Below are 140485 nucleotides of genomic sequence, written 5' to 3' on the forward strand. Positions count from 1 at the left end.
TCAGATTGATTTTCTACCAACTTCAAGACCTAGCAACTAGCTGATAGATTTTGACGAAGAAGTTCTGACAAAATAGAGGTATATATGTTTGTTGGTAAGTGCTTAGAATAAAGTTTTAATTAACAAGTTCTTTGCCACAACAAATAAAAATGAGGAGAAAAAAAAGAATATACCAATCAGAAGAAGAGTACTTTGAATAGGAAAGCATGCATTGCTAGATTTCAAGCCTATTATGATTCTTTGAATTGTAAATGATAATAATGAAGCTTGGGTTTTAGTTGTTTCATTATGGCTTGAATTGGAAGATTATGCCTGAATAAATGCTGATGACTGAAACATGTTATGAAAGACATAGTCTTGGTTACTAGAACTGAAGTTGAATGATGAAGCAAAAGGACTGAAATTGTAAAGATGCTACGGTGTGTGAGAAAAACACGTATTTAACTACAATTTCTATTCCAGAAGTATACAGAGAATCAGAATGAAATTGCACTTGAGAATGAAAGTACAGGTAACAAATTTATGTTGTTTTAACCTATTTAATTTTTGGTGCAATAGATGATGATGCAATAATCGAATACAGATGAATAGAAGAATTGATGATAAGAAGCGATAAAATTAGATCAGCAAGAACATAACGTGCATATGAATAAGTTGATATGATATAGAATCTCGAATTAAGATTCTGTGATTTCGGTTTGATATATGATGTTTGATTACAGAAATATTCCGAAATCAGTATATTCGATGCATTAGATATGTTCAAGATATAAATCAGCAGTGATAAGTATGCCAATTAATAGAGATTACGGAGATGTTCCAGTAATATTTTTGCCTTTAGATTAAGTTGCGAACTAGAATAGAGATTACGGAGATGTTCCAGTATGCCAATGAATAGAGATTACGGAGATGTTCCAGTATGCCAATAAATAGTGACTCTTACCCGGATCACCTACTAACAGAACTTAGGCATGCAATTAACTTAATTAAACAGATATCAGAATAAAACTGCGGAAACCATAAACATTATACAATCCCAAGTAAAGGAATCTGTAATTTATCCAATTAATATACAACCAAATCAAATAGCTGTATCAACCTCAAAACAACAGAAATAAAACCTAGACGAAGCTCCAGCTGGTCAACCACTGACTAGCCCCTCTTGGATCCACCCGCCTCGTCCAATCGCAAACCTGCCCCATGGAATAGGGTGTCCAGAAACACAGAGTACGAGACATGAGCATAAAACGCTCAGTACGAGAGTATGAGTATACATGCATGCAAAGTGAACTCCCTATAAACTCGAGGTTAAGGATCAGATAACAGAGACAGACCGGGCCCTGGTATGTAGCACGTTGTGCCGTCGCTTCAGGAGGTGGCTCCCATACCATAATACCAGTGGATATGCCGGACCCAAATCGATGGAAGTCCAACCACTAACAGGATAGGGAAAAACCCTACTAACAGACATCTCGAAGGAGATAGCTCAGTATGCAAATGAATGCAGCAAAAATCAATGACATATAAACCATGCAGTCACATAATACATGCATACTCAGTCAGGATATCTCGAACAGTACTTCCGTACCTCAAATCAGTGCAAGCTCTACCAACTCTAGGTCCACGCCTATAGTCTGCTCTACACTGTCAAATGATACTACTATCATTATAGCGCTCTAAAAGCCTTAACTAAGCTATTGCATACTCCTAAATATTTATAGGAAGCAAAAGCTATACCTTCGTCCGTCGTTAGCCCTTTGATGTCGATGCCTCCAGAACTTGGGCACAACTCCGCTACGACTACCGAACACCTCGCCGACCGCTGGGTCAAGCCTAGGAAGGCTAGAACAACTCGAATAGACTAGAAAGGAGAGGGAAATAATCGGAATTGGCAATTGGAAATGAAGCCTCGGCCCTCTATTTATAGACAACGATCGGAACTTCCGATCCTCGATCGGAATGTCCGAACCTCAATTGGAACGTCCGATCCTGCCATCGAAGCTTCTGAAGATCCTGATCTGCCACGTGTCAAAATATCACTTGTTGACTCCGGATAGGGGTGATCGGAGCTTCCGATCCTGATCAGAGCTTCCGATCTAACCACACGTCATGGATGACGTAATATCATCGGTGCCTCCGATCGCTCATCGGAGATTCCGATCCTGTTCGGAGCTTCCGATCGTGCCTTCGGAGCTTCCTATCCGTCCGATACCCAATTTATTTAATTAGCATTAATCCTTTAATTACTCAATTAGGGTACGGGCTACTACATTCTCCCCCACTTAAGATATTTCGTCCTCGAAATCAGATCTTAAGTACCGAATGCAATACAGAAATCAGAAACATTCTTTATTCAAATCAAACGTTTACAGAGTTTGCAACTGAATACAACTTAAGAATGAAATCAAAATAACTCAGGATGGTCTTCACGCATCCTGTCCTCAAGCTCCCAATTAACTTCCTCAGTGCCTCGGCGCTGCCACTGAACTAAAACCAAAGGAATGACTTTGTTCCGTAAAACCTTATCCTTATAATCCAGGATACGAATAGGTTTCTCAACATAGGTCAAATCCTTGCTCACCTGAACCTCAGACCACTGCAGAATATGAGATTCATCCGCCACATACCGTCGCAACAGAGATACGTGGAACACGTCGTGAATACTGGATAGATGCGGTGGCAAAGCTAGTCGATAAGCCAAATCGCCAATGCTCTCCAAGATCTCAAACGGACCGATAAACCTGGGAGATAACTTGCCCTTAAGGCCAAATCTGAGAATCTTGCGGAAAGGTGACACTCTCAGAAACACTTTCTCCCCGACATCGAACTGCAAAGGCCTACGCTTGATATTAGCATAGCTGGCCTGACGATCCTGTGCAGTCTTAGTCCGTTTCTTGATCTGATCAACAATGTCTATCGCCTGCTGGATAAACTCCGGTCCCTCAGCCTGTCTCTCCCCCACTTCTTCCCAGAAGAGTAGAGTACGACAAAGTCGCCCGTACAACGCCTCAAAAGGTGCCATCCCAATGCTAGTATGATAGTTGTTGTTGTACGCGAACTCGATCAATGGCAAATGATCCTGCCAAGCTGAACCAAAATCCATGACGCACGCTCTAAGCATATCCTCCAAAGTACGGATAGTGCGCTCCGACTGACCATCAGTCTCCGGATGATAGGCAGTACTCAAACTGAGAGTAGTACCCATCGCACGCTGAACACTCCCCAAGAATCTAGAAGTAAACCTAGGGTCCCGATCGCTTACAATGCTCACAGGCACTCCATAAAGTCGAACGATCTCCTGAATGTACAACTGTGCCATACGATCCACATTGTACTCACGGCTATAGGCAATGAAATGCGCTGACTTGGTGAGTCGATCCACCACAACCCAGATAGCATCACAGTTCCTCGGGGATACCGGCAAATGGGTCACAAAGTCCATTGTGATAAACTCCAATTTCCATTCAGGAATAGGCAGACTGTGAAGCAATCCTCCAGGTCTTCGGTGCTCTGCCTTGACCTGTTGACACACCAAACATCTCAAAACAAACTGATAAACACTGCGTTTCATTCCTTTCCACCAGAAACGAGTACGTAGATCCTTGTACATCTTGTTGCTCCCAGGATGAATACTCAACTTAGTGTGATGTGCCTGATACAAAATCTCCTCTCGCAAGTCTTCATCCTGCGGAATCACAAGCCTACCAGACAAACACAGAAAGCTATCTGACTGATAATGAAATCCAGACAAGCTACCCTCGTTAGCTAGACGAGCTAAACGCTGGGTCTTCGAATCAGACATCTGAGCATCTCGGATCTGCGAATACAAAGTTAGCTCAGATAATATCGCAAACATCTGGATACTCTGCATACCTTTCTTATGCTTGAAGGTATAACCTGAAGTACAACAGTCACTGATCGCACTAGACATCGAACAAGTCTGAAGTGCGGATAGTCGCACCTTGCGACTCAAAGCATCAGCGGTGAGATTAGCAGCTCCCGGATGGTACTTTATCTCGCAATCATAGTCCTTAAGCAAGTCCATCCAACGTCTCTGTCTCATGTTCAACTCCGCCTGAGTGAACAAATACTTGAGACTCTTATGGTCGGTGAAGATCTCAAATTTCTCGCCATACAGATAATGACGCCAGATCTTCAAAGCGAACACAATGGCTGCTAACTCCAAATCATGGACTGGATAGTTGTCCTCATGAAGCTTCAGCTGTCTAGAAGCATATGCGATCACATGCCCATTCTGAGTCAGGACACAACCTAACCCCTGAAGAGAAGCATCAGTGTATACCACATACCCTCCAGATCCTGATGGTAATGCCAACACCGACGCAGAAGTCAACCGCCGTCAAAGATCACAGAAATTCTCTTCACACTCGGAGGACCACTCGAAATCCACACCCTTGCGGGTAAGCTGCGTCAAAGGTCGAGCTAACTGAGAGAAGTTCAGAATGAAGCGACGATAATACCCGGCTAGACCAAGAAAACTACGGATCTCAGCAACTGTCGTCGGACGCGACCAATTAAGTACCGCTTCAATCTTGCTTGGATCAACAGAAATATCCTCCCTGGATATGATATGGCCAAGAAAGACCACTCTATCCATCCAGAACTCACACTTGCTCAGCTTGGAGTACAACTGCTCATCTCGAAGAGTCTGCAGTACCAATCGCAAGTGAGAAACATGCTCTTCCGTATTACGCGAATACACCAAGATGTCGTCAATGAAGACCACGACAAACTTGTCCAAATACTCCCTGAAGACACGGTTCATCAAATCCATGAATATATCCGGCGCATTAGTCAAACCAAATGGCATCACTAGGAACTCGTAATGCCCATAGCGAGTACGGAATGCAGTCTTGGCTACGTTCTGATCACGGACTCTCAACTGATGATACCCAGATCTCAAGTCAATCTTGGAGTAAATTGACGTGCCCTGCAGCTGATCAAACAAGTCATCAATACGAGGCAACGGATACTTGTTCTTCACAGTGACTTGATTCAGCTGCCGATAGTCAATGCACAACTGCATCGACCCATCCTTCTTCTTTACAAAAAGAACAGGAGCTCCCCAAGGGAATACACTAGGACGAATGTATCCCTTGTTCAAAAGATCATGTAGCTGATTCTTCAACTCACGCATCTCTGACGGAGCCAGACGATACGGTGCTCGAGAAATAGGTGAAGTACCCGGCATCAACTCTATGCCAAACTCGACTTCCCTAGCAGGAGGAAAACCCGGAATCTCATCAGGAAATACATCTGGAAATTCATCCACAACAGGAATGCTCTCTATCCCAATACTCTCAGCGGACAAATCAACTGCATAGATAAGGTAGCCTTCCCCGCCAGACTCTAGAGCTCGACAGGCTCTCAAAGCTGATACCAAAGGCATCAGGGGTCGCGCTCCCTCACCATAGAAAAACCAGCTCTCACTCCCCTCTGGATGAAAGCGTACTAATCTCTGATAGCAGTCCACTGAAGCTCGATAGGTAGTCAACATATCTATTCCCAGAATGCAATCAAAGTCGTCCATCGCCAGGACCATGAGATTCGCTAACAGAATGTTCCCTTCGAACTCTAAAGGGCAACCCATCACTAGACGCTTAGCCAAAGCAGATTGGCCCGTCGGAGTAGAAACAGACATTACTACGTCTAGTGCAATGCATGGTAACTTATGCTTCTCAGAAATGAAGGAATGAGATGCACCAGTGTCAATAAGTACAAGAGCAGGTATACCAAAAAGCAGAAATGTACCTGCGATGACTTTCTCATTCTCCTCCACTGCCTGATCATGCCTCAAGGAAAACACCTGGCCAGAAGCTCGTGGCCTCAAATGAGAACTCCCAGCAGGCTGTCCCTGCGACCTCTGCTGAACGGTGGCCTGAGAACCAGATCCTGAACCAGAACCAGAACCGCCTCCCCCAGACAGTGGACAATCCCTCCGGATATGACCTGAAACGACCCTAACTCTATAATTAATAAATAAATATGCGGAAATTTTTTTTTTTTTATTCTTACTAAATATAACATGTACATACATGCACATACATATACGCACAAAATAAAAAGATTTAAAATAAATAAATAACTTAAAAAAATGTATTCTTTAATAAAATAAATATCTGAGTCAAATACGTAATTAAAATGTTGTCATAAGAAAATAATTAAAAACTGCATGCACTGAAAATATTTAAATAAATTATCCACAAACTCAACCACTGAAAATAATTAAAAATATTTAACGTGCTGGAATATTCAAACATGCATCATGACTCAGATATCTATCACGGTCACGGGGATCACTGCCAGTCTGCTCATACGTCCTCGCCTCTGGTGGGTACTACGTCCTCTACGTACTCACCTGCACCATACCATTGTAGTGAGCCTAGAAGCCCAACATGCTAACATAACAAGGATTTAAAATAATTTAGATCACTTTAATACTAATACATAACATATACATGAATGAGCATGCTTAAATAACATCATGACATAACATAACTTAAATTAACTTAAATATCATAATCATACATAATACATAAACATTGTTGAGCAAATTATTTTCTAACATCGCATGGTTGTATCCATAGTGTAACCTTAAATCATACATCAAATACTGATCAGCGTGGAAACCAATGTACGTGGCGGTGACGAATCACCTCTTAAATTGGCAGTAAACTGCCCTTCAATAGTTCACATATGGGGACGAGTCCCCCTAAAATTGTCACACTACTTCAACTTCCAACATAAAATATTTTATTTTGCTCAACCTTAAACATTAAATCATGCATAAAAATTATTTCATGAATGCATGTACTTAAATAAAATGTGTGTCCTTCATATATATTTAATTTAGTTTCATACTAACATATAAATATTAAAAATAACTCCCATGCATAAAATAATTAAATATATATTCAGGACACATGCAAATTTCTCATGGATTGTACTGGACTGCTGGCCCTAACACTCAAGCTCATTTACTTAAATCTGGCCCATTAACACTGAGACTGGCCCAATAACATACTTAAGCCCAATAAAAATTATTCTAAGCTCAATTAAATAATTAAAGCCCATTAAAACATTCTAGGCCCAATAACAACTTAATCTGGCCCAATGGGCCCGAAAGCCCAAAGACTGGCCCAATAACTTCCATGGGCCCCAAGGCCCATAAAAATTTAAGAGATTAACTTAAATTAATTTAATTAAGCCCAAAAATAATTAAATTTATCCCAAAGAAATTAAATGGAACCCAAATCATTTTATTTCAAATTAATTGGCCCAAAAACCAATTAAATCCTAAAATACTTTAAAATTAAAAAGACTCGAGCCCGGCCCATCAACCCGGACCCGGACCAACTTAACCCAACCCACTACCCTACTGACCCGACCCGGACCACTCAGACCTGGCCCAGACCCGAAACTAGCCCAAACCCGTGACCCCCCTCCCTTGCTCCCTCTCGGCCGAGAGCAGCAGGTCTTCACGGCCTGCTGCCGGCCAGCTCCGGCCGCCCCTGGCTGGAGCCCCGCCGCCCAGACGTAGCCCACGTCTGGGCGGTCCCGACCTGGCCCTAGCCCTGACCCCATGCACGCCCTAAACCCAGCCCGAGCCCCTCTTCCCTCGAACCCTAGCTGCGCATCCATGGAGGCCGATCGGCACTTGGTGGTTTCCTGGGCTCATTTGGCTCGAGCCACTCGAGCCATTCGAGTCTAGGCCTCCCTCACGCATCCTAAATTCCCTTGACCAGCAGTAGTACGAATCATGGTTAATAAAAACATGAATATGATCAAGAAACGCAAGAACACACGCATAAAACCCGCACTATTCCCGTTTTTTCTGAAAATTGTTGGAACAAATCTGATGTCTACACATTCACACACCTAATTTCTGATATGGCACGAAAATAAAGAGAAATAATCATGCCTTGCACCGTAGTTTTAAGAGAAAGGAGTGCGTAGAACGATTCCGGGACGACGGGGAGATGACAACCGACTTGGAAGCTTCAAAATCGAGCTATGGAGGCTGAAGAACTTGAAGAACACGATGGAGATGGGGGTGAGAAACTGATGGAGGCGGCTGAGTGAGTGATCGGTTGAAGGTTTTGGGTAGGATAGGTTTAGGTTTAAGTTTTTAATTAAAATAGGTTTTAGGATAATTGAAAATATTAAAAATGATATTAAATATATAACTTAAAAACTCTAAATAAGAAGTAAAATCTGATAACTAAATTAAAATCCCGAAATATTAAATTAAGGGAATTTTAAAAATACTAAAAAGTCATTATTTTGGCTTATTTTGAATAAAAACGGACTCCTAAAATTATATAAAATTAAATACTAAAAATATTGAGGAAATAAAACTCAAAATAATATTTTTGGGCTCTAAAAAGACTCATAAAATAATTTGGATAGAAAGTTGTCATCTCGTCCGTCCACGGTCCCGTCTACGCGATCAAAAACAATTAATTTCCATAAATCGTGAAAATCACTAATTATGGGTTAAATGCTTAAAATAACTTAAAACATGCACAAATAATTTCACATAATTATTTAACCCATAAATCTAAAATTCTAAATAAATAAAATTCCTAATTATGCATGCGAATTTACGTATTTAAAATACCGGGTGTTACAATTCTCCCCCCCCCCCCCTTAAATTTGGATTTCGTCCTCGAAATTAAAGTACTTACCCGAACAACTCCGGGTAGCGAGTCCTCATATCTGCCTCGGTCTCCCAAGTAGCTTCCTCCTCCGAGTGATTCAGCCACTGGACTCTGACCATCGGTATGACACGCGTCCTAAGCCTCCGCTCCTCCCTAGCCAAGATCCGTATAGGCCTCTCCTCAAATGCTAACTCCGGTGTCAACTTAAGAGGCTCAAAATCCAACACATGCGACGGGTTGGAGACATATCTTCGAAGCATGGATACATGGAAAACGTTGTGCACTGCCGCTAGCCCTGGTGGTAGAGCTAAACGGTAGGCCAACGTGCCAACCCTCTCCAAGATCTCGAATGGCCCTATATACCTCGGATTAAGTTTGCCTCTCCGGCCAAATCGCACTACTCCCTTCATAGGTGACACCTTCAGGAATACGTGATCACCTACAGCGAACTCCAAATCTCGTCGTCTGGTATCTGCATAACTCTTCTGACGACTCTGAGCAGTCCTCATCCGATCTCGAATCTGAGTCACAATGTCAGCTGTCTGCTACACAATCTCAGGACCAAGTAAAATCCTCTCACCAACCTCATCCCAATGCACAGGAGATCTGCATCTCCTTTCATACAATGCTGCATAAGGAGCCATACCTATAGACGACTGAAAACTGTTGTTATAGGTAAACTCCACTAATGGCAGTCTAGTCTCCCACGAGCCCTGAAAATCGATGACACAAGCTCTCAGAAGATCCTCGAGAACCTGGATCACTCTCTCAGACTGACCATCTGTCTGGGGATGGAATGATGTGCTGAATAAAAGTCTAGTCCCCAAAGCTGTGTGCAGACTCTTCCAAAACGCGGATGTGAATCTCGGATCTCTGTCTGACACAATCGACACTGGTATGCCATGCAACCTAACAATCTCCTTGATGTAAAGCTCTGAATACTGTGTCAATGAGTAAGTAGTCCTCACCGGCAAGAAATGAGCTGACTTGGTGAGTCTATCCACAATCACCCAAATCGCTGTGCAACTTCTGGCACTCCTCGGTAAGCCAACCACAAAGTCCATCGTAATATTCTCCCATTTCCATTCCGGAATAGGAAGAGGTCTAAGAAGTCCTGCTGGACGCTAATGCTCTGCCTTGACTTGCTGACAAGTCAAGCACTCTGACACCACTCTCCCGATGTCTCTCTTCATCCCGGGCCACCAATACAATAGCTGCAAATCTCTATACATCTTCGTACTTTCGGGGTGAATGGAGTACGGAGATGTGTGAGCCTCTGCTAAAATCTCAGCTCTCAACTGATCGACTTTCGGTACCCACATCCTACCACGGTACTGAACAATGCCATCCACCACTGTATACAAGATATTACCCCTAGCCTCATCTCTCTGTCTCCATCGCTGCAACTCCTCATCAGTAGACTGTCCATCCCTGATCCGATCTCGCAGAACTGGCTGCACCGTCAATACTGACAAGCTCGGTGCATGACCACTCGGATAACACTCCAAGTCAAATCTCTGAATCTCGCTCTGTAGTGGTAACTGTACGGTCAAACATGATACCACTGACGACTTCCGACTCAAAGCGTCTGCTACTACATTATCTTTACCCGGATGATAGCTAATGTCACAGTCATAATCCTTCACCAACTCCAACCATCTCCGTTGCCTCATGTTCAACTCCTTCTGGGTGAATAAGTACTTGAGGCTCTTGTGATCAGTGAAAATCTTGCACTTCTCGCCATACAGATAGTGCCTCCAGATTTTCAAAGCGAAAACCACTGCTGCTAACTCCAAGACATGCGTCGGGTAATTCTGCTCATGAACCTTCAGCTGCCTCGACGCATACGCAATAACCTTGCCACACTGCATAAGTACTGCGCCTAAACCCAGCTTAGACGCGTCGGTGTACACCACTAACTCCTCGTGTGGTACTGTCACCGCTAACACCGGTGCTGTAGTGAGTGCTTCCTTCAACTGATCGAAGCTCCTCTGACAGTCTGAACTCTAGATGAACTTCGCGTTCTTCTTGGTTAAGGAAGTCAAGGGTACTGCAATAGAGGAAAAACCCTTGATGAACTTCCTATAATATCCTGCTAAACCCAAGAAACTGCGAATCTCCGAAGCATTCTTCGGAATACCCCAATTCTGCACTGCCTCAACCTTCGACTGATCAACTGCAATCCCATCTCTCGAAATAATGTGGCCAAGAAATGCCACCTGCTCGAGCCAAAACTCGCACTTGCTGAACTTGGCATACAAACGATGCTCCCTCAAAGTCTGCAAGGCTGTCTGTAGATGCTGTCTATGCTCCTCAATGCTCCTAGAGTAGATCAAGATATCATCAATGAAGACTATGATAAACTGATCTAGATACGGCTGAAAGACTCGGTTCATGAGATCCATAAAAACCGCTGGAGCATTGGTCATCCCAAATGGCATCACTAAGAACTCGTAATGCCCATAACGTGTCCGGAAAGCAGTCTTGGACACATCTGCATCTCTAACCCGCAGCTGATGATAACCAGATCGCAGGTCGATCTTGGAGAACACTGAAGCTCCCTGCAACTGATCAAATAAATCCTCTATCCTCGGCAGTGAATACTTATTCTTCACTGTGACCCTATTGAGCTCTCGATAATCGATGCACAGTCTCATACTGCCATCCTTCTTCTTCACAAATAACACTGGAGCTCCCCATGGAGAAAAGCTAGGACGAACAAAGCCTTTTTCTAATAATTCCTGTATCGGTTCCTTCAACTCTTTCATCTCGGTAGGAGCAAGTCTGTATGGTGCCTTAGAGATAGGCACGGTGTCTGGTACTAAGTCAATGCTGAACTCCACATCTCTCACTGGTGGAATTCCTGCAACATCCTCCGAAAAGACATCTGGAAAGTCACGAACCACCTCTATCTCTGATAATGATCTGCTAGATGGTTCTGAGGCCGTGACAATACTCGCTAGAAACCCCTGGCAACCCCGTCTCAACAACTTCCTCGCCTGAATAAGAGATATCACCTGAGGAAAATCACTGCTCTGAGATGCATGAAAAGTAAACGGGTCGCCTCCTGACGGTTTCACTGAAACTGACCTCCGACGAAAATCAATCGAAGCTCCATTGACTGTCAACCAGTCCATACCCAAAATCAAATCAAAACCACTCAATGGCAAAACCACCACATCTGCTCGAATGGAGTGTCCCTGAAGCTCCAACTCCAAATCTCGAATGACCTTCGAGGTAGAAATAATCTGCCCTGACGGCATAGTAACATCATACCCACTGTCAATAATCTCAGGTGTGATGCCTATCCGCCTGATAAACTCCAGGGAGATAAAAGAATGCGTAGCCCCTGAATCTAGCAACGCAAACGTGGAGTTGCCTCCAACTAGAATTCTCCCTGCACGCAGAAAATTCCCAACAATTTCATACCACTACTAAACTTTTTCCCAACGAGTCACTACTAACCCTTAATTCTAATCACAAGTAAAACATGCTTCTTATTCTAACATGCAGATAGATAACCCAAAGAACAACAATTCCATAAAGAAAACGAAATTCTTAACCAAAGGAAAAATTATAAAATACTAGGGATAAGATATACCGGTGATCAAGGAGGTGTCTGGGTCTGCCTCCTCTGCCTGCATGACGAACACTCTACCAGCAGTGTTCTTCTTCCTTGGGCAGTTAGCTATCTGATTCCCTGGCTCTCTGCAGTGGTAACAAACTCCTGCTCCCAACAGACAAGGTCCCGAATGCATCTTCTGACACTTCGGGCAAGTAGGAAAACTTATGGCATTAGGGGCCCCGCCCCTCTGCTGCTGTGGCCTCTGCTGCTGCAGCCTCTGCTGCGGATTCGGGCCCTTAGCCGGCCCAGTAAACTGTTTCTTCGCAGGAGGCTGCGAAGATGGTCGCTGATATCCTGACAGAATCTGTCTCTTCCCTTGCTGCTCCCTCTGGATCTCTCTCCTGCCCTCCTCGGAACGCAAGGCTCTACTGACTGCAGTCTCATAAGTAGGGACGTCCGCCATGCGAACGTCATGCCTGATATCCGCCTTCAGACCCTCCACAAACTTCCTCATCTTCTCCTGTGGACTGTCTGAAATCAGAGGCACAAAGTGACAGCCCCTCTCGAACTGTCTCACATACTCAACCATAGATCTGTCCCCCTGTCGGAGACTCATAAACTCCCGGATCATGCGACTGCGCACATCCTCCGTGAAATACTTGGCGTAGAAGATAAGCCTGAACTCTGCCCACGTCAGTGTAGGAAGGTGAACTCCCCTGGCAGCACCCTCCCACCACAAAGCTGCATCTCCCCTCATCATGTACGTCGCACAGTTTACCCTGTCGGCATCTGTGATCCCCATATAAGCAAAGATGGACTCCAAAGAGCGAATCCACCCCTCAGCCACCAAAGGATCGGTGGTACCAGTGAACTCCTTGGGTCCCTTCTTCTGGAACCGCTCAGCTACGTCCTCCTCATGGGATAGTCTAGGACGTGAAGCATGTTGCTCCAACAGAGCAGTAATCCCTGCCATCAAAGTAGCATTGGCCTGCTCCAATGCTGCAAGTGGGTTCTGCGGAGGTGGACGTGGAGGTGGAGGTGTAGGTGTAGGTAGAGATCCCCCACGTCTGTTCATTGGTCTGGGAGGCATTCTGCACCACCACATATTTCTTTACGTAAATCGCCATGCATAACTAAGTTGTTTGAAATTAATGCTAACTTAAATCCTTAAAAATAAATCGTACTATAAACACTTAAAACTTACAGACCGGTAGCGTGGATTTCTGAGCTCGCATAGCAGTAATGACCCCTCCAAGAACCGTGCTTTGATATCAACTGAAACGACCCTAACTCTATAATTAATTAATAAATATGCGGAAAAATTTTTTTTTTTTATTCTTACTAAATATAACATGTACATACATGCCCATACATATACGCACAAAATAAAAAGATTTAAAATAAATAAATAACTTAAAAAAATGCATTCTTTAATAAAATAAATATATGAGTCAAATACGTAATTAAAATACTGTCATAAGAAAATAATTAAAAACTGCATGCACTGAAAATATTTAAATAAATTATCCACAAACTCAACCACTGAAAATAATTAAAAATATTTAACGTGCTGGAATATTCAAACATGCATCATGACTCAGATATCTATCACGGTCACGGGGATCACTGCCAGTCTGCTCATACGTCCTCGCCTCCGGTGGGTACTACGTCCTCTACGTACTCACCTGCACCATACCAGTGTAGTGAGCCTAGAAGCCCAACATGCTAACATAACAAGGATTTAAAATAATTTAGATCACTTTAATACTAATACATAACATATACATGAATGAGCATGCTTAAAATAATATCATGACATAACATAACTTAAATTAACTTAAATATCATAATCATACATAATACATAAACATTGTTGAGCAAATTATTTTCTAACATCGCATGGTTGTATCCATAGTGTAACCTTAAATCATACATCAAATACTGATCAGCGTGGAAACCAACGTACGTGGCGGTGACGAATCACCTCTTAAATTGGCAGTAAACTGCCCTTCAATAGTTCACATATGGGGACGAGTCCCCCTTAAATTGTCACACTACTTCAACTTCCAACATAAAATATTTTCTTTTGCTCAACCTTAAACATTAAATCATGCATAAAAATTATTTCATGAATGCATGTACTTAAATAAAATGTGTGTCCTTCATATATATTTAATTTAATTTCATACTAACATATAAATATTAAAAATAACTCCCATGCATAAAATAATTAAATATATATTCAGGACACATGCAAATTTCTCATGGATTGTACTGGACTGCTGGCCCTAACACTCAAGCCCATTTACTTAAATCTGGCCCATTAACACTGAGACTGGCCCAATAACATACTTAAGCCCAATAAAAATTATTCTAAGCCCAATTAAATAATTAAAGCTCATTAAAACATTCTAGGCCCAATAACAACTTAATCTGGCCCAATGGGCCCGAAAGCCCAAAGACTGGCCAAATAACTTCCATGGGCCCCAAGGCCCATAAAAATTTAAGAGATTAACTTAAATTAATTTAATTAAGCTCAAAAATAATTAAATTTATCCCAAAGAAATTAAATGGAACCCAAATCATTTTATTTCAAATTAATTGGCCCAAAAACCAATTAAATCCTAAAATACTTTAAAATTAAAAAGACTCGAGCCCGGCCCATCAACCCGGACCCGGACCAACTTAACCCGACCCACTACCCTACTGACCCGACCCGGACCACTCAGACCCGGCCCAGACCCGAAACTAGCCCAAACCCGTGACCCCCCTCCCTTGCTCCCTCTCGGCCGAGAGCAGCAGGTCTTCACGGCCTGCTGCCGGCCAGCTCCGGCCGCCCCTGGCCGGAGCCCCGCCGCCCAGACGTAGCCCACGTCTGGGCGGTCCCGACCTGGCCCTAGCCCTGACCCCATGCACGCCCTAAACCCAGCCCGAGCCCCTCTTCCCTCGAACCCTAGCTGCGCATCCATGGAGGCCGATCGGCACTTGGTGGTTTCTTGGGCTCGTTTGGCTCGAGCCACTCGAGCCATTTAAGTCTAGGCCTCCCTCACGCATCCTAAATTCCCTTGACCAGCAGTAGTACGAATCATGGTTAATAAAAACATGAATATGATCAAGAAACGCAAGAACACACGCATAAAACCCGCACTATTCCCGTTTTTTCTGAAAATTGTTGGAACAAATCTGATGTCTACACATTCACACACCTAATTTCTGATATGGCATGAAAATAAAGAGAAAGAATCATGCCTTGCACCGTAGTTTGAAGAGAAAGGAGTGCGTAGAATGATTCCGGGACGACGGGAAGATGACAACCGACTTGGAAGCTTCAAAATCGAGCTATGGAGGCTGAAGAACTTGAAGAACACGATGGAGATGGGGGTGAGAAACTGATGGAGGTGGCTGAGTGAGTGATCGGTTGAAGGGTTTGGGTAGGATAGGTTTAGGTTTAAGTTTTTAATTAAAATAGGTTTTAGGATAATTGAAAATATTAAAAAGGATATTAAATATATAACTTAAAAACTCTAAATAAGAAGTAAAATCTGATAACTAAATTAAAATCCCGAAATATTAAATTAAGGGAATTTTAAAAATACTAAAAAGTCATTATTTTGGCTTATTTTGAATAAAAACGGACTCCTAAAATTATATAAAATTAAATACTAAAAATATTGAGGAAATAAAACTCAAAATAATATTTTTGGGCTCTAAAAAGACTCATAAAATAATTTGGATAGAAAGTTGTCATCTCGTCCGTCCACGGTCCCGTCTACACGATCAAAAACAATTAATTTCCATAAATCGTGAAAATCACTAATTATGGGTTAAATTCTTAAAATAACTTAAAACATGCACAAATAATTTCACATAATTATTTAATCCATAAATCTAAAATTATAAATAAATAAAATTCCTAATTATGCATGCGAATTTACGTATTTAAAATACCGGGTGTTACATGATCAGTCTCTCCACAACGGAAACAAGCTCCAGAAGCTCTACGGCACTTGTCGGATGGATGGTTCTTCCCACAGTGATCACACTTGTCCTTCTTACCGAAACGGACAACACCTCCAGAACCAGAGGAAGAAGTAGATCCAGACTTCTTAAAAGTTTGGGCACGGGGGCCCAAAGAACTAGCAGGCCTCGATTGAGGGAAAGACCTGTTCCGCCGGATGCTGTCCTCCGCCTGGTGACAACGGCTCACCAAACCCTCGTAGGACATGTCGTCGCCAACCGCCACACGGTCATGGATCTCAGGGTTAAGGCCCTGAAGGAACATATTATACTTCATCTCTGAGCTATCAGCAATCTCGGGGCAATAGGATAGCAGATCAAAGAACCTCTGCTGATACTCATCGATAGACATGGCTCCCTGTCGCAGACTTAGTAGCTCGCCTGCCTTCGACTGACGGAGTGCAGGAGGAAAATACCGCTTTTGGAAAGCTGTGCGGAACTCGGCCCAGGTGGCCACTCCTCTCGCCGCAACAAAAGGTGCAGAAGTAAACCTCCACCACCTGCGCGCACGTCCATCCAAAAGATAACCCAGGGTCTCCATCTTCTGCTCCTCGGTGCATTGGAAAGTCTGAAAAGTCATCTCCATGCGGTCTAACCAGTTCTCCGCATCCTCCGGAGACTCACCTCCAACTAAGGGCTTAGGACCCATAGCTAAGAATCGACGCACAGTGAAACGCTCGTCGTCATGATGGCGATGACGCCGTTCTCGACGATGCTTTCGGTCGGCATCACCCCAACGCCCACCAATACTGCCATGAGAACTCTGGTCATCACGATTTGCCATCTACAAAAATGATGAGACTAAATCCCAAGAATACTTTTGCATGCTCTGATACCATAAATGTAGTGACCCTTACCCGGATCACCTACTAACAGAACTTAGGCATGCAATTAACTTAATTAAACAGATATCAGAATAAAACTGCGGAAACCATAAACATTATACAATCCCAAGTAAAGGAATCTGTAATTTATCCAATTAATATACAACCAAATCGAATAGCTGTATCAACCTCAAAACAACAGAAATAAAACCTAGACGAAGCTCCAGCTGGTCAACCACTGACTAGCCCCTCTTGGATCCACCCGCCTCGTCCAATCGCAAACCTGCCCCATGGAATAGGGTGTCCAGAAACACAGAGTACGAGACGTGAGCATAAAATGCTCAGTACGAGAGTATGAGTATACATGCATGCAAAGTGAACTCCCTATAAACTCGAGGTCAAGGATCAGATAACAGAGACAGACCGGGCCCTGGTATGTAGCATGTTGTGCCGTCGTTTCAGAAGGTGGCTCCCATACCATAATACCAGTGGATATGCCGGACCCAAATCGATGGAAGTCCAACCACTAACAGGATAGGAAAAAACCCTACTAACAGACATCTCGAAGGAGATAGCTCAGTATGCAAATGAATGCAGCAAAAATCAATGACATATAAATCATGCAGTCACATAATACATGCATACTCAGTCAGGATATCTCGAACAGTACTTCCGTACCTCAAATCAGTGCAAGCTCTACCAACTCTAGGTCCACGCCTATAGTCTGCTCTACACTGTCAAATGATACTACTATCATTATAGCGCTCTAAAAGTCTTAACTAAGCTATTGCATACTCCTAAATATTTATAGGAAGCAAAAGCTATACCTTCGTCCGTCGTTAGCCCTTTGATGTCGATGCCTCCAGAACTTGGGCACAACTCCGCTACGACTACCGAACACCTCGCCGACCACCGGGTCAAGCCTAGGAAGGCTAGAACATCTCGAATAGACTAGAAAGGAGAGGGAAATACTCGGAATTGGCAATTGGAAATGAAGCCTCGGCCCTCTATTTATAGACAACGATCGGAACTTCCGATCCTCGATCGGAACGTCCGAACCTCGATCGAAACGTCCGATCCTGCCATCGAAGCTTCCGAAGATCCTGATCTGCCACATGTCAAAATATCACTTGTTGACTCCGGATAGGGGTGATCGGAGCTTCCGATATAACCACACGTCATGGATGACGTAATATCATCGGTGCCTCCGATCGCTCATCGGAGATTCCGATCCTGTTCGGAGCTTCCGATCGTGCCTTCGGAGCTTCCGATCTGTCCGATACCCAATTTATTTAATTAGCATTAATCCTTTAATTACTCAATTAGGGTACGGGCTACTACATTACTGGATACGATAATCTATCTGTGTGATCAAATCACTGAATTGTGATTAGATTCGTTGCAAGACGAATAGTAACCAAGAAATAATGTTTCAGATTGAAACATTGGGTTTACTATTACTTTGTAATACAGATAATCCAAAGAATTTGAATACTTTTTGAGGTAAAGGTACAACATGTTATCTTTGAATTGGAAGACTAATCAGAGAAGATGAATTAAATTTCGAGAATGAAATTTTATCTATTATGATACCGATTATCAACAGCTCTGAATACGTTGAAATCTGATAATACAGCATATTATACTCTGATTACTAGATAGTCCGATAATCAGATTTGTAGAATACACTGTATAAGATGTGAATAACAGCTATCTAACGATAGAGATATGATGAATTACAGGAATGATTAAAATCTATTGTAAGAATTAAGACTTTAGATTTATTCGACAAATGTGGCATCGATTGATTGATTGATGTTCTGAGAGTTGGTTATATTTGATTACATTATACCATTTGTCGATTGATGTCTTATTTGAGTTGATTTTCCGGATATTGAGACTATTCTCAGAACTTTGATACCTGATTCGGTAATACTTGTCTTGATGTGTTGCCACTTGATAATTATAATTCCTGTAACAGCTAATGAATCGATTTTGAGATAAGGTCATGATGATATGATGAAGGAAATTAGATTTCTTTGTGTTGGAATGATACTACTGAAGTATATGATATCAGATCAGACATGATTTGTTGACAGCAGATCAGATTTGATTTGAGGAACACAAGGATGATGAATATGAATCTGTATGGAATGAAAGCAAAGAAGATGAATCAGAATTAGTAATTGAATGATAGATATAACTATTGAAGCTGAAATTGATTAGTTAAGTGGAAAAGTTATTCTTGAAACATCATTCAATTCCGAATAGAGAAAGAGCAGAGTTAATTTACAGATTCAGAATATGAAGTTGAATACTAATCTTGAAGCGATGAACTGAATAGCAGTGTAGACTTGATTTATGTTCTATAATCTGTATAGAATGATATAGATAAAGAATCAAGTCATCACAAAGGATGAATTTCACTGAATGAACTGTCAGACATAATGGATGATTTCATTGACAGAATGTATTATTTTCCTGTTTGATAAGTTCAGTATCTAAGTGAAAGAAGTATCAATAGATTCTTCTTATGTACTTTATTCAGATGAGATAGATATTGACGAGATTCTAAGTTAAGTCGATTATTCGAAAAATCCTTGATTGAAGGAAGAAACAGCTCAGAATAAATTCTTTTCAATGACTTAAAGTACAACTGAATAGATACCGAATACAAGAGAATAGAAGCAGATTCGAAGTAATAATCTGACATGAGATTGAAAGATGAAGTGAGATACGAAATGCAGAGTTGGATGATTGAAGTGAGAATCACTTTAGATAATCATTCAGTCAATTAGATTTGATATTCCGGATGAATACGATTTCGAGGACGAAATCATTTCTTAGAGGGGAGGAATTGTAAGGCCCGAAAATATTAAATTATTAATTATGGAATTTGAAAATTAAATTCCATATTAAGGGCTAATATTGATTTGAGAAGTTATGGAAATGATAGATTTAATTTCCGAGCCGAAAATATTTAATTTGAGAATTTACGGATTTTGAGAATTAAATTTCGAGAATTCTTAAATTAAAAGAATAAATATTCGATTTGAATATTTATGGGATTTAAGATTAAATTCAATGTTTTGGAAATTAACGAAGATTAATTTGAAGATACAACCCGATCAGGGACTGATTTGAAAATATCGAAGTTGCAAGGGCTAAAGTGCAAACGGTCGGGATTATTTAATTAATCCGAATTTAATTTATTTTAATCCAAGTATATTTAATTTGGAAATATTTAGAGTATTGATTTTAATTCTAATATTCTTAAATTATTTTGGATTGAAATTGAATTAAAAAGAAGGCCGAGGACTGAATTGCAATTAATGAAGACTTGAGGGACTAAATTGCAAATATTCAATACATATCCGATTTTCTGAAGCTTACTCAGCCTTGATACGTGTATGTCAATATCAGATTCAGAAATGAGAACAGAGGAGCTCGAACCCTCTTCCATTTCCTTTGTTTTTCGAATTTCAAACGTCGATAACTTTTGTTTCGCTCGTTCGATTTTAATTCCGAAAGATGTTCTGGAATACTTGCGACGAGGGCTTCGATTTGATGTAAGTATTTTGTTATCTCGGCATGTTTTGAAGAACGAAATTTGGCAGAGATTAGATTATGACTTGATGTTTGTGTTCTTGAATTCGTATGTCGTTATATATCGAAGCTGGATTGAAAATGAACTAAGGAATGAACTTGTTATGATGTCCAGCTTACATTTGATATATTTAGCTGCTGATATGATGAATTGAATGATGAATTCAGCTAATATAAGTGATACGAATTATTGAATTGATTAGAAATGAATTCGGTACCGAGTCGGTTCCCGATTTTCAATTGCTACAACACCGGTTGATGTTTTAGGATCAGTTTTGATAACCAAAGATTGAATTGAGATGTGAGTGAAATGTTAGCGATGATATAGAATTTTTATTTCTCAGTTTCAGTCACGTTTGAAAGATGAACGAGGCAAGACTCCAAGTTATATCGAATAAGAAAAAGTTGAAGTTTGAAATGATGTTGATTGAATCTATATTGATGAGTTTGATTCAATTCTGAAATGATTGAATAGAATGAGGTTTGATTTGCATGTTTTTGATGATATGTTTCAGAGTTTAATAGGAGACTATTGACTCAAGAACCTCAACTTGAAATCGAAGAAGAAGTGATCAAGATGGAAGCGAATGTGAGTGAAGATGATTGATGTTTGAATGATCAGATTCTTGTAGGCGTTGTTGTTGTACTTCCTATTCAGATGTGGAACATCGTCAACTCAATAATGAAAGGTATAGTGACGACATCGCGAGTCAGGGACTTTGAAACTCAAGAACGACTATTCTTGAGTTATCCCGAACAAATCACATACTTGTTTAAGTACTTGTTCTTGAGGTAGAACTTATGTTATTGTCGATCCATCATAGGTAGTGGATCTTTATTGCTTTTGATATGATTGTATATTGAGTTGATTCTATGCCAAGGTTGCGGTTAACCTTATTTGCGAGTCGTTTACGAACTCGTTAGATGGATATCCATGTTAAGATCGTTTACGAATCTTGATGGCAATGAAGTGATAAGAATCAATTCTTGAGATAAGCGCCCTATATAAATTTAAATTTTGATTTGAAGTTGAGTCGATTTATGCGTTATTTTTACTCTATTCTTGAGTTGATATGTTTAGAGTTGATATGAATTTATTTAACGCATTTATATGTCGATTATATTGAGAATGATTTCTCACCGGAGTTTATCCGGTTGTTGCTTTGTTTTGTATGTGTGCATTGCAACAGGTTGGGCAGGAGCTTAGTTGAGAGAACATTGATAGCTCGGGAGAGAGATGTAGCAAGTGTGGACTCGGGTTAAGTTGAAGAATGGTAGTAAATAGCATTGAACTTGACATTGAAATCTTGTTTAGAAGCTCACTATTGAGAGTTAGTGTAGCTTGTTGATTTATGTCTTTTATACTATTCATTGGATGTATTAAATTGTATGAGTTGATAATAGGAACTGGGTATATGAATGTAGGCATGTTCTCAGATTTTATAACATGCTTAGAATTGATTTGGATGATGATATATACCTTGTATTAAATTTTTGACAGCAATAGATCAGCAAACAGAATTCTGCAATTTTCTGAAGAAGATAGCTCGCTCGATCGGGTGATTATCACCGATCGAGCGAGGCTTGCTTTGTTGGGCAGAAAAGATGATTTTTCTTGCTCGCTCGATCGGCTGCTTTTGACCGATCGAGCGAGGCCAATATATGTACAGACCCGAGACTTTTGTTTTGATGCTCGCTCGATCGGATGATTTTAACCGATCGAGCGAGGCTCGGGATTTTAAAAAAAAAAAATTCTGCTCTTGCTGTATTATTCTTTAATTGTTTGATTAATTGTTTAATTAATCATTAGTTGCCCTAAAACGAGATTAGCAACCCGAGGTCCCCACACGATTAGTGTCCTGCCAGGTGTCATGCACTCGGTTGACACCTGTCCCGACTCATCCTCTATAAATAGGAGTCAAGGGTTCGGTCATTTTTACACCATTTGATCTCACTTCTTAGTTCTACTCGGACCGAGGAGTAGATCAAGAGTTCGGGAAGGAGTAGCTCGGGGCTTGACCAGGTGCAGCTCAGGTCGGGCTTGACCAGGTGCAGCTCAGATCAGACTTGACCAGGTGCAGTTCAGGTCGAGCTTGAAGGGAGAGGCCAGGTCGGGTCAGTCTTGAGACCAGGTCGGGTCGGGGCTTGGACCTAAGATAGCTAGGGGTTGTCTTCTTCCAGCTTAGTTCAACTTCGGTGTTAGGTACGAAAGTACTGTTCGAGATATCCTGAATGAGTATGCATGTATTATGTGACGGCATGATTTATATGACATGATTTTATGCTGCATACATTTGCATCTTGAGTTGTCTCTTTTGAGATGTCTGTTAGTAGGGTTTTACCCTATCTTGTTAGTGGATGGACTTCCATCGATTTGGGTCCGGCGTATCCACTACTATTTCGGTATGTGAGCGACCTACTGAAGCGACGGCACAGCGTGCTACATACTAGGGCCCGGTCTGTCTTCGTTATCTGATTCTTGACCTCTAGTCAATAGGCGGTACACTTGCATTCATGTATACTCATACTATCGTGCTGAGCATTTTATGCTCACGTCTCGTACTCTGTGTTTCTGGATAACCTATTCCTTGAGGCAGGTTTGCGATTGGACGAGGCGGGTGGATCCAAGAGGGGCTAGGCAGTGGTTAGCCAGCTGGAGCTTCGTCTAGGTTTTTATTATGTTGTTATTGGGTTGATACAACTTTCGATTTGGTTGTATAAACTATTCGCATATTTACAGATTCCTTTTCTTGGGATTATATTATTGTTTATGATTTCTGCAGCTTATTCTGGTTTACTGTTTGATTAAGTTAATTGCATGTCTAAGTTTTGTTTAGTAGGTGATCTCGGTAAGGGTCGCTACATATAGGTACTTGAATATAGCTAGTTTTTGAAGCGAAAGTATTAATTAAGTTTGCATAATCAATTTTCTCAACAATTTTTTTCTCGATAGATAACATAGCTAACACATTTAGTTTTTCTTCCGACATATTTGATCGAAGATAAGTTTTGATCAACTTCAATTTTGAAAATTTGAAGAAAAGTTTTTGGTAGCTAGGAAGAGTTCATTCCAAAAGTATTTAACCAATCCAATGATAATTCTAAACTAGATTCTTTCCAAATAAAGTAATCTTATAAAAAAATTTTATCACGAGTGATAACTGATGAGTCACACAAGCAAACGTACAAAAAGAAGAAATTCAGTATTATAAAAAACAAAAATCTAAATATGCTTGAGTGGTAAAAGGAGAAGAGATTTTTCTTACCTCAATGGCTCTGTTTTCTCTCGCCTCTCTCGAATATTTGAATGTGAAATTTTGTTCAATCTGCACTCTGCAGATTTCTTCTTAATTACACGTTTAAAATTAACTAACTAAGATAGGGCATTTTTTTTCTTTGGAAAGAAATTTAGAAAGGGCCTATCAACTATTATTTATGGGCTTATTTAAAATGGGCCATGAACTATCATATTGATTTTTTTTTTAAAGATTTTGTTGCCCCCAATTTTTTTGGGCCTGAGGCACTTGCCTCATTTGTCATATAACAGGTCTGGGCGGCCTGCTCATTTGTTTGGGAACAAGAGATTTTTCCTTCTCAGTTGAAAGATAGTGTAATGTAACTACACTGCCATGAAATAAAATCACATTCTCCATGTAAAAAGAGAAAAGAAAAAAGAAAAAAAGAGGAGAGAATCTATTGATATCCCCCAACCCAAGCTGCCAAGCATGCACTTATTTCTCGAAGCTCTAATCATCAGCCCTCACCCTTCTATTAACACCATTACCCTCACCATTTTATCCGAAGATCCGCGCATCTCAAGCCAATCATAAAACCAAAGTCGAAGTTCATAAGTTTAACCCAAACCATAGCAACTCCCAAACCCTCGCATCTCTTAAAGCCCATATCGCGAAGCTTTAGCCAATCTCAAACCACCCATGTGATCGAATCATATATTTCTCTATTATTATTATTATTATTATTATTATTATTATACTATGTATTAAATTTGAGCAAAATATTATTGGTAAGATGATATGACTTTTTTTTAATTTTCAATAATACCTTCTTATTTGCACGTTTTGTGGAAGAAAAAAAACTCAAAACTTCTACCAAATTAACATAAAATAAAAAAACTTTCCCTCCCCATTCCTTGTCATTTGAAAATGACATACTCTTTTATTTACACAAATTTTTCTAATTTGTAAACATGTCGATTTTTTTGCCCTTTGCATATATTAAGAGATTATGTTGTTGAGGTATATATTACCATAATATACATTCAAAAAAGTTTTACGCAATCTTGATCATATTTATGTATTTATTTTTCACACATACAATGGGTGTGCATCCACTGCTAGTATCTCATTATTTACTCACAGAGCCCCCACTTATACCGAACTCTAGATTTATGATCGAATATACTTAAGTGTTGTGAAAAATATGTTACACGATCAGGGACGTAACTAGAATTTTACGTTAGGGGGGGCTAATCATAAATTCTTCTAAAAATCATTACTAAAAAAATAATGCATTAAAATAATAGTATCGATGCGTTAAGTCCTAAAATAATAGTATCGATGCTCAAAATGATTATGTAAGCGGGCCCATCCCAATCCTAAGTGTTCGGGTTTCATCCCAAAAATCTCATCTGATACAGAATACACGTATAATCTCTTTAAATCGGAAAAATCTCAAGAATCTCAGGATATATTCAACAAATCTACTAAAATATTTGAGATATCGTAACGGATGTACGCACATTTGATGATAATTCACCTTTATAAATAAACTTAGTTAAACTGGACTCTTTCGTGATAAGGTAACCATTCATCTCAACTCTTACGAGCATGTAAGTTTGTTATATTGTTTATTCACACACATGTTGATGCACTCATAATCACTTATATCACATTTTACCGATTTTCTTTTCTCACAGGTCAAGATCTGACTCAAGAATCAGAAAAGTCACACCGAAACATCTCCAACGCCGCGTAACTTTTGTTCGTCTTTATAATTTACATTTTACACCAATCCATAGTTGCTAGTATGAATATGGGAGAGTTATCGACATTATTCCCTGTACTGAATCCAATTTTTTTTTGTTATTATCAATATACAAAACTAAAATTGACATTATATCATTTTGAAATTTCAACTCTAATTTGGAAAGGATAGAATAAGAAGATAAAATATAGATATCATAAAACTAAAAGGAAAAAATATCATAAATCTTAATGATTAGTCTAATATAGACAAAAATTTGATAGAATCATTTGATATTCAATAAGATTCGTAATTAATTTTTATAATTGTGATATTATCATATTTTAAATATAAACTACATTTTTTTAAAAAAAAACTTCGCACTAATCTATTATTATTATTATGCAAGAGACCAATAGTGAGTCTTTTGGTATGCCAAAATATTTAAAAATATTTAAAAAAACACACACATATACTAAAACTATTTTTCTGCACCATCTTTATTTCTTTTATTTTTATTTAATTATTTCTATTTAATATATAATACAATTATTTTATTTATCTATTTTCAAATTCTAAATTATTTGAAAAAAAACTAATGTAATGAGAAATACCTAATAGAAGAGATGTTTTAACTACTTAGGATGACCATTCTTAATAAAAAAATTATTCTTATTGATATAAATTTGTTAGAATTTTTTATTAAAATTATGTATAAAAAAAAATTTTGCCACACACATTGTGTGTGCAAATATGCTAGTTGAGTATGAAAAAAGAAATGCAAGGTTTTCCAATGCTTCTCTAGCCCGCACGTTGGATGTTGGAAGCAACTACCCATTAATTTAAATTTAAATTTAAGTGCATAAAATTCCAAATTTAGTGTCATAAAACTCCACTCATTTGCGGATAGTTTTGCGTGAAAATCTCCAATTAGCCTGCAAAAGATAAGTGCACGAAGAAGTGAGTTGATAGGGAACCACGCATTTGGGAATTGGGACAAATTCCGGTTTACACAGGCCGGATCCGGTCGAAATTTCTCCGTTTATCTTATGAGCTGGACCAAATTAAAGGGGCACAATCACGTTGATCAGATGGAAACTCTGGAACCCGTGTTGTACGACCGGGTTCGAGCTCAGGACGCCGTGACGGAGGCGACTTTCTCGGCCGGCGGCCAACTGTGTTGGGCGGACAAACGGCTGGACTTTGATAAGGAAGTCCTCGGGTTTTCTGTTGAGGGATTGGGAATCCAAATCAGAGCTGTTGTGTCCAACAATGCGGGAATCTGCTGCTTCGGCGGTGCATCGAGCTTCATCAGGAAGAATTTCACTTTGGAACTCTTGTCAGATGATTCTCTTCGAGTTTGGACGCACAAGTTCCAAGAATATCTCGATTCTCTGGGTAATTTTTTTTTTAATCTTTCGTAGGGCGCATCGAACTGGCCTGCTGTTTTGAACTTGGAATCCCTGGGATTTGAATTTTTGTTTGAGTGTTGGTGTAATTTGGTTGCGATTTTACTTCAAATCAAGTTCAATGTCATCGTGCTTGTTCTCCCTCATCGTTAATATCGCGATCCTCGTTTCATTTCAGCCTGATTACTTTTAGTTTTAACTCGGTAATTCTGTATGCGAGTTTAGGTAGGCCAAAGAGGCTATTCATATTGGTGAATCCGTATGGAGGGAAGAAATCGGCTTCCAATATTTTTTTGTATGACGTGAAGCCTTTTCTGGACGATGCTAATATCCGCTATACGGTGCAAGGTAAGCGGTGCCTTTTTTGCTTTTCTTTTTCCCTTTTTTTTTGAATGAACCTTTTTTGCTTTTTTTTTTGAATGGATTTTTTTTTTTTGCTTTTAATGTTCTGAATTTTTGCGCTTCTCTCGATTCATATTGGATTTTTACTCACTTCATAATTGCCAGAAACTGAACGTCAGCTTCACGCTAAGGAAGTCATTCAATCGTTGGATCTTTCGGATTATGATGGAATTGTTTGTGTTAGCGGAGACGGAATCTTGGTGGAGGTCGGTTGATCATTGGGACTTTCGAACTGCAGTATATTTTTATGCTTAGATCGTTGAATGCTGTAAATTGTAATACATGAAAAGTGTTTACATGTTCTTCTTTTTCTATTATTATAATTATTTTATTTTATTTTTTGTTGTTGTGAGTTTATGTTGAATGATATTTATAAATTATAAGACTCTTGTTTAGCACGAACGGATATTTCCCGTAAGTGATGAAAGTTGAGAATATCACAGATTCACAGGCTTTTATGTTCTGAACTATCCTTTTAGTAGGTAATAAATGGATTGCTTAACAGGGAGGACTGGGAAAATGCAATAAAAATGCCTATTGGAGTGGTTCCCGCAGGTTTGGTTACCTTTTCATTTTAATTCTTACCATTCAATGATTAGTTCTGACAATATACTTGATTCAAGATCTTTATTTACTGTTCTAAGTGCATACGTATTGTATTGTCAGCATAAAAATATAGTTATGGATCAGTTTTCTCGTGTGTGAGCTGTCATGACACGAATTACCGAATAAGTAAAGGACATCCCAAGTATTTTGTCAGAGCTTTCCCTTTTTCATCCAGTACTATTCTTTCAATCTTATCCAGGCTCTGCGATAAGTACCGAGATAGGCTCCTTTTTGCAGCATGGAGAGGATAACAGTTCATGCTACTTTGTTTCGTTAGTCTTCACTTGTATATCAGCTTTTCATGCCATTGTTCATCTGAGGAAATATAAGTACAAATTATCTTTTCGAACGAACCATTATTTATATATTTGAAGACTTCATATATAAAATTAACAAGTATCTCAAGATTTTACCAAGCGATTATTTCAAAAATCTTTTTTTCTTGATTGCATGTTTGAAGTCTGACCAAGATGCTGATTCGTCACACCATGTGTTACTTATTTAACTCAACTATGTGGTATTTAATGGTGGGCTTTTACACCCTGCGAACCCACGCATGATATTTGGATTGTTGGTGGTCAATCCTATTTTTGAACTTGTTGAATGGGAAAATTTTCTTATGTAGTTTTTCCTTTTCAGACAAGGAAAAATAGCAACTTAAGAGCAACTCAGTTTTGTTTTTCCTTTATATCTTTTGTTCATTGTAAATATTTTTGTTCCCGCCCTTCTCAAATTACGTTTGTTGTTGAATGCAGGAACTGGAAACGGCATGGCAAAATCACTCCTAGATTCGTATGGTGAACCTTGTGCAGCTTCTAATGCTGCACTTGCTGTCATTCGAGGTATGTGAGGCCCTCTTTATTTGTGTTTTTCCTTGGGTCTGTTTTTCTCGAAATATTGATAGCCCTTGATAGTTCTGGTAACAAGCCTTGAATTGCAGGGCATAAGCGGTCATTGGACGTAGCTACTTTATCTCAAGGGAACGCCAAATTTTTTAGCGTGTTGATGCTTGCATGGGGTATGTGATCTTGTTATGCTTCGTAATTTAATACTAGGTTTATGCATTGATATACATTCACTTATTTTTGTAGTTTCAATGCAGGTCTTGTGGCTGATATTGATATCGAATCTGAGAAATATAGGTGGATGGGGAGTGCTCGGCTAGATGTCTACGTGAGTTCATAAATCAATTCTTTTTCCCTTTGGTTCTTTATCACAACTGATAATCATGTTTTTTTCTTTCAGTTATTAACCCGCATAGTCTGGGACTGTTCTGTTGGACAGTGTAGTAGAACATGCTCGAGCTACATACTAGTATATTTGACATAAATTATCAATTGCAAGCTATGTTTTCAAGTACCGTATCGGATACTTCTAGGGTCCGGATACGATCTGGCTATGGCTGGGAACAACTTAAGAAAACTTTTTATAAAAAAAATTGGATACGGTACCTAACATACTCAAGAGGGTATGAGGACATGCATCATGTGTTTTGCAATTTTGAAATGATACTTGGGGGCTATTTATAATTTCTGAGATTGTGGTATGTTTCTTTTCATAATTGTTAATAATTTTTTTATAAATAACGAAAATTTTAAGAAACAAAAAAAAAGTTGAAGTTATTAATCAAAGCAAATTATACTTTTTACAGTATGCTGTACACCATTGTTTGGGATAACTGGATTGATTTTTATAATAAACTCAAAATTTAATGTGTTACGCAAATTTTTACTTGATTTTAATTATTTATATGTTAAATGTCGTTATTATTCATCCACATAGCATTTCTGTATACTTGTTATGTATTTATTTATGCAGTATATAAGGTACACATATCAATCCATGATGTTTCCTAAATTTTGAAATTGTCTATCTCGTATCCATATCACGTTGTGCATCATAGGTTCAAAAGCTTTGCCTTGAAGGAGTAGAATCATCCTGTTTGATATAAAAAACTGTTGTTTGAATTACCGTATTATTTGTGTTTTGATGTATGAATATCTTAATTGATCATGTTTTGCGATAATTATGTTTGCTGTCGTTATCTAATTTTATTTGCATTCAGTGGAAGTTTACCTTGTTTGAAGTTGTTGATGTTGATTCACTATTTTTCCGTGGATCTTTTTTTTGTTTATCCCTCAGTGCATTTCTATTCTTGAACAAGTAATCATTCCATGCTTATTCTTTGTTTACAGATTCACTCTCATTCTTATCTAGCATGTAACGAATAGTTTATCCAGTTACTACAAGTACCTTTGATTGATCTTGTCATGGCTCGTTCCATTTAATAGTGTATATAGAGGCATTTCATATGCTTCATGCAAGGTGGTTCATGGTTTGTTTTTTCATGAAAGATGTTCTTGATGAAATTGAGAGGCAATACTCCAGCACTCATTCTTGTGAACAGCTAACTTTCTTTAATGTTCAGGCAGTTCAACGAATATTTGGTCTTAGGAAGTATAATGGCAGCATAATATTTGCGCCAGCACCTGGCTATGAATCTTATGGAGAACCGTTGGATCTTGAAAATCAAATCATCGTAGATGGCGAGGCTGAAATGAAATCTGATAAGCAACACGGCTATCATGGTCCTGAAGTCGATGTGAAAAGTTTAGATTGGCGGAAGGTTGATGGTCCTTTTATTTCAATATGGCTCCATAACGTACCGTGGGGAGGGGAAGATGCAATGGCAGCACCTAATGCCGAGGTTTGTTCCTTTCTGCATGTTATTGGGAGAATTGAGTCAGTTGACCCTACTATACTAATATATATGTGTTAACTGATAGCTCAATGTTACTAACCTCCAGTTTTCATGTTTTTCCTCGTAATGATTGCAGTTCTCTGATGGTTATTTGGACTTGATCATGATAAAGGACATCCCGAAATTTGCTTTGTTAAAGTCATTGACTGAATTGAACTCCGGAGGCCATGTCAAATCCCCGTTTGTCTCTTACCTCAAGGTGCACCCTTTTCACAAATATATGTGTGGTTTGAAGCATAACTTACTTCGACATGTGATTCTTGACTCTTTAAATTTCAACGACTACAGGTGAAGGCCTTCGTTCTGCAACCTGGCCCACGAACCGATAACCCAGACAAGGCCGGAATAATAGACGTCGATGGGGAGGTTTTAGCCAGAGGGAAAGGAGCATACAAGTGCAATGAGGAAACTCTAATGAGCTATGACAAAATAGTCATTAAAGTTGATCAGGGATTGGCCACATTATTTTCTCCTAATTAACGATGTTGTCGGAGTGACGATTCATTGTATCGATTAATTCCACGCATGGAGAAGATTATTACATCAGTTTGGCTGGACTTCTTTTGTATAGGAAGTAATTACAAAGCAATAGTGTTTTGATGTGTGGTTTCTGGCTTGAAATAATGAATATTTGTGTCGTGCTTTCAGGTTCAATAAAATTCTGCGTTTTAATTCTTCAAGAATAAGCTGCTACAATATCTATAATCGTTATACTTTTCGTGTCCAATATCAATAAATCTTGCAATAAATTGTAAAAACACGCGACAAAAACACTCACCATATCTCAATTTTTAATGCTAAAAATACACAATCAGTTCGTCTAATTTCAATTTTGAGAATGATGTTTTTCCAAATGTAACTTATAAATGCTAACAATAAATTAGCTGCTTACGTATCTATCACTACCAATGGAACACAAATTGTGTGTATAACACGTTACAGACACGCACCTGCCATATATTTTTCGGAAATTTACATAATAAGAATTAACTTTTAATATGTTAATAATAACTTAGTTTGGAATAATTGTTGCCTGTTGGAGAATATTGTTCTCTTCTGTTTAAAAAAAAAAAAACTTAAATACAAAATTCAAACGAATATCGATTGCTCGCGATATTGTTGGACAGCTAATTCTCGTTTTAGTTTTTACGTCATTTATGATGTTCATGTCTGTACTTATAATATTTTGTTTCATGATTATACTTAACTTACTTTATTCAATGAAGATTTGGTTTATTATTGGAGAAAAAAATGTATGGTAGCGGCTGCAGATTCTCACGTCACAAAAAAAATGTACTAAAAAATTGGAAAAGAGAAAATCAAACTAAAGGAAAAAAAATAATCATGCAAGATATTTTTAAGAAGAAATTAAAATATAGAAATATAAACTTGATATTATTATTCAAAAGGATCCACGAATGAATTTGGAGCAAAACTGGAACAGTTTGGTAGGTGAGTAGGCAGTAGCTTTGGATAACGTTCGACTTTATTACGTTGCATCTCATGAAAGCGACGAGGAAACGACGACGTCAAAGCGAAACACACACGCACTCATGGGAATGCCCCTCCACTCCACTCCCATATGTCATCAATTCGAACGTTTTCTGGCTAGGGCTGTGCTCTTCTAAGTCTATGCTCGTCTCCTTCGGCCTCTGAATTTTGATTCTGTGCTTGGGCCCCACATCTGATGTTTCTTCTGTAGGATTCTGTGCTACGATGACGTCATCGTCTTCTTCGACGGGGTTTTGCTTTAATTTTAACTGCAGGGAGGGGTCGGAGAAGTGGAGGAGAGGTTGGCCCTGCCGGACTGGTGACTATGCTCATCTATGCGATCGATGCGCGTAAGAGATTTTCTAGTCTGGACCGTTGGTTTGGCTTCTCTTTTTTACATGGTGATCTTTTCTAGTTTAAAGTTTGAATTTTTTTGGTTACCACTGTCGGGGAATTTTTTTTTCTGCAAAAAAAAAAAAGAAGAATAAATAAATTACACTTCGTAATGCCCGGAAAATCAACTGTATTCCTCAAAGCTTACGTGGAATATACTATATAGGCAGTCTGCTGCTGATTGACCTCTTTGTTATGTTTGTGTGGTTGAAGTTTCTTACGGTCACAGGTATTTGATTTACAATCTGCACATGCACACCAGGAACAGGTATCAAAAGTCTCTTTAAGTTGACCGGTGGTTTTTATGTTTATATGGGTTGATTTGCATCTGGACAACTGAATTTGATTCCTCTCAATCAGATTCATAAGTGATGGTGACTCTTACATGCAAATTTTCATTTTAAAGCATTTACTAAGTTCTTTTATTTAGTTAAATATGCATGTAAGAACACAATGGAAAATTTGGAAATTACTAGCGTCTTCCCTTTCTATATATGCTTGGAATATCGTATTCAATAATCCGATTCAGTTTTCTTTTATTGCTTTCTAAATTGATGACATTTATTGCTAATATAGTTCTGCTTATGAGGATGGAAAATTTTGTGAGACATTCCACCTTGATGCTTCCGGTTGGAGAAGCTGTGAATCTTGTGGAAAGGTAAACCAGCTTAAAATTTTTGGATTTTTTGGCTTAAATGTAAGTCATTTATTTGGACTTCGAAATTATATGTCCAAATTTTTCTGCAGCAAAGAGAATTTGTAAGTTCCGAAAATGACTTCATTGTTGCAGAAAATTCATTGTGGATGTATAGTATCATTCCATATGTTCGTACTGTTGGATGCGGGAGGAATTGAATGTCTAACATGTGCAAAGAAAAGCGACATTTTGGTAAGAATCATGTCTGTTGCACTGGTTTGGTTTCAACATGTGATTTTACTTTCCCTAATTTCATGATTTAGTTATTGTGTTCGAAATTATTATAATTGCATGTGCATATCAGAAAGCTTGTTGAATCTCTAACCTTGTTTAATCATTCCACTTTTTACTTCAAGACTTTTCAGTTTCTTTCATGTAGTAGAGACCTTGTCTTGACTCCTTACACTGGTTTGTACTTTCTCTTTTTAATTTTAAAAAAATTTCAGCTCATATATGTTCTGGTTCTTTGAGATTTTACAAGGGTTTTTCAAGGTGGGCAGAGAGATCACTATCCGTTCATCATCGATAATTTTAAAATGAGCATCCATGTTGGATCTGGTTACTCAAAGTGTCCTTTGAATTGCTTAGTTTTGATGATGTAGTTAGTTTAGTCCCATCTGGATGAATTTTTGCAGTGTTGAATGTTATGAAAACATGTTTTCATATTTGAATCCTCAAGTGCACAAGGCGTCTCTTTCCGTTTGGAACAGTTGAAGTTCTATTTTCTATGTTGTGCCGTGATAGTACTTCTACCACACACAACTTTTTTTCTGTGCGGTAATTTGCATTTACATCCCCATACTCTTTGTTTTTGGCATTCACCTCCCTTGCATGTTATAATTTTTACACTTGATAAGGGAGGTGATTGTCAAATGCACATGGTGTGGGGAGGTGAATGCAAATGACCCGTTTTCTGCTTTATTTATTATGTCCAGATAAATGAATGAACCTTCATTATTTACCTTTCTTTTCCATACGTCAGACCCCAAATCCTGCCTGGCCACCACCTTATCGCTTTCTTCCTTCGCAACCTGAAAGAATGAAGGACCTCTCTGTGAAAACTTTGAGTGCAACAGTTGGCTCAGGTCCAGAACCATGGAATCCTGCCCCCAACTTATTCAATGGTTTTACCATCCCATCAATTGTGCAGCCAAGGATGCCCTCTGAAATTGATTTACTGGGTGGGATGGACAGGTTTCGCATATGTCAGAGATTGTCTACAGTGTCCCTTGAGATGAAAGATAACTCTTTCGAAAGATTAGTTGATGGAAAGTCAAGAATTGGCCCGATTGAAACATTTGTGAATGGTAATGCTGGTAAATTTATTATCATATTGTGAAGAAACTTGATGTTGCTTGTGCTGCTTTGTACTTTGGATATTTTTTACACCCAGATTTGATTTTAGTGTTCTGTTGCAGAAGCCAGCTGTAAGGAACAATCAAATTCATCCATAAATGATTTTGGCCTGATAGCATTCCCAAAAAATGATTCTGCTGTTCCGGTTTCGTGTGTGGTTGCAACTTCATCCAGAACTGAAGCCAATGAGGCTACCCAGCTTTCTCCTATCTTTTCACAGCCATTCATTTCATCAATTCAAGTGGGAAAACAGGTCTGGAATCATAACAGAGTGGGGTCATCTTGTGAGGTGCAACCATGTACTGGAAAAGCTCGAGGAGATGATCGCTTCCGAAGTCAGTTGCTTCCTAGGTATCGGCCCCAAATAACTGATGAGGAGCTTCAACAAATATCTACCGAGTATCCTGTGGTTCTGGAGTGTCCTTTACTTTTGTTATTTCTAAGATCTTTGTTAGAGATTAATTTGAAGTATGGTTTTCCCTGTATGGTGCTCATGATTTATTGAGTCACGCGTTTATAATACTCGCGTGACCGATAATTCAAAACACGCACATTGTTATTGTTCACTACCTTGATTTCACCTTATCTTCTTGTCAGTTCGAACTCAGTTATTACTCCATTGTTTGAGAAATTGTTGACTGCTAGTGATGCGGGACGAATTGGGCGCTTAGTCTTGCCAAAAAAATGTGCAGAGGTGAGTCCTTACGCGGTTTTGTAAATGTTGATGCTGAGATGACTTATTTTTTGTTTGAATTCGAATTTGCATGGGTATCTGCATTTTGTGATAGCTATAATTACTCTTGTACAACACAAAGTTCCGTTCATTTCTGAGCATCTATAGTTGCCTTTGTAGCATAATTTCTAAATTTATATACATACTATTCTTGGATCTTAGGAATATTTTGGAATCAACTTGCTGACCTTTCAACTTTAAGTAAAATGGGCTTTGGTATTGCAGATAGGATTGGTAGTGCTTAGATATTGGAAATTGGAATTTCCATTTGGTTTATGAAATTTTCATAAATTACCTTTTGGCTCTTTAAAATGACAACTGCTGATCTGGGCCCTTCATCGAGGAAGATGATCAAATAGTTTCTCCCAGTGGGATCATAACTGGAGTGATCTGTAATTTTCATATTACTTTAAGGCCTTCCATCTGGTTTTGGTGTTTTGTAGGTATTTTTGTCTCGAAATTGTTGGCTTCAAAAAATTGAAGGAAAAAGCAAACTTAGTAAGGTTTTTATTTGTGAGTATGTATATTTATGTCATGATTGGAAACAATTAAAAGCGAAACAAAAGGAAAAATTTCTACATTTCATACAGTCTTCTTTATGTCCCTTACATGTGCTGACATTTGACATAATTCAGCTTGTTCACGATTCTACAGGCCTATTTTCCGCCAATTGCTCAACCAGAAGGGTTACCTTTGGAAGTACGGGATATGAAGGGGAAGGAATGGGTTTTTCAGTTTCGATATTGGCCCAACAATAACAGTCGAATGTATGTTTTAGAAGGAATTACTCCATGTTTACAATCCTTGCAACTTCAAGCTGGTGATACAGGTATTTTGGCTGTGCAGCTTCTGACTTGCTTTTGATTTTTTACTTCCTTTTTTTCAAATCTTTGAGGGCAGGAGTTTTTTCCTTTCTTGGGTGTGCCACCATCATGTTTGTAATTCCATAATGTTTATGCCTGCTATGGGTGCAATGAATATTCCCGATCTCCTTTTTCTGCTATGGCTTGCTTGGCGTGACAAACTAACAATGTGGACACATGGGATGGATTCAGGAATTGCCAAGAGTGTGGGCAAAAGGGGGTGAGAAGCTGTGCGTGCGTGTGTGTTTTTTTTGGTGGGTGGGTGGTGGGGTGGGGTGGGGTGGGGGGTGGCTTCAAACATTGATGGGGTCCAACCTTGCATATATTGAAAAGTTACAAAATGTATTAATGCATTTTATTCTATCGTCATTTTATTCTACTTCCAAAATGATTAAAGATGTTCCTTGCAGTAACATTTAGTAGACTCGAACCAGAAGGAAAGTTGATCATGGGATGCAGAAAGGCTTCAATTATGTCGTCGTTTGATCAGGTTCTGTCCTCCAACATGACCTTGTCCTCATCTTGTAAATGCCAGCCTTATTAAAAACTGTGATCCCTTGTTCTGCCATCTCACAGAGGTCTGTCAGGAAGTGTCAAACCACCTTTGTATCTTTGTTTTTCAAACTGATATATGTGCTTCTTTTTAAGAATTGAAATGTGAAAGCTTCATGTGATTACATGCACTCATGTTCACACAAACAAGCACGTATATATTATAAAGACTTTCAGATTTAATTGAATTTTGTGTCCAAGTTTAGATTCTAAGTTACTTTTTAATGCTGTTTCCTTGTACGCAGGAAGATGAAGCTTCTTTATTTGGGAATAATGCATCAGTTGTGGTGGAAGATAGCATAAAGAATAGGTCTGGGGAAGTTATTTCAATACATGGTGATCTGAATGCTAAATCACAACAGAGATTTCCACCCATCAATCAGGATGCCAAATCAGATCCAAAAAGTGCTGGGTCAATTGTTAAATCTACTTTCAATGCAAAAAAAATACTTGAAACCAAGCCAATGGCTCATAACAATAGGAAAAATAGTACCTTGGGTACAAAGAACAAACGTCTTAGGATTGAAAATGAGGATATTATAGAGTTGAAGCTCACTTGGAAAGAAGCTCAACTATTGATGCGCCCACCTCCTAAAATTTCCCCAACAGTTTTTGTCATAGACGGATTTGAAATTGAAGAATTCGAGGTACTAAGGTTTATTAAATATTAAATTTCAACCATGATACTTTTTAATTGATCACTGATTGTTATTTGTCCATGGAGACAAGTTTTTGTTTTTGATTGGTAACTGGGCGTATCGTGTTCGACTGAAGTACTTGTGTGATATTAGAACATAATAAAGAGTTTTTACCTTCTTTCTTCGCCATCTTCCTTATTTGTTATCTTTAGGAGGCTGCACCAATTATTGGAAGGCCTACTATCCCAGTAGTAGATCATTTAGGGTAAGTTGTGTACTGGAGCTGCCCCATTTAAATCGCTCCCTCCTCTAGCAGTAATACTACTTTGCCTGGAGGAAAGCTGACATAAAAAATTGTTGATTGGCTTAGTTTAAAGATTCAGTGGGCTCAATGTGAAGAGTGTTTTAAGTGGCGCAAAGTACCTGCAGATGCAGTTCTTTCTTCTAGGTGGACCTGTTCAGAAAATACATGGGACCTTGTCAGGTATTGTGGGTTCTGCATCTTTTCTTCGTTAACATTCCATTAATCGGTTCTTATTCTCTTCAATCAGAGTTTAATTGACTCCTTGTGTACGTCCTCTCTGGAAGTAATCATGTTTATAAAGCGTTGTTCCATCGAAGGATGATATTTAGTGCCAACGGCCAAATTTGGACATTTTTGTTTCAATAAAGATGATGTGTTCACTTGTGGATGTCTAGCTTTGCTTCTTTAAAGGAATTATCATGATTGATGAGATATGATGACCCCCTTGTGCCATATTAAACTCCCACAGATCTCTATGCTCAGCCACTGAGGAATTATCTGCGGAACAACTTGATGAATTATTACCTACCATTAGCAAAGGTAAAACTTAAAAGCTCGTATTTCTTTGCACTAGCATTACGTTTTCCTTATTTTTTCTCACATTTGTGTTTTCCGGCCCTTGCTAATTTTTGTGAAGTTTCTTCTGAGAAAAGCAAGACCACCGACCATCATTCTGATTTGCTCGTGGGCCTGGAAGGGCTGGGCGCCCTTGCAAATCTTGCCATCCAAGGGGAGGGAGAAAGCCTTCCACATTCTTCCCCGACAAGGACAAAACACCCTCGTCATAAACCTGGCTGTTCTTGCATCGTTTGCATTCAGCCCCCAAGTGGGAAAGGCTTGAAACATAAGCAATCGTGTGAGTGTGCTGTATGTAGTTCATTAAGGCGCCGTTTCAGAACCCTGATGGAGAGGCGTGAGAAGAAACAATTGGAGAAAGAATCTGAAGCTTTGCAGCAGCAACAATTACCCGAACAACAGCTGCATATCGATGCACAACCAAGTAACAATGTGGGAGATAGTCACGTAAATCTAGAAGAGTTGGGGAATGGGGGCTGTGTTGATGAGCACAAGGGTAAAAACCCGACTGTGGTGCCTTTGAAAGGTCAAATAGACCTTAATATCCAGCCGGAACGGGAGGAAGAGTTGTCCCCTGCTGGCTCAAATTCTGGGGCCGTGAAATGTTTCTCCAGGGGCGGCACCACACAGGAAGATATTGGACCACAGCACTTACCTTCGGACACCTCCGTCCTAGGAAATTAGCGCGCAAACTGATACATCAGGATTGAATTATATAGGAACAGAAGTTGATAATAACTTAAATCTTCACATGGCAACATTATCGGAGGAAGATTTTGGCGGTTGATATTTTGTCTTTCAACCTGCTTTTGCCTTCATTACCTTCTCCAAGTTAAAGCTGTGCATATACAATAGGTAAGAATTCAATAGTGTTGAGGCGCAGTCGTAGCAGATTCTATTATTTTCCTAAAGTAAAGTTCAACGCATGATTTATATATGATGCTCTGGAGTAAGGCCTGCTGATTACATATTAACGACATGGTAAATTGGTCTGAAATATATTTTCTTTTATTTTTATATATGTATTTTAATTTCTTTTCTATATTTTTGGAAAACGAAATAGCAAATAAAGTTCGGTTTGCCCCGAAACATAAACCCTGAATATTATTTATTCACAAAAAATAATCCAAAACGGTATCTCTACGCGCTACGATTCATCATCTCCATGAACTGTTGCAAGGACTGTTGCCTTTGCAGCCTCATGTCTTCGTTGAACTTCTTGATAAACGCCTCGACTCGGTTGTTCAACTCGTCCCGAGTCATGGAAGGTTCTCTTCGGATCCTGTAAATTGACGGGTCATGAAATTTGGATATGCTCTTAAAAGTATCAGACTTTGGCGGGTCATGAATCTTCTTGTGATGGTTTTGGTGCCTCGTGAGGGTCATGTGGCACCCCTCTGTTATCGCCCTCCATGTATTCTCCGCCGTCTCCTGCCGCTTCGGCCTCGCCACCTTCAAGCCACTCGCACCTGATGCATAAATCAAACTCTTTCACTCTGAAAAACCTTAGAAACAAACTATAATATATTTTGGATCACTATAAGAAAATCTTGAATCAAGCTAAGGCACCATGATATCATGTTATAGTAGAACTACCCAGAAAATATCAAATGTGTATTTTATATTTGAAACATTATAGTTTTAACAGTTGAGAAAACTAGCTAATTGTACAATATATATGAATCCGATAGAATGGGTCATAATCATATCGCTAGCTATTTTAGCTACTTCGATAATCCAACATACACCACATGCACGTATATATCCTGTGAATATATATTCCATCTCTTTTGTTTGATTAATACAAGCAAATTTTTGGGATGATTTGCATGAGCATGGCCGCCAAGTACGTACCTTGGGGGGTGTTGGATTTGATTGGCTTGCGGTGAACAAATCTTAAAGAAACCAGAGGTTTCTCTAACGGATAATATTCCAGTTGTAGCTGATCATGAGTAGATATATTAATATCTTCGACTTTTAACTCTTCATGAAGGCTTTCTTCTCGCTGATCATACACCACAGGGCTAATAATATTCTCCGATTGAAGCGATAATACGGCAAGATCTTGCGGTAAAGAAGCTTCTCCTTTGACGGCTGAAACCAACGGCTTGGAAAGAATAACTTGTGATTGGTTTTGGTCGAAAAAGCGGGAGGAGGCGGCTATGGCGAGGATGATTCCGTTGATGATTAAGTAGAGAAATGGCGGCTTCAACCAAGATAGTACTATTACGGGGAATCCGGTCATGGAAATGGGGACTGCTGACTTCATTATTATTCCCACGGCCAATGAAACAACTCCCACTGAAATTAATGTGAACATTTTCATGGATGAAGTCAAAGTGTTCTTTAAACCCATTTTTTAAAATATATATATCCAAGAGCTGAATGATATTATATGTTTCAGAGAATTAGACAATGAAATGATGAGAAGAGGAATATTTTGAGGTTGCACTTGCAGCCATGAGAGCTGGAATGAATGTCATATATATATACACACAGAGATAAAAAATTCAAACACTTTTTTAAGACACAAGGTCACCTAAATCAGAGGGAGGGAGTAATAGTTTATTTTATTAAATGGATAGTGAAATATCATTAAATTATTTATGTATTTTAACTATAACATGAACTTATCGAGCAATATTGTGACTCACAATTTTTTTTCCCCGATAAAGCTGTGAGAATGGATAAGAATCAAACCATCCGAGATTACGTTATGAAGATAATTACTTTGTTACATGAAACTAATCTCTATAAGAACATGTTTTTAGATTATTGTTAAAAATTATTTATGGAAATCATTTGTTATTTTAAATCTAATTTATTTATGGAAATCGTGAATGATTTAAATATTGCACTCATGTACCCAATTATGTTTTCTATAGATTTTCGAGAAATATTATTGCACATCCCACACGCATTGAAATCTCATAGTCTACCACTGAATTTCTACACATCCACGATATATTTGAATGTTATTTAATGTTAAAAACGACGTATGAAATAAATATTTCCAAAATTAATATAAAAGGATTATTGTTGAAAGTTGAGTACAATCCATACGTATAATCGTGTGAACGTGGCTGGTCACATAATTAAAATTTTCCAAAATTTCACAATCATGGACAATTTTAAATTCACTTGCTTATATAGTCAAAGATACACAAATTTAAAGATACACAAATTTTTAATTTTTAGTTAAATGAGGACTTGATACTAGGCACGTGTCACTGATACTGAAAGTCCACAAATATTATTTTGCCACTTATTTACCTATTTAATTTCTTAAAATCAGGTGGAAAAGATTCGGAAGTTCTTGTTGGGATTTAGGTCACCAATAAATTCGAAAATTGTGTAGACTTGTCAAGTAGTTCGCCGATTTGGAACAGAGTAAGAGAATCTGAAGGGAGAAAAACAAACCAATAAACCTAATAAATTTATGTGCCGTCTCTTAAATTGTCCCACAAAAGTTTTGTATTTTTATTATGTTGTACTTGAATTTTTTTGTCCCAGAATAAATCTCATTTTTAATCAAGACTTTTGAATTTCGTTGTAATATTGGTTATAATTGTTCCCACGAGAACCTGTATTTATCCATTTCAAGCGCATGCTGTAGTTTTACATGGATTCTACATTTTCTTGGAATTATGGGATAGTTGAGAGACATTTATTGAAGATGATGAATTGAAATATATGGATAATTAGCCAAAATTCATATGGTAAAACGAACAAACCCCCATATGGACTGCGTCAGAATTCAGATATATACAAAGATATCGTTCTATCTTCATGTTCGGATGCAAGGAAATGTTGAAACTCACTGAATACTCATTGCTTTCAAGTATAAAAAGTGTGAACATAGCCACCCTACCTAAGGTAATACTCAAACATTTGAGTCATACATGCTTATAGAAGGGTCACATCATGTGTTTTTTCGAGCGTTATATGAATTGCACACATTAAAAAAAAGGTAAAACTACCCTTTTAACCATTAAATCAAGTATGATCAGAAGTTAGAACATTACCCATATGCTTGGATCGAGCCACCCGAATACCCAAGCTTTTGTTTATAGCTATGAACTGGAGAGAGGAATCGTCAAATCTCCGGGAACACTTTGAAGTTCGTATCACTCAGCAATAGTGATTCAATGTTTGTCAAGTCAACGCGTGAGGAACCACTCTGCTAAGTGTGACAACATGAAGAGAAGTAGAACATTTGAAATGTGGAGCGACCTAACTTCAAGGACACAGACAAATGTTAGTTTTTACGAGAGAAACAAGTCCGTGCAATTCTTGGATCAAGGGTTTTCTAGATCCCCTCTCGAAGCATGTGCTGGATTGACAAAACCAAGCAAGACTTGGAAGAAACATGTTTATTCTAACTCAAAACAATCAAAATTACATGCTGTACAAAAATATTGCGGTTACACGACCTGAAATACTTTCTCACGAGTTTCACTAGCGTATAGATTTATATCAATCTATAACAACATTTGAGACACTTGTTGATGCATAAAAAGGGAATCAGTCCCTTTTCTTTGGCTTAAGCTTTGCTTCTAAGTCTCCACTGTAAGGTGCAACATGGTATGCATACTGCTGCATGACAGAGAAGAACACCATTTCGACACAGACCAAAACATTCTGGATTGCTTCCTCGACGTGCTCTGTGTCCAACCAGAAATGATGGGATCGAACAACGCCCATTGCCACGAGGATGTCAAGCACTACTCCCTGTATGAAAAAGAATGAATCACGAAAAGGTAATGATTTCTATGAACAAACAAGGGCATCGCAGTACATGAGATATGCCTTGTATTGTTCGTGAAGTTGAGCCATAAAAAGCTACACAAAAGAAATGTTACAAATCATGGAACAAGATTTAATTTTGGTGACCATCATCAATAGCTGAAGTTGTAAATTTCAACTTCAACTTGATATTATTTGTCAGGGCAGTCTACAAAAATAGACTGTCCAGTTATTGAAGTCATTTAAACTTATAACGAGAAGGCACACGCCAAAATTCTGCAGAAAAGATAAATACGTATACACAATGACTAGCAAATTAACTAGAACTGTCACGATTTGTATACAAACTGGAATTTCAGGGACCAAGGGAAACACAGTCAGTACCTGCCAAAAGCAGAAGAAAACAATCCCTTTGATGCAGAGGAACTTAGCCAGAGGTGTGTGTGGTGCCAGTTCTTTAGCAAATACATGGTAGAAGACAACCAAGGAATACATTGCTAACGCAAATGAGAAGTTGAGAAAAATCGTGAAAGCCCAGCTGAGCCAACTCGGATACATCCCGAGCATTTGTAACATTATCATCAAGATAGAGCATACAGGACGGATAATAACAAACTGCCAAGTCCAGTACTTGAGAAGTTTCAATGTCTGATGATTTAGGTGTGTCTTCCTAGGCTGCACATTCAAAAAGGAAAAAGAAAAGGAAATTTTCTCAAGAAAGATTGACAATCTTCCAACAAATTGAAGCATATGTAACAATATAACATCATATTGTAGCATGCTCGTGAAAGTAGCAGAAAGCTTCCTACTGCATATGGTGCGCTATCAGGAGGAAAATCGCCGAAAAATTCTACTCAAAAAATCAAAGCAAAAATCCAATCTTTCTTTCAAACAAAAAACTTTCATCATCAGTTATTTGATTTCTAAACCCGATTCTCGTAAAGCAAAATGATGGGGTACAGAAAAATCCGACCTGAAAAAGAGTCATCGGGAACGAATGATGAATCTCCCTCCCTTTAATCTCATCAGGCACGACATTGTTGCTGAGGGATATATTCGAGTAACTGTACATCAAAGCCAAAAACTTCGCAATTGCCTGCTCCATAACCACACACAATTTTACACACTATCAGAAATAACTCAAAAATCAACAAGAAAAATAAAAAGAACAAAAAAACGCAAAAGGGCACAGACCAAAGCCTCGTAGCATTCTTTAACAGAATCCAAGAGCATGAAAAATTGTTTGCTGCCGCGTAAATCTAGTAACCCTACAAACGAATCAATGGCGTAAACTGGAGTAATCATTATGATCATAATTATGGCCTTTTGCTCCTTCGGATTCTTCCAATAAAACATGTGCTGAGATAATAGCTGAAAAGTTAAGTGTAGCGTCATCATGACGGAAAATCCAGACGCCGCAATGGTCAGTTGCCTCCGATCCATGTTAGCAAAATCCATTTATTTTGCAACCCAAATTTTCTTCCTTCTTCTGCAAGAGTATCTGATGAAAAGTTCAGAAAATCAAACAACGAAAATCAGCAAAATATGCAAGAAAAGGAAAATCTTACAGATATCTGTGAATATCAGATGGGGAAGTAGCTTTCTATCCAAAGAAGGAAGTCTCACTGACGGCCGACTTGGACTTACTGGTCAATCGACTCAAAAGCGTGCGGGGATTCTACTCTTGGGAAACACGCGTTTCAATGTTTCCAAATTTGATTTATCGGATTTTAAACTGATTTTTTTATATAAAAAAAAATGATCGAGCTATTAATTTTTACAAAATAATCATTTTTTAAACGTACTATTCCAATGTGTCGGATTTAGCTGAAATAATGGGGAAAAATCGGCAAGAGATCTCGAACTTACTGATAAATTCACGAAATGAAACTCACATGTCAAACATAACATTATGCAAAATCGAAAAAAAGATCGTGATATAAGTTTACCAAAAAGGTACAATAAAATTCTCATATATTTTTTTTTTTTGAAAGGAAATTCTCATATATTTAATAATGTATGTATATATATTTATTAATAATGACAATAGAGATTAATTAAAATAAAATTAGTGAAATAGGTTTATGAGCCGAGAATAATATTCAAATATCACCAGGAAGTATTTTCCCTTTTTCAAACGTCATAAATAAAAAAAATTAGGAATAGATATCAAACAATCTTTGATGGGATTGCCTTTTACAAACAAAAATAGAAAATCATTTGCACTCGAAAAGTTTTGATCAGAACTTGTAATTCAAGGCAATCAATAATAAAAATGCGTTTTTGCTCTAAAGCCTAAACAATTGGGTAACATCCATACAAGAAGTCAGTATCTGTCGAGATCTTAAGTTGGCAAGATCAAACGAAAAGGACCAAATTTGAGGGGTCCTTCCTCCCGGCATAATTATGTACCAACTGATTAAGAATGTAAATTTTACATGGCAGCACACACAGATAACTATTGTAAATTTGTAATAGATATAGATCACATAACAAATACCAACACTAGTCGTTAAGACATGGCAGTGATCTTTCGGTACAATACACCAACACCAGAGTTGTGCAACAAAATGATGTTAACGGTTTCCAAGTTGCACAAATTTGAATCATATAATCAAGTTCAGGGAAAGAAAAACAGCCACTTGGTCCTTGAAAAACAACATTGCAACCATAAATATATACATTATACAACATTTTAACGTAAAGACGATTCCATAAAATACACAACGGGACAGAAGATTATTTATTTCGGCCATCATTGTCTCAGAATTTCTGAAATAGCTTCAATAAGGAGACTTAAAGCTGTACAAGAATTTACAATTTTTGGATAGAACAGATATTTACCTTCCCCTGTTTCTACCTAATTAAGCTTAAACCTCTGCCAGCAATAAATGAAGGCTGGGTTCTTATCAGAGATGGAATGAACGACACGTGCCTAATCTAAAATTTCAAACCATTATTTCTCGATCCAGAATGATAATTCCCTAGAGTTGATCATCACCCAGCCTTTGGAGAACACGCAAGTTAATTACCTCACATGTGTATCATAAGCATCAAATAAAGTATCAGGGACAACCAAGGGCAGTTTTTCAACATACAAGAACAATCGCTTCAAATTCTCCCTTGTTATTGCACCCATGTCTATCACATCTCTGCTATCCAGAAATACCCATAGATCGCCAGAGTTTACCCTCTTTAAGCTGTCACGGCAAAAGGGACATGATTGTGATCTTGAGTGCCTGCACTTAGAAGACCATTCATGTTACTAACCAGAAGCAAAAAAGATCGATGAAATGGAGAAACAAACAGCATCCGATGCATAACATGCTAGAAAAGAGTGGTGGCATCTCTACTCTCCAACACATTGTGCAAGCCAACATGAATGAGATACGCAAAATGGGTATGAGGAATGCCAATTAATGACCACCAGTGTTTGTGACTCGGAAATAACTAAGCAGAGGCCTTAAAATTTCCTCGGCCAATTAATTATGAACTTTATGGTATAACAAAAATGTAGGCAAAGAACAGGAGCGATTCAGAAGACATGGAACTGTCTCTCTCTCATTTCATCTGAAATATTCCATAGACACCAAACAGGTTTAAAAGTTCTCAATTTCCTATGTATTTATCACAGGACATACGAAATAAGGAAAGCACAATCAAAGCACTCCAATAATGAATAAGTCAATAAACAAAATTGAATGTTTCTTCACATGGATCCAAGAGATAAACATAAAAAAGGAGGGGGCAGAGCTTACCATTCCCGATAGCATTTAAGGCACATGACATGGTTGCAGTTTGGTAAGACTACCTTACTGTTCATTTCCATGCAAATTCCACATTCCTCTTCCCTTTCAATATCTAAATCAGAACAGTGCCTATGTTCTTCTTCATCTCTTCTCCTGTATCTCTCAAAGCATACAGCTTTCTGCTTTTTATCTTCTGAATCAGTAACACCTCTTTGAAGTTGCAATAAAGAGGGATAAATAATGGCTGGCAAGAAGACGTAATTGCACATCAGGATCCACATCGTGTACAAGCCTCTTGAGTTAAAAAAACTATGATCTGCAAGCAAAAATTAAGCTTACCATAAAATTCCCTAATGCTGGCTTTCCTCTCATGAGTGGACATGGTGGTGGTGCCATCAACATATACCTGCACCATGGTCCAGTTTGATCAATGGATTGCATGCATTCTTGAGCAAGAGAAGGTAAATGCTTTGAGGATAACAAGTACCAACACCTTTTGGTTTCAAGTACTTCACTCAAAAAAAAAATTGCGAGGTGAGCTTCAAAAAAATACTCACTTTATATATCAAGATTCTCAATAATCCAAGTGCACCAGCAAAGTGGCAATCAGTCCACTGCACCAAGAAAAGGAAGAAGTGCGCTGCTGGACTATATGACATCCTCATTTGTAGGCAAGCGCCATCATACTCACGTGAAAAATCAGATGCCCTACAATGTCAATGGAAATTCCAAATTTTCAGGATTTGAAATTTTCAACAAATCAAATAGCTCATACAAGCTAAAACTTCAATCCATCTAGACTCGAACTGATTTCATAACATCACAGAGCTCATAATTAAATCTAACAAACAATTTTACACAAAAACCGTAAGCAAACCTCAAATTCTCCAAATCAAACAATGCACTACTTCAAAACAGCAGTTAATTGGAGCTGAAAATGATACCTTTATCACAAAAAGAAGCAACCGAGAAAGTGCTCATTCACCCCAGCTATCTTCGATTAAATCCGCCATAATTCAATACGCACAACCCGAAAATCTAATACAAGTTGCGTAAAAAGACGGGCCTAAAAATGAAAACATCTAATTCTCAACTCCCAGCACTCCAGTCCTTAAAACGCTAGAGACAAAAAAAATAAAATCGCTGGAAAAGAAAAGAACAGAAAACACCTAAGAACTACAGAGTTTTTTGTTTAAAAAAATGAAATTCATGAAGCAATTAACAAAAAGAAAATCAAAACGAAAATGTGAGCAAAATATACTTATCATCACAAAGTGCTCAAAAGATGAAAAAAAATATTTAAAAAATTCTAATTCGGAAACCAAGGAAGATCGGTTACAGAGTATTAGCATGCTGAATGTCCGCTTCCAGCAATTTCAGCGAATCCTTGAACGACTTCCGCACTTGAGCGCCACCGCTAACGTACATCTCGTCCTGAAACAGTTACTCTCCTCTAATTCACACCTTGGGGGATGAAATGACCATCGACAAATGGGTGAATTCGCGATCAGTTACTCTAAAGTAGATGAAGAATCCGGTGAAGGGGAAAGGTAAGAAGATATTTCTGAATATTTACTTGATAATAATAATATTTGAGGGATTGTCTCTCTAGAAAGTTTCCTAAGGAAAACCCTGACAGTGACATTCAATCAAAGACTTATCTTCTATTGCAGAGATTGGCAGGACACGTGGACAAAATCAAATGGATAATTTTTTATTCTTTTTTATATTTTTATTTTATTATTATTATTGGAAAAAAAAAAAGGAAATAAAATTTGTAGATATATATATTGTCTAAATAAATGTCACACAAATTCAAATTAATCGAATTCTAATTAGGAATCGAATCCAGTAATTTGTTTGATCATTGATGGCTCGTGGACATCTTTTGAAATCTTTGGACGATCTAATATTTTTTATAAATATATTTGTATGGAGGTTTTGTTTTATAGAACTCAATTTTTAAATTCAAATCAAATGAATGAAATCAAGTGTTTAATGAAAAATAACTTATTATAAAAATCAAAACAATTGTTTTTTTTTATGCGCTCACATGTTATGTGAGGTTTCCATCAATCCAAATATCATGACTACAACGAGTGAAATTCCTCATGTGTGACCTAAAATACATGGAAAATATTTATTATCTAGAATGCTAGAATAAAAAATAAAATAAAAGACTAGCTTAGGGTATAGCAAACTGAGAATTATTTTTCATTGATATTATAAAATTTAAAGGAATTTTGTCCTTTGCCACTATAAGCCAGGAGTTACCGAAAAAGCCTTCACTCTTCTTATATCCTTCATCTTTGTTTTATTTTGCTTTGTCTATTACGTATATAGGGAAATAATGTGGGCCATAATGGGAAGGGCGCAGAACGCCCTTATCCATTATATACAACTAATATGTATTATCATGTATATTTCTCTATCTTATCTTATCGGATTATTATTTTTTATGAATACTAATTAATTGTTTATTTATTCATGAAAGTAGGCACATTTGGGTTTTCATATCATTTTCATCTCATGATTTCTGTCAAGTGGCGGTCGCATTAGGTTCACGTCTCGCGCGGTTGATTGCTACGCTACAATTAGTTTTTTTTTTTCCTGTAAAAGACTTGTAATATTATCAATAATCGATCAAATCGTTAGTTACAAAACTTACAAACCAGAACGAAAAATTTTAAGGCTCCGAGACAAAAGAGGATGAAGACATGGCCAAAAAAAAAACGAAGGAACGAGCATCTGCATTCATCGATCTGCGCACATGATCTAAATGAAGTAACTAGGTTCCGAACTTCATTTGCAATGGCACCAATGTAGTTTAAATCTTCACCTGGACATGTGATTACTTGCACCGCGGGTAAAAAAATCCACAGTCACATCTTGGATATATCTAATAATTTCTCCTTGGCCAATCGCAACCCCTCCCACATTCTGGCCCTAATGGTTTGTGGTCCCTCATGGTTTCGTATTGCTCCGCCAATCGAGTACCTGTTTGTATTATCATTGTAGGCCGCATCAATCCCCAGTCGTAAAAGCGTGACGGGTGAGCCCCGAGGACTCCTGATATTTATAGAATTGCTCAACGATAATTTACTCTTCCAACTCAAACAATCCATTGAGGACATGGAGAATGCTTTACGATTTATAAGATTATCACCAGTTCAAGTTTCATATTTAAAAATGTACTTTCAGTAGAGTCATTATTAGCACATAATTAATGAAAATATTGGTCTTTTGTGGTTACCAATGGAAAAGTAGAATATCGATCATAATATATGGAACATGACCAATCTATAGCACACGGTTTTTGAATGGCTATATTTTATCTTATCTAATCTAATATAGATAAAAAGGTATAAATTTATACTCCCTTTGCTTGTTCTCCCACAACTCATGGTAAATTATTTAATACGACTTGAGTGGCATTCATGATAAAAACAAGAGAATATAGACTATAAAATTCACGTGTATCAGTGAACATCCGCGTTCTTCGAAATCAAGTTAATATGGTGCTTCGCTTAGAGCTGCAACACCCAAGGGATAAAATGGCTTTAAGTCTGTGGTATTGAAAAAATGAGCAATACAATTTTAACGAGTAACTCAGTACATTGTACATATAATTTATTTCAAAATTACTCACAAATCAATGGTCCTTTGCATTGAATGATTAAGTAGTGTTTGGGAGAGCTTCTAGAAAGCACTTCTTAGCTTTTCTTTTACAAAATTTCATAAATTTTGTAAATGAGACGTGCTTCCTAGAAATTCTCTAAAAACACTAGCTACCTCTTTACATGAAGTCGTCCTAGAACATATGATTATTCGGTAGCAACTAAATTTAAGGGATAACTCAATTTTTATGCGCAGGCTTCCTAGAACACGGAATTGTTCGGTAGGAATTAAATTTTTGGGATAATTAACAATTACATAACACTTCATACACATTTTAATGGTGGTATGGGTTTCATTATCAATCAATCCCTAGTCCTGGGTTAGTTGAAGTTAGCTATGGTAGCATACAAACACAGGAGACTCAGATGTCACCCTCTATGCCTAAATTGTACTTAGTAGACAACACTGTACTGTTCTCTCCACACGCTGTTTATGGTACACCTATGTTACAGCTACTTACAACAACAAATGATTCACGTCTTTTTCATGCGCAAGGCAAAGGAGTCATAGCTCCGAGTCGTTCTCTCCACATATATCTTGGAAAGAACCCTTACCATCCATGATCAAGCAAGCCAAGTATGAGATATCAAGGATCACTAACCTGTTATAGATCGGAAAAGATTAATAGAAGATGCTACACAACTCGAACCCATGTCCCACTACACATGGGGCATCCATATGCCCAGCGGCTGATCCACCATGTCTCCTTTACATTATGATTAGTGTTGCCCGCACCTGGTGATGCAAAAGCAGATGTCTGCCGGAGGCATCTGATGCACTGGATAAGTAACGAAGAAAATAAATGAGTACATACACGTATAAAAAATCCACACAAAAGATGAGACTACAACTAACTTAGTTTATTGTATTCGAATAGCAAAGATATAACCATTTCTCATTATCATCCTTCACAAGCCAATAAGCTCAACTATACACATGAAGTTTGAACAAAAACTACAAGGGACTGGATAAAGGACTTTCCACAAAGACAGTTCGGGAAATTAAATGCTACACATGAAAATTCAATTTATTGCATCATTTACAAGTATAGAAGAAGCAATTCAAAATTGAAATTAAAACAGAGAATTTAAACCAATTAATTTTTTAAAATATTCATCTGGGACCTTTCGAAAGAGTCATTATGCTCAGGTTAGACTTCTATTGATCATTATCATCTTTCTATCAATATATATGTGTGCGTGCAAAGAAACTTTTAACAAGACATTGAGGCACTAAAAGAAGATTGCTGTTTTATGAATAACAATGGAGAAGAAAAAGATTAACAGGGCAACAGCATGTTGTGTCCAACATGACCGATATGGCTACCTTGTACCACACTCCTTCAAGTCCTGTTTTCCAAACAGCCGTTACAACATCTCTTCTGGACCCCATGATACCATAATAAGCTCCTAAGCCAACCGATGTGTTCAATCCAAAGGCTGCATCTCTTTCAGAGATCCTACGCTTCCTTGGCCACAAGCCATAAACTCCATTATTAGCATCACCATTCTCAGATGAAGCAGAATCGAGTAAATCCATTGAGGTGCTAAATTTAGAACTATCATCTGAGAGACTCATATCATCCTGATCAGACCAGGGTCCACCATACATATTCCTCTTGTGCCACTCTTCAGCTGGAGGATGTAGTTCCAACTCCCGAAGAAGCAGACCTGCAGCATCCGCACCTCTAGGCCGGGGCATATTCTGCTCAAAGAGAATGATTTTTATGGATGAAAATAAATCAAGATAATGGCACACAAATTCATAGACTCCGCTTAGGGTGTAATGTCACCCCAGAAAATGGGGGCTGATGGAACAAGAAGCCATCAACTAGGAATATGTGCTGCATCAAAAAACGAGTACCTGCATATGAGGGCCCAGCGACGCTTCCACAACCTCCGGTAAAACAGTATAGTTTCCATCAATATAATGAAGTCGAACTTGAATGTTGCTGCTCCCCACCTGGGAAACTGGTAGAGGATGTGCCAAACCTGATGTCCTCCGACAAAGATCCATAAGTATAAGAAATAGAACCTTCACCTGCATGGCAGTTGCGATAAAACTAAGATCATTAAGAAAAAAGGATGGTATCAAAAAATAGCAACTTCCAAAAACATAGATTCCCTTTCTGACCCCAATGGCTGCAAACAATCAATATGGAAATATGATTAAAGCTCACATAAACTGAATTCTTGAATGCTAGAAAACAAAGTTCTTCGAAACATTACGGTGTTAGATCATTGACATTAACAAACATAACGCTACAAAAGCTCATATATTATTCCCTTCATGCATAACAAATCAATGATAGTCACACTTCTGGGGGAATAAGCACTCTTTCTGCATCTGCGGTTTTACATAGCAGAGGTACCCCTCTCCCTCAATAGGTTAGCTAGCTCAACTTACTGTCCAATCTGTCTACGATGCCTGGTTCCCATTTCCTTCTTGTATAAGTAAAATTGGTCTTATTCTAAGTTGAATGCATAATCAAATTCTTACTATGGTTACTATAGTTAAGTTTTCAATATCTTGTTCTCAACTACTGAATCTCATGCTTCCTTCCCCACCCACAAAAAACCAGGATAGTGCCGGGGTCAAAGAGGATTCTTCCTTGTCATTTTTTCCCTTTTCATAACATGCCATCATAACTTTAAATAGTCTCCCACATCCATTCTTCCTCATTCTTTCCATGTAAATTTTGCACGTATTCGCTTACCTCCTCAAAGGTGTATCCTTGACCAGCATTGCCAGAACCTAATCTTGACCGACTGTTCGGACCTTCTTCAGGTCCTTTTGGCCCATTTCCAACCTGTGCAGTTCTTGTGGCTTGCGTTTCATCCGACCTGACCACAGCTGTAGCTGGTTTTGCAGCAACTGAGTGTGTTTCTTCTGATTTGCCTTGCACCCCAGGTTGTGGTTTTTGGATCGTTGAATCTGTATTTCTTTGAGTAGCCCCAATAAACCGTGGTAGTTGTGTTCGCCGGAAGAAAAAACAAAACAGTAGAAGTTGGCATAGCCGGTGAAGAAAATGACAGTCTCCAATAAGTCTAACAGCTGGTGTTCCCGGAAATGTTCCAGTGTTGATACTTATTGGCAAAAAAGTTGAAGGACCATTTATGGGATTTGGTGCAGAACTAGGAACCCCGTCAGGTGTATTACTGATCTTGGCAATTGCTCCTTGTACCCAAGCATGCATCTGAGTGCTTCCTGTCGAGCTTGCAGGGCCACCTTGCGCACCTGAGCATAAAAGATTTTCAGCTTATGTCTGACAGCAAAATTGAGAAAATAGAGTGTCTGAGCTAAGAGTTAGGAAGAAAATAAAACATGAAGGAAGTCATTCACTTCCATAATTATTTGATGTGCATGCTTTTCAGGGAGTTTTAGGCAGAAGGTGACGATCGAAATCAGGGGTACCAGGCATGACAGTGAAATGTTCGTATCAAATTGCTGGAATGAAACACAGGTTTTCTAACTGAAAAAACGAAAGTAAGCCAGCAGCGAATCGAATCTAAAAATGCCAGAATATCCTAACACAGGCAAAACTCATCAGGGTTTTTAGAGTCAATCCTAGGGTTTAGGGAAGACTGGGAAGTAATTGCAGTATGGCAATTATGAATTAATCACAGCGTTCACAGAGCAGCCGACGGGGAAGGGCAGATTTGCGGTTTTGGACTGGGCCTTGATAATTTCTTTTTACAAAAAGAAAAAACAACGCAGTAACAATTGGGCAGGGCCTTAGTGATTTTTTAAATTGTCAGCAGTGCATGTGCCACTGGATTTTTTATTCTACAATAAGAACCTGCAGAGCGCCTTACTGAGGCACGACTTGCACATTACACCTTGAGAAAAGCATGCAAGCGGACACACCTTTTGAAAGAGAGGTGCCAGTAGGTATATTGGGTGGTGCAGCTGCTGAGGCTAGGTGTTCACGTCCTACTGAGGCTGAAATTATAGCAAAACATGAATCTAGAGTAGACTTACCCGAAGCTGTAGCTGGTGTAGAAGTACTTTGGGTGGGGCTTGTCACCACATTACGGTTCCCAGCTGTGCCTGCAGTGGCAGCATGACTTGCCAGTGTGCGGCAGAAACTTGCGTAGCGTCGCAGACGTGTGATGAAGTGTGATGCTAGATCAAGGACTGCATCAACATAAGCCTGCAATAGAGGATGCCATAATTAGTTCAAAAACAAGTCACTCGAGGATATAATGGGACATTGAAGTGTCTAAAATAAAACCTGGATGCTAAGGACTAGAGATGGTTCAACAGCCATTGAGTCAGCATCAATGCCGGACAGAGTCTCGCCAGAAGCTTGCCATGGTTCTTGCACCAAGGCAGAAGGATTCATTAATGCTGATTCAATTCCTTTGCCAAGCATGTCCAATAACAACCTTGCTTGCATGTCTAGAACCATAGCCCGAACCTCCTGAGCTGTAGTACCTTCTAGCAGCCTGCATTTTATTCTGTCCAGGCTCTGCATCATCCATACGCATCACAAGATACAAAGAAGAAATGGGTTAAAAAGTAGCTCATCAAAGTACAAGCTTAACTAAAAATACGAAGCATGAACATAAGAACCAATCAAAAAAGTACCTCGTCAAAGTACGAGGTCAACTAAAAATACAAAGCATGAACATGACTGTCAATCAAACTTACTGGTCCATACTGCTCTCTGTGTTGAGTGGAGGGAAGGGAGTGGAAATCAGCATCCAACACAGCAATAACACTGTTCAATGAAACTAGAATACCAAATAAAACCATCAGCAAGGGACAAAAACCACGAAGCAAGGATATGATTCCAAGGTGGTGGAAGCCATATGGATAAGAATAATAAGATTTTCTTGAACTTGTCACCATATAGAATCCCTATCAGACAAACATGCAATTATCATTAAATTCTCCAAGTGATGAAGATAATGGAACCCTGTATCCTTGTTTGAATGATTTATTCATTACGGAACTGTTCACTTAATAGAATGATAATGTGCATTATACTTGAAAACTAAAACTCGATGGTGTTGTAGCAAAATATATTCCTCTCCAGTTCCCCCCCCCCCCCCACCCCCCCACTACTGCAACGAATAAACATAAACATAATTATAGAAGTGTAGATCTTAGAGCCATTCGACCAGGTTTGCATCCACGCATTTCACCCTTTTGATCATGTTTGGCCATTTGTCCATCACCTACACTCTCAAGTCACCATGAACTTGGACAGAATAGTTCTTCCATCAATACAGATTAAATATACGTACCAATACCATTCTCGGCAGCACTCTGAGTACAGCCAACAGCATCCCACCAATCAACCCCCACCAATAGACTCCACCAAAATCTGCCAAAAAAAGACAGCAATACAGTAAGTATCTTCACAGTTCACACCAAGATCCCATAAAAACCAAACTGATTCACACTCAATAAAATCGATATTTTGTCACTGACGACTGTCCTATGTGGCCAAAATTCAGTGGCAAACTCACAACAATTTATCAGGGTACCTCTCTGCAATAGCCCTCTCCCATGAAGCAGAATTAACTTTCGCCTGGCTGATAGGACCAGGAGGGGGAAGAACACGAATAATTTTTAGTATAGTGCAATCACTGTTTGTATCGTGCCAAACAGAAGCAGAACAGCAACTTGTAGAAGAGAAAGCAGGAGCAGCAATAGCAGAGCCAACATTAATCTGATAGTTATCAACAGGTGTGAAGTTTGCACCAGAGAAGACGTGAACTCCGCCCCGTAGAAAAGAAACCGCAATTTCACCACCATGCGCCGAATACACAATTCGCGCAAGAGTTCTAACATCACTGGGAAGATCAAAAGGATCAAAACTGACCCTCTTTGCAGCCTCGGGACCAAAATCCGGTGTATTTTTCCCGTCAGAGGCTGATCCAAGTGTTGCTGCTGTAGGACCCTTGAATTCACTGGATGCTGGAATGCATTTGATTACTTTACTGACCCAAACTGTCTGCTTAGGTGCCTGCCCACCAAAGCTGGAACTAGGGTTTCCAAATATCTGATGAATCACGACGTTCTCAACAGACGATTCCCAACGTTGAACTCTCCATCCAGTGACAGAAGGACCCTCATCAGGATCATAAGGGGACATGTATTGCCCTGCACAATCAGTGTAACAGACATGTATCAATAAACACAAAAGGATCCATGGAAAAGCTTGCCCAGCTTTAATCACCAAATCAATGTTTTCAGATTTCAATGACAAAGTAGCCACAGCGACAAGGCAACCAATTAAAGATGATCATCATCATCATCATCATCATCATAATAATAATAATAATGGTAACAGATGCTTTAAAACAGATGTAAAACACTCCGATAACTAAAAAGTAAACCATGAAATTATATTCATATCATATTATACACCAATCGAGCTCATGTTTTGTAAATGTGACAATCATAATCAAGAAGGCGGCATATCGATGGTCATAATAAAATCGACGGAGATATTATTAGGCTCAGTTTGGTTCGGGTGATAGGATTGATAATATATTGATAAGTAATGTAATATAATAAAAAATAAATTAGAAATGATAGTTAATATAATATTTGATTTGATTGATAGATTATAGTTTATTGATTTGATTGATTAAATTATATATAAAAATGATAAATTACCATTTTGCCCTTTTAACAATAAATAAAATATAAATAATATTATTTTTAAAGGGTAATATAGTAATTTGAATTCGATGATTTGATTGATGTAAGATAAATAATTAATGATTTGATTGATGTAAAATAAATAATGAAGAAGAGATGGATAAATAATATGTCAAGAAGAACGCGGTATAGGATGAGATAAATTATGTCGGGATTAACAATACTCCAACCAAACACAGCCTTAGAGATGCCAGAACCTGGATTGCAACTACAGTTAAGTATGGCTTGACCATTAACAACCCGCAGGAAAAGCAGGATAAACCTGAAAATCATGTCAGGTACTCAAAATATCATTATAGCCCGCGAGTTAATGTCAAGGGCCAGTTTCAGTGTATTTAAACCATCATTCTTATGGTGCCCTTCCACTCTTGAACTTCAAATATCTGAGCTCAAATCAATTAAGAGCACATAAGAACAAGCAAGTAATGACATAATATAAGAATGATTCAAGAATATTACATGCAGAAACAATTTGATTTTTTTTCCTTTTTCCCATGTTATCCACATGTTGGCTGCAGTTAATAGGGTAGAGGGCAGAGACAAGGGGAGCGGAAGACAAACAAGGGAGAAAGAAAGAGACTGGATGAATAGAGATCTGCAATAACAATTATTAACAAATGAAATCTTAAAGGAAAGATTGGATCCGCTAATAAACATTGATTCCGCGTCAAATGATCAACAGCTAGGACCACCGAATGGTAAAGCGATCAGCGGGCATGTAAATATGTGTATGTGTGCGTTTAGCTTGCATTAGAGCACAATAATACCTTCAACTATCACAACTGATATAACTGAACCGCCACGTGTTGGATCAAAGGCAACAGCTGTCACACCAGAACCCCAAGTTGTAGTCGCAGCTGATTGAGCTGCAGCCTCGGGACTCACATATGCAGAAAAGTTTGAAACTGGAGAACAATGAAGTGCTACCATATCACTGCAATCATGTTCTGCCTGTTTCTTGCCATGCTTTGCTTCTAACAAAAGATACTCCTGCCACCTAAACAAATATGCAGCCAATGGGGCATAACCATCCCAGGAAGGAGGGCTAAGTGATGGTGGGACTTCATTATTCACACTTGCTTTAGGAGTGACCTGAAAACCATTCCCAGGGCCAGGCGTGACTTCCCAAACAACAACAGTGGAGGGGTTCACAATAGGAACACCAGCCACATGCATGGCTCCAGAATCCGTCACAATAGCATCAGCAGCCATAATCCCACTGGGCCCAGCACCCAAAAGCCCTTTACTTGTACAAAACCATGTAGATGATGCACCACTCCGATTAGGTGGCCACTGAGACCAATGGATCTGAATAGACCCAGATGAGAAAACAGAGCAAACACACAGAAAATTTGGCCAACCAGCTGTTGCCAAACCAAAGAAAACTGCTCAGTGATAAACAAACACAAACAGTGATCCATAAAGAATTGACAGAGTACAGTTGCTAATTTAATCGAATTGTGGTGCTACATCATAAGCAGATTGAAAGCATAGATGGAAGTGATAATTGTTAACAGCGACTGATAGCCTACCAAGTTCGGAATTGAGTTTTGGCCAATTAAATAATTGCAAATCACACATAACTGTAAATAATATATAGTGGTTCATGTTTAGTCTTAGTCAATGCATACGAGGTAAGTTAAAGATCTAAGAATACTCAACAATTAGTACCTAGAATCATTTTACATTCTCTGCTGAATCTTTCTGAATTCTTACACAAAATCTCAAAGACGGCATTTCAAAAACAAATTCTTTGTTCTTCTACAGTTGTTTCTCTCTCTTGCATTTTTGCCACTGTCAAAGTTATTTTATGTTCTTTTTGTGGAGATGGGTGAGAGGGGAGGGTTGATGACCTTCTACTCCTGATTGGCAACGAACAAAAGATCAGTGATAAAAAAAACCTAACTCGACAACCACTATCACGGACACATATCAACAGTCTAATACTTGAAACAAACATAATGCACCTTGTATAAACAGTGACCACTCCAGTTTCAAGGCCTCCCAGGTTTGGCACCAAATGGAAAATAAATACAAAGTATTGCAAACTGAACAGTTTTACCCTATCTGGTGCAAACTGTAAACTACAAAGCAGGATAAATCTTTCCCGGTTTCAGCCCATAATGGAGAACAATGTCAACCATTGCAATCAAGGGATTTGCACATCACGTGGGGTAACATGTAAAGGACAAACTAAATCTCAAATCTGCATGAAAACTACAAGTGGAGGTAGGGGAAAGAAAGAACCTGGAGCATGAGGTTGCTGTGAAAGAAATTTCTCCTCAAATGTGGACTTTGTCGAACCGCTTGATCTAACCGAGAGCCACCTGTACTAATTTTATGCAAACCATGTCAACAGCAAAGCAAATGTATTAAATACGGAATACTTACATTTAAATTTTTATGAACAAAAAATAAAAGGTTCCGTACTGGAGAAACTCCTGAAAGCCACTTTGTAACAACTGCAATATCCTGGCGCCACTCATATTCCAGCTGCCAGCAACTAGCGTCTTTCACAAGATTTGCAGGTCCCTGACAAGTAAAAAGTCAAATGCAGAGAAAGTAATCAGAAATCTTCAGTGCAATCAAGAAACAGTAAAAAAACAAAACAAAACAAATATGACAACAGTTATGGGGAAACCATAATTTCACAAGAGATGAACAATCATCAAGACAGGTCATTGATACTTCCTTAATCAAGGTGCTCGACATGAGTAGCACACCTGAGAAGGTTGAGTCCAGACGGTTATCCTCCCATGGAAATTAGCTATCAGCAGTGCTCGAGGACACGATGTAGGAGACCACTCAATGAACTGAACAGAATCGCGAGGAGAATCTGTCAAACATCAAATATCAAAGGGAGAAAATTCACAACAAAAATATGAGTACCCCACCGAAAGAGACTGTAAAAACAATCGTCAATTTCTGATACAAAGTGATGATTTACGATTTTCGTAGTAGGAAATTTGCTATTTTCAGAAAAATCCCACCATTAATTGGGTTTAAATCATGGGACCCACAAATACCAGTATTAGACATTATCGATCCAGTTCATCCAATTCAATAAAACTAACTTTATGCACCTTAAAATGTGCAGTTAAAGGGAAGTTAAGAGAATTTCAATGACTCAACACACTGGGTAATAACGTACGAACCAACACTGGTAGATGAGTCAATGTATCAATCACTGTAAAACTAAGCCTAGATGATCTGAAAAACTTACCGCCCTAAGTAAATGTTCATACTGTGCAACAACTCCCAATAATTCAGCATCACAACACAATATCATGAGTAAGTTGCGAGGATACCTGCTATAACATTGAAAACTGTGCACTCAGTCGGTCGCTCTGGAATGACTATATGTATAGGGATCCAAAATGGAGGATTGGAAGACGAACTACAAGGAAAATGATAATGAATCAGAGTTTGATAATACATCAGATTAGCACGACAGTACAAAGTGATCAATCGTGAATATTAACATTGAGCTATCAGGTCATCTATGAGTAAATTGCATCAATGTTTAGAAGGAAAAACAATAGAGTGAAAATAAAACCTGGGGATTCTCGCACAAGTTTCTGAGGCACAAGCTATGGCATTTAACTTCCCACACCAAGCAACAGCACTGCAGTACAACAAAATAAAAATGACTCCTCAAAACGGTAATAAAAACGAATCCCTGAAAGAAAGAAGAACAATATAAACAAATAATGGTATCCCCAACTTTACAAAAAAAAGCATAGAAACACTAGACGAAACGGTTCCATAATATCAATCTCCAAAACACGAGAACGTCACCTAAAAGTGCGGCAGAGCTCGGGAACACTCATTTTATGCAGCAAATTGGACCTGGGCTGGTTAAGCTTTATGCAGAAAACAGTCGCCGGATTGACGAAATCCTCATCCATGGGATCATCGGCGGAATTGAGCGCCCCAGGCACTGAATCCTTGTCGGGAGCGAGCTCCATCACCGCGTCGTCTTCGCAAGGCGAGTCCCCTGACTTTTCCGCAGAAGGAGGGTCGGGAAGTGCGGAAGAGAAGTCTTCCTCGGAGTCCTTGGCACCAGCCGCGACTGGTGGTTGTGGAGATTGAGTGGAATTGGATTTATTATTATTAATACTCATCTAGGAGACCAAATGACCAAAAACCCTAAAATAAAAAATAGTTGCGTGTGTGGATGGAGAGTGGAGGGGCAATGGTGGTGGGAAAGTCGCAATTGAAGGCGACAGCAAGTACTGTAGTTGGGAAAAGAGAAAGGAGAGAGAGGTGTTCAGCAGGCGGTGGGGCTGATTAGGGTTTCTTTAAGACCACCACAACCCAGTGGTTTATGTCTCTCTCTCTCTCTTTTTTCCATTACATTGATATTGTTTTATCATTTATGTGCAACAGAAAAGTAAAAACTATGTTAACTGCCAACGATTCATTTCGTCGAGTAATGAATGAGAGTATGAGACACTAAAGCTAGAGTACAATGGTGTTGCATCGAGTTTTCATGTTCATATTAGGACATTTCGCATTTGATCATCAATTTAGATAATATATAAAATATTTTTAAGCGAATATGCACTTTTGTCTTTGTTTGAGAGTCATATAAAATTTTATATGCGTCGAATTTTCACATTTATTTTGTTTTTTATGCATGTTCATTATCACTCCCTTTTGATTGAAGAATTTATTTAACTAAATAACTTCTGTTTGACAATGATTTGAAAATATAACCTTCTCAATTTTTTCCTTTGTTTTGTTTTTGCATTTTCTTTGTATTTAAAGGTCATTTTGCAAAAAAAATTTGAAAGAAGGTCATAAATCAAAAAATTTGATTAACCAAGATCATTTTTCTAACTCTCTCCTCACTTGAATGTATCTATTTATAAGTAAAACTAAAAGTGATGAAGGGTGATATTCGAATGTGGTGGAATGAAAAGTTTGAACATAAAGATTTGTGTTAGGGCTGCAAAAACTTTCCTCATAGTTTATTGGAAAATAATAAAGCTGAATAGAAGAACATGTTGTTTAGTTGGACTAAAAATTTGGTCATGTTGGGAGACGTGAATTCTCCACGATCGAAGGAAACATTAAACCATGTGTCTAGGTGGAAAAACTGTAGCTTAGGCGTAACGCGTGGTTGAGAATTGAAATATGGGGAGCGGGAAGAAAAAATAAAAATAAGAAGTTTAGACTCTTAGATATATAAATAACTAGAGATTCATGTTTTTAAGATAACTTTTTTGAGGGGGGCAACCGCCAGGCAAATAAGAGTCATTAGGGGGAGTTTAAACGTGAAAGAAGGAAAATTACGTGACTAAAGATCAGTTTGGATACAAAAATAATTGGCTTAAAAAAACACTTAAATAAGTATAACTTTTTAAAGTTATTTTATTTAAAAACAAAAACGGTTTTAGCGTTTGAATAAATGTTGAAAAAATTATTTTTTAAAATATAAATAAAAGCCAAAAAACCAAAATTTATGGGTTTTAAAAAAACACATATTTGGACTTAATTATAAGAGGGTGTTTGACTAAACTTATTAAATAGATTTTATAAGCTCCTAGAGCTTAAAAGATGTTTTATGAGTTTAAAAGTTGTTAAAGTGTTTGGGTAAACTTATTTTAAATAACTTAACAATGTTAATATGTTTGATATTATAAGATCTATTTATTGTCAAAATTACCAAAAAAAAGTATAATTCTATGAAGATAATGTTTTGAGTTATACAAATACAAAAATAGTTTTAGAATAAACCTGTATTTTAAAAATAAAGCTATGTTAATATTTAATTTAGAAAAATTTATGTGATTTGTAAATTTTTTAAAATAATATTTAATATTTTATGGGTGGAGGATATGATAAAAATTTATGAAAATATTCAAGGATATTTCAGAGAGATAAAATGTTTAAATAATATCTTTTTCAACCCTTACTTTTTAAAAAACAGCTTATAAGCTGTCAAAAAACTTATTTTGACAGCTTATAAATTGTTTTGAAAAATTTTTACCAAAAAAAATGTAAGAGTTTATAAACTCAGCCAAACATCATCTTTAAGTGTTTTTTTAACGGTTGTTGTGACCAAACGCCTAAGTTTTTTAAAAAATCATTTTTTAAAAAAAAATAAGTGTTTTTCTTTGATTGGTTTCCGTAACCAAACGCACCTTAACTCAATCAAGAAGAAAAACCACATAGGAGCATTTTTATCTTTCCTTTTTAAATAATAATAACAACAATAAGTTTTATTTATCTTATTTGTCAGGATTAAGTGGATCGTAAGTCGTAACCTGGAACATGTTTGCCATTATTTAAGTGGCCATGCCACCATTAAAAAAAAAAACATGTTTGCCATTATTTCTTGTTCAAATTTAAATTTTATTCTTATGCATGCTCGAATGTGTTATTGTGTTTATTGCATCTTTTGAGCATGATAAACTTCAAAATGATTTTATGTGCCATAATTTAGAGCGAAATAATATATTATAACATGATAGAGAGTAATGTAATTCATAGATTTATAACTTCAATATAAATGTGAGGTTGTATATATATTGATAGTATACACCGATAATCAAAAGCTATGGGATTACACCGTTTAAGTTTTGCGATCGCAATTGTTAAATAACGCACATACGCTTGGTTATTGTATTTTGTTGAATTGGTTTAATATATTTTGATAGAAATCATAGAATATTAACGGACCATGGATTATGTCAAAAGCATGAATTTGGAAATGGAAATTGAATCAATTGTTTGGTTATTGCATTTTGTTGAATTGGTTTAATATATTTTGATAGAAATCATAGAATATTGACGGACCATGGATTATGTCAAAAGCATGAATTTGGAAATGGAAATTGAATCACTAAAAAATACCAAGGGTTTTGTCTGTTAGATGGCAGGTGGCAGGTGGCAGGTGGCAGGTGATTGGTGGGATGGTGGCAGATGGGGCTTCTTAGTTGGGAAGTAAATTAAATGCCCGCGGAGAGGAGCTCTATAAATTGAGCTCCTCTCCCCCCATTCAAAGTATCCCAGAGCGAGAGAGCAAAAAAAAATAAAAGAAAGAAAAAAGAGTTTCTTGGGTTTTCTTGAGTGTTCTCTTGTGTGAGTTAGAGAAATATTTTTCTCTGTAATACTCGGGTGTTGGGATCGTGTGAGAGATATAGTGTTTTGTATACACTTATAATATTTCTCCGGTTATAAATATTTGCAGCAGCTCCGTGGATGTAGCCTATATTGGGTGAACCACGTAAATTTTTGGTGTCCTTATTGATTGTTTTATCCCGCAATTTTATTATCGTCATGATAGCTCCGGCATAATCCATAACAACTGGTATCAAAGCAGTTACGGTGTCCGGGAGCCTTGGTGAATTTTTTTTTAAAATTCTGAGTATGCTCTGTGGTTGCAGCTTTGTCTGATCTTCCACATCAGAAAAGATTTTTTGAAAATTTATTAAGGCAGGTGAAGCGATGCCCGAAAATGACGGATCAGGACCTGGAATCAATAAGTTCGACGATACAGATTTTACGTTCTGGCGGTTACAGATTAAAGATTATCTGTATAGCAAGAAGCTACATCAACTTCTATCCGGGGTGAAGCTAGAAAAGATGGAGGATGATGAATGGGAGCTTCTTGACCGACAAGTGTTGGGGGTAATATGATTGACCCTAACAAAGAACGTGGCACACAACGTGGCGGAGGAAAATACCACGGAGGAGATGATGTCCATTTTGTCGGACATGTACGAAAAGCCATCAGCAAATAATAAAGTGTTCCTCATGAAAAAGTTATTCAACTTGAAGATGGAGGAAGGTGCTTCGGTGGCGGCACACATCAATGAATTTAACACGATTGTTTCTCAGCTAACATCGGTTGAAATCAAGTTTGATGATGAGATCCGTGCACTTATTCTTTTGGCGTCCTTACCAAATGCTTGGGAGCCGATGCGGGCAGCGATTAGCAATTCTGCTGGAAAAGAAAAGTTACAATTCAATGATGTCCGAGATCGAATTCTTGGCGAAGAAGTTCGAAGGAGGGATTCTGGTGAAGGGACATCATCATCTGCCCTAAATCTCGAAAACAGAAGTAGGGGCAGAAGTAGCGAAAAAGGTTCTAACCGATGGCGTGGCTCAAGGAGTGGAAAAGACAAAAATACATTCGAAAAGAAATTAAAGTGTTGGAGTTGTGGTGAAACTGGTCACATGAAAAAGTACTGCAGATCACACAAAAATAATGCAAATGTTGTGACTGAGGAAGTATACGATGCTTTAGTGTTATACATGGAAAGCCCTGTTGACTCTTGGGTTATGGATTCTGGAGCCTCGTTTCATACCACGGGTAATCGTGATGTATTCGATAATTACATTGCTGGCGATTACGGAAAAGTTTTCTTGGCATATGGAAAACCTTTGGAGATTGTTGATATGGGTGATATCAGTTTGAAAATGTCAAACGGATCCATCTAGAAGTTCAACAAAGTAAGGCATGTACCAAAGTTGACCCGAAATCTGATATCAGTGGGTCAACTCGATGACGAAGGTCATAAAATGACATTTGGTGATGGCTCTTGGAAAGTGAGCAAAGGAGCCATGATTATTGCTCGAAGAACGAAAACTGGAACCCTGTACATGACTTCCAGTTGCAGAGACATGTTAGCAGCTGTGGATGTTGGAGCTAACTCAAGTCTATGGCACTGTAGACTTGGACATATGAGTGAGAAAGGAATGAAGATGCTGATGTCAAAAGGGAAACTATCGGAGTTAAAAACTGTCGAACACAAACTGTGTGAAAGTTGTGTTCTTGGAAAACAGAAAAGGGTGAGCTTTTCGAAATGCGGTAGGGAAACCGAAAGCAGCAAAGTTGGAGCTGGTTCATACTGACGTGTGGGGGCCATCTCGTGTGACATCCTTTGGCGGCTCACGATATTATGTCACATTTATCGATGATTCGAGTAAGAAGGTTTGAGTTTATTTTTTGAAAAATAAATCTGATGTGTACGAAACCTTTAAGAGGTGGAAAACCATGGTGGAGAATGAGACCAACTTGAAGGTGAAGTGCTTACGGTCTGATAACGGAGGAGAATATGAAGATATTGAGTTCAAGAAGTATTGTGCACAGAACGAGATCAAGATGGAGAAAACCATTCCTGATACACCTCAACAGAATGGTGTGGCTGAAAGAATGAACAGGACCCTGAATGAACGTTCCAAGAGCATGAGATTGCACGCTGGACTGCTGAAATCATTATGGGATGATGCAGTTAACACTGCAGCTTATCTGATCAACAGAGGACCTTCGGTTCCGCTTGATTACAGAATACCTGAAGAAGTCTGGAGCGAAAAAGAAGTAAACCTTTCTTTCTTGAAAGTGTTTGGATGTTTATCATATGTTCACATTGATTCAGCTAGCAGAACAAAACTTGATCCAAAATCAAAGAAGAGTTTCTTTATTGGTTATGGAGATAATGAGTTTGGTTATCGGTTCTGGGATGACCAAAATCGAAATATCGTTCGGAGCAGAGATGTAATTTTCAATGAGTATGTGATGTATAAGGACAGGTCAAGCGTTGGAGCTGATGATGAATGTCCTGAAGTCAAGAAGACGGATGAAATACCATTGATGGATATTCCTGTGAATGAGTCGGAAACCAGTAACCTGAAAGATAAAGAAACTGTTGCACAAGATGATGAACCAAAACTCCAAAAACTGAACTCAGGAGATCTTCTAGAACAATCAGACCACCTCAGAAATACTCTCCAACACTTCATTACATTTTGCTGACAGATAAAGGTGAACCGGAGACCTTTGAAGAAGCGATGCAAAATGATGATTTAATCAAGTGGGAGTTAGTCATGAAAGACGACATGGACTGCAAATATAAGAGAAAAGGCATGAGTTGCTACATTGACTGTGTGAAGCCATGATTGAAATCAAGTCTTCAAGTGGGAGATTTGTTAGGTGGCAGGTGGCAGGTGATTGGTGGGATGGTGGCAGATGGGGCTTCTTAGTTGGGAAGTAAATTAAATGCCCTGCATTTAATTAAACGCGGAGAGGAGCTCTATAAATTGAGCTCCTCTCCCCCCATTCAAAGTATCCCAGAGCGAGAGAGCAAAAGAAAAGAAAAGAAAGAAAAAAGAGTTTCTTGGGTTTTCTTGAGTGTTCTCTTGTGTGAGTTAGAGAAATATTTTTTTCGGTAATACTCGGGTGTTGGGATCGTGTGAGAGATATAGTGTTTTGTATACACTTGTAATATTTATCCGGTTATAAATATTTGCAACAGCTCCGTGCATGTAGCCTATATTGGGTGAACCACGTAAATCTTTGGTATCCTTATTGATTATTTTATTCCGCAATTTTATTATCGTCATGATAGCTCCGGCATAATCCATAACATTGTCAAGGATGGGTTTAACGCAAGACTTGTGAGGCTACAACCCCCACAAAAATATTCAAAAACTTTTATTACTATATGATTTTTTTGGTTTTAGTTAGTATATATATTATCCGGCCCCTAAAAGATCAAATATGTTTATTTGGTCCAAGGGTTGGGTTTTTTTCTCTTTTTTTTTTTTTTTTTTTTTTTTTTTTTACTTTTGTCGAATATTTTAGTTAATATAGTTTGACATGATATATTGATAGATTACGAGATTATGATAAAAACATGACTTGAGAATTAAAATTTCAAAAGATGAAAGGCTAGGTCAAAGACATATTTACCGTAAGACCTGGAGAGGCTACGACCCCCACGGAAATTTTTGAAAACTTTATTACTATATGATTTTTTTTGTCTTAGTATATATATTATTCGCCCTCAAAAAATTGAATATGGTTTATTTTGTCTAAGGGTTGGTTTTTTCTTAACTTTTGTCAGATCGAGGTTTGGGTCTACTTACTCACTCAACATATTTTATTTAAAACTCTATTGTCATGTTTTAATTTATTTATCACTTGCTTAGCATTTTTTTATTTTAAAAAATTGAATATGGTTTATTTATCGCTCCATTAGCACCTTTTTGTTTGAAACATTTCGATAAAGGAAAGCCGAAAATAGCACATGATCATTTGTTGAGGACGTGGGAGACAAGGTCTGGTGTCGTCTGAACCTAAAAATAAAGAGCGGAGGAAGGAGTCGAAGTAAAACTCGTTTGTTTTGTTTTGTTTTTTTGTTTTGCTTTGTTTTGTTTTTGTTTTTATTGAGATGAAGATGGTTATAATTGGATTTCAACATAGATATCCAGTTTCAAATTTAGAACTTTTGTGTCCGCTGAGTTATACGTGCAAAAAATTTTGCTTCAACAATACTTGAATTTGATGAGTGGAGTCAACCTACTAATTTATTTTAAAAAATAGATTTCATCCTATATTCTGGGATAAAACCAAGTCAACGAAAAATGGCACCAATATTTATATAATTTCCTCCATTTTTATTAAAAAAATTAATACTTTTTACTTTATATATGAACGATTCGTCTCACTGATTACTTATTCGACTCGTCCCACTATTAGTCATTCTCATATTAAATATACTAACGTCTTTGCACACGTATTATTATTTATATTTTAAAATATTATATTTTTTGAGATGAAAAATTTATTGGATAAAACTTGATTTTTATTTTAAAATAAAAAATAAATCAACCAAGTTGTTAAAAAATTAATTGATAATATATAAAAATAATGATATTTAATAAATATATATTTGGATTAATGGAAGTTAATAAGGGTAAATATGAAAATTCATATAAATATATCAAAAGTAATTGTTATAATACCCTTTTATTTTATTATATAGTAATAAATAATAATAGATTAGAGTCTTGTACAAAAATATCATTTCAATATTTATATAATTTCGGTCTTTGTGATTCATGTTATTCCCGCTTTATTATTTTCTCAGGTTGTGTTTACTTAATGAAATTAATTATATATAGATAAATAATACTAAGACTATTAAACTAATTTTATAGGATGTTGAATAATGATGCATAAACAATCATATGTTTATTTTAATGGATCAATTTTGTGTTGATACTATGATTAAATGACGAGTTACAATTTTGCCATTTGTGTATAATATATAATCTTATTTTTAGTTTTTATTTGTAAAATTGGGATTGTGATTTTTATTTAAAAATGTAAATTATTATTAATTCACATGTAAATTATTTTAATTGACCAAAATTATTGAGTATAAATATTATTTATTTTTTTAAAAAAATTAATAAATTAATTAAAAAAAAATTCCCCATGAATAAGGATAAATTCTAATGAATGTATTAATCATATATTAAATTATTAGAATTTTTTCATGTTTTATAATTTTTAAATGGATCTTTCGTATATTTAAATTAAATGAAATGTATTAATATATCTTAAAGTATTTGAAATTTATATACATGTTATATAATTTTTTAAAATGAGATTTTTATATATTATTTTTTTGGAAAGTAAATTAAGGATATTAGTGTAATTTTTTTCAATTAGAAACATAATGATTATTTATCACACCATTTATTTGTGATAAATAATCAAGGTTTAAAGTTTAAATTAGGTAATTATGAATGAGCTTTATGAGTTAATACGGGCCCTCAAAAGCAAGTAAACATGTGATTGCTTGAGATTATTAATATCTATACTATATTATAATAGTTAAGACCCCTATAAAAACTGTTTTTGATATGGTGTGAGGACACCAAAATTTCTTTCCAGTTTTGCCCCTTGATTGCAGACAAATTTTCACATTGCATCAGTTTCTCCTATTTTATCTTCAATTGAAAATCTAACTGCCCACCCACATGTATTTTCGGAACACAAAATTTTAATATCATACATTATATTTCACACGCAACGCGTGTGCTCCGTAACTAGTAATATATTATATACGCAACCTCAGTATAATGAGAACGGATATCATTTGGTTGTTCAGATCACTGTTCTCAGAACCGGACTGGCTGGTTCGACCGAAAACCGGTCCGGAACTTCACCGAAAATCGGAAAACCGGTCCAACCGATCAGAACCGGTCAAAACCGGTCAAGAAACGGTTGGATCGGTCAAGAACCGGAAAACCGGTTCAACCGGTTGAATCGGTTTTTCGAATTTTTTTTATTTTTTATTTTTTATTTTTGAAATTTTAATTTTTTTATTTTTGAAATTTGAAATTTAATATTTTTTATATATAATACATGATTTTTTGGAATTTTTACTTTATCAAAAAAATATTTTAATAATTATTGGTTTTTTTAAAATTAAATAATTTTTTATTTAAATAATTTAGAACTATAATTGATATTTTGAATATATTTACACATTTATTTAGCTTTCATATTATGATAAATATATATATATATATTTGTCTATTTATATATATTTTTTAGTTTTTAAAATTCAAAATAAATTATTTATTATGTTATATTATATAAACGGTTTCCGGTCCGATCGTCTGGTTAAAACGGTCCGACCAGTTGGACCGTTTTTTTAGATAGACCGGTTCAATTATCAGTCCGGTTATGAAAACATGGTCAACCGAATAATTATATCGCGGGTCATCAGGATCCATTCAATCAATTCTAAATTACTAATGGAATCGTGTCAAATTTAGCCAGCAACATTATCTTTTGCCCGGTCGACATCAAAAGATTAAATATACTACCGCATTAATTCCATTTTTACCCATTATAGAAAATTTAAAATTTAATTAAAAAGTCATAAACATATGATAATACGTTCTCGAACATTTTTTTTTAAGACCAATACGTTCTCGAACTTAGAATTAGAATAATTAATAAAATTTCAAATATACAAGTTAGAAAATATCTAAATCATTATCGTTGGTATACTTTTCTTTACCTAACTATTGCATTCCCCCCCCCCCCCCCCCCCCAAAAAAAAAAACTTTCAATTTAAGAGGCCCTCTTCTTGCTAAAATCCATACAAAAACTTCCTAAGGTATTAGGTATCGATTGACAATTTAATGTGTACATTTTACACAAGTATTTTTCTAAACGAAAGATAAATAGATAACACCATAATCAACTAATCAAACTTTTCTCTTGACAAAAAAATTCCACGTACAAATTAAGTAATTTCTAGTCATTTTCATGAAGGAAAACAAGTTAATTTTTTGGAAGTTCATATTGGGACTAAACAACAATAAGCGCGTAGAAATTAACTGCTTAATATATTCACACATCACTTTTAAAACAAAAAATATATATATATATATATGTGTCTATTTACATGACCACCACTTAGATGACATTCACACATTGAATGTGATGATGCATATCAAATTGTACATCCAAATATCCAATAGATGAGTGTCACATCTATGGTTCATACATATAAACGCGATATGTGTACAATAAATCAAAATTATATACATATGTGATATTGAAAAACAATGACTTTGAAATTATACATACTACATACACACGAAAACATGCCAAGTAATTCGACGAGAAACCAATTTTCACTCAATTGTTGAATTTGTTCGTGCTTAGATGCCTTTTCAAATAACTTTGTTTATTATAAGAAAATACTTGTTATTACTCCAACAAAGTTGTCTATAAGATTTAGGTAATTTGTTTATTTTCATTCAAGTTAATTACTAGATTCGTAGGAGTATTAACTGCTAGATTTGTAGCGAGTTTGCTTTTTTTATACGATATTTACTTAATATTCTGACAAATTTGCATGTAGCCCCATATAAAAATCCAAAAGAACACATAACTCATGTATGAAATGAATGATATTTTAAAATTATATATGTTTATAAAAATCAAACGTTAAACTCTCACAAAATAAAAAATATTAATTTTTATATAAAAAAATTATGTTTTTTTTTTATATATCGCACGTGACGGTAATTTTCCATAAACACTGGATGACGTGGGAAAAGTAAAACGTGGTGGAATGAGTCAAACCAATGTTCTTTGGGGTGTTGATTGCAATTTTGAATTGTGGAGGCCGCAATTCTTAAATTAATTTGAGTTTCGTTTAAGCTGAGATGGCGTAGCCGCGTGTAGTGACGGTCAATTCTCATTTCTCACCACCACAAGAGAGCCAAGATATACGAACACAAACCGCTCGCGCTAGAAATGACTTTTGACTCTTTCTCGCATAACTTGTTCAGTGTTCTCCTCTACAGCGATCAAAAACACGATTACACACTGTATGGTTGAATTGCTACGAGCGGTACGCGCACGTTCGTTGGCGCTCGTCGCTCTCCAGGTGGTGTTTTCGGAGTTTTCAGTCTCATTCATCCTTATCAAGCTCTGATCTCTCTGAATAATCTGTTAGTATATCTATTTGCTGCTGAATTTAATCAATTGTTTAATGTCTCTCGGTTTTTTGCTGCTTGCTGAAATCAAGTTAGGCGAATTGTGTGTGAATCAAACTCAGGCGATCTCGGTGGAGCTTTGGGATAATAAAATATGTATGATTAGTTTGGTTAGCTTTTCCTCGTATAATATTCTCTAGAGGAGTGTTCATTAATCTGGTCTAAATATGATACCGGTTTAATATTATGGTGTAATCTTGTGATTGTAAGAGGTTAGGTGCTGTGTTTGAGGTTCATGTGTTCATCTGAGTGTACGCGCGTTGTCTGGGGTGGGACTAGCCAACTGGTGCTGCTGGGACGGTGGGTTATTAGTCAACTGGTGCATTGAAACTCGCTATCGTAAAAATTTCATGTTTGGAAATTGTGATGCTGAAAGTTTGTAATTATTTGCATGAAGACAATCGAGTTTTGCCAAATTGATTCTAAAACTAGGGATTTCAAAGATGGAGGCTGATAGGAGTGAGGCCTTAACATATTTGGGAAATGGAACTTAGATTTTTGAAATTACTATAAATTGCCAGTGGATACAAAATTCCAATTCACAGAATAAATTGTGCCGCCCTTTCGCGATAGTTGAAATTTCATGGAAAAGGCTAGTGACGACTGATATAAATTTCTTATCTAGGTCTTTGTTATCCAGACACTAGTGTTGGAGTTGGCATATCAGCATAATAGACCATACAGGGACATGGGCTGTAGCTGCTTTGGTGCCTCAACTTCACACCAGAAGAAACAGAATAAATTCGCTTTTCAGTCAACGGCAGACCAAGAAGGTTTGTGCTTTATAATTCAATCCACATTCTTTGCAATGTTCACTGTAGAACCACTAATTTCTGAAGCTTCTGCGTCCTAGTTTTTTATGAAGAACACCCTTCATGCCAGAGGCAGAGGGTATGACTTCATGATTGCTTTAATTTCCACGGATGCTGATGGTCAGTCACAAGTAGCCTCATCATATTGGAATTGTTGCTTTGGCATCTTATGGACGATGACTAACTTCTAATTCAAAATTTTCCACCATTTAGATCATGAACTGAAAATTTTGGTTGTGCTGTTGATAGTTTGGTGAAGTTAGATGAAGAGGTTGCAAGTTTGGAATGATAGATGAAAAAGGAGGATTCACATCGAGGACCTTATTTAATGATGTGATCTGATGTGAATATTTTGAATTTTAGTGGGATTAATCGTGTTTTGTGGCTAAGGCTATCGTAGGCAGTCAGTTCAGTGACGAACCACCAATAAGTACTTCAAAATATCACCGATGTAACAAGTTGTGAGCTTTACATCCCTGAACCAATTGCTCATTCATTATGATATGCCCAATGGTCTTTGCTACCAAAATTTAAACGCTTGATCAAAATAACTCTCATGAGATGAACCTCATTCCCTGTTGTCATTTGTGTCCCTTGCTGTTACAGATACGTAAATGTTTGAAGTGCAAGGAAATAAGTCTTAGTGTTTAACATGATCTTAACCTAATTCTACCACACAAAGTAGGTAACATTGCCACGGGAAACATGAGTATGAGCTTGCATGTGTAACACGCACGTTGAACTATCTGTAACTTGCATCTATAACATATTTGTGATCTGGACAAGTCTTTTGATGTGCACACATCAATATTAATTTAGGAAACATGTAGGGGCACCGGAAATATAATCATGCGGTTGGCCATAGTGCTCATTTCCATTCAGTATTTTCTTATGATGGCCCAGAAATTATTGCTTCGTATATATTTTTTCCTTAGATTGATTCTATCGTATCTGTCTAGGGCCCCAAATTTCTAAGACGAAGAACTTCTCATACAATGAATTAAGAGAAGCAACAGACAATTTCCAAAACAGCAACAAAATAGGACGAGGAGGTTTTGGGACAGTGTACAAGGTATTAACTCAATGGTCCATAGTTTCTATTCATCATGTCTTAACGAGATAACTTTTAAAGTTAAATATTACCCGGCAGGATTTCAACTTTCAGCCAGTTTGCAATCTGATTTTCACCAACCTTTGCTGTTATTGAGATATAGCATGCATTGAAGCTCTAAATAATTTCTTACCGTTGAATGTCTTTCTAATTTATATACCAGAAGGATGTTTATAAGCAAATGAATATGTATAGAGGAAATCAAAATTCTCCAGGCTGGTCTTTTACTTGATCGTCTGCATTGGAGGCAGAGAAAATTGCTTCAACCAGTACTAATTTGTTTAATGGTCTCATATTTATGAACTATTAAGTCGATGGGACATTGAATGCTCAACTGTGATTCCTGCATTATTATTTTTTTGGTATTAATCCTACTGCAATCTCACAGGGAACTCTAAAAAATGGAAATAAAGTTGCTGTGAAGACACTTTCTGCCGGGTCAAAGCAAGGAGCGCGTGAGTTTTTAACTGAAATTGACACTATATCCAATGTTAAACACCCAAACCTAGTTGAGTTAGTTGGGTGCTGCGTTAATGGTACCAACCACATTTTGGTGTATGAATATTTAGAGAATAAGAGCATCGATCGAGCATTGTTAGGTAATTTGATACAGTCTTTTGCCATTTGAATCTATTTAAAATATTCCCACAATATCCAATGTAGATTAAACATAATATTGCCTATATTTCAGGTATGAACAGGTCTGTTAATCTGAATTGGGAAAAGAGGTCTAATATATGCTTGGGAACTGCTCGTGGACTTGCATATCTTCATGAAGAACTTTTACCTCACATTGTGCACAGAGATATCAAAGCTAGTAATATACTTCTGGACAAGGACTTCCAACCTAAAATTGGAGACTTTGGATTAGCTAAACTTTTTCCTGAAGATATCACCCACATCAGCACAAAAATAGCAGGAACAACGTATGTCTTCTTTTCCTCTTTGACACTACACCACAACACATGGTGGCATTGGAATCCTGACATCTAATTTGAAGTTGTATTTATTGAAACATTGAAAGTTATTGTCCTAATTGGTACCTTGGGTTTGTTCTAAGCAGCGGCTACCTGGCGCCTGAATATGCATTAGGTGGCCCGTTAACTATGAAGGCCGATGTGTACAGCTTTGGGGTTCTAACTCTTGAAGTTGTAAGTGGCAAGAGCAGTGGAAACACCAATCATGGAGGAATGCAGAAATTGCTTGTCGAATGGGTGAGGAATATTTGGTTGTACTTTTTGGTATCACCTTTGGGTATCAATTATACTCTGATAACTGAATAGGAAAAATGAGTTTAAGTCATTTACCTTTCGTCTACACAGTATTTCCTCGCACAAGTTAGATAAAATGGACTAGTATCTAGGTAGTAAACTTCATTTTTTGCTCTAGAATTGCTTATTTTTTTCCCCCAAGTTGTGTCCTTCCAAGCCATTACGTTAATTTGGGTTATTTTTATTGTTTGTGCCTATACTATAATCCCTTCTCATATCCGTATCGGTTGCTTCACAGGCGTGGGAGCTTCACGAAGAAGGTAAACTGTTGGATCTCGTTGACCCAGAATTGGAAGCATTTCCAGAGGACCAGGTTCTTAGGTACATGAAAGTGGCCCTTTTCTGCACCCAAGCAAATGCTAGCAGGAGGCCCCTAATGAGCCAGGTCATTGAAATGCTCACTAAAAATGTACGTCTTAACGAAAAGCAACTCACGCCTCCCGGTTTCTTTGAAACCTCAGGTAGGCTAAGTGGCACAATGTTTAAGAATAAGTCCTCGGAAGCTTCATCTAGCTATCAAATGAGTACTTTTCCCGTTACAATTACTCAGGTGACCCCAAGATAACGGCTGAATTTTCGTAAATATCCCTTTTCATTATTTTGCAAGAGCAGCTAGGATCCCAAGTTAAAAAAAAACCAGTTGCTCGCCTATTGGGTTTGTTGGTTGGTCACACCTTTGGATTTATTTGATGGAGTAAGAGGCATAGAATATTGGGAGAGAACGTTTCAACAACCAAAAATGGGTATGATATTGTGTTGATAGGACTACACGAGTTTAAATTACAATTTACAACTTACAAGGCTGTTTTTTTTTTCCCATTCTTTTCCTGGTATAAGAATTCATTACACAGTGTCAACTTATGATCTTCCGGAGTTTATTGTTTTTAAGTAGTTTTCAGTGATATGTACCAAACAAATCATGCACCCATTGTAGAAGCTAGGTTTTTCTGAATGATGAGGACGAAATAAGGACTCTGATTAGTGATTGGTAGTATGTTAAAACAGCTATTTAAGCAATCGAATAAAAATAAGAACCCTTTTCAAGTTTTAAGAATATGTGAAGATAACAAATCAAATAGAACGTAGTTGAAATGGTGGTAATTTTGAATGTAAATCCAATTTACATGTGGAATAGATGATTACAATTTTCCTTCTAGTGTCACGATTGCTATAGAGGAATATATATATGGAATGGAATGGTCTTTTTATTTATTTATTTTTTATGACGTGAGAACTTGCAATCACTTCTTTTTCGGTGCGCCCCCGGACTAACGTAATAACCTGCAAACTACGTTAGTCAGGTAAACTGCACTAGACTAGCCTTATGCGACTGCATGACTAAATTTTACAATGAATATTAAGATAATAAAGCCTACTTCCATGGGAATGTTTATCCTAAAAATTATGGAATCGATTTGAGTGAAGAAGTCTCAAGTTCAACTATTTTAGCCACTTTTTATTGTCATTTGTCATGAAAATCCTATCCAAACACTCGAGCCCCCAACTTATCGTGAAATTCCGTATTCCTAAATCAAATAGTGCACTTGTACATGTAACGTGTGATTGAGTCTCACATGTTTATTCTGAAACAAATAGGAAACACCAATTATTCCACACACAACTACAATACTGGTACTGCCAAGTCTTCCTCAACACCATTAACCCGAATACAAGATTGGTAATTATACATGGCTTTTGAGGAAGTTGACGATAAGTTCGTTCACTTCGTCAGGGGATTGCTCTTGAACAAAATGAGTTCCTTCAGGCAAGTACACTATTTCCAGCCTCGGAACGAACGTTTTCACCATTCCACTCTTTATGTAGTCACCTATTCCTGGAAATTCAAAGACATAGTCCTTCTCCCCCATTATCAGCAGAGCCGGGACTTCAACATTCGGATCTGGTATATCAAGCTGCAAACCAGATGACCTACAATGGCACGTACGATGATGAGCCATTACCGGACTGAACCAGATCAATGGATATATACTGTCTTAATCCTGTAATTGCCAATGTATCAATTCCATTACGAGATTTCTTGTCAAATTCACTCATTATGGATTCAAATTCTACCACTTCTTGTTTAAGCTAACAACCACTTCTTGTTTAAGCTAACAACCACTTCTAGTTTATATTTCACATTTGCACATCCACAAAGGTATCGCAAGTCTTACATGGCATAAACAAATCTTCTCAACGGTTCTTGTGTTAACAGTAGAAAATTTGCCTGCATGATAATAGTAAAGATGGATTTACCTGTAAGGAACCTGCAATGCAGTTCTGAAACCCGATTTCTCATACAATTCTCCATAAACTTCAAGATCTTCCTCACTAAACCAATGAGGCAGAGGATCCGATGGCTCCACCAAGTCCATGATCTCCTGGTTTTCACCGGCTGTCGGAATTTCACTCTTGGAAAAGAGGATATACACATTCCTAACCACCGTTTTCGCATCCAGTCGACCAAAATCAGCTTCGGCACGCCCAGGTTCCTGCGAGAAATCAGAAAAGATAACGTTAAGATAAAGTTGGCCAAAACCATATATGTTGAAAAGAATAGGTTGAAAACCCCTTCAGATTCTAAAAAATGAAGCTTACACCCTCATATCACACTTGTATGTAAAGCTAGATGGCCTTAGAGAACTATATTTGAACACCAATTACGTGGATCCGAAAACTCCCTTTCTCCTACCATAAGAATACTTATGATTATGAGTTTTAAATTTCATCTAGAACTCCATATACAAGTAATCAAAATACTTGTTTTAGATGGGAGTTTTCAGCCTTAATCTTGTTTCTCATATATAATGCAATCAATCCTGTAAGAAACGTCAAAATTTTGATTCCCGAAGTTAGAAGTCTGGCATATATATATCAATAAAAGTATTAAACAACCTGCCATCTTAAAATATAACATCCCACAGGTAGAGCCTGGAAATATGTTGGGGGCCGCGGCAGCGTAAACGGCGCGCCCAAGGTCACAAACCCAGAAACCCTTTCTCGGTGGAGTAGGTAAAAGAGTGATACCACGGAAACTCCAAAATCTTTACCAATCAGAAACACCTGACATGATCAATTGAATACAACAAATTCAGACAACAATTTCCTAAAGTTGAAACCTGATCATGTGTCACTACATCGTACCTTGGAGATCGCAAGGGCATCCAGAAGGGCAAGGAGGTCGGCCAAAAGGTCCAAGAAAGTGGCCTTTTCGGGTTCCGGCGGCGGGTCGGACAACCCGTATCCTCTGTAATCGAAAGAAACGGCTCGGAACCCAGCCCTGGCGACGGCGATCATCTGGTGGCGCCACGAGTACCATATTTCAGGAAACCCGTGCAAGAAAACCACGGCCGGGGAGGAAGAGCTCCCGATTTCCGCCACGTGGAGCTTCAGCCCATTGACTAGTACTTGCTCGTGCTTTATTTCTTCCATTATTATCGCCTATACATGCAGTGGCAGGTTTAAATAGTATTATGTGAACAGAGGAAAACTTGAGTAGTTTGGAACTTGGAGCCGTCAGCTGAAAGAAATTGTGGACGCTGAGGCGACTTTTTATTAACACGTGCATGCCGAGTCAATGCTAAGTTATATTGATTTTAAGTTTGATTTTTAATTATTTTTTTCATTTTATAGATAGTTTATTAATTATCATAATAACTAATTAGTGGCAACGGTAAGTTGAGAAAAACGTGGTTAAAACCAGTAATTGGTGGATCAAATTAATAATATTTAATATTTAAAGTAGGATGTTTTAATTAAATAAGTTATCTTGATTAATGATCAATTATCAATTAGAAGAGCAAATAACCGAAAATTTATGAACAATATTTATCCGAAAATTTATAAACAATATTGATTTTTGATGGTTTAATGATTAATGATTTTTTTATGTTATAAATAACTGAAAATTTATAAAAAATATTTAACTAAAAATTTATAAACAATATTGATTTTTTATGATTTAATGATTAATGATCTTTGATGTTATAAATAACTGAAAATTTATAAACAATATTTAACCGAGAATTTATAAACAATATAGATTTTTGATGTTTTAATGACCTGAAAATTTATAAACAATATTTAACCGAGAATTTATAAACAATATAGATTTTTGATGTTTTAATGACAATTAATTATATTATATTAGTGGGAATAGTTAATTTAGTGGTTGTAGTGATGCTGATGTATAAAAATGCGTCAATACACAATTGGAAAACATGTTTTTCTATAAATATAGGGATCCTTATGAAATCTAGAGGAAAGTAAAAATGGTACGTGTGTTAACAATACTATAACTTATTGATCGCATTAATTTATTGCAATACATAACTAATTGCATAATCTTTTCAACATCAATGTATCAACTGAATCAATTAACGTGTTTTATTCATTTATTTATTAATGTTAACGTACTGCTACATGGTTCATTCTGGTTATTTCTTGTCACGCTCACATAATAGATTGAATGAAATGAAGAAGTCTCAAGTTCAACTATTATAGCCACTTTTTATTGTCATTTGCCATGAAAAATACGAACCAAACACTCGAGCCCCCAGCTTCTCCTGAAATTCCGAATTCCTAAATCAAATATTGCACAAATTGTACATGTAACGTGGGATTTGAGTCACACATGCATGTTTATTCTGAAACAAATATAAAACACCAATTATTCCCCACACAATTACAATACTGGTATTGCCAAGTTTTTCCTCAACACGATTAATCCGAATACGGTATATGGTAATTAGACTTGGCTTTTGAGGAAGTTGACGATAAGTTCGTTCACTTCGTCAGGCGATTGCTCTTGAACAAAATGAGTTCCTTCAGGCAAGTACACTATTTCCAGCTTCGGAACGAACGTTTTCACCATTCCACTCTTTATGTAATCACCTATTCCTGGAAATTTGAAGACATAGTCCTTCTCCCCCATTATCAGCAGAGCTGGGACTTCCACTTTCGGATCTGGTATATCAAGCTGCAAACCGAATGACCTACAACGGCATGTACAAGGATGAGGCATCACCGGAACTGAACTAGATATATAAATCGATATATATATATATATATATATACTGTCATAATCTTGTAATTGCCTATGTATCAATTCCAAGACGATATTTCTTGACAAATTCACTAATTATGGATTCAAAATCAACCACTTCTTGTTTAAGCTAATAACCGGCCACTTCTAGTTTATATTTCTTCACAAGTCTTACATGGCATTAACAAATCTTCTCAACGGTACTTGTGTTAAGAGTAGCAAATTTGCCTGCATGATATTATTTACCTGTAAGGAACCTGCAATGCAGTTCTGAAACCCGATTTTTCGTACAATTCTCCATAAACTGCAAGATCTTCCTCACTAAACCAATGAGGCAGAGGATCCGATGGCTCCACCAGGTCCATGATCTCTTGGTTTTCACTGGCTATCGGAATTTCACTCTTGGAAAAGAGGATGTACACATTCCTAACCACTGTCTTCGCATCCAGTCGACCAAAATCAGCTTCGGCACGCCCAGGTTCCTGTGAGAAACGTTAACAAGTGTTGGAAGGGGTACACTACATTACCAAAACCACGACTAATTAAGATGAAATTGGCAAAAAACCATATATGTTGACAAGAATAGATTCAAAACCCCTTCAGATTCTAAAAAATGAAGCTCACATCCTCCTTTCTCACTTATATGTGAATCGAGATGGCCTTAGATAACTAATTCGAACACCAATTGCTTGAATCTGAATATTCCCTTCCTCCTACAATAAGAATACTAAGGATTATGAGTTTTTCCCTCTAGAACTCCATATACAAATAATCAAGATAATTGTAAATCTTGTTTCTAATAATGCAATCAACCCTGTAAGAAATGTCTCTCAATTAAGGAAATAGAGATTCCATTCGGGTCAAATTGATCCCCAAAGTTAGAAGTCTGGCTGTATAATATGTTAATGAAACAACCTGCCATCTTAAAATATAGAATCCCTCAGGTAGAGCCTCATGATATGTGGGAGGCCGCGGCAGCGTGAACGGGACGCCCAATGTCACAAACGCAGAAACCCTTTCTCGGTGGAGTAGGTAAAAGAGTGAAACCACAGCAGCTCCAAAATCTTTACCGATCAGAAACACCTGATACCAATCGAATACAACAAATTCAGACAACAATTTTCGAAAGTGGAACCTGATCTGTCATTACATTGTACCTTGGAGATTGCGAGGGCATCCAGAAGAGCAAGGAGGTCGGCCAGAAGGTCCAAGAAAGAGGCTTTTTCGGGTTCCGGCGGCGGGTCGGACAACCCATATCCTCTGTAATCGAAAGCAATAGCTCGGAACCCAGCCGTGGCGACGGCGATCATCTGGTGGCGCCACGAGTACCATATTTCAGGAAACCCGTGCAAGAAAACCACGGCCGGCGAGGAAGAGCTCCCGATTTCCGCCACGTGGAGCTTCAGCCCATTGACTAGTACTTGCTCGTGCTTTATCTCTTCCATTATCGCCTATAATGTATGTGGGTAGGAGATATCGATGCAATATGCAGTGGCAGGTTCCTTTAAATAATGTGTGAACAGAGGAATCTTTGAGTAGTTTGGAAATTGGAGCTGTCAGCTGAAATAAATTGTGGACACTGAAACGACTTTTTATTAACACGTGCCCGACTAGTCCGTGCCCTCAATAATGCATGCAATAAGTTAAAAGTAGTTACCCATGAATATCTCAACTTTAGATACCACATTAGCAATATCGTACTAAGACAATGTATAAACAGATCAAGGATCAATATCCGCTACACTGTAGGATTAATTATTATATCTTTTAATTAAATAGCTTATTTCGACACCATACATTTTTTGTATTAAAAAAAAAAAACGATAAGCCAACCAAATTGGTCACAACCTCGTCACCACATTTTTGAGATCGAACATATGTGATAAGCGAACCAATTTGGTCATAGCCTCACCACAACATTTTTGGGATCAAACATATGCGATAAGTTAACCAAGTTTGGGCATAGCCTCACCACATTAGCTTTTTCTTGTTTGTCCGATGGTTTTTCCGAAAAACGGAGAATTTTCATCTGGGCTTTAAGAATTTATTCGGGAGTAATGAATCATTCTTATTCCTAAAAAAATGTTACTAAAAATAAAAATGGGTAAAGTTTGTGAGACCAGAACAAGACCTAAAGGCCTCTTCCGTTGGTAAACTGCAGGTTACACATTGTATGTAGTATTCGCTCACATAATCATCATTCAATTGCTTAATGATTGTAATTCTAAATAAAATTACACACTCTTTCTTCACCCTAACATCTGCAGTCAATATGAGAAAGGGTTCTAAACATGGACATTGAGGAAGTTGATGATGAGTTTGTTAACTTCATCAGGCGATTGCTCTTGAACAAAATGAGTTCCTTCATGCAAGTATACTATTTCCAGCTGCGGCACAAACGTTTTCACCATTCCGCTCTTTATGTAGTCACTCATTCCTGGAAATTTGAAGACATAGTCCTTCTCGCCCATGATGAGCAGAGCCGGGATATCGACTCTAGGATCTGATATATCAAGTTGGGCGTCGAGTGACCTGCAGTAGAATTAAGAGTCACCATAGAAACTTCACAAAATCAGTCATGATCTTCTAACACATGGTTGAAGTGAAGTGTTCTCATGATTATTGTGTGGTTACAGAAAAGTTAACGGATTCGAGTTTCTGAGTTGATTGGATGTGAGAGATGTCAAAAAGCCCAACTGGTGCAGCCTGAAACTCATTTGTTTCAATCACTGTGTAATTGTGCATAGTATCATTTCCTTTGCCCAGTGTCGAAACTTAGCTTGTTCAATTTTGTTTCATATTCCACATGGTATAGGAACAGAACATGACGGATTCATTACTCTGTGGCTAACTGAACTTTCCACATGATAGTTCAAACTTCAAAGGGCTGTCTCTACTACCATTTGACACGCTCTAAAGTCGTGGCAAATGAAGGCGACTTGCTAGGGCAATAAGATTATAAAGAGTAAATATCAACGTACCTATAAGGAACTTGCAATGCAGTTCTGAAACCTGATTTCTCATACAAATCTCCATACACTGCAAGATCTTCCTCTGTAAACCAATGAGGCAGAGGAGTCGACGGCTCCACCAAGTCCATGATCTCCTGGTTTTCGCTGGCTATTGGAATTTCACTATTGGAAAAGAGAATATACACATTCCTAACCACTGTTTTAGCATCAAATCGACCAAAATCAGCTTCAGCGCGTCCAGGTTGCTGTCAAAAAGTTATCAAGAGTTAGAATGGTAAAATACATCTCGTAATCACGTTAAGACCAAACTGACCCAAAAAATTCCGGTGAAAAGAATAGGTTAGAAGATACTTAAGAGGCCCTAAAAAATGAGCTAACACCATTATTTATACTATCTGGTTTATGAATATTGAAGGGGCTGTTTTCATGAATTTATGCCATGGAACAGCTTAACTTTGAAATGCACAGATATCAAACATCATCTTGGTTCAGTTTCTAACTTTCTTTTACTATTAATAATCAAAATGCAAATTTTCCTTTTTATACAAATTGCTAGATCACACAGCTCAAAGTGCAATTTACGCGATTGGAACAGCTTGGAATTAAGTATAGCTAATGACTGAAATATAGATATATCGATCGAGTTTACCTTCCATCTCGAAATATAGAAGCCCTCGGGTAGATTCTGGTGGTATGTCCGAGGCCGCGGCGGCATGAACGGTACGCCTAATGTCACGAAACCAGACACCCTCTCTTGGTGGAGAAGGCAAAACAGCGACATTACATTAGCTCCAAAATCTTTACCTACAAGAAAAACCTGTGAACAGTCCACAGAAAATCATAAAAAAAAAATTGCTCAGCCCCCAAATTCTTCTAGCTAGTCAGCATATGGAACTAGATTTCTGGGCTACCTTGGAGATCGAAAGAGCATCCAGTAGTGCAAGGAGGTCATCCACGAAATCGAAGAACGTGGCATTCTGGGGTTCCGGTGGCGGATCGGATAAGCCATATCCCCTGTAATCAAATGCAATAGCTCGGAAACCTGACTTGGCGGCGGCGGTCATTTGGTGGCGCCAAGAGTACCATATCTCGGGAAACCCGTGCAAGAAAACCACCGCCGGCGATGAAGAGCTCCCGATTTGCACCACGTGGAGATTCAGGCCATTGACTTGTATGTGCTCATGACTCCATCATATTTACGCAAGAATAGATACTGAAATTTTTTATTCGCAAGAATGAAGAAAGAACGCTATATATATATATATATATATATATATATATATATATATTGCGAAGACTACTGGTCTATAGTAGGAATCTAGTTTTGCATTATTTTGGTCTTTTTTCATGGATTCCGCTACTTTCCAATAAACATTTCCACTATAACAGATGTCTTCGTTCCTCGGCTTCTCCGAAATGAGTCATAGAACAGATTTATTTCAAAAATTTTGTTTGATTAATTTGGAAATCAGACTTTCTTTTTTAAGATAAGATAATAATAGTTTATTTAGGTTCCGTTTGGTATTATTATTAATAATCTATGTATAAAATTATCCAGTCTAATCACACGTTCATTTCATCATATTATTTATCCATCTATTAATTATAATTTTACATCAATCAAATCATTAATTATTTATCTTACATCAATCAAATCATTGAATTAAAATTATTATATTACCCCTTATAAATAATATTATTTATATTTTTTTATTATTAAAATGATAATATGGTAATTTACCATTTTGGTATAAAATTTAATCAATAAAATCAAATAAACTATAATCTATCAATCAAATCAAATCAAATATTCACTATCATTTCTTATTTATTTTTTATTACGTTACATTACTTATCTATATATTATTTATCCCATCACCCATACTAAACTGAGCCTTAGGGATTTTGGTAAATATTATATTTAATTATTTGATGTAGATATTTTTTGGAGTTATTTGCATCAACTAACCCTGTGAAATATTGAAAATGCACACTTCTTCCATGTGAAATTTTAATAGGCATCTTCAACCCCGACCTTTTAAAAAATTAGCACACTCGCCTCTTTAGATGAGTGATTATTGCGCACGCATCCCTCATGTGACTGAGCAATGATTTTGATATTTTTTTTGCACCAAAGACCCCTATAAAATATTAAAAATGTATATTTGACCTTTGTGAAATTTTTAAATCTATTCAACCCATAATACACAATTTTTATTAAAATATAATTATAAAATATTTAGCAAACATTTTTCGCTTAATTAATTTTATTTTTAATTTATTATGATTATATAATTGTTTTCTAAAAAATATTATAATTTTATCTTGTTATCATTATTTTATTAAAATTTCTTATTGTTTTCATCTTCTCCATTAAAAATGCATTCATAAACGAGATTTAAATACCTAAAAGTACCAAAATATTAAATCAAAATGATAAGTGAATGATAAGTACAAAATATTTTTAATTTTATTTATTTATAATTTTATTTATAATTTTATAATTTATAAATAATTTTATTTTTAAAAAAATTATTACTTTATCTCGTTATCATTATTTTATCAAATCACTTCTTGTTTTCAACTTCTCCATTAAACATGATTCCTAAATAATGATTTAAATATCTAAAAATACCAAAATATTCAACCAAATGATAAGTTCATGAATGTTACTTTTTCAATTTAGAATTATATAAGCATGTTTTTTTTATTATTTATTACAAATTGTGCAATGCATATTCTCGAAAAATTTAAATTTTGGTTCAATAATATATAGTCCTAAATCGAAAAAATAATATGTTTAAACTTTTCAGTTTAGTTCAATATTTTGATACTTGAAATTATTTAAATACTTGTTTATGAATGCATGTTTAATGAAAAAGTTGAAAATACTAAGTGAATTTAATAAAATAATGATAACATAATAAAATAATAATATTTTTTAGAAAATAATTAATTAATGATAATACATTTAAAATAAAAAATAAAAGTTAATAAAGCAAAATATGTTTTCTAAATATTTATAATTGGATTTTATTAAAAATTGTGTATTATCAGTTGAATAGATTTAAAAATTATTTTCACAGGGGTCAAATATGAATTTTTAATATTTCACAAGGGTATTTGATGAAAAAAATTTCAAAATCTTTGCTCAATCGCATGAGGGGCGCTTGCGCAACAATCACTCATCTGAAGGGGCGAGTGTGCTAATTTTTTAAAAAGTCAAGGTTGAATATGTCTATTAAAATTTTATAGGGGAGAAGTGTATATTTTTCCATGTTTTCAAAACCGGACCGGACCGGCCGGTTCAACCGGGAACCGGTCACTGGTCCAGTCCGGATTGCTCCTAAAAACCGTTTTTACCGTCATAACCGGTCGAACCGGTAAAAAAATCGGCACAGAACCGGTCAAGAACCGGTTCAACCGGTTTTTCGATTTTTTTATTTTTTTTGAAAAAATATATTTTTAATTTTAAAACCTAAATTTAATATTTTAATATATATATATACAACATTATTTGAAATTTGTACTTCATGAAAAATATTATTTTAGTAATATTATATTTTTTTAATTAATTAATTAATTTTTAAAAAATATATAACTAAAATTAATATTTTGAATATATTTATATGGTTATTTAGTTTTCAAACTATGATAAATCTATATATTTTTTTTTATTTATATACATCTTTTGGGTTTTAAAAATTTAAAATATATTATTAATTATATTATATTATATAAACGGTTTTTCGGTCCAACTGTCCGGTTAAAACGTTCGAGCGGTTGAACCGTTTTTTAAGATAAACAGATTGGATCACTGGTCCAGTTATGAAAACATCGGTGTTTTCAATATTTGAAAGAGTTGGTTGATGCAAATATTGTTTTGTTAAAAATTATAAATAAATCTTTATTATCTTACAAACAAATAATCAGTTTACTCTTGCGAGGCTGTTCCCGCAACCGCGTATTGTTCATTGGAGTTCCCTCTTATCAACACCGGGAGGAGGAGAAATCGCAAGTGTGCTTCAAGATGCCAGCGGAAATGGCCAACGGTGCCATTGACACTGTCTCATACCAGAAAGGGGATTTGGCATCTCAAGTCCTCGGCAACGCCACCAAGAAATCACGGAAAAGCGATAGGCGCCGGAGGCGGAGGAAGCAGAAGAAGAACAACAAGGAGTCAAAAAATGATCCCGCAGGGGATGACAGTGACGCCGCTGTGGAAGACGTCAACGGAATTGTTGATGATAGCTCCAAAGAAAGCTTCGATCCGCTGAAGGTGGTAACCCTAGTTTCTTGGATATTTTTTAATGTGATCTTTTAGGGTTTTGAATCGGTGGGTCACTTTTGATGTATTCATATGGCCACCAATTCCTGGAACTTCGTGACATGTTTTCCTGAACAATATTTATTTCGAAAGTTGTCACTTTTCGCACATTTTGGGCTGAGGAGCGGTATTCTTTGCCTGAACAATATAATGCTTACTGTATGTTTTCAAAATTGTTGAAAGTGAGGCGGCTGATTGTGAAATCTTACAAGTCTTTTTCTTATTTTATTTAAACCTTTGGTGATCGAGAAAAATAATCTGTTTCTTTCCCTTGAATATTTATTATGATGATGAGATATATGTGTCCTGGTGTTTCTTAATCTTTTCTTCCCATCCTATCAACTAATTCCTTGTCATATGTTTATTTCATGGACGATTTGTAACCACTATGTGTGCAAGGGTAAGGATTCTGAAGTGAGTCTCTCTTTTTTGTTAGGTCGGTGACAAAAGCTTGAATCTTCTCGTCTTATAGAAACTTCAAGAAGCACCCAGGAATGATCATGATTTACTGTCATTTTGAGAACATTTTTTCCTTTAATGTAATTCACTTGTTTTTCTGTGTAAGAATTAAACATAATACCTATCATTTGACTGTAGAGAAACTATGTGTTTTAATAATGTGAATAGCATGGACTTGATTAAGATTATGTCAGTTTTATCATGGATTTTACCAGTACTCTCTGTTTGTGGTCATTGACAGGTTCAAGAGCTAGTAGAGATTGAGTATGTGCCAGAAAGGGCAGAATTAGATGGTGAATTAACTGAAGAATTCAGAAAAGTCTTTGAGAAATTTAATTTCAAGGAAAATGCGGTTTCTGAGGTGAGAATGTGAATTATAGTTTACCTGATTTGATGTCAATTCTGAATTCTTGAGGTTTCCTTCTTCCTTGGCTCTGTTGTCCCATGTTCTTCTGGGATAATGATAACTCCAATTTTTTTAGGAGGATATCAAAAAGGATGATTCTGCACCTGATACAGCAGTCAAGAAGAAGGCTGACTCAGATTCAGAAGAGGAGGAGCAAGATACTCAACAAAAGGAGAAAGGGATCTCTAACAAAAAGAAAAAGGTTACTACTTGACACTCAACTCATTACGCAACTGTTTTTAGCATCTTTTGAGAAGAGGTGTTTTTAGTCAAACTGTTATGTGTGTGAAATCTTCAATGGCATTACCAAGCTGAACCACCTTTGATGTTTATAGCTCCAACGTCGAATGAAGATTGCTGAACTGAAGCAATTGTCCACCCGGCCTGATGTTGTTGAGGTATGTTCTGCATTATTTAACTTGGTTGATGGTTTATATATTTTGTGGACATTGTGCTTAATGTATTTTTTTGTTTTCAAATTTTGATAATTGAACGCTGTATTGCCTTCGATATTTTATGCTTACACTTACATTTTACATTGGTGTGAAACCTAGTAGTAGACCTCCTAATCCCCCGTATAATTTTTGGTGAGAGTTTTGGCAAATGGATTTGCCTAAACATCATGTTGATTTTCTTAGTAACAAAAACCTCCCTGGATGGGAACAAGGAACCATATTTTTTTAAGCACGAATGCTGCAATATGATATTGATTGAAGATCTGATGATCGATTTTTGTTGGATCTAATTATGTCATGGTTACTGTTTCAAAATTAAATCTTTTGATGGTAATTGTCTAATGGTTGTTGACTTCCTAGGTGTGGGATGCCACTTCTTCAGACCCAAAGCTGCTGGTGTATTTGAAATCATATCGTAATACCGTCGCAGTTCCACGACACTGGTGTCAAAAGAGGAAATTTTTGCAGGTGAGCTACTGTGGATGATATACTTAGTGCATTAAATGTACGTTTCTTTAGCCGAGGTTTGTGTGTATTCTATCTGCTAAAATCTTTTTGGACGGGTAAAGATGGGTCTGATTACATGGTGGGTTTAGGGAAGAGTGTGATGGATGATAAAGTCAATGAGGTTTTGTCTTATACCTATATGTGGTTCTTGCAGGGGAGCGGCTGTGGCACTTGTGGAGCCTCAACATGTAGGTGTTTGGCAAGGGGGAACCTTGCAAGAACTTCCTTATATAGACTTTGCTAGTTTGGGCTGGGGTTTGATTCATTTATAATGCTCTGTCATAATAAATGAAAGCGCCTTAGGAAACTACTCCATTCAGGATATAATCCTGCAATTTTTGGCAGCAGGATGACAAGGAATTTCTTGAGATTTTGTTACATACCCATGCTCTTTCCTAAGATTTTTATATTTATTTTATTACTTGGTATATTTGTCTACAATTCTTAGTTTGTTGTTAGCTCTCATCTCATCCTCTTGTTAATTGATTTGCAGGGAAAGCGAGGTATTGAAAAGCTGCCCTTTCAACTTCCCGACTTTATTGCCGCCACGGGAATTGAGAAAATAAGACAAGTGAGACTTGTCTCCTCTTTGTGATCATATTTATTTTCTTGTAATTTTAAGTGTTTTATGATAGTGAAATTGGTAGATCATGTCAACAATATTAATTGAATAATTAGATTTATGGGCCAGCATCACATTTGCTGAATCTTATCTGCATACATGACATATGTATTCCATTCTGTACTCTGCATCAACCATTGGGGATTTTCAAAGCGTGTTATTGGCCTTTTATTTTGTGGTACCAAAAGATCCCCATGGAGTATGCACATTGTAGGAGGGTCTCAGCCAATCACATCATAAATGCTTGTAGAATGCTTGCGTCTCTGGTCTATATCTGTCTTCCCTTTCTCTAAAATTTGATATTATGATTTACATGTAAGGATTGTGGCTTCTGTATACTTTAGATTATTTATGTTAATCTCTCACCTTGTTCTTGGATGTTCAAGTCTTCATTACTTATACAATGATTAAATTATGTTTTGTCGCTGGGTCGCAATATTTTATCTTCAATCCGTGACAGTACTTATTCTTCAATATGTGACAATATTTTGAATGAAATTAGTTTTCCATTGCACAGTTGTGGCATTCACTTGACACACACAGTAGATAAGTTATGTTACAGTTGTGGTGCATTTTCTCTTGAATCTTTTTCTCGTAGTGTTGTCTACATGTCTGTTAACATTTCGTGTGTTTTGGTGTTTATATGCCAGGCATACATCGAAAAGGAAGACAGTAAGAAGCTGAAACAAAAACAACGTGAAAGGATGCAGCCAAAAATGGGAAAAATGGATATCGATTATCAGGTCTTTATTTATGTCAACAAACTCTTGAAATCTTACCTTTTTTATTAGATTTTTCAATTGTAGTTTTTTTACGCACTCCTGTCTTTCTTTTTCAATTTTTATAGGTCCTCCATGATGCCTTTTTCAAGCATCAAACTAAACCTAAGTTGACATCACATGGTGATCTATATTATGAGGGAAAGGAATTTGAGGTATGAAATCATGTGTTGTCCAAAGCTGTGATGGTTCTGAAATGACCATCCTCTTAAGATTAATTATACACACACTCCTATTAGTTTTCTATGGCATACATGCGTCGAATTTTATTTGCAATTATAATGTTACCTATGATTTTAGTTGTGATATAGTCTAATGTTGTGGATTGTGGCGGTTAACTAAATTGGCTGTCGTAATGATTTGTGCAATGAAATGTGGTGTTTGTGTTTGAACTTTAAGAGGTGATTGTTAATACATAAGCTGTGGCACAATATACACACACGAACATACATATGTATGCATATTTTTTCCTTTTTGTTGATGGAGAGTCTGTGTTACAGTTTCACGAATCATACACTATCGGAACAATTATTCTGATTCAAGTCTCAGTCGTTCTCTTTTATTTGAATGATGATCATACACAGGTTAAACTAAGAGAAATGAAACCAGGCATGTTGTCTCAAGAGTTAAAGGAGGCTCTTGGCATGCCTGATGGTGCCCCTCCACCTTGGCTCATCAACATGCAGGTTTAGCAATGTCTCACTTAGTACCGTATTTTCAGTTTTTCAATCTATACTGCTATGTCCTTCCATTTTCCTAGGAACAGATTAAGTTAGCTTATCATTAGTTGTTTCTTTTCCCATGGCAGAGATATGGTCCTCCACCTTCTTACCCTCATTTGAAAATCCCTGGTCTCAATGCTCCAATTCCTGCTGGAGCTAAATTTGGATACGGACATGGAGACTGGGGTAAACCTCCTGTTGATGAAGTGGGTTTTAAGTTCTTTATTTACTGGTTACTTCAATCTTTTTTCTTTATTTTTTAAGTTCCCCTGTTGATCTCATGTTATTTTTAACTATGAATAGTATGGACGCCCTCTGTATGGAGATGTTTTTGGTGTTTTACAACAAGAACAGCCTAATTATGAGGTAAACAAAATCAGTATATGAAAACTGATGACAATGTTACTCCATGCTCACTTTTTGCTGTGTATTCTCCATTTATTGTACTTTCTTTCCTGCATTCATCTCCTCTTATTCTACTCACTGAATTGATTTTCAGGAGGAACCAGTTGATAAGACTAAGCACTGGGGTGATTTGGAGGAAGAGGAGGAGGAGGAGGAGGAGGAGGAAGAGGAAGAGGAAGAACAGATTGAGGAAGAGGAACTGGAAGATGGCATTCAATCTGTGGACAGCCTTTCGAGGTAATTATCTGCTTTACCCTCTTGGCTGATGTCTTCCTTGAGATTAAAATATTCACAAATTTGTGAATTGTGACTAACCACTATAATTCCTTCCAACCATTGTAGGCATAAATATATGGCTTTTTTGTGTATATTTCCTCTTTCTACTTGACCTGAAATTCTCTCATATTTTGCTTCGTTCTTGTTGGCGCTTTAGTACTCCTACCGGTGTTGAAACTCCTGATGTTATCGACCTTCGTAAGCAACAGAGGAAAGAACCTGATAGGCCTCTCTATCAAGTAAATACATCTTTTGACATTTTTCTTGATTGTTGGGCAACACTTTCTTTTATTGTTTCTGAAGCAAATGATATTTGTTTTGTGTTTGGTGAAGGTGCTCGAAGAAAAAGAAGAGAAGATAGCTCCAGGAACCTTACTTGGAACAAGCCATACGTAAAGCATCGGCCTCTTTGTGTATTAAACTTCTGCATTTTGAAATTTGAACTGATATTAGACTCATTTCTTGTCAGGTACGTGATTAACACTGGCACACAGGACAAGACTGGTGCCAAAAGAGTAAGAAAATTGATATCTTGTTCTTTCACTCTAATTTGTTGATTGTATATGTACAAATTGTGATGTTGATGTTATTTGGAAACCATTTCGTTTTACAGATTCCTGCTGTTAATTAAATCTGACAAGTGTTTCTGTAGTTAAGATTTATTCAATCTGACCATAGCTTTCTCCCAGGTGATATCGATGAAATGCAAAAGTAGATCGATTCAATGTGACCATAACCTTTTGGCCTGTTGGACTACTTAATTTGCCAAACTATAAATAAACATGATTGAATGCATTCTATTAGTATCCTGGAAGCATATCGTTAACATTATTTGACTGTGCTTAGGCTGTTGTGATGGCCTTTTATTTGCACTTTAAAATTCATCATTTTCCATTTGATCTTTTGCCTTCGATCTATTTTTAATCAGGCGACTGATGACTTGGAGATTTATGTTCTTTGACCACACGTGCCCTGATTTTGCAATTGCGTATTATTATTTCCCGTTGTTCAATGATTGTGGTATTTGACGCAGCCTGAAAATCCTGCAGTCTACATTGGAATGTTCGTGTTAATTGAAATGTTGAGTGTGGAGTGTGACTCCAATTTCTATCAAGTAGAACATAAATATTTTGAGAATGAACTGAAATTCAATTAAAATCTACTAGCTTTGCATATTTATTTGATAATATAATATAATAGATTATCCTTCTGTTTATTTTCATTAGGTTGATTTGCTTAGAGGCCAGAAAGCAGATAAAGTCGATGTCACATTAGCACCCGAAGAGTTGGAACTCATGGACAATGTTTTGCCTGCCAAGTAAATTGAGCGCTCATTTGTTTCATTCATGTGACTGCAGATTGTACTGCATTGTAATTTATTCTTGTGACATTTATTCCCAGGTATGAGGAGGCAAGAGAAGAAGAGAAGTTGCGTACTCAGCGGGAGGATTTCAGTGACATGGTTGCTGAGGTACAATAATTTATTCCTTTGTTTTTCTTCTCCATGTTTGGAGGGAAGAGCTTTAACTTGTTTGACATTTATCCAGAACGAGAACAAAAGAAAACGAAAGATGCAGGAGAAGGAGAACAAATCAAAGAAGAAAAATTTCAAGTTTTAGGTGTGCGCAAGTTCTCATGCTGAACTTGTGTGCTGTTGCAGTTTGAAGAATCCTTATACTATGTGTAGTGCGTTTATGTTTGATGACACTTTGTGAGTACTCCTTCCTGTATTCTTTCTGGTCTTGTATGGTACTTTGTGAGTACTCCTTCCTCTTAGTCCATTTTATTATAAATTATGTTATGAATTTGTTTACCTTCATAATTACCATCTAATTTGAAATTTAGAAGTACTAATAAGCTATCTATTTGATGTACTTTGCCATATGTTACCTGCAATTTAGTTGTTTTTCTTTCTTATTTTATTATTTTTGTTGACTAAACTTCATCAATGAGCTGAATGTATTTCAGTGGAATTGTCATTTGACGTTGCATGTTATGATCTTTTTTACTAGTGTACTGTGTACTAACAAAATGAAAAGAACAAGGTTAAGGATGCGAGAAAGGTAAATTTTTAAAGAAATATAAATCTGTCAGGCGATTGTTTCTTTCGACTCTTTTCATATCTTGCAGACACCGAATTAAGGCAAGCTAATAAGATGAACATGTCATAAAATTCATATGTAAATTGATATAATCAATCACCTATGCTTCATGATGACACTTGATCACCCCACATCTGCCAGGCAGTGTACGCTTCCACGTACGTGCTTTACAGAAATTCTCGAGACCTTACAAACCTTTAGTTGATTTTGATCTTTTCACGATGGTATCAGTTCAGTTTTCTTTTAATCTTCCAGTGGCATTTTTTGGGCAAGGGGAGGGCACAAGTGGTTTTTGTTTTCAAACTAAGTACGAAAATTTTTCATGATCCAAACTAATCAAAACTACTGTTCTCTAGTGTTGGAGCTAAAATCACTCACCGTATGCACAACACTCGAAGAATGCATGATACTCACAACCTACACTGCTACACGTTTCATAAGTTTTAATATACACACAACAACAGAGCTAGAGTATAGCTTATTCTCCTTCACTTGGTCTCCTTCACTCAAAAGCATTCACATTGCAATAGCAAAATATCGCTGCAGTTTCTTGATTAAGTACCTTGACCTCGGGGTCCGTATGATTAGTGAAGAGGATCGGTCTCAATTTCATCAGCGAGTTCTTTTGTAAGCTTGTCTGCTCGGTCATCATGCCCACCTGCAAATGAGTAAACTCGGAATGCAAACTGAAAGGACCTCCATAGTATTTTTTCAGGTCTGTTATTTCTCCTTTCACATTTGATTTCACTCCTTCCTTGTAAAATAGCATCTCTCTTTTCCTGCATATCACCAGCATACTTTTATAGTTCATGTCGAGAGAAGGCGAACTAAAAGCCAAAACTTAAAAGAGCGGAAATGACCCACGCTGACCTGACCCCTTCTCCCTACTACTGCTTCTAGCCTCTCGTTGTTAAATGTTTATTGTAAGTTTGAATTGTACTAGATCAAATTTGATCTGAGCTAACCTTTAGTGCCAACTCCATGCAGCTTGAAGATAGATCCACCATCAATTCTTTCACCCGTACAAGGATGCCAAAATCAAAGTTTATCTTATGACCCTTAAATTTCTTGGCTTCTTCATCTTTTGTTCGCTCTAATGCATCAATTTCTTCCTTGATCTGGATGTCATTGCAAGGTCTTACTCACAAGAATATTTAATGGATAACATTACTAGTAAACCTTAAAATTTTACCTTATTGAAGAAACTCTCAGCCTTGTCCAGGAGTTGGCGAACAGGTGAAACTATTGGCCAGTTCTGTAGAGTAGAGGCTATGGAATCTAGTTTGGCGTATAGTGCTGCAGCCGTCCTCAAAGCTTCCAACTTTTTCGTTGGAAAATCTTCAAATCGTGCTAGCACCTGAAAAAATTAAATTCATGACCTGATTTTTGAATAATTTTACGAGAAAACAAGCAAAAAGAAAACTTGCCTATGCAAACCTGAGTTTCATCAGTTAGTTTCTCCAAGTGAGATTCTACGTATTTGTAGAATTTCAGAAGCTCGACCATGTCAGATGTCTGAAATGAAATAATTGCATTTTTCACCTTCTTGATTGATTCTGCATGATTCTTAACATCCTCTTCTATTTGTTGGAAGTATGCAGACCTGAGTCAACAGGCAAAAAATTTCACATTTCATGTTACAATAGAAGCATACAAATATATTGGTAAGGATCAATACCTTTTTGTCATCTCTGCCAATGCATCAGCCATTCCCTGTTTTCCGCCAGAGGCAGCTCCAACTCTACCCTTTCTTCCTGACACCTTAACATCTACACTCGAACCTTCTACTTTCCCCTTGAGAAGTCTATAAAGATTACCCATTTGGGATGATCTCTTCAATTTCGAGGCAGATTTCATGAGACGAAGGTTCTTGGCGCCACCAAGCCCTGGTGGGGGTGGCGGAACAGTTCCTTTTGCCATTGGCGGAGTTGGCAGTTGTGCACCACTTGGTGTCATTCCTGGTGGTGGTGGAGGAGCGGATAGTATTTCACTAGACATCACATGGGGTCCCGGTGGTGTTGGCGGTGGCAGTGGAGCGTATACTCTTTCACCAGACATCACATGTGGTGGCGGAGGCGGCGGCGCACCATTTCTTGATGCGGCTTGTGGTGGTGATGGGGGTGGCATAGATACTATTTCACTAGAAATCACAGCGGGTGGCGGCGGCGGTGGTGGAGAAGATACTCTTTCACTAGACATCACATGGGTTGGCACTGGTGGTGAACCATGTCTTAACGCCGTTTGTTGTGGTAATGGGGGTGGAGTAGGTACAGTTTTTTGAGACTTCACACACGGTGTTGGTGGTGGTGATGGATCCAACTTTTTTAACGTCATAGATGGAAGTATTAACCCATTAGGAGACAATGGTGCCACTGGAGGTGGTGTTGGTGGAGACAACTTAACCAATGTTTCTTTGATTGTGTCAACAACATTCACTGCGCAGTCTGGTCTATCATCATCATTGATCCTCTCTATCGTCTCAAGATTGTGGTTAACCTCATTTATATCGGTGCCTCTCATTTTGCATTCCTTATCCTCCTTTCCAGTCTCCCCTAATTGTACAAGGTATCTAGGATCTTGAACAACTGTGTGAGGGAACATGTCGAGAGATAGGTGCTTTACATCAACGGGGTTCAGTTTCCTAACCGCCAGAACTCTGGGTCTGAGGAGCAGAGACACAGAATATGGTGTCTTCTCCATCTGAGTTGAGGCCTTCCATGCTTCCGAAAGAACTGAAGTTGGCGTTTCAGGAGAGGAAGAAACAGACATTTTGCTATCCGAATAGGACTCAGATAAAGCCTCTTCAAATGTAGTCGTCCCACGTCTAGACTCTCTCATCTCTTCATCCTCGTCCATAGAATCAAACATTCGCTCTCTCTCCAGCTTTATCATATCATCAAGCATTCCTAGTGCTGGTTTCAAATTTCAAAACAAGAATATTTAGTCAGTAGATATACCGTGGGTGTTTCTTCTAGCCTTGAAACAAAATGATGCATATAATAGATACCGAGTTGCTCCAAATCTATGTATTCATATTCCATAGATGAATCGTATTTGCATTGGATCATCCACTCCTCTTTTGCCCATACATCTCCTAAGGATTTCAGAGCGTCACACAAGAGTTTGATAGCCTGTTATAGCCAACTCAGAGACACTTACAATGAATATCAACCTCCTGTTTTATATCAAAGCGTGTAATGTAGTGAAATGAAACTAACCTTATGCATGGTTGCGTCTTCAATTTCTAAATCTGACACGTCTCGGTCGATATGTGGATAAAGTTTAAGAAGATCCTTCAGGGTCAATATGAGCAGCTGTTGGAAAGCCGAGTAATCAGAAGTTTAATACTCGGAAGTTTTGGTGAAGAGAGGATTTGAGTTCTTTGACTCTAAAAAATATATATATATATATATAGTTCTTTAGAATAAAAGATTCTTGCCTCATGCACCGAAGCCGAGCCAACACAAGGAGAAAGATCAAGTGAATCCCTGAAACTAGAAATCTTGTTCTTGAGTTCTGTTTCATATGAGCTGCAGACTTTAGAACTTCTGATATCCATTTCAGATGATTTTCTTGGCTCCGACTCCGGTATTGTTCCCATCTCATGTGAGCTGTTGACTTTAGGACTTCTGATATCCATCGCAGAGGATCTTCTTGGCTCCGACTCTGGTATTGTTGCCACCCCATATGAGCTGCTGACTTTAGGACTTTTTATATCCATTGCAGAGGACCTTCTTGGCTCCGACTCCGGTCCTTTTGGCTGCGTCTCCGCTTTTCTTATTTCCGATGCTGATTTTTTCTGTTGAATCATTTTATAAAACACGCGCACATGAGAAAAGATCAACGGGAAACAGCACGTAGAATTTCGAGGAACGAGAATGGCATCAATCAATTTTTTTTTTGGGGAAAACCTAGTGTCAGGTATGAAACCGAAGGTAATTCTGTCCAGGATATTCAGTTTGTCATGAAAATTATCCAATTTGTCCCATAACTTCGGTTGTTTACTTTGACATCAATGAAATTCCTTTTCATGTATTTACCCGGAAACTGTGATACATATTCAATCACCATCAACGTATGCATGAAATTGTCAAAATCGTGTATTCTTTGGGAAAAAAAAACGAAAAATCTCTACATTAAATACCCCGAGTCCATGCAAATGAAAACTTCAAATTCTTGTGCATAAATTTTCTTCGTGAAATTACAAATCACGTGATTTCTATTCAACAATCATCCGTTGCTGCACTAAAATAGTAACCGAGGGAAGAAGAGCCACGCTAAACAAATGGGGAAAAATCTGAACTTTTCATCTTATGAACATATATATGTAACTCGAATACATGATGGGTTCGCGATTGATAGAGATGAAAAGATTCAACAAAAAAGGAGCAGCTTGGAAAGAAAATAAACCTGATTTCTAAAAAGCTTCTTACGGAACAAGAAAGGCGCCACGCCACAAAATGCCCCAATCGCCATGGCTGACTAAATGCAACTGATTTTATAATCAAACTGTATGTTTGACAGAAGAACCCACAATTCCTTGACCAAAAAATATTTACAGAATAAAAAAAAAAACAACTTAGAAACCTATAATGCTACCGATGAACCATTCAAATATGTATAAACAAATTTAAAAAATAATAATAAAAAAAGTTGCATAAAAAATAATTAAGTGCAGCTACATGGTTTCTGTGTTGTAAAATCTTCCATGGACAAATTCTCCCTTTGTACTTTTACATGACAGAGAGAGAATGTGAGCCATTCTGGATAATGGGGTTCTTGATTTTCTTTGTTTTTGGGGAGATGGATTCCTGATTTTTTTAAGGACAAAAACTGCGTAGGAGCTTTGTTTTCGGGTTTCATTGGCATAATCTGTCATTATGTGATTTAATTATTATCTTTGAACTATGTTTAATGGATAACTCGGGCGAGTGAGTGACAATTGCTATTTGCCAACTTATCCAAATAGCATGAATATTTCTGAAGATTTTTATTGATATCACAAATATTTCTGAAGACCCTTTTTTCCTTATTTGAAATATTTAATACATTTGGTTTTTTTTTTTTTTTTTAAATTATTCACGTAAATTTTAATTAGTGATTTGCTTCGTTTTACACTCCGCGCGTGTTAATTAAGCATAGGCAGTGCATGCCTTAGTATATAGTATCTTAAGATTGCGTTTATTTTTAGATATGAGATTGTATAAAGATAGATTAAAATGTGATTATTAATATAATTTGATAGGATATGAAGTGATTATGGAAAAATAATAATATGTTTAGTTTGATGGATTAAATTTGAGATTTTCTCTTTTCACAATGTACATATTTATAATCCCTTCTAAAATTTAGGATTAAGAATCATTTGTAAATCTCATTATTAACGGGCTTAAAGATTTATAATGCTTTTTAATTTTGCAACTAAATATAAGATTAGTCAATATTAATTATGTTATGTCATATATAAACAGGCATTGAATGAATATACACAGACAGCTTGTGTATATAATGATACGTTATCAAACAAAAATATATATATATATATATCGGTAGTTTAACTTTATTAGTTTGCAAGTCGTTGTTTGAAATATTCAAAGGTTGACATTCAGGCTCACATATGACATAACATCATCAGCTGCTAAGAAAATGTTAGATAAAAAACAATAAATATATACTAATAATAATAATAATTAAGAAAATCCTCGCATATATTAAAAGGAACAGTATAATTAATTATTAAAGGATATATATAGTTTTATATGAAGTATACTAGATGAGGTATAAGATTAAGTAAACTAATTATAATGTTGTTGGTATGTCAACAAAAACCTCACTTCAAGTAGTTCTTTTTGTAGTATATAATGTGTTGATTTAATCTTACAAAATCATTCTTCATTTTCAAAGATTGATACCTTGCAAAAAGTTGAATGTTGAATAAACTTTATGTATAACATTTTATATGTTACTATTTACCAAATTTTTAATTTTACGGTAAAAATATATTTTTTTCCTGACAGATTAAATACCTGAATTAATCAAAACTGAAAAAGCTTTGCCTTTTTATTCAGTAGGTATGGATTAGAGGCTTGAATTCTAATCCGACAAACAGAAAGAAAAGGAAAAATTTACTGGCAAACAGCAAGAAACTAAGAACAAATAAAGAAATATGTGTCAAACGTACTAATCCGACAAACAGAAAGAAAAGGAAAAATTTACTGGCAAACAGCAAGAAACTAAGAACAAATAAAGAAATATGTGTCAAACGTAAATTATAACACAAACTTCCACACAACTCGTTTATGTTTTATACAAACCGATGTAGATTTAATAACAAATGCTCTTTAAAATTACCAATGGAACAAAACCCATAAAAGATTTCAATTTCTGGATTCATCCTCTCCCCAGTGTAAAAAGAATTATAATCTAACCAAATTGCTCATGCACCTGTGCATTTTGATTCAACAGACGTGTCGTTTTTGTTTTTGTTTTTTTGTTTTTTTGTTTTTCAAGACAATCCAAACCTGCTGAAAGACTGGGTAAACGAATGTGGATGGCAACAACAAGAAATGATACTGTACAAGGAGCTGGGTAGAATGAATGGAAGAAGGGGCATCAATGGATACACGTCGAGCTCAAAACATGTAACTTCATCGATAGGAGACGAGATGCACTGGTGTGCTGTTATGGACCGTGTTGTAGGATGACTTATCTTTTAAATTCATGCACTGCGGATTGAAGCCTATTTTTTGAGCTTTGAAAGAGCTGTTCTACTTCTTAGCGACTGGAATTTTCTTAGTTGCTGCAGGAGTCGAACCTCGAGGAGTAGTTCTTTCAGCAATTCTCTTCTGGCGCTCAAGCAACAATTCTTCCTTTCTTCTGCGCTCCTCTTCCTCCTGCAAGGAAAAAAATGCATCTTACGCAATGCCAAACGATAATAATGGAATGCTAAAAAAATAAAAATAATAATAATAATAATGTAGAATGATAAATAACAGTCAAATCATGTCAAAAATGCATGGTTGCCATACCTTTTCAAGCTTGCTCTTTTGAACCGCTGATCTATTCATGGAAGATGTTTTCTTGCTCTTGGATAAAGGGTCAGTCCTGCTCTTAACAAGAGATCCCGACAAAGCTTTAGGATATTTTGCTGGGGAGCTTAAAGTCTTCTTGCCATTGGTGCTCTTACCATTAGCAGGAAGTCCATTTCCCTTGTGACCATTGGCTTCAACGGTTGGAGATTTTTTCTCAGCTTCAGTGAAAGAAACTGCAAGTTGATAATCCATTTCTGGAGTCCAGGATGCCCCCGTTGAGTCCTGTGACTCCCTAACAAGAACCATAGAAAGGTCATCAGGCTCAATGGACTTAGATGTTTCAAGCCGGGAAATATTTGAATCTCCGTTTCCGGGACGTGTTGATTTTTCAACATCTGGAACCATGCTAATATCAGTTTTCCAGTCAGAAGCATAAGGTTCATCAACTGCTGATCTAGACTGTATCATGAAGGAATCATCAACCATGGGAGTTTTTACAGCTGTTTCTTTTTGAACGAATCCCCCTTCAAATGGTGCAGTGACATGATAATCAAATTCTACTCGTTTAATGCCACTTGTTCTTGAAACTTGGGACAAATTTGCAACGAACCAATCTTCGCCTTTATGGTTTTTCAGAACAGATGATTCAGCAGCAAAATCTGCGGGAGTTCCCAGTTGACTTGTTCTTGATTCCTCTGATTGCCGTGAAAACAAAGCACTCTCATCTTGAGAAACAGCTTTCTTTATACCAGGCCGAATATTTTCACCGTTCATAAAATCTGACATGTCTGTTCCACCACCATAGCCACCACCTCGCTGAATGGCAAGAACAGAATCATCAGCATTCAAAGGTTGTTTCTTGATTTTCTCGGATTCGAAGTCTAAAGGTGCACCATTAGAAGTTGGCTCCTCGTGACTCATCAGAAGATTCTGAAAAGCATCCCAAGTACTACTCACATTCCCTCCAGAAATATTAGCATCAAACCCGCTTTCTGGAATTTGTTCATCATAACCGTTCGATCCATTCTGCACATGGATTCCCCGTTGCCCTTTATTTTTACGCGCTTTTGCAAGTGCATTGTCTACCCCCTCTCTAATTGAATCTTCATCAAATGGAAAAGCCCCTCCCAATGAACCATCCGATATTTCATTCTCCTCTCCATTGTGCCTCTGGGAAGTTATGTAATTTATGTTCCGGATAACGACTGTTTTGGAGGACTTTTTTTTGTTTTTTTTCACATATCCTTGCCCCTTGGAAGAATGCTTCTTGTCACTCTCTTTAACCTCTTCGGAATCAGTCCCAGAATAGGAGTCACTAGATTCAGTTTGTTCATCCTCTTCAGATGTATCAGTCCCTTTTGTATCCACAGATTTCTCTTTCTTATGTGATTTCCTGTTTTTACTATCTTTCGATTGTGGAACAATTCCACCAGGAGATGGCCATCCCATTTGCCCTGGATAATATGGCTGCATCCCTGGAAAAGGATAACCCTGGAAGTTGTACATATATTGTGGAATCTGGTTCATCCATTGTAATTGCGGCTGAGGAGTCTGCTCTGGTGCAGGCAAATTAATCGCTGTGGGAGAAAAATTTAGAGATTTAAGACATACCAATTGTGCCAGTAGGGTCCAAATAATATGGTGTTTGATCACAATGTTATTATAAAACTTTCCACATAAAAATCAAGAATCAAAACATATAAATCTAGAAAAAGAAACAATGATTTGAGTAATAATAAATATTTAAGAGATTGAGAGAGAACCATCTCAAACTAAGCATTATCAGACAAAAACATCCAGTCAAGAATTCGAACAAACAAAAAGAAACAAAGTAAAAAGTACCTTTGCTTCCATCTGAAATTGGAGTGGACGCCAAATCAGATAGAGATTCAGACAAGCCAGTGGAAATACCATTGCCGTGAATATTTTCACCTGCGAGCAAAATTCCAGGAGCTCCCACGTAAGAGAACTCAGTTGCAGCAGATGCTTGCATTGCTGCTAATTCATCCACCCATTGGTCATCTGAATGCTTCTGCTTATATAGCTCCTTAAAATCAAGGCATGCTTCTCTATATAAAGAAAATTTTTGATAATAAAGACACAGATTTGTTCAAAAATCTGCCTAAAACAATATAAGATCATGCTCATTAAAAACGGCTCAATAATTTTACTATTCAAGAAATCATTCTTATTGAGGAAAATATTTGAAAGATTAAAGAAATCAATATCCTAGCCTAGCATTTAGATTCTTATATTTGGGTCAGACTACCAAGTCAATGACACATGAACTTTGTTCCACAATGTAAATCATGCAGAGAAACAAAACATATTAGTGGAACAAGCGATATAATTTAAACAATTATTGATAAAGATTACAAAAACTAAGCATTATTTTTCCTTCGGCAAAGAATTTGAAATGGAAAGACCAAAATAAAAACAAAAAAACCAAAATAAAAACATGAATATTGTAAGCAAATAAGAAAGTTTTGAAGCATATCTCTAAGTGCACACGCATGCCCACACACACAAAAAAGGAAGATCAACAAAAGTTCACCTAAAACGTGTGGCTCCAAATGTGTCTGCAAAGAAAATGAGGTCATCAATGGTGTCCATTTCATATCCTGCCACAACTGCACGAGCATAAGCCATGGCTTGCTCTTTCTGGAGTAATCCTTTTCGAGTATCCATAACACGTTGAAGGCGAACCCTACCCAGAACAACACCTCATTGATTCAGATAACAGAGCTATAAAATACAGTGGTGATGCACTACATTTGACAAGTGACAGATCAGGTACCTGGAATTTTCTTCTGGCGCAGCCCCATCAAGTCCTTCTTCAGAGGATGACTAGAAAAACCACAAGGAAATATATGGTGTCAGGGGGAAAAGTAACAACGATAATCTGAACTACTAACCACTTATTGGCATAAAAAAATTTACCTTCAAGGAATTGACCAACTTCTTCGTGATCCCATCAGCTGCCGCTAAACTTCCTAGTGATAAAAGAATAATCTTGGTGATAATCCAACACTAGACACACGGTATAAATAAAGAAAAATCGACATCAGACTTGAAGACTGGTAAAATTGTTTGCCAAGTGTGAAATACCACCGAACTAGAAACCATGCAACATGTTTTAGGTTCAATTTTTGCAGTTTCATGTAATAGGGAACATAAACTTCATATCAGGCCCATATTTTCTCACAAAGGGAAATAGCGGAGTGTTCACCAATTTGCAAGTATACCATATACTTTCAATGAGTAAATTCCCCAACTTACCTTCCCCTGGATGTTCTGTCACCTCCTTCTTAAGAACTTCATTAGATTGAATTGCACTTTCAATCTGTGAAATTTCTCGTTCTATTCGAACAACCGCTTCAAGAATTTCAGGTGTACTCACAAAGCGCACAAATCTGCCATGAAAAGGAAAAGAAGTAAGTTTGTGTTAATAAATTCAGTTTTCTTTAAGATGTATTATAAAACCTCTCATAAAACTCATTGAAGAATCTGATCCGAACCCAAGAAGTGACTTCCTATGATTTGGATCTCAAATTTCATATTCAGCATTTGTGATTTAGTCAACGAGAGATGGTTACCTACTTAAGTACTAAAATCTATCACCACTTTCAACCACATCTATTGCGATTATTCGGAAACCATATAACAATCCACAGCAGCAGCAACAGCAACATATTTTTTTATATTGCATCAACATCAGGAAAAAGATCTGCTTGAGTGAGGTTCAAAATCTCAGAAACCAATCGACATCGTGTTAAATTTACCTCTGAAATGTGGCTTTGGTGAACCATGAATCATCATCAGCAGCAGGTGGAAGAAGTTTTATCGAATACCCACCTTTTGAAATCTGATCTTTAGCATATTTCAAGTGAGAGATAAATGGTTCCACAAGCCCAGATGCAATTTTCTCACTTTTCTTCCCAGAAAACACCACAAGATCGCATCTTTTGTCCAATTTCATCAAATCCCACATCAAAAAAGCAAACAAATAATCAAAATTTCACCCAAAGAACTGAAATAAACAAAACATTTCACGATATTTTCACCAAATAAGGCAGCAATAAAAGTGCACCTTGTTCTTGTGGGCGTGAGCTGAAACAGTGCATAGTCTAGAAGGGTCTCCGAATCCATCATACTCCACTCACAACCAAGAAAGATGGCGAATGAATGAACTTCCCAAGATTGTAATATGTCACGAGTACGAGTTCATTGAATGACACATTTACAAACTTTTCGAAGTCTTAACTGTATATGAGAAAAAGCCAGCGAGAATTGATGCAGCAGCCCACATGGGAACTGTGTGTTAAACTGGTGAAAGAGAAGGCGATGGAGTTGGAAATTGGATTGAAGGGTTTGAGTGAAGGAGCAGTTTTCTTGATTAGATTTAGGTGATACGGGAATGGGGCCCAATCTTCACGTTGTCCCCATCTCCCTCCCTCCATTATTTTGCAATTACTGATTAATTTGGTTTTGAGATCGAACTGTTTCGACAAGGACGATTGAGCTTCATCTCAAAGGGAAAATAAATTTAATATTTATAATTATAATTTACTTCAGGAAATTTTTGGCAATATTTTGTTTATATTCTTCAAATTTCATAAAATTAACTATCAAATATATATTGGATTTTTTTTTTCTTAGGCCACTGTCTATACATGAGTATGTTTTTTTGTGAGACTCACTCGTATTCGTACTTACAATAAAAAGTAATATTTTTAACATAAAAAATATTACTTCTTTTATGGATGACCCAAATATTAAATTAGTCTACCACAACATCGTTTTTTCACTATAGTTATTGAGATATTTATAATATTTGAAATATAATGGCAGAATCACATTTTATCTGAAAACATGTCAAATTGCTTTTAAGTGTTGAATTAAACAAAAAAAAATGACATTGTAACATGTAGTGTCACGACTAATAATTAGAGAAACTGATGAAAAGGAAACACATCCTAGATGTGTAAAGATATGATGCAGAACTACAAATGACCAAAATGAAACAAGAAAATGATGATGGTGATAGAAAATGGAATTTTCGCACTGTCCGTGGAAAAAAAAATCAAAATTTAAGATTGGAGGAACACATATCTGAGTTGGGCTACTCTTGGTAGAGGAAAATTCGGATCATCAAAGAATTTTACAAAAATTAACGTTCTATTAGAAGCCATTAATGATGATAACCCTGCTTAGTTATTGTGAACCATAAATAAATACAAGTTGTTTGGGTCCCACGAAAGAGAAATAATGTGCATTGCTTTATTTGGAGGTAAATGGGGACATGTTAGTTGGGTTGTCCTTGTCCCTTGTAGGAAATAAATCATTGTTATCTGGATTCATGTTGGCTTCTTTTTTTATTTTTAATCCGTGTAAAAAATCATATATATATATATATTTGATATTCATTTTTTAATGCAATTATCTTATCTCTCATTTGGAAATCCGTGTCACTTCCATCAGCTTACTTTTGCTTGTCTCTGAAGAGAAGAATCAGAGTAAAGTTTGGATCGGCAAGAATCTTGCACCATCATCAAATCCGATATATTAACGTTAGCATCGTTGAGACAACAATTATCTATTGAACATATAATTTTGATATGTTTCATCACGTTCACTAATCAACAGCAACCATGCACCATCGACAAATTCTTCTTTTCTTTTTTTTTTGATAGGATCATCGACAAATTCGATATATTTTTAATACCCATCGTTAACATTTACGCGAACATCGTTGATGTAACACTTAATTACCTATTGAATATACAATTTTGATATGTTTCATCACATTCAATAATTAGATTTTAGCTCAGCGGTGATCTCATAGGTATATGTGTCTCGTGTGTGTTGCTGTGTAGTGCATGAAGTGTAAGATTTTTATTTATTTTGGAGGATCATCATGTGCAAAATATAAGAATTGCAAGTCCATGATTATGTTGAGATGGACGTTAGTTAGTTTAACAGCAAAATGGGAGGAAGAGCCCACTTATAAAAGTGGCCCAATTGAGTGGGTTTTCCTGTAAATATCAACCACTCGAAACCTTAACAAGATTCATCACCAAATAAATCATTTTAAAAATACATTTATACGCAAGTCCCCCTCCTTGTTATACCCCACGAATTCCTAGTCCTGGGAAATTTTTTACTAGTTAAAGTTCCCAAAACTTATTATTATTATTATTCTAAAAACATACTCATTATTATTATTATTATTATTTAAGAAATAAATAAAATTATTTCTTAGAATCATTATAACAGCATATGTTTGGATACACGAATATAACGCAATATCATATTGTTGCCCAAACTTAGAAGGAAATGAAAAATGATTTATCTCTTTTTTTTAATAATAAACCATATATATTTTTTAAAACAAACGTGTAAATGTTGTTGCATGATAAAATTATATTATAAAAAATAAATGCCCAACAAATGCGACAAAAATTCACAAAAGTGGAAGCATTAATGCATTTTAAAGTAGTATTTGGACTTGTATTTGAGTTTATATAAATATAAACGTCGAGCCATTTTATTTAGAATTTTTATACTTTATAAGGAGAAAAATGTCATATATGTTAAATATTGAGCCTAAGGAAGGTGAAATATATAACAAATCCAAATAGAGTTGATTAGCTAATAATATTTGGAAAATGTGTACAATTTTCATGCTAATTATTACATATATATATGATCAGTTGAACTAAATTTGATGTATATACCCTAAACTAAAAGTATGAAATGAAACTTGGAGTCATTTTTACATTTTTTTTTAAAGATTTGGGGTGAGAGGAAGATTCAACGTTTATATGTATTAAATTACATAACCATCCGATCCGACTCAAATCTAATATCAGATTACTAAAAGCTCCAGATAATATTGTATCAATTGTGTTGATTTCAATTTTTGATACTCTATATTATATAGTATATAGTATTATACATACTTGATCCTCCACTAAAAAAAAAAAAAAGGAATTCTAAATCAAGAGAAACCAACCCATACGAGAAAGCTACAAGGTGTCACCATGCTTAGAACTTTTCTGGGCAAATCACCATTTTGGTCAAGAATTTTGTTCTGTCCGAATTCTCTCCATATATGTAGTCATGATGTGATAAACAACAAAATCTAGTTTATCACTTCAGCTGCTGTGTATCTTTCTGCACCAAAATGATATACAGTCCCACAACTTTTGACTTTCCAATATAGACAACCCGTATTTGGGCTTGTTGCTCTTGTCCTTTTGCACCATTTGGAGGATTGGAAGATTAAATAAATCTCAACTACCAAAGAATTTAGAAATTCTTTTTTTTAAGTGGTTTTTTATTTGGAGAAGATGACTGCCTTTTTTGGGCTTGAAAAAAAAACAAATCTGAAATTTGAATTAAATGGGAGAAGTTATACAGATTTTGACCATCTATGTCGTCAAATTTCCAACGTTGATTAGATGATACGTGACACTGCAATACCACGTTAGTACGTCCCATAGAAAATGAATAAAGTTGCCAAAATTGAAAAATATATGTAAATATATTACTAGAATATACAATGAGATGGATAAACATAAAAGATCAAAATTAAATTACAATTTCCTCCCGAATAAAATGGTGATGCTAATTAATGAAGCCATGACTGATTGTTATTGTAACTTAACGCCAACATCGTCATCAGACGTTGACACGAAACCGCAAGTGATCATACTAAAGCAAATCAATACATATGAATATATATAATAATAATAATAATAATAATAATAATAATAATAATAATAATAATAATAATAATAATAATAATAATAATAATAATAATAATAATAAATCTATTTATATATAAAAAAATGAATGGATTGGGGGATTAGGGATTTAGGGGGGTTGCATTTGGAACTGCCAACCCATTGGTTACGAGATATTGTCTGTTACTGTTACATAATAAACGCATGACATGAAATCAAAAGCGTATAGGACTCGTTCCTTTTTTCTGGTCTTGTGGTCCCCACACGTGTCCATGTTATATATATAAAAAAAAATATATTTTCACTAGGAGAGGAGATAATAATATTTTCTTTTGAAAAAAAAAATCTAAAATTTATGTGTGAAATATGATATTGTATAATTTGCTAGTTCATATCTTATGTTACTCAATTATTTTCAACATATATACATACATATATATGATGTCGCTTAGATTTTGAAGTCACGCTATTTTTAACTCAAATTGTTTTTATGTATTTATATCATATAAGAAATCATATAAAATCGATCAAAACATTTAATCCAAGAAAAAAATGACACACAACGGGTATATTCCATCGTAACCAAGTGTGTGTGTAGGTATATATATAAGGTTAATTAGTGTGTCTACGCAACCGCAGTTCTTCATTTTGTATTCATTCATGATCATTAATGTTTAAACCTTAGAAAATTCTTCTCTTTTGTACCCAAAAAAAAAAAAAAGAGTAATCTATAATATAATACAGACCGTGAGGCAACATAAATCTTTCAGAAAATCGGAATAATTAATGTCGATGGAGAGCCCGAGTTCGAGCGGCGGGCAACCGCATCTGCCACCGGGGTTTCGTTTCCACCCCACGGATGAGGAGCTTGTGGTTCACTATCTCAAGAAAAAAGCTGCCTCCGAGCCTTTGCCCGCAAGCACCATCATAGCAGAAGTCGATCTCTATAAATATGATCCATGGGAACTTCCAAGTATGCATGTGTATATATATATATATATGTGTGTGTGTGTGTGTGCATGTACATGATCTATTTCATTGACTTTCAAGTTTTGGTATTCGTTATATAACATTGATGATGCTTCTGGTGTTAGGTAAGGCGAGTTTCGGAGATCAAGAATGGTACTTTTTCAGCCCGAGAGACCGGAAATACCCGAACGGAGCCCGGCCGAATCGGGCCGCCACTTCGGGCTATTGGAAGGCCACAGGAACGGACAAGCCCGTGTTCACAGCTAAGGATCAGAGTCAAAAGGTTGGGGTGAAGAAAGCCTTGGTTTTCTACTGTGGGAAGCCACCAAAGGGCATCAAGACTGATTGGATAATGCATGAATATCGTCTTCTTGAAAATAATTTCAACGTTAAGGCCCCTGGAATAATATTGCCGGTTAGCAGCAAGGGATCCTTAAGGGTAAGTTTGCTTCTAAGTTTAAAAAATTACCTTATCAAGAAGTATTAATTGATTATAGGTAGTCTGAAAGTCATGGCTGGCTCTTTCCCTTTTAGAAAGTAATAAATTTTGTTTTTAAATAAATTTTTTGCATAGTTTGGGAAAAAAGAAACTAAAAGAGTAAAATGGAATGATTTCAAGTAGAACGATGTTATATAAAGATATTGTTTCCAAACTTGTGGTGTATATATAATTTATGAGTGATGTTGGCAGATTTTAATTTTGAAGTACCATATAAGTAGATTAGTTTATACTAATCGATTTTTCGATCGGGTATGATACATGTATACAGCTAGACGACTGGGTTTTGTGCCGGATTTTCAAGAAAAACAGCTCTAGCAGCAGTACTAGACCAGTAGCCGATATCGAAAGATCAGGTGACCGGTCCAATATGGAAGACATGTTTGTTTCAATTCCATCGCAAACCATGGACGTGTTTCATAATCCGAATCCGGGGATGGTTAAGCCTAGCTCGAATCACAGTTTCGTACAAGAGGATCATAGTGGGAAATTGATCTGTTACGATATGTTATCCGGGATTCATAGTAATCCAAACATGATATACGCGTTATCATCTGCAGCCATGCCAGACAACATGATTTCCTCTCATGAATATGGGAATATTGGATTGGAATCCAACGGTGGGATATTATTTTCGAGGAAGGATCAAACGATGGATAACTGCAATATCGAGAATCAAATAGGGGAGAATAATGGAAATGATGGGTCCAACAGTTCTTCTGTTTCGTTGCTTAATCAACAATCACACCAGAATTCATTTCTCAAGGGATGGGATTATGCATCCTCGTGATTAAATATCACGCCCGGCCCTTGATTGAAATATTGATTATATTGCTGACTCTATATATATGTGCTTCTATTAATATGAAATGCAGTTTTAATGATTTAATTATTATTTAAAACTTTTATAAATGTTTTACTCTCTAATTAGCATTTAGAGTGCATTTAAGCACAAAATGATTTGTTCATTTCGATCGTATACATTACATCTCGGCAGATCATATGAGCTCTAACGTATGAACGATTTTCTATATATAATATAAATTACTTTAAAAGCATATATTCAAAATTGTATAGATTTAAAAAAACAAAAAATAAATAAATGCAAGCAAGCTAACTACATGGTTTTACTATTTTAGAGTAATATTTTATTTTATTTTATTTTACTCCCCTACTATTTCAATTTAAAAAATTAATAATTTTTTTTAAAACGATAACTTAATATTTATTTTTCTATGAAACACACGTACGTCACGGTTAGCTAAGTATGTGATAAATTGTGGGACTATAATTAGATCTTGAATATGAGTCTCAAACTTGAAATCTTTAATCATCACTATTTTCCGTGAAAATTAACAATTTTTTTGGTGATACACGGGAAATGTCCAAGGCCTGATACGAAGGATGTCTAGTCGGGCAGGAAAATCCTGGGCATCCCAAGCATTTGCAGCACAAGGAAGCCTTTATTGCCCAGTTAAAGTAGTGAGATTAGATCAATCTATCATGAACCACGTCCACCGACAATCAAGGGTTTCACGAGTCCACGTGCACGAGTAGGGACACGACCAGAACGCAACACACGACCCTGCATCGTGGCCACTAATAGAGAATCTCGAGAAGGTCACCGATCTCAGTGACCCTATAAATACCCCCAATAGAGATAAATGAGGGAGTTCATTTCGTCATAACTTCTAAACACTCTTTACATATATTACTCTTAGATATTTTGACATTTCTTGTGTGAGCACGCTATTGACTTAGAGGGTTGGACTTATCACGTTGGAAATTTTTCCGCTGTCCCACTAACGTATCTTGTTCATGTTACGAACTTTTCAACAGCATGCACGCAGCAATAGAGACGATAGCAGGCCGATAGTTTGACTCTATATCTTTAAGACAAATTTGCCCGCCTAGGTGCTTACGGGTTGATCAAAGTGTCTCCCAAGATAGAACACTATCTCCAACTTCGATTAGTAGCACTACAAAACCGAAGCACTTCGAACACTTCAAAGTGTTTTTAGAAACTCATACTCTAAACTCAGAAGTATGAGTATGCAAGAGGAAAGAAGAGAATAAAAAATGAGCGAGTTGGAATGAATGTAGATGGGGTCTATTTATAGACGTTGAAAGGCTGCCTCGGACAGTCACACCACTTCACTGCACACATGGCCGAGGAGACGCAATGGTTCGGTCTGAAGAGACGCACCCGTTCAGCCGAAATGACGCACTGGTTCGGACCAAAAGGTCGCGTCCGTTTGTGAAAAGTTGCACTGTTTCGGGCTGAATGGTTGCACTGATTCGGAAGCAAAAATAAAATATTTAATTGATTTTTGTCCAAAAAAATTATATCATGTTAAAGCCCAGCCCACGCCCGTGTGGCTAATGGTTCGAACCTAGCATAGTCTAGGTCCGCTCCCCTTAACAAACATGGGTACCCCTTGGGGCCCCAACCCATTGTCTCATTTTAGGCTATATATGTAGACATTTATTGCCACATTTTACCAATGTGGGACTATGAGCATCAATGTCTTATTCACCACCTTTATTCCAACAACAATTGTCAAACAATTTTTTCAACAATCCCCCACATGAATGTGATTTATGCGAATATGTATGCATATGCTAAAACAGAGTTTTTTGCGAAAAATTATTGCATGGGAAGAGGTAGCTTGCGGCTTTGAACCTTCCTTAGTGAAATACTATCAGATTTACTAGGCTGCCTAGTGAACGTGATGTCTTGAACTATTCAGCTGTTGATGTAAACCCAGACAACAGTATTCACACAATAATTTTTCTCATACTTTATTTGTTCTCATGGTTTTGTCCTTTTTGGCCCTGGACAACATCTTGGATTCTTAAGTGTTTCATTGAAGCGGCCCGTCTTCACACTTAAATAGGTGACTTCCTATTATATGAGTATCCTGTCATACTCTATTTCTTATAGAAATATAGGAATCATTAAAAGTTTGTTAAAACTTAACCTCACTACTTGCACAGGTTGCACTTTTATACTAGGAATGAGAATAGAATTAAGTTCTAAGCGCACACGAATATTCATAACTTGATTTTCCCATTAAACCAAGATCTTGGGATCTCCAATCTACAAGGTTGGGTTTCCGCTATGAATTATCCTTTAATTTTGTAGGTTTTAATCCCATTCCTCTTGATAAGCAGTTTACTTGATCTCTCCCTAAACCTTTTGTCAACGGATCCGCAAAGTTATCTTTTGATTTTACATAATCAACTGCGATAACCCCATTTGAGATCAACTGTCTAATGGTATTATGTCTTCGACGTATGTGTCTTGACTTACCATTATACATACTACTTTGTGCCCTACCTATAGCCGACTGACTATTGCAATGTATCATTATTGCTGGCACTGGTTTCGTCCAACACGGAATATCTTTTAGGAAATTACGAAGCCATTCCGCTTCTTCTCCCGCTTTGTCTAAAGCTATGAATTCCGATTCCATAGTTGAACGAGCTATACACGTTTGTTTAGAGGATTTCCACGACATAACTCCTCCACTGATGGTGAACACATATCTACTTGTGGACTTCGAGTCTTTTGTGTCAGAAATCCAATTTGCATCACAATATCCTTCAAGTACAGAAGGGTATGTTGCATAATGTAATCCATAGTCCATTGAATACTTTAAGTATTTAAATACTCTTTCCAATGCTTTCCAATGATCATGACTAGGATTACTTGTGAATCTACTCAATTTATTTATTGAGTAAGCAATATCAGGACGAGTACAATTTGTAATATACATTAAACTTCCAATAATCTTTACATATTGCTGTTGAGATACAAGTTCACCATGATATTTAGATAAATATAAATTTAAATCTACGGGTGATCTAACCGGCGTAACATCATACGCATTGAATTTTCTAAGTACTTTCTCAATATAATGAGATTGTGTTAGGGTAATTCCTTCAGACGTTTTTTCAATCTTAATTCCTAAGATAACGTCTGATTTTCCCATATATTTCATGTCAAAATGTTTTGTCAACATTTTCTTAGTAGTCATGATGATATTATGACTATTACCCATTATGAGCATGTCGTCTACATATAGACAAACAATTACTATCGTGAAAGAGAATTCAGGATATAAAGGAAACGTAATATCTTATTCATCTTACAAAGTGAAAGATACAAATAAGATTTATATATTATTGTTCTAACAAACTTCCCTAAATTAAGAGATCTAATCCAATCTATTTAAAGTTTAAAAAAAGGAACAGAAAGATTATTCTTATCATAATCATAACTACTAAAGAGATAAATACTAATTCAACACTCCCCCTCAAGCTGGGCTATATATATTGATCATGCCGAGCTTGGAACACATGTCTTCAAAGATTGGTCGATACAGAGCTTTAGTCAAGATGTCAGCAAGTTGCATTCGAGTCGGGGTGTAGATGAGCTCAATTGTTTTCATCTCAAGTTTCTCACTTATAAAATGTCGGTCTACTTCAACGTGTTTGGTTCGATCATGGTGGACTGGATTTTTGGCTATACGAATAGCTGCCTGATTGTCACACATCAGTTCCACGGGATGATTATCTTCCAACTTCAATTCAGTGAGTAGCCTTTTAAGCCAAATTCCCTCACAAATTCCATTAGTTAGAGCACGATATTCTGCTTCAGCACTACTGCGAGCCACAACTGACTGCTTCTTACTCCTCCAAGTTACAAGGTTTCCCCAAACAAAGGTACAATAGCCAGAGGTAGAGCGTCTGTCACTTTGGGAGCCTGCCCAGTCAGCATCACTGTACACCCTGACATTTCTGACTGAAGATTTTCTGAAGATTAATCCTTTTCCAGGAGTTCTTTTTAGGTACCTTAGCACCCGATACACTGCTTCCATATGATCTTGAGTTGGATTATTCATGAACTGACTCATCACACTAACCACAAACCCAATATCTGGTCGTGTGTGTGATAAGTAAATCAGTTTGCCAACTAGGCGTTGATATCTTCCCTTGTCAACCAACGGGCAGTCCTCATTCACTCCTATTTTTATGTTTGGGTCCATTGGAGTCTCTACCGGTCTACTCCCCAACATACATGTTTCTTTCAAGATGTCTAGTACATACTTTCTTTGAGAAATTGACATCCCATAAGTTGATCTAGCTACTTCCATTCCCAAAAAATATTTTAAGTGACCCAAATCTTTCATCTCAAATTCTTTTGCAAGCAGAATCTTGACACGAGCCATTTCTTCATCATTGTTTCCAGTAAGGACAATATCATCAACATAGACAATGATCACAATGATTTTCCCTCCTTTTGAGTGTTTAACAAATAGAGTATGGTCAGACTGACACTGAGTGTATCCATCTCTTTTCAGAACAGAGGTGAATTTGCAAAACCAGGCTCGAGGAGATTGCTTTAGACCATATAGAGACTTTCGTAGCTTACACACTTTGTTGAGAGTAGTTTCTGAATCAAAACCCGGTGGAATGTCCATGTATATTTCCTCCTCAAGGTCCCCGTTAAGAAATGCATTCTTCACATCAAGTTGATACAATGGCCAGTCTAGGTTAGCTGCAATTGATAGCAGTACTCGGATTGTGTTGAGTCTAGCAACCGGAGCAAATGTCTCTTCGTAGTCAATCCCATAAGATTGTGTGTATCCCTTTGCTACTAATCGTGATTTGAATCGTTCAATACTCCCATTAGCTCGATGCTTAACTGTGAAGATCCATTTGCATCCAACTGTCCTTTTTCCTTGGGGAAGTTCAGTGAGCTCCCAAGTTTTGTTATTTTCTAGTGCCCGTATTTCATCATGGGTTGCAGCTTTCCATTTTGGGTCTAGGAGAGCTTCTTTGATGGAAGAAGGAATCTGAACCTGATCAATCTTGGACACAAAGGCTCGATATGCAGGAGATAAATGTTCAAGTGAGACAAAGTTACATATGGGATGAAGCGTGCACGTTCGAGTCCCTTTTCTTAGTGCAATAGGCAAATCATTTGGATCAATGTGTTCAACTTCTTGAGAAATAATTTCAAGTTCAGTAGTACCTTGCTTGTTTGAGCAGGAAATTGGCGATGGAGAAGAATTATTGGCTTGCTGATTTTGTGCATGGTCCTGTTGGCTTAGAGGTTGGGACTGATTTCTGCGGGTATAAACCTGGAGAGGTATATTGGTAGGGGATGTATTGAGATCAAGTGAGCTGTCGGTTGTAGGATCACGCTGGATTGGGATTTCGGTTGGCTCTCTGAAGGTTACAGTGGGACTGATAGCTGCCCAATTTGGAGATTCAATGCTACCTCTCTCCCCCTGAAGCGAGGAATTGGGATAAAAAAGGTTGGTTCTCAAGGAAAGTAACATCCATAGAGGTATAAAACTTCCTAGTAGTTGGGGAATAACATTTATATCCCTTTTGATTTGGAGAATAACCAAGAAAAATGCATTTGATGGCTCGAGGCTCAAGTTTGCCACGATGCTGTGAATGAATGTGAACATATGTGGAGCACCCAAAAATTTTTAGAGGTATGGTGGGAAGTAGTTGCGTGTGAGGGTAAAATTCAAGAAGAGACTGGACAGGTATTTTGAATCCTATCACTCTAGATGACATCCTATTAATGAGGTATGTAGCGGTAAGAACTGCATCACCCCAAAAATAGCGAGGGACATTGTTGGTAAATAACAGGGATCTGGCAACTTTAAGTAAATGACAATTCTTCCATTCAGAGACCCCATTTTGTTGAGGAGTATCAACACATGAGCTCTGATGGACAATGCCATGGGCTGCCAGGTACTCGCCAAGAATAGAGTTAAAATAATCACGCGCCCTATCAGTCCGAAGAATCTGAATTTGAGCAGAGAATTGGGTTTGGAGCATTTTGTGAAAATTTTTAAAGAGTTGTGATGTTTCAGATTTGTATTTCATTAAATAAACCCAAGAGACGCGAGTATGGTAATCAATAAACAAGAGAAACCAACGGGTACCCGTTATATTCTTAACATTGGATGGTCCCCAAATGTCACTGAGAATAAGAGAGAAAGGTGTTTATATGGTTGGGGCTTGAATGTATTACGTTTGTGTTTTGACAGTTGACAAATATCACAATGAGGAGTGTGAGAACTTTTATTATTGAATAAGAATGGAAACAATTTTTCGAGGTACAAAAAATTTGGATGCCCTAACCGATAGTGGCATAACAAAATATCATTATCTCTATGAGACTGAAGAGCAGAAACAAAATTTGATGACAGATGATGGTTAGTACGCAGGGCTATATTCTTCGAGGACTCCTTCATCCTAAGGAGATACAGTCCAGCACAAAATTCAGCACTGCCAATCGTTCTCCCCGACGCCAGTTCCTGAAAAACGCAAGAGTCAATCGTAAAATTAGTAGTGCATTGCTGATCAAAATTGATCTTGCTTACAGATAAGAGATTGCAACGCAGGTCTGGCACAAATAAGACATTTTGAAGGCACATATCTGAAGAAAGTTTAACAAATCCCAAACCAACAACATTTGAACAAGACCCATTAGCAATACGGACAGATTTAGGTTCCCGAAGCATACTGTAAGATTCAAAAAAAGAGAAGTTGCCTGTCATGTGGTGTAACACCCGGTATTTTTAATTACGTAAATCCGCCTGCATAATTAGGATATTTAATTATTTAAATTTATGATTTATGGGTTAAATAATTATGTGAATTAGTTATGCATGATTTAATTTATTTTTAAGCATTTAACCCATAATTAGTGATTTTTATGATTTTTAGTATTTTTATTATTTAATCGCGTAGACGGGACCGTGGACGGACGAGATGACAACTTTCTAGCCAAATTATTTTATGAACCTTTTTGGAGCCTTAAAATGTTATTTTGAGTTTTATTATCTCAAAATTTTAAGTATTTAATTTTATTTAATTTTAGGGGTCATTTTTATCCAAAATTAGTCAAAATATTGACTTTTTAGTATTTTTAAAATTCCCCTAAATTAATAATTCGAGATTTTTATTTTGTTATCAGATTTTTAAAGTTATAATTAGGAGTTTAAGTTATATATTTAATATTTTAAACCTTTTATATTTAATTACTTAACCTATATTCTATTTAACACTAAAAATTAAACCTAATCTACCCAACCCTATTTTAGCCGATCCTTTCCTCCCCCATCAGCCGAAACCCACCTCCATCTTCTTCTTCTCCATCGAGCCGTCACCAAAGAAGACCCCATAGCCAAGGATCTTGAAGCTCCAAAAGCCATATTTTCGTCCCGTCGTCCCGGAACCGTCCCACGCTCGTATTTTTCTCGTCGTCTACGGTGAAAGGCATGATCTTTTTCTTATTTTTTTTACGCTATATCAGTATATATATCATGTAAGTTATGGTAGGCATCTGAATCTTTTAAGTATTTTTCAGAAAATCGATTTAATGTTGTTGATTGCACGCATGATTCATGATTCACGAAAATCTTGTTGGCATGGCTTGGTTCGGGGCTGAGGGTTCGGTCAGGTAAGGTCCTAGGGTGCCTAAGGATCGAGCCATGGCAGGGCTTGGGGCTGAGAAGGGCTCGGCCGAATGGATTCAAGCTAGAAAGGTGCAGACGGCGCAGGCTAGGGTTCGGGAGAAGAGGGCTTCGGGTTCCTGGTTCCTGGCTGCATGGGGGCTGGGGCCTGGTCAGGTTAGGTCCGCCCGGACGTGGGCTACGTCCGGGCGGCGGCGCTCCGGCCAGGGGCGGCCGGAGCCGGCCGGCAGCAGGCCAAGAAGGCCTGCTGCTCTCGGCCGAGACGTAACGAGAGAGGGGGAAGTCGGGTTCTAGGGTTAGGCTTGGTTCGGGTCGGGTTCTTGGGTCCGGGTCAGGTCAGTAGGTTAGTGGGTTGGGTTAAGTGGGTCCGGGTCCGGGTTTGGTGGGCCGGGCTCGAGTCTTTTTATTTTTAAAATATTTTATGAAATAATAGGTTTTTGAGTCAATTTAATTGAAATAAAATTATTTGGACTCCCAAATAATTTTATTTGGACTTTTAAAATTTTAATTAAGTTAGTCCATTAATTTTATGGGCTCTTGGGCCCATAAAAGTTAATGGGCCAGTCTTTGGGTTTTTGGGCCCAATGGGCCAGTTTAAGTGTTATTGGGCTTAGTGTAATTTTAATGGGCTTAATTAATTTAATTGGGCTTAAATTAATTAATTGGGCTTAAAGTTTAAGATATTGGGCTTAAGTATGTTAATGGGCCAGATTTAAGTTAATGGGCTTGAGTGTAAGGCCAGCAGTCCAGGACCATCCATGAGAAAAATTGCATGTGTCCTGATTATATATTTAATTATTTTTATGCATTTAAGTTATTTTAATATTTATATGTTAGTAAGAAAATTAAATTAAATATATATGAAGGACACACAATTTATTTAAGTACATGCATTCATGAAATCAATTTTTATGCTATGATTGAAGTTCTATGGTTGAGCAAATAAAATATTTTAGGTGGAAATTGAAGTAGTGTGGCCATTTATGTATGGGCAGTTTCTGCCATTTATGTATGGGTGGTTCGCCACCAGCCTCGTACGATGGTTTCTTAGACTGATCAGTCGCACTATAAGTATGGGTCACACTTACGGATAGAACCATTCGATGTTAAGAAAATAAGTGCTCAACAACTCAAGTATGTATGATATTATGTATGTTATGTATAATTCATTGATTTCTCTAAGTAACATTTATGTTATTATTTTTAAGGCATGCTCATGCATTTATAGTATAAGTATTATGTATGAAAGTGTATTAAATTATTTTAAACCCTTGTTAGTATGCATGTTGGGCCTCTAGGCTCACTACACTGATATGGTGCAGGTGAGTATATAGAGGAGCAGGTTACCCTTACCGGTGGTGAGGACGTATGAGCGGAGCTGCAGTGGCCCCGTGACCGTGACAGCCTCTGAGTCACCATATATGTTATGTTATGATACATTTTAATATTTTCATGGGTTGATGTTTTTGGAATATTTTATTAAATATTTTAGGTGCATGCACACTTTTTATTTATTTTATTTATGCAATATCTTTTTAATTATAGGGTTGACTCAGATATTTATTTAATTTAAAGAATGCAATTTTCTTAAGTATTTAATTATTGATTTATTTAGTCATGTATTTATTTTAAATATTTTATTCTGTGCATATATGTATGGGCATATATGTACACATTTTATTTAGTAGTATTAAAAAAAAAAAAAAAAAAAAATTTTCCGCATATTTATTTATTATAAAGTTAGGGTTGTTTCATGTGGTCTGAGGCTCCCGAGTCAATTATCCAAGATATGGACAAATCTCTCTGTGTAAGTAAAGCAAAAGGAACTTCACCTTGATGGGCAGCGCTGCCTGTACCAATAATTTAAGTGCTCGAGGACGATGTGTCCTGTCCAAACAACTTATGGAGTAAATCCAGTTGCTCCTTAGAGAATGGTTGGTGATCTGATGAAGTAGCCTCCGTTAAGGCTGCGTGCGCGCGCCTGTCACGTGATGGCTTCCAATCAGATGGCTTGCCGTGAATCTTCCAGCAAGTATCGATGTTATGTGTCGGCTTCTTGCACCTATCACACCACAATCATCCCTGTCGTGGTTTGCCATTATAGTGTGAGGTTTGCGAACCTTGCCCACTATTAGATTCATTGGATTGAGAGAAAGGACGATTATGAATGGCGAGGGCAGAACTATCAACTGGATTTGAGGCACTGTGTGAAGGGCCCAACATGACTTTCCTGCGGCTTTCTTCTTGACGGACCTCGGAGAAGGCTGCTCGGAGGCTGGGCAAGTTTTAGAGCCAAGAATCCGGCCCCTGACTTCATCAAGGTTGTTGTTGAGGCCCAATAAGAATTTAAACACATGTTTCTGTTCAACGATGGAATTATATTTCTTCTCATCAGTGGGGCACTTACATTCATGAATTTCGAACAAATCCAACTACTGCCAGTGACGGGTGAGCGAAGTAAAGTAGGTGGTGACGATGTCATCCCCTTGTCGTAGGTCATGGAGAATACTTTATATCGCGAAAAGTTCTGCTGTGTTATCCCTAGACGAGTAAGTATCTCGTGCTGCATCCCATATTTCTTTAGCAAAAGGATAGAGAAGAAAATTTTCACCGATCTCCGGAGTCATGGAATTAATCAGCCATGACATAACCAAATTGTTCTCTGTCTTCCATGCCTTAAACTTGGGATCGTTGGCCGCGGGACTCTTGGATGTGTCGGAAAAAATTTCATCTTTGCCTCTGCCATAGATGAACATCATCACAGATTAGGACCATTGGAGATAGTTTTGCCCATTTAGTTTATGGCATGTGATGGGCATGGAAGAGGAGTCGACCACCCATGCCAATTTGGAGTTAGTTTCGGAAGGGTCAGAAGGTGGAGTGGCCATACCGTATTTTGTCATCGGTTTTGCCTACTCTCTGATACCATGTCGTGAAAGAGAATTCAGGATATAAAGGAAACGTAATATCTTATTCATCTTACAAAGTGAAAGATACAAATAAGATTTATATATTATTGTTCTAACAAACTTCCCTAAATTAAGAGATCTAATCCAATCTATTTAAAGTTTAAAAAAAGGAACAGAAAGATTATTCTTATCATAATCATAACTACTAAAGAGATAAATACTAATTCAACAATTACATATGAGTTAGGTGTGCCCTTTATATAAACACATTTATCACACTCGTTAATCTTGAATCCATTTGACATCATTGTTTTGTCAAACTTTTCATGCCATTGTTTAGGAGCTTGTTTTAGCCCATACAATGATTTAACGAGTTTGCACACTTTCTTTTCTTGACCAGGAGCTATAAAACCTTTAGGTTGTTCCATATATATTTCTTCTTCCAACTCATCATTTAAAAATGCCGTCTTTACATCCATTTGATGAATTTCGAGATTATTTAAAGCAGCAATTGCTATAAGTGCTCGAATAGACGTTATTCTTGTAACAGGTGAATATGTATCGAAGAAATCCAACCTTTTTTTTTTTGTCTAAATCCTTTAGCCACTAACTTTGCTTTGTATTTTTCAACAGATCCATCAGCTTTGTATTTTCTTTTTAGGATCCATTTGTATCCTAAAGGTTTGCTTCCTGGTGGGAGATCTACTAATTCCCAAGTATGATTTTTCATGATGGAATCTATTTCGCTGTTTATGACATCTTTCCAAAGCGGGGCGTTAGGACTAGATAACGCTTCGCTTAAGGTCCTTGGATCATTTTCTATTGCATAACTAAGAAAATCAGGACCAAAAGTTTTAGCTATCTTAACTCTCTTACTACGCCTTGGTTCTTCACTTTCATGAGTTTCAGAGCTCTTTTCTTTTCCTTCTTTACAAGGAAAGACGTTCTCAAAAAATGCAGCATTCCTTGATTCAATAATGGTATTTTCATGTATATCAGGAATAACTGACTTGTGCACTAGGAATCTGTATACACTACTGTTGTTTGCATATCCAATGAAGATGCAATCTACAGTCTTAGGTCCAATCTTCACTTGTTTTGGCTTTGGTATTTCTACTTTCGCCAAACACCCCCACACTTTCAAGTATTTGTATGAGGGCTTATGTCCTTTCCACAATTCGTAAGGAGTTTCATTCTTCTTTTTATGTGGAATTTTGTTAAGAATATGATTTGCCGAAAGTATTGCTTCCCCCCATAAGTTTTGGGTTAGTCCAGAACTTATTAGCATGACATTCATCATTTCTTTCAGAGTACGGTTTTTTCTTTTCGCAGCACCATTAGATTGTGGTGAATAAGGAGCAGTTGTTTGATGAATAATACCAGATGTAGTGACCCAACATGGAATCACCTACTAACTGACAACTAATAGCATGCATTAAACTTAATACAACAAAATACTTAACAGAATAAAACGTGCGGAAACATAACCATCAATTACATATCAGCTTAGTAAAATATATCCAGGCTTATTACTATAGTGATACAACCATATCGAAAACTTAAAAGTAAACATTATACAACTATATCGAATTCTGTTGTATAATAAACTCCTCAAGGCTCCTGCTCTAGTCCTGTCTTGAACTATAAGCTCCGTCCATCCTGCGACCTGCCCCGTAGAATAGGGTGTCCAAGATAACAACTAGGACGTGAGCGCTAACGCCCAGTACATAAACATGAGTAAACATATATATATAGTGCATGTGTTGTGAAAATTCCTCGCAAGCGTACGAGTATCAAGTTTTAATATAGTGATTAAATCAGATATCGATCCTACAGGGATTAAAATGAAAATATTCAGTGCTTGTAATTAAAATAGTCTAAACTTTATCTAAAAAATCAATATTTGAGAAATTTGCAATAAATAAAAATAATCAGGATGTTTTTGATAGCACGCACACAACTTGCAGATATAATCAATCAGAGAAAATTGGTCTAGAGGTATAGATTTCACCTGGTTTCAACAACAGTCAATCCTAAATGATTAATCTTCGTGAATTTCAGTCAATTAATAGCCAAGAACACTTAAGTTTATTATTTCCCTCTCCCGAGCAACAAATAATGTTTATCAACTATAATTCAATTCCAATATTCCTATTAAGAATTTATCGCAGTGATCTATCACAAAACAATGTTCTTTTTAAAAGCTCTGTTAAAATTATACACTCTTCCGAGCTGTATAAATAATTAACAGTGTAGTTTCTAATGTCCTATTCAAAATCCCCTCTCCCGAGCAATGATTTCAAATAAATATAACAAATCAATTATTGATCAGATAATTGAAAAGACAATCAATTATAGAAAAAACAATTAATCTAGAAACAATACTCAATTCAATAAAATCAAAAATTCATGAAAGTGTCTACACCAGGTTTCATCTGACCTCTAGACTCTAAAAATTTAGTTCATAATAAAATTATGAATAAACCAAAACATATTCAAAAATCCAAACATAAATTCAGAAATAAATAAATAAATATAAAAGAAACAAATCCGTCGTTGACGCCGTGTCCGGTCTATCGAACTCCGTCTTTGTTCTTCAGATAAAGCTCCAGATCCTCAGAAAATCTCCAAAAGTTCCCGATCAAACTCTGTTCTCTGATATTTTGTGTGATTGTTGTGGCGGCTCCTCTTTTCTCACTTCTCAGATTTCTCTTTTTATATTCTCGCACAAAAGCCTACAAAATCAAGCCCATAAAAATTGCTCGAAATAATAAAAATTTCCAAATAGCAACAGGGCGGCGCTCTTGACTCCGCGCGGGCGCGCCCTCTGTTCGACTTCAATTCTTCAATGCTTCAGTACATAGCGCGATTGCTCTTCTCAAACGCTAACTTTTAGCGCTAACCTTTGGCCCAATGAAAAGCCCATTAAGAAATCTCATTTCTTGTATGTACGTTTCTTCTCTTCTTTATTCTTTCTCTCCAAATAAATCTTATTTCTTATTTTCTTCAACAATAATTTTTCTTTTCCATAAATTTCTTCTTTTCTCCACCAAATCTCCATAATTCCCCATGAACACAAAAATAACTAAACCCACACATAAATCTGCTCGAAACCAACAATTAACAATAAAAATCATAACTACATTAAGTGTATAAAATACACTTATCAGCATGCAACATGATGACTGGTAAAGGGTCATCTGAAAAGTCATGCTCAGTACCGGCGCCACATGAGTGCTGCCACCGCACGGATCAACCTCTGGGTGCAACCACACTCGTCAAGTACACCAGAGTAGTCAGACATAAATGTCCCCGCCGTCGCGATACTCTTAGTGACAGACTATCGAGTATAGAGCTGAGCGGCTCTATAATCAGGTATAAGCTCAACGTGTATATGCACATGACATATGTATATAGAAAGCGGTAAATCATATATCATGCCATATAATAATGCCAAATAAATGCAACATATAAACATGTATACTCGCTGGTAATCTCAGTCAATGTGTACGTACCTCTAAGCTAGTTCAAGTATAGTAGGATCCTAGGTTCCAAGCCTATATTCAGAAGTTCATCGTATCACTACATAAGTTCTATAAGCCTTAACTAAGCTAATAAGTACTCCCAAAACTTAAATAGATTCCCGGACCATACCTTCGTCCGTCGATAGCCCTTTGAAGTCGCTAGTCCCGGATGACTATAACCACTCCTTGGTTATTCCAGAAACTCTATTATAACCGATAGGGCCCTCAAGTGTATAACTCACACTATATAACTGAAGAAGAAAAATCTGAAATTCGTATTCAAATTATGACTCCAAAGAGCCCTATTTATAGCCAAAAATCCGTCGGAGTTTGGAGCCTCCGAACTGGGTTCGTACTCTCCGAACCTGCATGTATGACACTTGTCAAAAATCGCGGATACTTAGTCATCTAGCATTGCTGTCTGGGGGAGTTCGGAGCCTCCTAAGTGCTGGGTTCGGATCCTCCGAACCCAGGTTCGGATGGTCCGAACTCATTTCGGTGCCTCCGAACTGTCCGAGACCCCCAGGACCCTTTCTACCATTTTCGGACGTTTCGGAGCTGATTTTCCACTTATTTTTACCAAATAAAGACTCCTTAATCATGTTTTGCCACATTTAAAATTATATGCCATATCATAGCATGGAAAGTGGGACTTGGCAATCACCCTTATATGCAGCGATTCCTCTGGTAATTCTGAAGTCCAATTATGCCCTGGAATTGGTTAATTACTAACCCTTAATCATGTTTAAAATATCATTATCTTAAAATGGAATCTGGGTTACTACATTCTCCCCACTTTTAGATATTTCGTTCGCAAAATAAAATCGAAAGACAAATCAAGATAATAATATGAAACATCAAACCATGTTTTATTACAACAAAAATACACAGCAAACAACTCAGGATATTATGCTCGCATATGGCTCTCGGTTTCCCAATTGCTTCTTCAACGCCTCGGCGCTGCCACTGTACCATCACAAGTGGTATAGTCTTGTTCCGAAGAACTTTCTCCTTCCTGTCTAGGATACAGAGTGGTCGTTCAACATACGACAGATCTGGCTTTAGCTGAACATCAGTAGATTGAATTACATGTGATTCATCAGCTATGTATTGTCGAAGTAACGACACATGAAAAACATTATGTATACTGGAAAGAGATGGCGGTAACGCAAAACGATAAGCAACATCTCCAATATTTTCCAGTATCTAGAAAGGCCCAATGAAACGAGGTGACAACTTGCCTTTCACACCGAATCTCATCACCTTCCTGAAAGGTGATACTCGTAGGAACACATATTCACCAGGCTCAAACTGCAATGGCCTGCGATGAATATTAGCATAATTGGCTTGTCTATCTTGAGCAGCTTTGATCCTCCGCTTGATCAAATCTAACTTATCTACAATCTGCTGCACCAACTCAGGACCCTCGACTTATCGTTCTCCGACTTTATCCCAGAATAACGGAGTACGACACCGTCGACCATACAATGCCTCAAAAGGTGCCATATCAATACTACGATGATAACTGTTATTGTAGGCAAATTCAATCAAAGGTAACTGATCCTGCCAAGACAAACCAAAATCCATGACAGAAGAACGTAGCATATCCTTCAGCATACGAATTGTCCGCTCTGACTGCCCATCAGTCTCCGTGTAGTAACCCAGAAACCATTTTAAGATAATAATATGTTAAACATGATTAAGGGTTGGTATTTAACCAATTTCGGAGTGTTATTGGACTTCAGAAGTAAAATTTGGGCTTTTTAATTTTGGGCCGGATAGTAAGCTCCGATCCCAGATAGTAAGCTCCGATCCTAGATAGTAAGCTCCGATCGGAACGGAAGCTCCGATCCTGGAACGGAAGTTCCGATCCTGGCGTGGCAGACATGCACGCAATGAGCTGGATCGGAAGCTCCGATCCCGAAATCGGAAGTTCCGATCCTGGACGAGAAATTTGCCTATAAATAGGGCTTCTCAGATTCATTTCTGAATTACGAATTCCCGAGTTTCTTTATTCAGTTATATAGTGTGAGATATACACTTGAGGGCCCTATCGGTTATAATAGAGGTTCTGGAATAACCAAGGTGTGGTTATAGTCATCCGGGACTAGCGACTTCAAAGGGCTAACTACGGACGAAGGTATGGTTCGGGAATCTATTTAAGTTTTGGGAGTACTTATTAGCTTAGTTAAGGCTTATAGAATTTATGTAGTGATACGGTGAACTTTTGAATATAGGCTTGGAACCTAGGATCCTATTATACTTGAACTAGCCTAGAGGTACGTACACATTGACTGAGATTGCCAGCGAGTATACATGTTTATATGTTGCATTTATTTGGCATTATTATATGGCATGATGTATGATTTACCGTTTTCTATACTCATATGTCATGTGCATATACACGTTGAGCCTATTCCTTGTTATACCTGATTATAGAGCCGCTCAGCTCTATACTCGATAGTCTGTCTCTGAGAGTACCGCGACGGCGGGGGCATTTATGTCTGTCTACTCTGGTGTACTAGACGAGTGTGGTTGCACCCAGAGGTTGATCCGTGCGGTGGCAGCACTCATATGGCGCCGGTTCTGAGCATGACTTTTCAGATGATCTTTTACCAGTCATCATGTAGCATGCATTATATACATATGTTTACTCATGTCTATGTACTGGGCGTAGCGCTCACGTCCTAGTTGTTATCTTGGACACCCTATTCCATGGGGCAGGTCGCAGGATGGACGGAGCTGGTAGTTCAAGGCAGGACTAGGGAGCAGGAGCCTTGAGGATTTTATTATACAGCAGGATTCGATATAGCTGTATAATGTTTACTGTTTAAGATTTCGATTTGGTTGTATCACTACAGATTTAAGTCTGGATTATGTTACTAAGCTGATATGTAAATTATGGTTTTGTTTCCGCATGTCTTACTCTGTTAAGTTATTTTTCTGTATTAAGTTTAATGCATGCTATTAGTTGCCAGTTAGTAGGTGATACCATGCAGGGTCACTACATTTTTGGTATCAGAGCATGCATAGATTTTGGGATTAGTGCTTGGGATTTAGTTTAGTCTTGAGTAATTCTTGCGCATTTGGGATTTTAATGTGTAATTATTTTCAGGATATGGCTGACGAGAGTCACGGTAGTGTTGGACAGGGAGGTGGTCATCATCATCGTCGCCATCATCATCAGGATGACAACATCGTCCTCATGAGGGTCGACGTCGCTATACTATTAATAAGTTCATGCAGGTAGGACCGAAACCCTTAGTGGGAGGCGAGAATCCTGAACAAGCTAGAAGCTGGATGTCTAAACTTGAGAGCACGTTCCAAGCTTTTGAGTGTACTGAGGAGCAAAAACTGAAAGTTCTAGAATTCGTTCTAGAGGATAGAGCACGTTTTTGGTGGGATGCCAAGGTTGCTCAGGCACGTACTGAGAGAGGACAGGTGACTTGGGGGGATTTCTGTCAGGAGTTTCAGAAATTATATTTTCCTCCGGCTGTTCGCCAAGCACGATCTATGGAGTTGCTTACTTTGAGGCAAGGATCAATGACTATTGATCAGTATCAGCAGCGATTTCTTGATCTGCTACCTTTCAGTCCTCATATCAATGCGAGTGATGCGTCGAAGTATGATATCTTTTTGCAAGGCCTGAACCAAGATATCTACGCACAGGTTGTCGTCTGTGATGACCCGGTGTCTTATGAGACTTTGGTGAACCGTTGCCGTCTTGTGGAGACCAGCAACAGGCGTGGACAGTTGATGATGCCAGCACAACCTAGTGGATTTGTTGAGCCTCGAGCTCAATCTGTTGTGCCATCTGTACCTACGTCTTCTTCTACTCCTACTACTTCGTCTGGTTCTCGTGGTTCACGAGGTACATTCCGCTTTGGGAAGAAGAAGAAGAAGGAGGAGTTTTGTAGCCACTGTGGTGGGAAGCATCCTGCAGCTTCATGTCGGAGAGCTACTGGCGCTTGTTATATTTGTGGTCAGCAGGGACATCTACGGAGAGATTGTCCTCAGCGCATGGGTTCTGCTAGTGGATCGGGATCCCAGGTTGGATCTCAGGCTTCTACTTTTTCACGTCAGCAGCCAGCACCACAGAGTTCTTCTGGTTATCGTCCCCAGACTCAAGGGCAGGTGTTTGCTCTGTCTCAGGAGCAGGCTACTGAGGGAAGCGATCGCATGTTGGCAGGTAACTTCTTGTTATATGGTATTCCTGCACTTGTATTAATTGATACTGGAGCATCGCATTCCTTTATTTCTAGTCGCTTCGTTAAGAGACATAGATTACCTTACATATCATTAGATATGGATTTAGTTGTATCTACTCCGTTGGAGCAGGAGGTAGTAACTAAGCATCTAGTGATGGGTTGCCTTCTGGAATTTGAGGGTAATGTGTTATCGGCTAATTTGATGATATTAGCGATGACGGATTTTGATTGTATTTTGGGAATAGATATGCTGACTTTGTATCATGCTACTGTGGATTGTTATCAGCGTCTGGTACAGTTTCATCCCGTTGAGGGTGATAGCTGGTACTTTTATGGTGAGGGTGCGCGACCTCCGATGCCACTTGTTTCGGCTCTGAAGGCATGTCATGTCTTGGAGTCAGGTGGGGAGGGCTACCTCATCTATGCGGTTGATATGTCTGCGAGTAGTCCGGGTATTGATCAGCTACCGATTGTCAGCGAGTTTCCTGACGTATTCCCTGATGAGATTCCTGGTTTTCCTCCGGTTCGAGAGGTTGAATTTGGTATTGATCTAGTACCAGGAACTACGCCTATATCCCGAGCACCTTATCATCTGGCACCGTCAGAGATGAGGGAATTGAAACAGCAGTTGCAAGATCTGCTTGATAAGGGATATATTCGTCCGAGTGTTTCTCCATGGGGAGCACCTGTTTTGTTTGTCAAGAAAAAGGATGGATCGATGCGATTATGTATTGATTACAGGCAGTTGAATCGGGTCACCATCAAGAATAAGTATCCTTTGCCGCGGATTGATGATCTGTTCGATCAACTACAGGGTACTTCTGTTTATTCGAAGATAGATCTGAGATCTGGATACCACCAGATACGGGTACGAGACTCAGATATTTCTACGACTGCTTTCAGGACCAGATACGGGCATTATGAGTTTCTGGTGATGCCATTCGGTTTGACGAATGCACCGGCAGTCTTTATGAATCTGATGAATCAGGTATTTTGAGATTATCTGGATAGATTTGTCATCGTCTTCATAGATGATATTCTTGTTTATTCTCATGACAAGGATGAACATGCACAACATTTGAGGATTGTTCTACAGACGTTACGAGATAAGCAGCTATATGCGAAATTGAGCAAGTGTGAATTCTGGCTTGATTGGGTAGTATTTCTCGGTCATGTGATTTCTAGAGAAGGGATATATGTTGATCCTAGTAAGATAGAGGCAGTGCTGAACTGGTCTCGTCCGACAACGGTTGCTGAGATTCGTAGTTTCTTGGGTCTAGCGGGATATTACCGTCGGTTCATCGAGAATTTTTCACAGTTGGCCAGGCCTTTGACTCAGCTTACTCGGAAAGATGTTACCTTCATTTGGTCCTCGGATTGTAAGGAGTCATTTCACGAGCTGCGTAGACGTCTTACTACTGCACCTGTGCTAGCTCTACCTTCTGGATCAGGAGGTTATGTTGTTTATACTGATGCCTCTGGTCAGGGGTTGGGATGTGTGTTGACACAGCATGAACATGTTATTGCCTATGCTTCTCGACAGTTGAAGACGCATGAGAATAACTATCCAGTGCATGATCTCGAGTTAGCCGCCATTGTATTTGCGCTCAAGATTTGGAGACATTATCTTTATGGCGAGAAATTTAAGATATTTACGGATCACAAGAGTTTGAAGTATTTATTCACTCAGGCAGAGTTGAATATGCGACAGAGACGCTGGATGGATCTCCTGAAGGATTATGATTGTGAAATCAAATATCATCCAGGTTCTGCTAATCTTACTGCTGATGCCTTGAGTCGGCAGGTGAGACTGTCTGCACTTCAGACTAATGAAATATCTCATATGATTCAAGAGTGCTGTTCATTGAGTTTTACGCTCAAGCACAAGAAAGGGAGGAATGGGATTCGTTTGTATACTATTCTATCTGAACCAGCATTGTATTCTCGGATCAGAGATGCTCATATATCTGATGTTAAGACTCAGCGATTGGCACGTCTAGCCAATGGAGTTAATACATCTGGATTCCATTTTCAGGCAGATGGTTTATTGTGCCTATCCAATAGAGTGGTTGTACCTAATGTTGCGGAGCTCAGGAATTATATTCTATCTCAAGCTCACAGGAGTCGATTATCAGTTCATCCTGGAAGTATGAAAATGTATAAGGACTTGCGAACTAGATTCTGGTGGAAGGGAATGAAGCGAAGTGTTTATCAGTTTGTTTCGAGATGTTTGGTTTGTCAACAGGTCAAGGCTGAACATCGACGACCAGGTGGATTACTGCAGAATCTTGAGATTCCTGAATAGAAGTGGGAGCACGTGACTATGGATTTTGTTACCCACTTGCCTATGACTTCACGTCAGTGTGATGCTATCTGGGTTGTCGTTGACCGTTTGACAAAATTAGCACATTTCATTCCTTATAACCGAGAGTATTCTTATGATCGCATGGCACGCTTATATATCCAGGAGATTGTGCGATTACATGGGATTCCAGTGAGTATTGTCAGTGATAGAGATCCGCGATTTACTTCACGTTTTTGGGGTAGTTTTCAGCAAGCGTTGGGTACCACTCTGAGTTTGAGCACGGCGTATCATCCGAAGACTGACGGGCAGTCAGAGCGCACTATTCGTACGCTGGAGGATATGCTACGTTCTTCTGTCATGGACTTTGGTTTATCTTGGCAGGATCAGTTACCTTTGATTGAATTTGTCTTCAATAACAGTTATCATCGTAGTATTGATATGTCACCTTTCGAGGCATTGTATGGTCGACGGTGTCGTACTCCGTTATTCTGGAATGAAGTCGGGGAACGGCAAGTCGAGGGTCCTGAATTGGTGCAGCAGATTGTAGACAAGGTAGATTTGATCAAGCATAGGATCAAAGTTGCTCAAGATAGACAAGCCAGTTATGCGAATATTCGCCGCAGGCCACTTCAGTTTGAGCCTGGTGAATATGTTTTTCTGCGAGTATCACCTTTCAGGAAGGTGATGAGATTCGGTGTGAAAGGCAAGTTGTCTCCTCGTTACATTGGGCCTTTTCAGATACTGGAGAAGATCGGAGATGTTGCTTATCGTTTGGCTTTACCGCCATCTCTTTCCAGTATACACAATGTTTTTCATGTGTCGTTGCTTCGATAGTACATAGCTGATGAATCTCATGTGATTCAGTCTACTGATATTCAGCTAGAGCCAGATCTGTATTTTGTTGAACGACCAATCTGTATCCTAGACAGGAAGGAGAAAGTTCTTCGGAACAAGACTATACCACTTGTGATGGTACAGTGGCAGCGCCGAGGCGTTGAAGAAGCAACTTGGGAAACTGAGAGTCGTATGCGAGCAGAATATTTTGAGTTGTTTGCTTTGTATTTTTGATTACCATGTAAGATGTAATTACCGTTGTTGTAATAAGACATGGTTTGATGTTTCATATTGTTATCTTGATTTATCTTTAGATGTTATTTCGCGGACGAAATATCTAAAGGTGGGGAGAGTGTAGTAACCCAGAAACCATTTTAAGATAATAATATGTTAAACATGATTAAGGGTTGGTATTTAACCAATTTCGGAGTGTTATTGGACTTCAGAAGTAAAATTTGGGCTTTTTAATTTTGGGCCGGATAGTAAGCTCCGATCCCAGATAGTAAGCTCCGATCCTAGATAGTAAGCTCCGATCGGAACGGAAGCTCCAATCCTGGAACGGAAGTTCCGATCCTGGCGTGGCAGACATGCACGCAATGAGCTGGATCGGAAGCTCCGATCCCGAAATCGGAAGTTCCGATCCTGGACGAGAAATTTGCCTATAAATAGGGCTTCTCAGATTCATTTCTGAATTACGAATTCCCGAGTTTCTTTATTCAATTATATAGTGTGAGATATAAACTTGAGGGCCCTATCGGTTATAATAGAGGTTCTGGAATAACCAAGGTGTGGTTATAGTCATCCGGGACTAGCGACTTCAAAGGGCTAACTACGGACGAAGGTATGGTTCGGGAATCTATTTAAGTTTTGGGAGTACTTATTAGCTTAGTTAAGGCTTATAGAATTTATGTAGTGATACGGTGAACTTTTGAATATAGGCTTGGAACCTAGGATCCTATTATACTTGAACTAGCCTAGAGGTACGTACACATTGACTGAGATTGCCAGCGAGTATACATGTTTATATGTTGCATTTATTTGGCATTATTATATGGCATGATGTATGATTTACCGTTTTCTATACTCATATGTCATGTGCATATACACGTTGAGCCTATTCCTTGTTATACCTGATTATAGAGCCGCTCAGCTCTATACTCGATAGTCTGTCTCTGAGAGTACCGCGACGGCGGGGGCATTTATGTCTGTCTACTCTGGTGTACTAGACGAGTGTGGTTGCACCCAGAGGTTGATCCGTGCGGTGGCAGCACTCATATGGCGCCGGTTCTGAGCATGACTTTTCAGATGATCTTTTACCAGTCATCATGTAGCATGCATTATATACATATGTTTACTCATGTCTATGTACTGGGCGTAGCGCTCACGTCCTAGTTGTTATCTTGGACACCCTATTCCATGGGGCAGGTCGCAGGATGGACGGAGCTGGTAGTTCAAGGCAGGAGCAGGAGCCTTGAGAATTTTATTATACAGCAGGATTCGATATAGCTGTATAATGTTTACTGTTTAAGATTTCGATTTGGTTGTATCACTACAGATTTAAGTCTGGATTATGTTACTAAGCTGATATGTAAATTATGGTTTTGTTTCCGCATGTCTTACTCTGTTAAGTTATTTTGCTGTATTAAGTTTAATGCATGCTATTAGTTGCCAGTTAGTAGGTGATACCATGCAGGGTCACTACACTCCGGATGATATGCAGTGCTCAAACTCAGAGTGGTACCCAAAGCCTGCTGAAAATTACCCAAAAAACGTGAGGTAAATCGCGGGTCTCTATCACTAACTATACTCACTGGAATCTCATGTAATCGCACTATCTCCTGGACATATAAGCGTGCCATGCGATCATAAGAATACTCCCGGTTGTAAAGAATATGTGCTGATTTTGTCAAACGGTCAACAACGACCCAGATAGCATCACACTGATGTGAAGTCATAGGCAAGTGGGTGACAAAATCCATAGTCACGTGCTCCCACTTCCATTCGAGAATCTCAAGATTATGCAGTAATCCACCTGGTCGTCGGTGTTCAACCTTGACCTGTTGACAAACCAAACATCTCGAAACAAATTGATACACACTCCGCTTCATCCCTTTCCACCAGAATCTAGTTCGCAAGTCCTTATACATTTTCATGCTTCTAAGATGAACTGATAATCGACTCCTGTGAGCTTGAGAAAGAATATCGTTCCTGAGTTCTGCAACATCAGGTACAACCACTCGATTAGATAAGCACAATAATCCATCTGCCTGAAAATGGAATCCAGATGTATTAACCCCATTGGCTAGACGTGTCAAATGCTGAGTCTTAACATCAGATATCCGAGCATTTCTGATCCGAGAATACAATGCTGGCTCAGATAGAATATTATACAATCGAATCCCATTTCTCCCTTTCCTCTGCTTGCGCGTAAAACTCAATGAATAATACTCTTGTATCATATGAGATATTTTATTAGTCTGAAGTGCAGACAGTCTCACCTACCGACTCAAGGCATCAGTAGTATGATTAGCAGAACCTGGATGATATTTGATTTCACAATCATAATCCTTCAGAAGATCCATCCAGCGTCTCTGTCGCATATTCAACTCCGTCTGAGTGAATAAATACTTCAAACTCTTGTGATGCGTAAATATCTCAAATTTCTCGCCAAAAAGATAATGCCTCCAGATCTTGAGTGCAAATACAATGGCGGCTAACTCGAGATCATGCACTGGATAATTATTCTCATGCGTCTTCAACTGTCGAGAAGCATATGCAATAACATGTCCATGCTGTGTCAGAACACATCCTAACCCCTGACCAGAGGCATCAGTATTGACAACATAACCTCCTGATCCATAAGGTAGAGCTAGCACAGGTGCAGTAGTAAGACGTCTCCGCAGCTCGTGAAATGACTCCTCACAATCCGAAGACCATATGAAGGAAACATTTTTCCGAGTAAGCTGAGTCAAAGGCCTGACCAACTGTGAAAAATTCTCGATGAACCGACGGTAATATCCAGCTAGACCCATGAAACTACGAATCTCAGCAACCGTCGTTGGACGAGACCATTTCAGCACTGCCTCTATCTTACTTGGATCAACAGATATCCCTTCACTAGAAATTACATGACCGAGAAACACTACCTGATCAAGCCAGAATTCACACTCAGATGCTGTGCATGCTCATCCTTGTCATGAGAATAGACAAGAATATCATCAATGAGGATGATGACAAATCTATCTAGATATTCTCGAAATACTTGATTTATCAGATTCATAAAGACTGTTGGTGCATTCGTTAAACCGAATGGCATCACCAGAAATTCATAATGCATGTATCTGGTCCTGAAAGCAGTCGTAGAAATATCTGAGTCTCGTACCCGTATCTGGTGGTATCCAGATCTCAGATCTATCTTCGAGTAAACAGAAGTACCCTGTAATTGATCGAACAGATCATCAATCCGCGGAAAAGGATACTTATTCTTGATGGTGACATGATTCAACTGCCTGTAGTCAATACATAATCGCATCTATCCATCCTTCTTCTTGACAAACAAAACAGGTGCTCCCCACGGAGAAACACTCGGACGAATATATCCCTTATCAAGCAGATCCTGCAACTGCTGTTTCAATTCCCTCATCTCGACGATGCTAGACGATAAGGTGCTCGGGATATAGGCGTCGTTCCTGGTACTAGATCAATACCAAATTCAACCTCTCGAACCGGAGGAAAACCAGGAATCTCATCAGGGAATACGTCAGGAAACTCGCTGACAATCGGTAGCTGATCAATACTCGAACTACTCGTGGACATATCAACTGCATAAATGAGGTAGCCCTCCCCACCTGACTCCAAGACATGACATGCCTTCAGAGCCGATACAAGTGGTTTTGGAGGTCGCGCACCCTCACCATAAAAGTACCAGCTATCACCCTCATCCGGATGAAACTGTACCAGACGTTGATAACAATCCACAGTAGCATGATACAAAGTCAGATATCTATTTCCAAAAAACAATCAAAATCTGCCATCGCTAATATCATCAAATTAGCCGATAACACATTACCCTCAAACTCTAGAAGGTAACCCATCACTAGACGCTTAGTTACTACCTCCTGCTCCAGCGGAGTAGATACAAATAAATCCATATCTAATGATACATAAGGTAATCTATGTCTCTTAACAAAACAGCTAGAAATAAAGGAATGCGATGCTCCAGTATCAATTAAAACAAGTGCAGGAATACCACATAACAAAAAGGTACCTGCCAACATGCGATCGCTTCCCTCAGTAGCCTGGTCTTGAGACAGAGCAAACACCTGCCCTTGTGTGTGTGGACGGTAACCAGAAGAACTCTGTGGTGCTGGCTGCTGACGTGGAAAAGTAGAAGCCTGAGATCCAACCTATGATCCCAATCCACTAGCAGAACCCATACGCTGAGGACAATCTCTCCGCAGATGTACCTGCTCACCACAAATATAGCAAGCACCAGTAGCCTTCCGACGTGAAGCTGCAAGATGTTTCCCTCCACAGTGGCTGCAAAATTCCTCCTTTTTCTTCTTCTTCCCGAAATGGAATGTACCTCGTGAACCACGAGAACCAGACGAAGTAGTAGGAGTAAAAGAAGACATAGGTCCAGATTGCACAACAGATTGAGCTCTAGGCTCAAAAGATCCACTAGGTTGTCCTGGCATCATCAACTGTGCCCGCCTGTTGCTGGTCTCCACAAGACGGCAACGGTTCACCAAAGTCTCATAAGATGTCGGATCATCACAGACGACAACTTGTGAGTAGATATCTTGATTCAAGCCTTGCAGAAAGATATCATACTTGGACGCATCACTGTCACTGATATGAGGACTGAAAGGTAGCAGATCAAGAAATCGTTGCTGATATTGATCAATAGTCATTGATCCTTGCCTCAGAGTAAGCAACTCCATCGATCGTGCCTGGCGAACAGCTGGAGGAAAGTACAATTTCTGAAACTGCTGACAGAAATCTCCCCAAGTCACCTGTTCTCTCTCAGTACGTGCCTGAGCAGCCTTGGCATCCCACCAAAAACGTATTCGATCCTCTAGAACGAATTCTAGAACTTCCAATTTCTACTCCTCAGTGCAATCGAAAGCTCGAAAAGCACTCTCGAGTTTGGACATCCAACTTTTTGCTTGTTCAGGATTCTCGCCTCCCACCAAGGGTTTCGGTCCTACTTGCATGAACTTATTAATAGTGTAGCGACGTCTACCCTCATGAGGACGATACTGATCATCATGATGGCGACGATGACGATGATGACCACCTCCCTGGCCAACACTATCGTGACTCTCGTCAGCCATATCCTGAAAAGAATTGCACATTAAAATCCCAAATGTGCAAGAATTACTCAAGACTAAACTAAATCCCAAGTACTAATTCCCAAAATCTATGCATGCTCTGATACCAAAAATGTAGTGACCCAACATGGAATCACCTACTAACTGGCAACTAATAGCATGCATTAAACTTAATACAACAAAATACTTAACATAGTAAAACATGTGGAAACATAACCATCAATTACATATCAGCTTAGTAAAATATATCCAGACTTATTACTGTAGTGATACAACCATATCGAAAACTTAAAAGTAAACATTATACAACTATATCGAATCCTGTTGTATAATAAACTCCTCAAGGATCCTGCTCCCTAGTCCTGCCTTGAACTACAAGCTTCGTCCATCCTGCAACCTGCTCCGTGGAATAGGGTGTCCAAGATAACAACTAGGACGTGAGCACTAACGCCCAGTACATAAACATGAGTAAACATATGTATATAGTGCATGCAACATGATGACTGGTAAAGGGTCATCTGAAAAGTCATGCTCAGTACCGACGCCACATGAGTGCTGCCACCGCACGGATCAACCTCTGGGTGCAACCACACTCGTCAAGTACACCAGAGTAGTCAGACATAAATGTCCTCGCCGTCGCGGTACTCTCAGTGACAGACTATCGAGTATAGAGCTGAGCGGCTCTATAATCAGGTATATCAAGGTATAGGCTCAACGTGTATATGCACATGACATATGTATATAGAAAACAGTAAATCATATATCATGCCATATAATAATCCAAATAAATGCAACATATAAACATGTATACTCGCTGGCAATCTCAGTCAATGTGTACGTACCTCTAAGCTAGTTCAAGTATAGTAGGATCCTAGATTCCAAGCCTATATTCAAAAGTTCATCGTATCACTACACAAGTTCTATAAGCCTTAACTAAGCTAATAAGTACTCCCAAAACTTAAATAGATTCTCGGACCATACCTTCCTCCGTCGATAGCCCTTTGAAGTCGCTAGTCCCGGATGACTATAACGACTCCTTGGTTATTCCAGAAACTCTATTATAACTGATAGGGCCCTCAAGTGTATAACTCACACTATATAACTGAAGAAGAAAATTCGGAAATTCGTATTCAAATTATGACTCCGAAGAGCCCTATTTATAGCCAAAAATCCGTCGGAGTTCGGAGCCTCCGAACTGGGTTCGGATCTTCCGAACCTGCATGTACGACACTTGTCAAAAATCGCGGATTAGTCATCTAGCATTGCTGTCTGGGGGAGTTCGGAGCCTCCTAAGTGCTGGGTTCGGATCCTCCGAACCCAGGTTCGGATGGTCCGAACTTTGTATTTGAGTTCGGATGGTCCGAACTCATTTCGGTGCCTCCGAACTATCCGAGATCCCCACTTCCTACCATTATCGGACGTTCCGGAGCTGATTTTCCACTTATTTTTACCAAATAAGGACTCCTTAATCATCCTTTGCCACATTTAAAATTATATGCCATATCATAGCATGGAAAGTGGAACTTGGCTATCACCCTTATATGCAGCGATCCCTCTGAAGTCCAATTATGCCCTGAAATTGGTTAATTACTAACCCTTAATCATGTTTAACATATCATTATCTTAAAATAGAATCTGGATTACTACATATTCATTGCAAAATTCTTCAAACGGAGCAACATATTCACCTCCTCTATCACTACGAATCTTCTTGAT

General features: G+C 37.5%; 14 protein-coding genes across 31 annotated transcripts; 5 read left to right on the top strand and 9 right to left on the bottom strand.

Moving 5' to 3' along the window:
- The first annotated feature begins 26567 nt into the window (after positions 1–26567).
- On the top strand, positions 26568–31397 carry LOC140889026 (sphingosine kinase 1-like). 2 transcript variants are annotated; one of them, XM_073296722.1, is made up of 10 exons: positions 26568–27074; positions 27311–27433; positions 27593–27693; positions 27970–28042; positions 28849–28935; positions 29034–29111; positions 29196–29266; positions 30522–30800; positions 30931–31053; positions 31143–31397. In XM_073296722.1, the coding sequence occupies exons 1-10, from the start codon at positions 26726–26728 to the stop codon at positions 31332–31334; spliced, it is 1476 nt and encodes a 491-aa protein (XP_073152823.1). In that variant the 5' UTR covers positions 26568–26725; the 3' UTR covers positions 31335–31397. The 2 variants fall into 2 exon arrangements, with proteins under 2 accessions (XP_073152823.1, XP_073152827.1); XM_073296726.1 differs by lacking the exon at positions 26568–27074 and having other exon boundaries at positions 27395–27433; positions 27967–28042.
- An 888-nt stretch (positions 31398–32285) lies between these two features.
- On the top strand, positions 32286–39392 carry LOC140876447 (B3 domain-containing protein Os07g0563300-like). 6 transcript variants are annotated; one of them, XM_073280416.1, is made up of 13 exons: positions 32286–32746; positions 33315–33396; positions 33486–33627; positions 34418–34751; positions 34854–35190; positions 35389–35485; positions 36179–36353; positions 36798–36877; positions 37185–37586; positions 37790–37842; positions 37948–38061; positions 38351–38421; positions 38519–39392. In XM_073280416.1, exons 3-13 carry the CDS (start codon positions 33511–33513, stop codon positions 39139–39141), a joined length of 2403 nt encoding a protein of 800 aa, XP_073136517.1. In that variant the 5' UTR covers positions 32286–32746; positions 33315–33396; positions 33486–33510; the 3' UTR covers positions 39142–39392. The 6 variants fall into 6 exon arrangements, with proteins under 6 accessions (XP_073136517.1, XP_073136514.1, XP_073136516.1 ...); XM_073280413.1 differs by having other exon boundaries at positions 32286–32695; positions 33529–33627; XM_073280418.1 differs by having other exon boundaries at positions 32287–32746; positions 33529–33627.
- Positions 39393–39534: 142 nt separating this feature from the next.
- LOC140876449 (uncharacterized) lies at positions 39535–40990 on the bottom strand. Its single transcript, XM_073280419.1, has 2 exons — positions 40312–40990; positions 39535–39926 (listed from the first exon to the last, which is right to left on the bottom strand). The coding sequence occupies exons 1-2, from the start codon at positions 40811–40813 to the stop codon at positions 39598–39600; spliced, it is 831 nt and encodes a 276-aa protein (XP_073136520.1). The 5' UTR covers positions 40814–40990; the 3' UTR covers positions 39535–39597.
- A 1712-nt stretch (positions 40991–42702) lies between these two features.
- LOC140875145 (uncharacterized) lies at positions 42703–44906 on the bottom strand. 3 transcript variants are annotated; one of them, XM_073278706.1, is made up of 5 exons: positions 44772–44906; positions 44398–44704; positions 44177–44299; positions 43588–43878; positions 42703–43188 (listed from the first exon to the last, which is right to left on the bottom strand). In XM_073278706.1, exons 2-5 carry the CDS (start codon positions 44659–44661, stop codon positions 42982–42984), a joined length of 885 nt encoding a protein of 294 aa, XP_073134807.1. In that variant the 5' UTR covers positions 44662–44704; positions 44772–44906; the 3' UTR covers positions 42703–42981. The 3 variants fall into 3 exon arrangements, with proteins under 3 accessions (XP_073134807.1, XP_073134808.1, XP_073134806.1); XM_073278707.1 differs by having other exon boundaries at positions 44398–44692; positions 44772–44905; XM_073278705.1 differs by lacking the exon at positions 44772–44906 and having other exon boundaries at positions 42704–43188; positions 44398–44765.
- A 919-nt stretch (positions 44907–45825) lies between these two features.
- LOC140893224 (E3 ubiquitin-protein ligase AIRP2-like) lies at positions 45826–48562 on the bottom strand. 2 transcript variants are annotated; one of them, XM_073302300.1, is made up of 6 exons: positions 48292–48562; positions 47897–48018; positions 47510–47660; positions 47292–47358; positions 46962–47196; positions 45826–46442 (listed from the first exon to the last, which is right to left on the bottom strand). In XM_073302300.1, the coding sequence occupies exons 3-6, from the start codon at positions 47615–47617 to the stop codon at positions 46232–46234; spliced, it is 621 nt and encodes a 206-aa protein (XP_073158401.1). In that variant the 5' UTR covers positions 47618–47660; positions 47897–48018; positions 48292–48562; the 3' UTR covers positions 45826–46231. The 2 variants fall into 2 exon arrangements, with proteins under 2 accessions (XP_073158401.1, XP_073158395.1); XM_073302294.1 differs by lacking the exon at positions 47897–48018 and having other exon boundaries at positions 45827–46442.
- Positions 48563–49565: 1003 nt separating this feature from the next.
- Positions 49566–61637, bottom strand: LOC140876478 (mediator of RNA polymerase II transcription subunit 16). Of its 6 annotated transcripts, none has more exons than XM_073280447.1 (17): positions 61107–61637; positions 60865–60933; positions 60617–60705; positions 60032–60144; positions 59739–59840; positions 59556–59640; positions 58076–58672; positions 56126–56744; positions 55883–55962; positions 55284–55366; positions 54865–55101; positions 54612–54783; positions 53347–53867; positions 52494–52670; positions 51957–52334; positions 51232–51408; positions 49566–49949 (listed from the first exon to the last, which is right to left on the bottom strand). In XM_073280447.1, the coding sequence occupies exons 1-16, from the start codon at positions 61430–61432 to the stop codon at positions 51265–51267; spliced, it is 3792 nt and encodes a 1263-aa protein (XP_073136548.1). In that variant the 5' UTR covers positions 61433–61637; the 3' UTR covers positions 49566–49949; positions 51232–51264. The 6 variants fall into 6 exon arrangements, with proteins under 6 accessions (XP_073136548.1, XP_073136549.1, XP_073136550.1 ...); XM_073280448.1 differs by having other exon boundaries at positions 49566–50021; XM_073280449.1 differs by lacking the exon at positions 49566–49949 and adding an exon at positions 50066–50485.
- A 10684-nt stretch (positions 61638–72321) lies between these two features.
- Positions 72322–76730, top strand: LOC140875174 (cold-responsive protein kinase 1-like). 3 transcript variants are annotated; one of them, XM_073278771.1, is made up of 7 exons: positions 72322–72523; positions 73258–73405; positions 74404–74516; positions 74944–75154; positions 75247–75481; positions 75619–75769; positions 76065–76730. In XM_073278771.1, exons 1-7 carry the CDS (start codon positions 72467–72469, stop codon positions 76389–76391), a joined length of 1242 nt encoding a protein of 413 aa, XP_073134872.1. In that variant the 5' UTR covers positions 72322–72466; the 3' UTR covers positions 76392–76730. The 3 variants fall into 3 exon arrangements, with proteins under 3 accessions (XP_073134872.1, XP_073134879.1, XP_073134886.1); XM_073278778.1 differs by having other exon boundaries at positions 72364–72587; XM_073278785.1 differs by lacking the exon at positions 72322–72523 and adding an exon at positions 72595–72728.
- A 649-nt stretch (positions 76731–77379) lies between these two features.
- Positions 77380–79347, bottom strand: LOC140875195 (epoxide hydrolase 2-like). Its single transcript, XM_073278796.1, has 4 exons — positions 78971–79347; positions 78722–78889; positions 78083–78318; positions 77380–77755 (listed from the first exon to the last, which is right to left on the bottom strand). Exons 1-4 carry the CDS (start codon positions 79256–79258, stop codon positions 77509–77511), a joined length of 939 nt encoding a protein of 312 aa, XP_073134897.1. The 5' UTR covers positions 79259–79347; the 3' UTR covers positions 77380–77508.
- A 968-nt stretch (positions 79348–80315) lies between these two features.
- LOC140887346 (epoxide hydrolase 2-like) lies at positions 80316–82414 on the bottom strand. Its single transcript, XM_073294539.1, has 4 exons — positions 82028–82414; positions 81786–81953; positions 81117–81352; positions 80316–80820 (listed from the first exon to the last, which is right to left on the bottom strand). Exons 1-4 carry the CDS (start codon positions 82313–82315, stop codon positions 80574–80576), a joined length of 939 nt encoding a protein of 312 aa, XP_073150640.1. The 5' UTR covers positions 82316–82414; the 3' UTR covers positions 80316–80573.
- A 575-nt stretch (positions 82415–82989) lies between these two features.
- LOC140875368 (epoxide hydrolase 3-like) lies at positions 82990–85061 on the bottom strand. The gene is made up of 4 exons (XM_073279034.1): positions 84754–85061; positions 84492–84659; positions 83852–84087; positions 82990–83402 (listed from the first exon to the last, which is right to left on the bottom strand). The coding sequence occupies exons 1-4, from the start codon at positions 84904–84906 to the stop codon at positions 83156–83158; spliced, it is 804 nt and encodes a 267-aa protein (XP_073135135.1). The 5' UTR covers positions 84907–85061; the 3' UTR covers positions 82990–83155.
- A 2710-nt stretch (positions 85062–87771) lies between these two features.
- Positions 87772–94665, top strand: LOC140875646 (uncharacterized). Its single transcript, XM_073279381.1, has 18 exons — positions 87772–88121; positions 88870–88989; positions 89111–89236; positions 89370–89432; positions 89850–89957; positions 90490–90567; positions 91269–91361; positions 91466–91552; positions 91982–92083; positions 92206–92325; positions 92423–92485; positions 92619–92761; positions 92958–93039; positions 93134–93192; positions 93270–93315; positions 94027–94118; positions 94202–94271; positions 94348–94665. Exons 1-18 carry the CDS (start codon positions 87873–87875, stop codon positions 94417–94419), a joined length of 1773 nt encoding a protein of 590 aa, XP_073135482.1. The 5' UTR covers positions 87772–87872; the 3' UTR covers positions 94420–94665.
- A 356-nt stretch (positions 94666–95021) lies between these two features.
- LOC140890879 (uncharacterized) lies at positions 95022–99694 on the bottom strand. Of its 2 annotated transcripts, XM_073299031.1 has the most exons (10): positions 99585–99682; positions 99313–99441; positions 98342–98701; positions 98121–98216; positions 97910–98033; positions 96581–97814; positions 96340–96505; positions 96095–96259; positions 95868–96020; positions 95022–95681 (listed from the first exon to the last, which is right to left on the bottom strand). In XM_073299031.1, exons 2-10 carry the CDS (start codon positions 99376–99378, stop codon positions 95487–95489), a joined length of 2559 nt encoding a protein of 852 aa, XP_073155132.1. In that variant the 5' UTR covers positions 99379–99441; positions 99585–99682; the 3' UTR covers positions 95022–95486. The 2 variants fall into 2 exon arrangements, with proteins under 2 accessions (XP_073155132.1, XP_073155122.1); XM_073299021.1 differs by having other exon boundaries at positions 99313–99694.
- Positions 99695–101146: 1452 nt separating this feature from the next.
- Positions 101147–106410, bottom strand: LOC140874710 (COP1-interacting protein 7). The gene is made up of 9 exons (XM_073278070.1): positions 106024–106410; positions 105716–105895; positions 105213–105346; positions 104874–104926; positions 104731–104780; positions 104488–104640; positions 103776–104002; positions 101931–103510; positions 101147–101795 (listed from the first exon to the last, which is right to left on the bottom strand). Exons 1-9 carry the CDS (start codon positions 106083–106085, stop codon positions 101670–101672), a joined length of 2565 nt encoding a protein of 854 aa, XP_073134171.1. The 5' UTR covers positions 106086–106410; the 3' UTR covers positions 101147–101669.
- A 3803-nt stretch (positions 106411–110213) lies between these two features.
- Positions 110214–112053, top strand: LOC140874689 (NAC transcription factor 25-like). The gene is made up of 3 exons (XM_073278046.1): positions 110214–110654; positions 110776–111089; positions 111421–112053. Exons 1-3 carry the CDS (start codon positions 110468–110470, stop codon positions 111937–111939), a joined length of 1020 nt encoding a protein of 339 aa, XP_073134147.1. The 5' UTR covers positions 110214–110467; the 3' UTR covers positions 111940–112053.
- The last annotated feature ends 28432 nt before the right edge of the window (positions 112054–140485 follow it).

This window comes from Henckelia pumila, chromosome 1 (genome assembly GCF_033568475.1).
Source record: "Henckelia pumila isolate YLH828 chromosome 1, ASM3356847v2, whole genome shotgun sequence".
Classification (NCBI taxonomy): domain Eukaryota; kingdom Viridiplantae; phylum Streptophyta; class Magnoliopsida; order Lamiales; family Gesneriaceae; genus Henckelia; species Henckelia pumila.

Excerpts from the sequence above, each read along its gene's own strand:
- LOC140889026 (XM_073296722.1), top strand. The coding sequence starts at position 26,726 with ATGAGCTGGACCAAATTAAAGGGGCACAATCACGTTGATCAGATGGAA. Across the intron at positions 28,936-29,033 it reads TGCACTTGCTGTCATTCGAG|GGCATAAGCGGTCATTGGAC; the intron begins GTATGTGAGGCC and ends CTTGAATTGCAG. Across the intron at positions 30,801-30,930 it reads TGGCAGCACCTAATGCCGAG|TTCTCTGATGGTTATTTGGA; the intron begins GTTTGTTCCTTT and ends TAATGATTGCAG.
- LOC140876447 (XM_073280413.1), top strand. The coding sequence starts at position 32,571 with ATGACGTCATCGTCTTCTTCGACGGGGTTTTGCTTTAATTTTAACTGC. Across the intron at positions 37,587-37,789 it reads TTGAAATTGAAGAATTCGAG|GAGGCTGCACCAATTATTGG; the intron begins GTACTAAGGTTT and ends TGTTATCTTTAG. Across the intron at positions 37,843-37,947 it reads CCAGTAGTAGATCATTTAGG|TTTAAAGATTCAGTGGGCTC; the intron begins GTAAGTTGTGTA and ends TGATTGGCTTAG.
- LOC140876449 (XM_073280419.1), bottom strand. The coding sequence starts at position 40,813 with ATGGGTTTAAAGAACACTTTGACTTCATCCATGAAAATGTTCACATTA. Across the intron at positions 39,927-40,311 it reads CAAATCCAACACCCCCCAAG|GTGCGAGTGGCTTGAAGGTG; the intron begins GTACGTACTTGG and ends TTTATGCATCAG.
- LOC140875145 (XM_073278706.1), bottom strand. The coding sequence starts at position 44,661 with ATGGATTTTGCTAACATGGATCGGAGGCAACTGACCATTGCGGCGTCT. Across the intron at positions 44,300-44,397 it reads AAGAATGCTACGAGGCTTTG|GCAATTGCGAAGTTTTTGGC; the intron begins GTCTGTGCCCTT and ends GTTATGGAGCAG. Across the intron at positions 43,189-43,587 it reads TTTTCTTCTGCTTTTGGCAG|GGAGTAGTGCTTGACATCCT; the intron begins GTACTGACTGTG and ends TTTTTCATACAG.
- LOC140893224 (XM_073302294.1), bottom strand. The coding sequence starts at position 48,380 with ATGTACGTTAGCGGTGGCGCTCAAGTGCGGAAGTCGTTCAAGGATTCG. Across the intron at positions 47,359-47,509 it reads TGAGAATCTTGATATATAAA|GTATATGTTGATGGCACCAC; the intron begins GTGAGTATTTTT and ends ACCATGGTGCAG. Across the intron at positions 47,197-47,291 it reads CAGCATTAGGGAATTTTATG|CCATTATTTATCCCTCTTTA; the intron begins GTAAGCTTAATT and ends TCTTCTTGCCAG.
- LOC140876478 (XM_073280447.1), bottom strand. The coding sequence starts at position 61,432 with ATGAGTATTAATAATAATAAATCCAATTCCACTCAATCTCCACAACCA. Across the intron at positions 54,784-54,864 it reads CTCTAGTCCTTAGCATCCAG|GCTTATGTTGATGCAGTCCT; the intron begins GTTTTATTTTAG and ends CCTCTATTGCAG. Across the intron at positions 52,671-53,346 it reads AAGGATACACCTTTGAGGAG|GTGAAGGTTCTATTTCTTAT; the intron begins GTAAGCGAATAC and ends ACTGCCATGCAG.
- LOC140875174 (XM_073278771.1), top strand. The coding sequence starts at position 72,467 with ATGGTTGAATTGCTACGAGCGGTACGCGCACGTTCGTTGGCGCTCGTC. Across the intron at positions 72,524-73,257 it reads TGGCGCTCGTCGCTCTCCAG|GTCTTTGTTATCCAGACACT; the intron begins GTGGTGTTTTCG and ends TTTCTTATCTAG. Across the intron at positions 73,406-74,403 it reads GTCAACGGCAGACCAAGAAG|GGCCCCAAATTTCTAAGACG; the intron begins GTTTGTGCTTTA and ends GTATCTGTCTAG.
- LOC140875195 (XM_073278796.1), bottom strand. The coding sequence starts at position 79,258 with ATGGAAGAAATAAAGCACGAGCAAGTACTAGTCAATGGGCTGAAGCTC. Across the intron at positions 78,319-78,721 it reads GTTATATTTTAAGATGGCAG|GAACCTGGGCGTGCCGAAGC; the intron begins GTTGTTTAATAC and ends GATTTCTCGCAG. Across the intron at positions 77,756-78,082 it reads GCATTGCAGGTTCCTTACAG|GTCATCTGGTTTGCAGCTTG; the intron begins GTAAATCCATCT and ends GTGCCATTGTAG.
- LOC140887346 (XM_073294539.1), bottom strand. The coding sequence starts at position 82,315 with ATGGAAGAGATAAAGCACGAGCAAGTACTAGTCAATGGGCTGAAGCTC. Across the intron at positions 81,954-82,027 it reads ATGCCCTCGCAATCTCCAAG|GTGTTTCTGATCGGTAAAGA; the intron begins GTACAATGTAAT and ends GATTGGTATCAG. Across the intron at positions 81,353-81,785 it reads TCTATATTTTAAGATGGCAG|GAACCTGGGCGTGCCGAAGC; the intron begins GTTGTTTCATTA and ends CGTTTCTCACAG.
- LOC140875368 (XM_073279034.1), bottom strand. The coding sequence starts at position 84,906 with ATGACCGCCGCCGCCAAGTCAGGTTTCCGAGCTATTGCATTTGATTAC. Across the intron at positions 84,660-84,753 it reads ATGCTCTTTCGATCTCCAAG|GTTTTTCTTGTAGGTAAAGA; the intron begins GTAGCCCAGAAA and ends GACTGTTCACAG. Across the intron at positions 84,088-84,491 it reads TCTATATTTCGAGATGGAAG|CAACCTGGACGCGCTGAAGC; the intron begins GTAAACTCGATC and ends ACTTTTTGACAG.
- LOC140875646 (XM_073279381.1), top strand. The coding sequence starts at position 87,873 with ATGCCAGCGGAAATGGCCAACGGTGCCATTGACACTGTCTCATACCAG. Across the intron at positions 92,084-92,205 it reads CTTGGCTCATCAACATGCAG|AGATATGGTCCTCCACCTTC; the intron begins GTTTAGCAATGT and ends TTCCCATGGCAG. Across the intron at positions 93,193-93,269 it reads TTACTTGGAACAAGCCATAC|GTACGTGATTAACACTGGCA; the intron begins GTAAAGCATCGG and ends ATTTCTTGTCAG.
- LOC140890879 (XM_073299021.1), bottom strand. The coding sequence starts at position 99,378 with ATGGCGATTGGGGCATTTTGTGGCGTGGCGCCTTTCTTGTTCCGTAAG. Across the intron at positions 98,034-98,120 it reads AAGACGCAACCATGCATAAG|GCTATCAAACTCTTGTGTGA; the intron begins GTTAGTTTCATT and ends TGGCTATAACAG. Across the intron at positions 97,815-97,909 it reads CATAGATTTGGAGCAACTCG|CACTAGGAATGCTTGATGAT; the intron begins GTATCTATTATA and ends ATTTGAAACCAG.
- LOC140874710 (XM_073278070.1), bottom strand. The coding sequence starts at position 106,085 with ATGATGGATTCGGAGACCCTTCTAGACTATGCACTGTTTCAGCTCACG. Across the intron at positions 105,347-105,715 it reads ACCAAAGCCACATTTCAGAG|ATTTGTGCGCTTTGTGAGTA; the intron begins GTAAATTTAACA and ends TTTTCATGGCAG. Across the intron at positions 104,927-105,212 it reads GACAGAACATCCAGGGGAAG|GAAGTTTAGCGGCAGCTGAT; the intron begins GTAAGTTGGGGA and ends TTTTATCACTAG.
- LOC140874689 (XM_073278046.1), top strand. The coding sequence starts at position 110,468 with ATGTCGATGGAGAGCCCGAGTTCGAGCGGCGGGCAACCGCATCTGCCA. Across the intron at positions 110,655-110,775 it reads TGATCCATGGGAACTTCCAA|GTAAGGCGAGTTTCGGAGAT; the intron begins GTATGCATGTGT and ends TTCTGGTGTTAG. Across the intron at positions 111,090-111,420 it reads GCAGCAAGGGATCCTTAAGG|CTAGACGACTGGGTTTTGTG; the intron begins GTAAGTTTGCTT and ends ACATGTATACAG.